General features: G+C 37.6%; 2 protein-coding genes and 2 pseudogenes across 7 annotated transcripts; 1 reads left to right on the top strand and 3 right to left on the bottom strand.

Moving 5' to 3' along the window:
- Positions 1-14,806: 14,806 nt before the first annotated feature.
- Positions 14,807-99,549, bottom strand: Capsl (calcyphosine like). 6 transcript variants are annotated; one of them, XM_074077622.1, is made up of 6 exons: positions 99,411-99,454; positions 98,105-98,200; positions 23,603-23,739; positions 18,652-18,829; positions 18,179-18,388; positions 14,807-15,093 (listed from the first exon to the last, which is right to left on the bottom strand). In XM_074077622.1, exons 3-6 carry the CDS (start codon positions 23,737-23,739, stop codon positions 14,992-14,994), a joined length of 627 nt encoding a protein of 208 aa, XP_073933723.1. In that variant the 5' UTR covers positions 98,105-98,200; positions 99,411-99,454; the 3' UTR covers positions 14,807-14,991. The 6 variants fall into 6 exon arrangements, with proteins under 6 accessions (XP_073933723.1, XP_073933725.1, XP_073933722.1 ...); XM_074077624.1 differs by lacking the exon at positions 99,411-99,454 and adding an exon at positions 98,595-98,864; XM_074077621.1 differs by lacking the exon at positions 98,105-98,200 and having other exon boundaries at positions 99,411-99,549.
- LOC109698834 (small ribosomal subunit protein uS5 pseudogene) lies at positions 23,860-24,682 on the top strand (annotated as a pseudogene).
- LOC109698836 (UDP-glucuronosyltransferase 3A2-like) lies at positions 71,236-97,697 on the bottom strand. The gene is made up of 4 exons (XM_074077619.1): positions 95,924-97,697; positions 77,153-77,384; positions 75,025-75,244; positions 71,236-73,948 (listed from the first exon to the last, which is right to left on the bottom strand). Exons 1-4 carry the CDS (start codon positions 96,017-96,019, stop codon positions 73,672-73,674), a joined length of 825 nt encoding a protein of 274 aa, XP_073933720.1. The 5' UTR covers positions 96,020-97,697; the 3' UTR covers positions 71,236-73,671.
- LOC141424215 (UDP-glucuronosyltransferase 3A2 pseudogene) lies at positions 77,397-80,047 on the bottom strand (annotated as a pseudogene).
- Positions 99,550-120,616: the final 21,067 nt, after the last annotated feature.

Genomic DNA, 120,616 nt, shown 5'->3' with positions numbered 1-120,616 from the left:
GACGTGATACTAGACATGGTTAACCAAAACATACAAGAGGCACTCAAGAAATTCCAATACACCAAAAATAAAGAATATGAGAAGACAAAGAAACAAATAAATAAGCTCATAGGAGCCCTTATAAACAAAGAACACTATAAATAGAGAGATAAATTAAAAAAAGAATTGACAATATTAAAGAGGAAATGACTCATGATATGGAAAACCTCAGAAAAAAAGAATGAAACAGAAACACAAAACACAGTGGAAGGCCACTCCAGCAGACTAGAACAAGCAGAAAACAGAATCTCAGAACTTGAAGAGGAAATGGAAATTAAAGGAAAAACTAAAGAACTATAAGTCAAACAACTCAAGTTCTGCGAAAGGAATATGCAAGAACTCACCAACTTCATCAAAAGACCTAACCTGAGAATCATGTGCATTGAGGAAGGAGAAGAGGAATAAGGGATTCATAATACATTCAATAAAATAATAACAGAAAGTTTCCCAAATCTAGAGAAAGTTATGCCCATTTAGGTATAGGAAGCTTCTAGGACACCAAATAGACTTGACAAAAATATAACTTCCTCACAACATATTATCATTAAAACAACAAGCACAGAGAATAAAAAATATTGAAGGCTGTAAGAGAAAAAACAAATAACATACAAAGGCAAATCCATCAAAATCAAAGCAGATTTCTCAACAGAAACCTTAAAGCAAGAAGGGCATGGAATGAGGTAATGAGGTATTCTGGGCACTGAAAAAACAAGTAACATACAAAGGCAAACCCATCAAAATCACAGTAGACTTCTCAACAGAAACATTAAAAGCAAGAAGAGCATGGGGTGAGATCTTCCGGGCACTGAATGAAAATAACTTCACCCCTAGGATACTCTACCCAGCAAAACTAGCATTCAAAATAGATGGAGCAATAAAAGTTTTCCATGATAAGCAGAAACTAAAACAATATATGACCACAAAGCCACCACTACAAAAGATACTCCAAGGAATTCTGCACATGGAAAATAACAGCAAACAAAATGATGAGAGAACAGGCAACATCAAACCACAGGAGAAGAAAAGACAAGGAATCAGAGTAACATTGATACAGCTGCACACAACCAAACCCTTAAACAACAAAAATGACTAAATGACAGGAATCACCACATACCTATCAATATTAACACTGAACGTTAATGGACTTAACTCCCCCATCAAAAGACACCACTTGGCAAACTGAATTAAAAAGGAAGATCCAACAATCTGTTGTTCACAAGAGACCCATCTCATTGACAGAAACAGACAATGACTTAAGGGGAAAGTCAGGAAGAAGATTTACCAAGCCAATTGTCCCAGAAAACAGGCAGGAGTAGCAATACCTATCTCAGACAAAGTAGCCTTCAAACTTACATTGATCAAATGAGATAAAGAAGGACACTCCATACTAATAAAAGGAGAAATACACCAAAAAGAAATAACAATTATCAATCCATATACACCCAACATCAGTGCTCCCGATTAAATCACACATACTCTGAAGGATCTAAAAGCACAAAAACAGTGGTAGTGGGAGTCTTTAATACCCCCCTATCACCAACAGATAGGTCATCCAAACAAAAAAAAATAATAAATTATAGATCTAAATCACACCATAGATCAAATGCACCTAGCTTATGTCTACAGAATATTTCATCCAACATCTGCACAATATACATTCTTCTCAGCAGCCCATGGAACTTTCTCCAAAATTGATCATATCTTAGGGCACAAAGCAAGCCTCAGCAAATATAAGAAAATAGAAATAATACCATGCATTCTATCTAATCGCAATGCAGTAAAACTAGAACTCAACAGCAAAAACAACTGCAGAATATATGCAAACAATTGGAAGCTGAACAACACATTGCTCAATGATCAGTGGGTCATTGATGAAATAAAAGAGGAAATTAAAAGGTTCCTGGATGTTAATGAAAATGAAATCATGACCTACCAGAACCTATGGGACACAGCAAAGGCAGTCCTAAGTTTATAGCCATGAGTGCATATATTAAAAGAACAGAAAGATCTCAAATCAATGACCTAATGCTACATGTCAAGCTCCTAGAAAAACAAGAACAAGCAAAACCCAAAACAAGCAGAAGCAGAGAAATAATAAAAATAAGGGCCAAGATTAATGAAATAGAAACAAACAAACAAAAAACCCAAAGAATCAACAAAACTAAAAGCTGGTTCTTTGAAAAAAATAAATAAGATTGACAGATCCCTGACAAATCTGACTAAAATGAAGACAGAAAAAAACCCAAATCAGTAAAAGCAGAAATGCAAAAGGAGAGAACAACAAACACCATGAAAATCCAGGAAATTAAGACTACTTTGAGAACCTATATTCCAATAAATTTGAAAATCTTGAAGAAATGGACAAATTTCTAGATACTTATGACCATCTAAAATTGAACCAAGAAGATACTAACCACCTGAATAGATCTATAAGATGAAATGAAATTGAAGCAGCAATTAAGAGTCTCCCAAATAAAAAAAGTCCAGGACCTGATGGATTCTCTGCTGAATTCTATCGGACCTTTAAAGAAGAACTGATACCAACCCACCTTAATCTTTTCCACAAAATAGAAAGGGAAGGAACATTGCCTAACTCATTCTATGAAGCCAGTATTACACTTCTCCCAAAACCAGACAAAGACACCTCCAAAAAGGAGAACTATAGGCCAATTTCCTTAATGAACATCAATGCAAAAATCTTCAATAAAATAATGGCAAACTGAATCCAACAATGTTTCAGGAAGATCATTCACCACGACCAAGTTGGCTTCATCCCAGGGATGCAGAGATGGTTCAACATATACAAATCTATAAGGCAATACAGCACATTAATAGAAGCAAAGACAAAAACCACTTGATCATCTCAATAGATGCAGAAAAAGCCTTTGATAAGATCCAACACCACTTCATAATAAAAGCTCTAAGAAAATTAGGATTAAAAGGAATGTACCTCAACATTGTAAAGGCTATATATGACAAACATATAGCCAGCATTATACTTAACAGAGAAAAACTGAAACCATTTCCCCTAAAATCAGGAATGAGACAAGGGTGCCCACTATCCCAACTCCTATTTAACATAGTCCTGGAATTCCTAGCCAGAGCAATTAGGCAAGAAGAAAATATAAAACGAAAACAAATAGGTAAAGAAACTCTCAAAGAATCCCTATTTGCAAATGACATGATCCTGTATCTTAAAGACCAAAAACACTACACAAAAACTGCTAAATGCCATAAACAACTACAGCAAGGTGGCAGGATACAAAATCAACTTACAGAAATCACTGGCTTTTCTATACACTAACAATGAACAAATTGAGAAAGAATATATGGAAACAATAACATTTACAGTAGCCTCAAAAAAAATCAAATACCTAGAGGAAACTTAATAAAGGATGTGAATGACCTCTACAAGGAGAACTACAAACCCCTGAAGAAAGAGATCAAAGAAGACTACAAAAGGTGGAAAGATCTCCTGTGCTCATGGATTGGTAGAATCAACATAATAAAAATGGCTATACTACTAAAAGCAATGTACTTGTTTAATGCAATTCCCTTCAAAATCCCAATAACATTCATCACAGAGATTGAAAACTCTACCCTAAAATTCATTTGGAAATACAAGAGACCACAAATAGAAAAGTCAATACTCAGCAAAAAGAACAATGCTGGAGTTATCACAATATATAACATCAAACTATATTACAAAGCAATAGCAATAAAAACAACATGGTACTGGCACAAAAACAGATATGAAGACCAGTGGAACAGAATAGAGGATATGAATAGAAATAGTAATAGAATATGAATCCACACAGCTATGTCCACCTTATTTTTGACAAAGGCCCCAAAAACATATGATGGAGAAAAGACAGCCTCTTCAACAAATGTTGCTGGGAAAAGTGGTTATCTGCCTGCAAAAAACTGAAATTAGATCCATGTTTATCACCCTGTACTAGTTTTAACTTAAAATGGATCAAGAACCTTAATATCAGACCCAAAACTCTGAAGTTTGTACAGGAAAGAGCAGGGAATACTCTGGAAGCAATAGGTATATACAAGGACTTCCTCAACAGAATTCCAGCAGCTCAGCAACTAAAAGAAAGGATGGACAAATGAGACTACGTAAAATTAAAAAGATTCTGCACAAAAACAACAAAAAAATGGTCTCTAAACTAAAAAAACCACCCACAGAGTGGGAGAAAATATTTGCCAGCTGTACATCAGACAAAGGACTGATAATCAGAATATACAGGGAGCTCAAAAAACTAAACTCCCTCAAAATCAATGAACCACTAAAGAAATGGGCAACTAAACTAAACAGAACTTAAAACATATGAAAAAATGCTCACCATCTCTAGCCATAAAAGAAATGCAAATCAAAACCACACTAACATTCCACCTCACCCCTGTTAGAATAGCCATCATCAAAAACACCACCACCAACAGATGTTGTCCAGGATATTGGAAAAAGGGAATCCTCATACACTTCTGGTGGGAATGCAAGCTAGTACAACCACTCTGGAAAACAATATGGGGGCTTCTTTAAAAACTACACATGGATCTGCTGTATGATCCAGCAATCCCACTCCTAGGTATATACCCAAAGGAATGTGACTCAGATTACTCCAGAGGTACCTGCACACCCATGTTTACTGCAGTGTTATTCACAATAGCCAAGTTATGGTAACAGCCAAGATGCCCCACTACTGATAAATGGATTAAGAAAACGTGGTATTTATACACAATGGAATTTTACTCAGCCAAGAAGAAGAATGAAATCGTGTCATTCGCAAGTAATTGGATGGAACTGGAGAGCATCATCTTAAGCGAAGTTAGCCAGGCTCAGAAAACCAAAAATTGCATGTTCTCCCTTATATGTGGACATTAGATCTAAAATAAATGCAGTAATATTATTAGACTTGGGTCACACGATAAGGGAGAACATATACAGCAGGAATAGGGATAGGTAGGAAACCCAAAACTGTAAAGTGATGTGCACACTGTAGAGGAGCTAATACAGTAAACTTAAAATGACAGAGGTCAATATGGGAAGGTGACCGGGAACTAGTGAAAAGGTCAGGTAGAGATGAATCAATTCAGGTTGTAATATACTTGTGCATGGAAGCAATGCTAGGAATCTCTCTGTACAGCTATCCTTATCTCAAGTAGCAAAAAAGTTATGTCTTTCTTATTATTGCTTATGTCTTCTCTTCAACAAAATTGGAGAAAAGGGTAGAACAGGCTCTGCCTGGAAGCGAGCAGAGTGGTGTGGAGAGGGAGAGGGCAGGGGGCAATGTATGCACATATGAATAAATGAATAAAGAAAAAAATTCAAAAAAAAGAGAAAGAAAAAAATTGGGGGTGGAGTGGGTCTGGGGCTTGAACTCAGAGCTTTGTGCGTGAAAGCAGGCATCCTTGAGCTGAACTTCAAGCCCAGATGAGAAATTCTTGGCTTCATATCTTAGAGATAGAAAAAAGATGGTTGCTTCTATGCTGTTATACCACTGATTTCAAGATATGGAATAAGACCATGAGGCCCATGAGACAGGGCTTGCTGACTGGAAAATCATTATAGGGTTGTGTAAGTTGGTTTTTTTGTTTGTTTGATAAAATGACTAAGAACAAAGAGAACTCAATTCTATACATCTTCTTCCGGCCAGAGATCTCACTCTGTGCATGCTACTGGGACCAACACGTATGCCACCATAACAAAATGAAAGGCAATGAAAACCATGATTATGAGAAGCAGAAACAGCTAGGTGTCCATCAAAATTTGTACTTTCCTCCCATTAAGTATAATTTCAGTGGCAAGAAGTTTACTTGCAATGACATTTCCTAACCTCCCTTGTATTTTGAAGTAATCATGTGAATACTTATCATCAAATAAAATACAAGTGATGGTGTCATTTCTAGGTAAAAACTTTATAGAAAGCTTTTTATCCTTCTCAATATCTCTCTTCATCCTTAGTCACACAAGTGTCATTGACTATGTCATCCTAGAAAATAGCAGAACCACATAATAAAAGAAGCCTGGAGCCCATTAACTGATGAAGAAAAGCTACTCACTGACTATGAGTAAAAATTAAATCTATATTACGTTTGAAGTTTTATAAATTCAAACATGTGTGTGCTATAGCAGCTAGTATTACCCTAACATAATATATGTATATTCTCTGTGCTGCTTAGTACTAAAAACTAAGCTGTCATTCTTTCATATTCTCACACAGAGACTCATCTGAGTCTTTGATTAGGGCAGGAAATGTGAGAATTGTGTTTGTCATACAAGATCAATGACACAGTATTCTAGTTTGAGCATCATTTGCTCTCAGTCTCCTGAATGTAGTTGTCTTTTGAGAGGTAAATCTACTCCCAGTCGTATAGCAGATTCAAATCTTTGAGGCTAGGAGTCAGTTGAACTCAATCCTAGACTATGAGAAACTCTTCAGTTGGAGGATCATTGCTGTCTACACATGCCTGGGAGGTATATTTGCGATGTTTCCATCATACTTTCATTACTTTAAAGACTAGGAAAGGATGACCAGCACTCAAAATTCACATGTTATGATGGACAAACCAAAAGTGGGCAAATAAGCCAAACACAATGAACATATACAAGCTGAACTCTCATTTCCCCCTCTACTCAAATTTTTATCTGAACACCAGAGGCATCAATATCACAGCAAAATTTGTTAAATAGACAGAAGCTCAGACCCCACCCTAGACTTCTGAATCAGAAATAGCATGTTAACAACATCCCCAAGTGGTCTGTGTACTCAGTGCCTTTTGAGAAGAGCACCTGCAGCCTTGCATGTTCAACTCCATATTAACAACTCTCACTTGCATCCCTTCTCCAAGACAAATGACCTAGAGTTGTGTACAACCAACTTACAGCTGTTTTAGCTACCCAAGAAGCAGTTATTAGAGACAAAGAATTCAGTCAGGAAATCTGTATCACATGTTTTGTGGAGGAGCCTAAGAAGGGACTTCAAGAAAGTCCCAAAATAGGTACAAAAATGATCTCTACAGATTTACCCTAAAGCTTCAGAAAGCCTCCAAAGTTTGCAAAAAGCACTTCTTCTTCCCGTGCTCTATTTTTCATCCCAAAATGCTGATACAATAAGTGAGCCCACTCCGTGAAAGTTTAGCATCAATTCAGTGGGCCAGCCCAGCTCACTAGAAGCACTTATGTCCACTCTTCATGCAAGTGTGGAAATTCACTGAGTTTAAATCCATTCATTAAAATCTAAAAGTTGAAAAAAATCAAACATTTCAGAATTAAATAAATTTATTTTATTTGTAGACTACTAACCAAGAGGAACTTCAAAGTAAGGAATCTCAGGAAATTTTATAGTTAGCCAGCACTTCAGTTGTTTTGTTTTGCTTTGCTTTTTAATTATCACTTTCTGCTACAGAGTCCCAAGAGAGCAAATTAAGTGGAGATTTGGGAAAACATCTACATTTACTCCTATGCCAGGAACTCTCTTAGTTCATGGTTTCCTTCATTCCTTTCTTCCTTCTTGATCTTCTGCTTTAAAGTTATATCCTCAGGTATTTATAGAAACGAGCACCTTCCTGGTAATTAGGTAAGACGACTTCAGATCTATTGATTTTAAAATTCCAGATCTTTCAGACACATTAGGTTGCACCTTATCAAAATCCATAGTGCTGGACTTCTTTCAAATTCATTCCACTCTCTGAGAGTTCCTGATTTCCAAAAGAATTATTAGACAAAATTCATAATCTCCAGGATTTTGTCATCATCAAAATAAAATAAGCGTCAGTGTCGACAGAAGCACTAACACCTGCATAATAGTTCAAGAAGTCTTCTTTTGAAATCTGAAGGGAAAAAAGTAAGGATGGGGATAAAAGAAGGAAATTGTAAGCCATAGAAGAGCATTTCACATTCTCCCTTACATATTTTTTATTGAATATGATTTGCAAATGGCAGTGAAGCAGGGTTGAGTCAGTCACAGGGAAAAAAATATGGCTTGTCTTTCACTCTGAGGTAGCTTTCTGAGATGGGACATTTTGAAGAGCACACCAAGGCTCAACTGCACTCTGCTCAGCTACATGTCCCTGCCCAGCCATCCTTTTTTGCAGTAAAATAAGATCTCTAGCTCTGTACCATACCAATGAGGTAGCCATTAGCCACATATGGTTATTTAAATTTATACTAATTAAAATTAAGTATAATGAAAAATTCAATACCTCAGTTGCCCTAACCATATTTCAATTGCTCATTAGCTATTAGTCACATGTGTATGGCACATGTGACTGGCATACTAGAGAGAACAAACAGAGAACATTTCCATCATCAGAACAAGTTCTATAGGACAGTAAATGCTCCAGAGTGTTTTCTGTATAATCACATTTGTGGCTATCATTAATATAGTCAACTGTCTGTGCCTGTGGTTTCTGTATCTGTGGATTCAACTAGCCTCCAATAGAGAAAATTGTGTCTGGACTGAACATGTATAGAATGCATGTACGAGAATTTTGTTACCTGTGGGGAATCCTGGAACAAATCCTCTGTGGATAAAATGAGATGATTGTACTTGAAGATAATTTAGAGAATAAAAATACACTTTAGAGAAAGGGAGTCTAGACCAAATACATAGGTAGAGACAAAACTAGAGAAAGAGGCACTTTACAGAGTCTTTGGCTATCTAGGAATACAGGATGCATGATATTCAATGGCCAAGTGTAGAGGATCTAGCCTTATAGGATGTCCTGGAAGGCCAATTCTCCCAACTTATCATGTTGACCAGAATTTGTGTTCTTAATGACTAAACCTGAGCTTTTTATTCTAAGCAATGAAGTTAAGAACAAAGATGCAAAGAGCAGGAATCAACCCTTAGATTTCATCTTTTCTCCCTATTAATCCCCCCTGTTCCTTAATATCCACTCATGGTCCTAGAATACCACTCAAGGCCACGTATGCTGGGGACTTGGTTGGCTTGCTAGATGGTCATAGTCCATGCCTATGGGAAAAGGAATGTTAACATCACATTTTCAAATTCTCATTCATGGCTGCAACAATAATGATTTATGAGTAATTGTGTTCCTTTTAAAATCATGAGAATAAGGCCTTTTCTCAAGGAAAAAATTTATCACCAGTAACTGAAGCATAATATTGATAACATTTTTAAATGATACAATAACACCATTAGGGAAGTAAACTTTTAAAGAAGAAAGATATGTATAAGAAGAAATATATTTTGGAAATATTTAAACACTTTAAAAAATATTTTAAAATATGAAAGCTAGATATACTCTTTTACTATAGTATTTACTATTCTAATCCTTAAACTGAAGAAATTCTATTAAATCAGAACTGTGTTAATGGCAAAGCACAATCTGAGACTGTGACAAAATGACAAATTGCTTTTATAAGTTAAACCATATCTGAGCTGGTTATGGTGGCATCTACCTGTAATTCTAGCACTAGGGAGACTGAGGTAGTAGATTATGAGTTTAAGGTTATCCTGTGTTACATAATGAGATCCTGTCTTAAAAGCAATAAAAATCATATCTAACCTGGTGCTCTAAAATGTCTCTATTTCCGGTTCCTAGAAATCATATTCCACATGTTCCATAATTACATAATTATAGGACTGTTTTGGGGAAAATGGGCAGAGAGGAAGGAAAGAGAACAACAATGGGGGATGAAGAGTATCAAAGTACATTCTATGTATGAAGATGGAATAAAGAAATCCACTAAAAACTGTTAAGAATGATGGGGGAAGCCAGAGAAAAGAAAGAGCAATAGAAGGGGTTAATCCAATCAAAGTATATGAAATACCATAGTGAAACCTGTTTGTACAATTAATATGCACAAATTAAAAGGTGAAATTCAAAAAGTCAAGTTCTTGCTTTCAATTCATATATAGCTCACTACTAGACACATGTGTAGCTTTTAAAATAAAATACTTTAAAATTTGTATCATAATTCTTTATCAAACAGAATATTGTCTTGAAATCAATTCTATTTAAAAATCCTATCAAGATAGTATTTACAAATGGGAATACCTCATATGTAGAAATAGCTTAAGCTACAATTGCATAATAAAGTATTGTCAGCTAACTATTTACTTGGGATTGTTTTAAGGTGTATGTGGGAACTTTTTATGACTAGCATATTGATTACATTTCTATACAAAGAGATCTCTCCAAGAACCTGTAAGGCATATATGAATATAGGTAGCCATAATTCCTTTCACCAGTGTTACTTTAATGATTTACTCAACAACTTTCCTCCCTTTTTGTAAAAAGTATATGTAGGCATAGCTCTTTTTACCAGTGTTACTTTATGGACTTTTTAAACAACCTTCTTCCCTTTTTGTTCTACTTTAGATGAAATAAAAAGTAAATTTCCACTCAAGCAATTTCCAAATGAATTGAATTAGTAGAGCTGAAATTCTGGGTGATTCACTATCCATACTTTACAACTTCAATAACAATCTTAAGTAAATGGATTTTGAATGATATTGCTAAATAGGATTTTAGACATGACTAAGTATGAAGCTTATGGAATGGTACTTTATTTCCCAGTTCCCTTGGAAACAAAAAAAATGATTTAGTAAGGTCATGCTTGGCATTTGATAATGCCCTGTGTTTTGGTAGCACTTTATCCCATCAACATGGAAGCACTGAGACTCACAAGAGTCTTGGAGGGAGCAAGCCACTCTGCCATCTGTCATTTTCTCTCAATTTCATGTTCCCATTCTGTTCTAAGGATCTCTCAGAGTGCTGATTGTCATCAGTTCCTTATGTGGCCTGAGAGTTTCCAGGAGACCAGCCACTGAAATCTTTCAAGCTTAAGATCAAGATGTTCCCAAATCAATACCAGTCTCTGAGTGCCAAGTGTTAAGGTCAGTAAATTCTGTTATGAAGAATCAGGAAAATAATCTAATACAAATGACAAAAGGACATCACATTTTGAGGTTTTCTTTCCCTTATGCATCATACTTTTCTGCAAGATCCATATCAAAACCTTGGCCACTGGTAGGTGGCTAACATTGTAGGAGGCTTACATTTTCAGTGGGTTGTCCTCCTGAGGAGAACCACTCCATTTTGCTGAGGGAAAAAAAAACTGGCTTTGGAGAAGCAGATGTGAGAATTAAACAAGAAGGCCGTGCTATTCTCAGAGAGGAAGGGCTGTTTCACCACAGCCTCTCACCGCACCAACCGAGACGGCAGAAAGAATTCTTCTCACACAGCCGTGTTCTCAGAAGCCCCATCAATCACTTGTTTATATTTCTTTCAACAGATTTCACCTGTCATCTGTTTTAGAAGAAATAACTTTAAGCATTAACTTACTGGGATTTTTATTAGAACAAAAGAAGTATTTCTATCAAAATAGTTTACTTTTTATATAAGCAGCTTGGCAGCATAAAGCCACGCTGAGAATCCTTGGCTGTCAAAGGATCAATTACATGACAATCTATCAGACCCTTGATGCCTTTGTTTTCATTTTGAGTCATAGCATTTCCAAGATTTAAAACTTTTCTATTTCATTCACTAAGTTCTTAATTTAAAAGAACAGTCAATAATTTCCAGGAAAGCAAGTTTGCTGACCAATTAGGGAAACTGGAAGTTGTACATTTTCCATTCTTTACTCAAAATAGATAAGAATAAATCCAGGATTGTATGATTCAGAGTATGCTAATAGGATTTCATGAAGCAGGAGTGCAAGGACACCCACACACCATCCAACAACACATTTGGTTAATTTGATCTCTCCACTTGATTAAACATCAGTATAACAGTCTGTATCTTCAGGTAGATTCATGCTTGTACTCTCATAGTTCACTAAGGCAATCCTCATTGGCCAAGAGAATTGGGAATGAGTCAACTGTCTCCCTCCAAGAATAAGAGGCAATTATGCTTGCATTGGCTTGAGAGAATATGTAGATCAAATTTACTACACAATTATCCAACATAGTGCTATACATAAAAGACTCTAACTCTCTTGGCTTCTAGGTTATATGAGAATTAGGGAGGAGCATTTCAGTGTCTATGATTCCTACCCTCTCTCTGCCCTTTGCATATCTTAAAAACCATGAGTTGTTATTTTGAATTGAAATCCATTGGTTTTGCTTGGGTTTCTTCTCGTTCACTGCTCTAACTCCACAGCCTAGAAAAGAGGATGTGGCTCAATAAATATCTCTTGACAAGACGGACTTTGACTCTCAAGCCATGAAGCATGCTGAGCCATTTGGCAGCCTACATGGAGGGCATTTAGCTCTGTCTTCAAGCTTTTGTCAGGGTATAAAATGTGGAACCAAGTCTGCTCCCAAACCACCCAGAGCAAGCATATTGTCATGTGGGCCTGGGAAGACACTGACTAAATTATGATGGCAGTGTAAATGAGTCCCACAGACTGGCGGGAAGAATTCTGCCTCAATCTACAATTTAACACATCTTGGGATTCTCATTTGCACTGTGTGCCAACTCTGGCTAGTGGCCAAGTCTTTTGCTGTTCTTACATAGGTTTCTTTGGGAGTAGTTAGAAACCCAGACTCAGTATTTTTGTGGGTGGCTTGTTCTCACAGATCCCAACTTGAAAATGTTTACATACATCAGTCTGGTAACATAACAAGCTGTTAATCCCATCTTCTTATCATTGCTTGTTTGTTTAATTTCCTATGTGGGGTCCAGGTCCAACAGGTGAGGTACTCCTGAGGGATGTTTGGAAGGTTTTTTTTGTGTGTTTTATATTCTGATCCAAAAAGTTACATTTAGATTGTAAATGGAATAAGATTTTAAATATGAAAAATAAACAGAAAGTATATCCATTAAACTTAGCAAATTTTTAAATGACTCTTCTCTGTCCCTTCTATGGCTACTAGAAGGAGCAGAGTTAAATAATGGGCTATACCTGACTATGCCAGAAATCATAAATGAGACCAAGAGAGAGTGGAATGAATCTTGACCATCTGGTTTATAAATCTTGTTTCTGGAGGTGATAGAGCTTTGGTTGAATCTCATTAATGGGCCTAGAACCAAAGCTGCTAGAAGGGAAGCAACTGAAAGTGACTAAATACATTGTAAGGCACAGGTTATCTGAAATACAATCACTGTGCCCTGTGCCCCCATTAGGCAGGAAGCAAAGTACCACTGGAGGAGACAAAGCTGATAGCTGCAACCCAGGCTCTGCTCAGAATCACATGCTCACTTTATAGCCCTAGTTAAGCAAGATATGAGTCATACCCAGAATCAAAGTCATGAATCTATCTAGAGCCCTAGGCTTAAAACCCACCATACCCAGGAAACAGGGGACCTCTCCTTAGCCACAATTTGAAGGTACAGGCTACAAAAAACATGGATATTTTTCTATACATTTTTTCATAATTTCTTTTGGCTTTCTACATAATTTCCACATATTTCTTCATAACATTGGTATCTTTTGCCTCTCACCTCTACACAAGTCTAAGTAATAAATCCAATGGAAAGGTAATTTGTATAATTAATTGAAAACAACTGGCTTCTATGATATGAGGACATGCCCAAACTCAGGACAAAGATCCCTTTGCTAGTCTGTCAAGATAAATAAGTTAAGTTTCCAAACAAGAAACAAAGCCAGATGCCTTGTTAAATGACTGCTATAGCTCTCATCTGGTAGCACCTGTTTTCACAATTTTAAATCACAGTGTACCCTTATCTTAAATTCCAAGTCTGTAAAATAAAAACTAAATAAACAAAGTAGTATAAAAATGGCAATTGTGTTCATATCTTGAGTCCAGAGTCACTTAACTACATAAGATTTTAAAGGAGACCATTAGCCCAACCCATATCCCAAAACCAGAGGATAAATACAATCAGGACCAGAGATGGAAAAAAGAGGGCCTTCCCTTGAGCAACAAAAACAGATGGTCGTTACTTCCAGCACTACAAGCAGAAGCTGCTCACTGTTTTTATCTGTGGCCCCAGACACAGAAGATATAAGCAAGAGCTGTAGTTTCAATATCTACTTATCTACTTTTCTCAGTAGCTGGGGCTGCCCTTGTGTCTACTAGCCTTTCATGAGAAGATTCCCACATATCAACAATATGATACCAGAACTAGAAACAGAGGAAGGTTTGAGCCATAATGTATCTTGATGGAAAAATCTGCTTTGGAGTATGCCTGCAAATCTAGTCCATGTCACATCCAACATCTTTCTTCATATGAAGGGAATGCCAACATGATTGTCCAACATCAGGGAGGAAAGAGGCAAGCATTTCACCAGGTGGAGTTTGCTGGTTATGACAGGACAAGATATTTCACATAAAATCTGAGAGCATGGTCTATCCTCAGAACTTTAAACATAGGAATATTTTAAATAGTCATTGATCTACTGCTCAAAAAAAGTGACAAGCACTCTCACATCAGCCTTTTAAATGACAAAAAATCAGTTAAATCTCTTTTCCAAACCAAAGTTTCTGTAAACCCTGGATAGTGAAACTAAAGATTTAGTTATAGAATTTGAGGCTAACATGTGGTCTCCTTCTGATCTGCAAATTAAGACTGAAACACTTAAAAGATTTATAATCACACAAACAGACGTATTCTCCCACCTAGAAACAAACTATCTAAAAAGAAGTAAAGAGAGATATTGGGTACATGGGCAGGAGTGGTGGAGTTATATATATTAAAAATTTCATTAATAGCCAAGGAAGAAATCGATTTGATTAGACAACTGCATCTATCAGCCATAGCACTAGGAGCTTTACAGATGTGATTTTATTTTAGAGCTAAGGAAACAGCTTCAGAGAAGACAAACTCACAGTTAACTGGATGACTTTATTTCTGCCCTGTCTTTGGTCCTAGAAAATGTTGTGTGTTCACAAGGAAGAAACACTGGAATGAACATGAAATGAAATGTAATCCTGGTTTTTGAGCTGATGTTTAATCATTTGGAGTCAGGTAACTGTCCCCAAGGCCTGGTTCCAGGAGTCATGCATGCATTTAGAGCTTCCAGGCCGTTGTCATCATGATGATGAAGTACACATCAGTGTCAATGGATGCGCTCACACCTGCATAATAGTTCATGAACTCCTCAGGGGTCACCTGCAGTGGAAAAGTTAGACACAAAAACGAAACTTTGCTTCTCACTCTTTCAGTGGAGGCCCATCTTCCATCCCTGTAAAGAGAAAGGACATTGCTTTCAAAGAGGCTTTGTGTGATCGTAGTTGAGGGATAGATCAAAAACAAAAGTGAAAGAAGAGCAAAACTGAGGATGATGACGCAAGTGGCTCAGGAGAGAGGAAGAAGAAGGTCTTGAAAATGTCCAAACAGGCCTAAAAGGAAAGTGAAGCACAGGTGGTCAACTTTTTCTTTAAGAACAAGAGTCTGTTGGTTCAAAAATGTGAGACTGAGACTAGGAATAAGCACACTAAAAAAAAATATGTTAACACTGTCTTTTGGGGGTATGTCAGAAACATGCTCTGTTGTGTGTCAGGAGAAGTCATATCTCACTTTTCAGAAAGTGGAGTTCTGCCCTGTAGGTAAAGAAACAGATTTCTAGTAAACATGCCTGGTTTGTGTGTGTTTCTAAGATACAAATTACTCATTCAAGACTCAGAGTGAGCAAAAACATTACCTCTTCTTCTCTGCCTCCCACCCTGCCCCAGGTTCTGTCTCCATACTATGACTATTTACTGTCTCTTTGCAATATCAGCTGCTGTTTTATGCATGCTAGAATTTTATTATGCTTTCCTTTAGGGAAGTAGAGAAAAAACAATTACCATTCTTAAGTGTTAATAGGGGTTGGTGATGTATACACTCTAATTCATTCAGGTTGCCTGATGCAATTAATAGAGTCAGGATAGATTGTCTTCCTGGTTGACTAACCTCTGTGACAGTGAATTTAGCCCAAAGAATGGATCTGCTTATATGGAAAGATGCTGACACAATGATGATGGCTATTTGGGACATTCATTGTTCATTGGTTAACACTCAATTTTTAGCAGTTATAAGGAACAAAAAAAAAAATCACAAGAAGGCAATCCTTAAATAAGTAAAATCTTCTTTCTAGTCCATAACAGCATACTTTTCCTTAACCATATCTTTGGAAATGTGCTTACCTCTTCTAAGAATCATAAATGAACAGAAAAAAAGTCACAGGATCCACAGTTGTCTCAATTGTACTATCCTCTACCCCATCCCCCAAAACAACAAAATGCATAAAGAAGAATTATGCTTATTGGACTCAGCCAATAGTAATCTGTGTTTATCAGTGGTCTATAAATATAAATAAATAATATATACATAGAAAGTAATTATCCTCTCTATAAAAGAATTTTCAATGAGTTCCTCTATATCAACAATTCCTTGTGTGTTTAAAGTAATTCAAAGTACATAACTTTTTCATAAGCATTTTTACTATGTCTATTAAATGAGATATTCCTATAAAGCCCTATCACATAATTCCCAATGGATACATGTTCAATAAATGTTGTCAAGATTCAGCATACTAAATGAGTCTATGTGTACATTATAATTATTAATTAAACATTTCTGAATCTTTTAGGGCTAAGGGTCTCACATATGCATGTGTGTAGGAGACAACTGACACAAATATTAAGTATGTTAACCCTTGGTCTCTGCCCCCGAAAAAGTCAGATTCTATGGGTCTACAGTGCAGCTAGCAATCTCCATCATCCATATATAACACTGAAGATGATGATCTGAAGAGCCAGGTTTGAATATTTTTACAAGGTCAGTGACATCAAATGCTGTAACTGTGAAAAACCTCAACAACCTTTATGAATATTTGACAGATCAATGTGGCTGATTAGGATAAATGTCAAAAAGGGCAAGAGTGGGAACTTTAAATCAGCTGAATCACAAATGGCTACTTTGACTTGAGTTAGAGAAAAGAGCACCTGAGGTTTCCCCCAGCGGTGAAGAGGAACCACCTGCAGAAGAAGACCAAGAAACCAGGGTCCATGCAGAGTTGAGCTAGTCAGGGGAAATGACAGTTGGATATTTTTCCACTGACATCTTGGAGATCAAAGGCAAGCAGTACTGGAAGAAATATATAGTTCTGTTATTTTTATCCTAAAGACTTAGCTGCCCTACAAAATCTAGGCTCCTTTTTTTAAATCTGTCTCCACAAACCCTCAGCCTGCAATAGAGGGTATTCTCCATTCCTGACTGGAAAACATCAACAGGAAGGAAAAAAAAGTCCCTTTAATATCACTACCCTTTGGTGACATAAAGTTCGTCATAAAGTTTCATGAGAAAAGTTGGGGGAAATTCCCTTCAGAAGGGGAAGGCTTATTTTTCTTCCCTAACACCCCTTCCCATCCACTGTGCCACTTACCTTTACTGGTCAGGCCTAGTGGTTAAGAGGTAATACACCTGAGGTTCTGCTTCTGCTAACTTGCTCTGGTTTTTTTCAAAAAGTCCTCTTATGGCTATTGGTTAAAAGTTCACATTTTTATCTCAGCTTGTACACAATGATGGAGATATATAATTCCTTTCCTTCCCAAGCTTTTGTTAACTGAAGGTAACAGTTAATGAAGATGAGGTGGTTGCTTTTGATTTCAAGTTCACAGTAATTTAGAAATGCAAGTCAATCACAAAGCATACTAAAGAATAAATGGGGGTGAATTCTGTTCTCTGACATTCCCTTTACCAAAAGCTGCCTTTCAAAGGGATTTTCATATAAAGCAAAGTGAGATGACACATGTTGCTCAGAAAGAGAAATGCAAAAAGCACCAAACATTCTGGAAGTCCTTGTGACTACATTCAAAAAAACTGAATTATGGTCTCATTTTAAATTTTAACATGTATGATTGTAGTCTAGTCATGCAAATGTGGCTTGTTGACTGTGTATGGTTACCATGAAATGGAGTGTCCAGTCAAAATATCACATTTTCCATATATTCCATATTAGCTATATATGGGACCTCCTACCAATATGTGTTTCTGTATGTGTGTATATGTGCCTGGCACATACATCTTATTACTTTGGTTTTCAACTTTCTGGACAGTCCCTGAAGAAGTGTTTTCTCTATTTGTAATAAACATGGCATCAACATGTTGAAATTTTTAAGACTTGGAGTCTATTTCCCATTTACAAATTTTCAATTGTTCCTCAAGAGAAGAACAAGAAATTTCATTTAGATTAAGCTTTGTTTTCACTTACCAACCCATCTTTGTCATAGGGTGAATCAAAGTTATCCAGAAATTTCCTGAAGACTTGTTCCTCTGTCCATTCTCCATTTTGGTACTTTGGATGGTGTTTTGCATTGTATACCTCACGCAGGTCTTCAATTGTTATAACACCATCTCCAGTCTTGTCTAATTTTCTAAAAGCTTTCATAATTACCTCTTTTCTGGCTCTGGACATTGGAGGCTAAAAGACACATTCATACACAAGCAAATGAGCTTTTCTTGTATCATATAAATAGCTTATCACCTTCAATGATAGGAAATTATTTTTTGCCACTGAATTAAATGCATTATGATTGCCCCCAAAGTCTCTCAGCTTATTCACAGTCTCCTGATTACCTCCTCTACAGTAGACTAGCAACTTCTGAAAACAAAACCTCAAATAGCCAACCCAAACCACATGCAAGACAAACTTGGCAGATAACACTGATTCACAGGGCCACTTACTCTTAATGTGAGAAGAAATTCATTGAAGTCTATTGTTCCATTTCCATCTTTATCAAATCTCTGGAAAAGCTCTTCTGCCTCTTTCTTTTCCATGACTACAGCATAATCATTTAACCCTTTCAAAAATTCTTTGAAGTCAAGGGTTCGGTTGTTGTTGTCATCCATAATTCGAAACACCCTGAAAAAAAAAAAACCTAATAAAATTCCACAAAGAATTAAGTGTAAAGATTCAAAAACAGCCACTCTCAAGGATTTTTTTTTGAGTAAAATAAAAAAAGATTCTTTTGTCATTGTTCTGACAAAATTAGAGAGCCTCTTATAAAGGAAAACAAATCCTTAAGCACACACACACACACACACACACACACACACAATTCCACTGTATGATTCTAATTACTTGACTTGTGCAATATAGTTTGGACCTTGAATGTCCCCCAAAGGTCCATGTTTTAAAAGTTTGGTTCCTAACCTCTGGTGCTATGAGGAGGCAGTGGAGCCCTTAAGATACAGGAATTAGTGGAAACAAGTTAGGTAATTGAGGGCATACCCTTGAAGGGGCTATTGGGACCCTGAGCCCTCCCAGTTTCTTTTTCCTCTTTGTTTCCCTGTTGCCATGAGGTAAGCAGCTTTTCTCTACCCACCATGATGTACTGCCTTGTCATAAGCCCAAAGCAATGGAGCAAACCAACCATGGACTGAAATCCCAGAAATGTGAACCAAAATAACATTTTCTCCTTTATAAGTGGTTTATCTCAGGTATTCTGCTACAATAATAGAGAACTACTATACTAATATGCAATGTTTTTCAGATGTCTGTCTTTGTAAATAGAACCAAAAAACCAAAATTTTCACATCTTGCAATTAAAGAAAAGCAGAAAATGAAGGTAAGCACTTTGAAAATCTTACTTTACCACATTTTTCTTGAAAAGGTCTCCAGAACCTAGCAAAGAATGTAAATATGGCTTCTCATTTTTTCAATACATATCCACTGACCACATAAATGTATAGACACTACTTTAGCTACCATAAACCTCTACCTGGAAGCATGCCTTATTATGTCCAGCTGTGTTTGATCACCTCCAAACATGTGGTACCCATAGCCTTTTCTATGAAGGAAAGATTTTTGCATTGAAGGAAAGGTCTTTCCCTCAATCCCATCCCACCCTGCTATGATTTTGTTCTTTGCCACATATTCCCTCTCCTCCTCCATCTTCTACTACACTCTGAACAGCCCTGGGTATTTTCTATTTTGTTGGCATTCTAACAGGTAGAAAGAATTCACAGTTCTGATCAGAAAACCTGAACTTGAGTTCTAATCCACTGCTAAAACTAGGTGTGTGATCTTGGGCATAATACTTAAATTTTCTGGATCTCACTTTTCTATAAAAGACTAGACTAGTTAAGCTCCAGCTTGCAATTAATACTATAGTAATATGTAATTTTAAAGTCACAACTTGTTCTTTGTTAGTCATATGTAAAAATGACATATTTCATGCCTTTGTATTTCACACTTTATTTTAAAACTAGAAAGAACACTTTGCATATGTGCATAGATTAAAACATAAACTCCATGAGAGCAGAGACCGTGAGTATTTTGCTTACTGCTGTATGTTTACTATGTAGCAATCACTCTGTCAATATTCAATTACTTGGATGAATGACAATAAATTGCACTGCAGCAGAAAATGAACTGATCAGTTTCTGTGTCAAGCATAAGTAAATTTGAAATAAACATTGTATCATTAAATACCTTGCATTATTCAATAAAATTCAACATTAATTAGGCATCTATATGGTGCCAAACATTGGTAAGCCCTATAAGGAGAAATACAAAGGTGAAAGACATTCAGTCTCTGTCCGTAAGGACTTTATTGAGAGAGAAGAAGAGGGTGGGGAGGATAAAAGGGAGGGAGAGAGAAAGACTCAAAAGAATGATCAGTAGTTTTGTGTGAAAGGAGAAGGGGGGCATTTGGGGTCAGCATCTGTTTTTAGGGATTCCTGGTGCATCTGAAGGAATACCTTATCCTGTATTCCTGAAGAATAGCTACTAGGTGGGAAAATGGAATTAATATGGAAAACTAGGTCCATGTTAGAATCTGGAGAATTTTAAATCGCCTTAAAATCTGATGAATTTACGCTTTATTATTATTTATTATTATTGCTGTTGTTATTATTATTTGGAGGTACTAGGGTTTAAATTCAAGGCCTTGCACTTGTTAGACAGGCCATCACTTGAGCCACACCCGGTAGTCCTTTTTGTTTTAGTTATTTTGCAGGTATGGTCTCATATTTTTGCCCAGGGCCAGACTCAGAGCACAGTCTTCCTAACTATAACCTCAGAAGTAGCTGGGATGACAGATGTGCACCACCACACCCAACTTATTGACTGAGATGAGTCTTGATCACTTTTTACCTGGGCTGATCTTGAACCATAATTCTCCTGATCTCAGCCTCCTGAGTAGCTGGGATTACAGATGTGAGCCCTAACACCTGGCTTATTTTAAGCTTTTGTAAAGCTATTGTATGGTTTTCATAAGATGGAATATCACCAAAAGAAAAAAAGTTTAAGAGAACTCTGGCAATCTGGCAATAGTATAATGAATGAATTAGAAGGCTAAAAGCTTCTAAGCAAAGGAAACAAAAAGAATGTTACAGTAAGAGTCCAGAGGAAAAAAACTGAGAGTCCACATGTGAGCAATTGATTGGAAATAACAAAAGAGATTGTAGATATTGTAGAAATGCAAGGGTAAGTGTGGTGGGTTGATGAAGATAATTCTCAAGTTTCCAACACAAGAAACTGTACAAGTGCTGATACCATTGAAAGTGTAGGGGGTGCAGAGAAAGCTGTTTCCAGGAAGGGATGAAGAATTTTGTCTGACTTTGGATAGTAAGGCAATGACTAAAGATGCTCACTGGGTAGTTGATTAATTATGAATTGGTTGGTTTCCCTCCTGATCAAAAAAAAAGAAGATATAATTTATGAAATGAATTTGAAGCTCAGCAGAGGACTTGATAACAAGAATATGCAAGGGACTCGAGTAGAGATGAACTAATTCAGGAACGAGCAAAATGCATAGGGAATTAAAGATATTGACAACAGAATCTGGGGAAATATCTATATTTCTCAGACAATTGGAAATAAATGAGAAAGAATATATACTGTTGAAAACCACCAGACTTTAGTGAAGGTGCCAAAATAATGGCCAAAGCATTACCCTGATGTTGGCCAGAATAAAGACTCAAGACAGGGTGGGACAACATTGCCCAGAGTGATGAATGTCTTGGGGGATGGCAGATAGCAGACCAGAAGAGATAGGATTGATGGGGAAGAGAAAAATGTACAAAAGTAAGGAGTGATGTTTTTCAGGATCTGGGGTTAAAGGACAGGATCAATAGATCCTAAGGCAGGGTTGGAAGGTAAGGGGCTGACTCCATCTGAGTTGAGGAAGAACTTAGAGAGGCTGAAACAGAGGGAGGCAGGGGGCATGAGCGAGAGCACACAAGGGAGGGGTGAGGATAGGTAAGACACCTAAAAAACTAGCTAGCATTTGTTGCCCTTAACGCAGAGAAACTAAAGCAGATACCTTAAAGCAACTGAGGCCAATAGGAAAAGGGGACCAGGAACTAGAGAAAAGGTTAGATCAAAAAGAATTAACCTAGAAGGTAACACCCACGCACAGGAAATCAATGTGAGTCAATGCCCTGTATAGCTATCCTTATCTCAACCAGCAAAACCCCTTGTTCCTTCCTATTATTGCTTATACTCTCTCTACAACAAAATTAGAGATAAGGGCAAAATAGTTTCTGCGGGGTATTGAGGGGGGGAGTGGGAGGGGTGGAGTGGGTGGTAAGGGAGGGGGTGGGGCAGGGGGGAGAAATGAACCAAGCCTTGTATGCACATATGAATAATAAAAGAAAAATGAAAAAAAAAAAGACTGCAGGTAGAGATGACAAGGCAGCAAGATAGAATTGAATGCCTGGATTAAGCAGTGGAAGGGAAGGTAGGGATCCTCAAAGATTTGCACTAAGGACAATGAGGTACACCAGGATGGAAAGTGTAGAAGTTAGGGTGGCACAATATAGAAGGGAAGTGCCTGGCCACCAGAGTCCATTCAGACATATCTTGGACCTCTAACAGAGCCAGGCTTATCTCAGACTTGGGACTGTTCAAAGATACACCGCAGGTGTACAGTACCTGGCTAGAAATGACGTTTTCCACAGCCACTGGCTCGAGGTTGAATGCCTCCCATTGGCACCCTGTGTTTCTCCAGCACACAGCTTCTGAGAGGCCCATCTAGGTGACTTTTACTTCCCTCATTCTAAGTTTCCCATGGGGGCTGGAGAAGCTTGCTCACCTACAAAGCCCTCAAAATGTGCACAATGCCTACCTTGGGCAGACACTTCATGCAGTTTGTTAAAATACACAGGATCTGACCTCAGCAGGGTCACAGTCTTTCCCAGTGGTTTCTCAGTCCTGAGGAATACTCACACTGTCAGAGAGTGTGAGAACAGGACTTACCCAACCAGGAGTATCACACTGGCAGTGGAATGTCAATTATCCCACAAGCAATTCCACTGTCTACAGAGGTGAGCCAGACATGACTACCCCGGAGTGGAACTTCAAATTCTGCTGTTCCATCTTCCCTCTTCCAACTCAGCTCTCTCATTCTGCTGTAAGGTGACCCTACTATCTAAATAGATATGCTTCTCTCTTTAGCTCAATTGTCCCAAGGCTGCCTTCTATTATAACAGACACAAACCTGCTGAATTGGGCACTAAGAACCAAAAACTGTCACAAAAGACCTCAGAGATCAACTCTCAAACTGCATTTCACCAGGGAAACTGAGACCCTAAAAGGAAATAACTTGCCCAAGATCACATAAGCAATACTATAGCCTCACCTGGCCATCTCTAGCCTTTCTCTGTCCTCTCCCTGCCATCCCTAACCTACCTGCCAAGTCCTTTGATGCCTGCAGAGCCCCTGGCCAGGCACTGTAATCGTAGTCTTTCAATAGGGTCAGTGGCCGTGGTGAGCTTTTTCTTAGACTGGATCTCCATCTCTCGGTCATGGCGTGCTGTCCCTGCCATCTGGAAGGAGAATGCACAGTACATTAGTGGAGTTCAGGCATCCCTGCCCACCTCTGGCTAGACAGGCCACAGAAGCCTCATGAAGAAGGAAGTTTACTTCTTTCTCCAGGAAAACACCAAATGGCGGATGACGCCGGTGCATGAAAGGCCTTGGTGACTTCCGCGGAGGCTTTAGCAGTGGCCCAAGTTGGGACCACTTGGGTCGCGGCCGTGGCCATGGGGCTCGTGGAGGCAAAGCTGAAGACAAGGAGTGGATCCCCATCACCAAGCTGGGCCGCCTGGTCAAGGACATGAAGATGAAGTCTTTGGAGGAGACCTCTCTTTTCTCCCTGCCCATCAAGGAGTCTGAGATTATTGACTTTTTCCTGGAGGCGTCCTTCAAGGATGAGATCTTGAAGATCATGCCTGTGCAGAAGCAGACTCGGGCTGGCCAATGCACCAGGTTCAAGGCATTTGTAGCCATTGGAGACTACAGTGGTCATGTCCGGCTGGGTGTTAAGTGTTCCAAGGAGGTAGCCACCGCTATCCAAGGGGCCATCATCTTGGCCAAGCTCTCCATTGTCCCTGTGCGGAGAGGCTACTGGGGGAACAAGATTGGCAGGCCCCACACAGTCCCATGCAAGGTGACAGGCCGCTGTGGTTCTCTGCTGTTGCCTCAGGGGCACTGACATTGTGTCAGCTCCTGTGCCCAAGAAGCTGCTGCTGATGGCTGGTATTGATGACTGCTACACTTCAGCCAGGGGCTGCACTGCCACCCTGGGCAGCCTTGCTAAGGGCACCTTTGATGCCATCTCCAAGACCTACAGCTACTTGACCCCCGACCTCTGGAAAGAGACAGTGTTCACCAAGTCTCCCTATCAGGAATTCACTGACCATCTTGTGAAAACCCACACCAGAGTGTCTTGTGCAGAGGACCCAGGATCCAGCTGTGGCTACAACATAGGATTTTTAAAAAATATAATAATAAAGTGAATTAACCCTGTTTAAAAAAAAAGGAAGTTTACAGCTCTCTCTGTGAATAAACTTTCCAGGAAACCTTCAAATTTTCCATTTTTAACTGTCAATTGTGTGCCTGGCATATTTGTTACTTACTTATGTCTTCCTGAAGACATCTACTTTCTCCAACCTGAACAATAGCTTTTAATACACAACCATTTCCCAATATACTTTGATCTTTCTGAAACCCTTCTTTTTAAAAACAGAAATCCCTAATAGGAAAGGGAAAGAGGGCCAGGTGAGGGGGCAGGGAGGGGAGGGGAAGAGAATTAAGGAGGGTGAATTAGAACAAAGTCTGATATATGTATTATGGAAATAACAGAGAAACCCATTACTCTGTGCAATTAATATGAGTTGATAATGAAAAAGAAGTCTTATTTCTCTGCACTCTCTTTTCTGAACCAACCATATATGCTATATCCTTTTATTTAGAATTTTCCGTATTCTCTTGACCCCGCATTTCACATTCTTTTGCTTCTGTCTTCACTAAGATTCTCAACACTTGTGCCTGAGTGATTCTTACAAGTAACTAGTACATTCTCTTTGTTTAGCAGGTTAGTATGCATTCACTCCTAACAAGATTCTTAGGACAAAAAAAAATGTTTAAGAAATGCTGTCTCTCAACTCACACACACATACACACAAGATTTTTTTTTTTACAGTTTGTCTGTTGTGTCATAAATATTTAGAAATAAGAGAGAGAGTGAGAGTGTGTGTAGATTTATGAATGGTCCTGGGCAGCCAAACTTGAGTTTTAGAACTCTCACAGCCGTGGAAAGAGCACAGGACTGGGAGCCTGAAGACCTGGGTGCTAGTCTCACCTCTTCAACCCACCCCTGCTGACTTCTGAGTCAGTCTCAAAGTCACCACCTCCGTTGAATGGAAAGATCAGGTTAGATGACCTTTAAATTTCATCACAACTCCACTGTGATGAAAGAGATAAAATGAACTAATTTTTTACAATTAGCTGTAATTCACACACCAAAAAATAAAGTACAGAGGCCAGGCAACAGCATGGATCACAGTAATTCACACAGTGTTTAGAAAGTAAAACCCTTGAATGTAAAAATCACTTCTTCAATTTGCAGAGTTGGAAACTGTCTTTGACTGTCTCCTGTTGCTATTCAAAAATACCTGAAACCAGATAACTTATTTTTAAAATAGGAGATTATTTGGCTCATAGTTCTGGAAGTTGGAAAGCTCAACTCCAAGAACATCAGGTGGGAGTCTGCTGGGCACCTGTGGAGGGCTTTTTTGTTGCATCATCCACAGTGGAAGGTATCACATGCAGCAACAAAGCACTTGTGCTAGCTCCTTCTCTCTTTCCTTCTTATAAAGTTAAAAGGTTGCCATCATGGCATTCCCACCTTTATACCGTCATCAAATCCTAATCATGATTATGTTTCAAAGGCTCCCTTCTGCAAGTACCATTGACATATGAACTGAGGGATTAAGTTTCTAATACATAAATGTCCGGGAACACATTAAAACCACACAGGAGCAAAGAGGATTAGGTTGGTAAAGTGACCTGCCAAAAAGTCCTGCCAAAACCAAACCTTGGACTTCTGATTCCTAAGCAGGGCTCTTTCTACTCTCCCACATTTGAGAAATAATAAGAAGAAATCCAAAGCATAATCCGATGTTGCTCTCTCATAGAAAAGCAAGACAGAGTCCAGAAAAACAAACCACTAGAAGTCTTAACTGCTCGGACTCTTGGGTTTGACCTTACACAGAGATGACGTAGGCTATTACTTCTGGAATTTAATTTCATCAGTTCAGGGGAGAAAATGACACTATCTCCTATCAGACTACCATGGTACTTTTTAAATAAATTTTTTATTAGGATAGATTCATTACACAGGGAGGGGGGATTCATAGTGACAATTCTGATTAGACTTATATTTTACATTAGTTACATTGCCCCATCATCTCTCCCCCTCAACCCCCTCCCCACCCACTTAAAGCAGTTGTAAGAGGTTTCTTAGTTGTTTCATTTAAGTATATGAAGTCCATCTACCATACACCTTCACCTTAATCGCCTTCATTCACCCTCTCTCTTCCCATTAGACCCCGCACACACACATTGTACCTATTTTACAGTCTGTTTTTCCTTTTTAATATTTGAGTTGATGTTCAAAAGGGTTTCTCAATGTATGCCCACTGTGGGTATACTTTACTTTGGTCTATTCAATCCCTTCCATTACTCTCCGTTACCCTTTTACCTCCCACCCCCCATTTTTCAACAGCTTTCAGTACACATCCTTGTATCCTCTACTTTCACAGATTTTACAATATTACTGATGCTCTGTCATTCTCTTTTCCTTTCCCTCATTCCTCGAGTTCCATGGAGTAGTTCCACAATTATAAATATGATCTACATCTTAGTTTATATCTTATCATGCTTGTTTTTGTATATATGTTTATCTTTGAGTCTATCGTCCATGTATGAGAAAAAACACGTGGCCTTTGTAATTCTGAGCCTGGCTTACTTCACTTAACATGATGTCCTCCAATTGCATCCATTTACCTTCAAACCCCATGTTATTATTCCTTATGGCTAATACTCTATTGTGCATATATACCACATTTTCTTGATCCATTCATCAGTTGTAGGGCACCTAGGTTGTTTCCAAAGCTTAGCTGCAACAAACTTCAGTGTGCAGGTATCTCTATTGTATCCTGTATTAAGGTTCCTTTGAGTAGATGCCTAGGAATGGTATCATTGTATATATGGCAGTTCTATCTTTAGCTTTTTAAGGAATCTCCATACTGCTTTACATAGAGGTTGTACTAATTTGCATTCCAACCAACAGTGTATAAGGGTTCTGTTTCACAACATTTTTTGTCCTTATTGCCATTGATTATGACCATTCTAACTGGTGTGAGATGATTTTGATTTGCATCTCTTTTATAACCAGGGAAGTTGAACACTTCTTCATCTATTTACTGACTTTGCACTTCTTCCTTTGAGAAGTCCCTGTTTAATTCATGTGCCCATTTCTTCATTGTTATTGATTCTTTGGGGGAATGAGTTTTTTGGGTTCCCTGTAGATTCTGAATATTAATCCCTTATGGGATGAGGAGCTGACAAAGATTTTTCTCCCATTCTGTGGGCTATCTCTTGAGTCTGGTGATTGTTTCCTTTGCTATGCAGAAGTTCTTTAGTTTGATGCAGTCCCATTTGTTCATTCTTTCTCTTAGGTGCTGAGCCTTTTAAGTTCTGCATAGGAAGTCATTCCCTATACCTATCTGATCCAGTATATTTCCTATTGGTTTCTGGAGTTGTTTCAAGGTTTCAGGCCTTATATTAAGGCCTTTGATCCACTTCTAGTTGATTTTGGCACAGAGTGAAAGACAGAAATCTAGTTTCAGTCTTCTACATATGGGTATCCAGTTTTCCCAGCAACATTTGTTGAAGAGGTCGTCTTTTCTCCATTGTGTGTTTTGGGCTCCTTAGTCGAAGATCAGTTGGGTGTAGAAGTATGGGTTTATGTCTGGGTCTTCTATTCTGATTCATTGGTCTTCATTCATTGTCTGTTTTTGTGCCAATACCATGCTGTTTTTATTGTTACAGCTCTGTAGTATAGTATAGTTTCAGGTATTGTGATGCCTCCAGCATGGGGCTTTTTGCTCAGAATTACTTTGGCTATTTGAGGTTTCCATATGTATTTTTTGAAATGCCCATATTAATACCATCACTTGAATCATTTAGTCACTCAATTTAGCAACAGACAGCTAGTATTTATTGTGTACTATTTTCAAGATGCTGAGCTGGGGAAAAGATAGGGGTGTGAGAGATTACTCAAGCAAGCAAGCTCTTGAATAGTTTAGAATGTTAATAAATTTAAACCCTGAAGTCTCTTTACTTAAGCAGAAGAGAAAGCAAAATTTGCAAAACCTGGGACTTTGGAGGATGGCAGAATTGGATACGGTCTCAAGTAAAGAAGGACAATATCAAAACTTCCAAAGTTTACATGAACACATCAGGCAGCAGGGTAACTGTCTGTCCCCAAACACACCACTAGTCACCAACATCACAGCACTGCTCAAAGTATTCCTGACTCCAAAGACCCTTTCTGACATGTGGTGACAGCAAAGTGCATTCTGCTAGGCTTGTTCAAGGCCCAGAAGCAGTTGCCCTTCCTGACGTGCATGGCTGCAACACCACCAAGTGTTCGCTCATCATCTGTGCATTTTCTCAGTCAAGAGTACAGTTTAGTCTATTCTTTCAACAAGTGTCTAAGGGCTTTGTAAATGCTGTTCACTGTGCTAGGCATGGAGCAAAAGAGAAGAGACAGCTTTCACAGCCTGAAGATAGGGGTGTGGTGGGGGTGAAATCCCACTATTGAGCTACAACAAATCACAAGAGTGTGGCTTTGGAGTGGGGCTTTCTGTAGACCTCTCAAAAGAGGTGATGTCTAGCTTAGACATCACCTAATGAAAGGTGATAATTATTGAGACTAGGGAGCTGAGAGCAGAAGAAAAAACATTGTATACTTTAGACAACAGGTATACCAAGGGCATAGTCCAGAGTAAAAGAGAAAATAGTATAATTAGAGAAGTATGGGTATTTTAGAATTAGTGGAGAGTAGAGGCATGGGGGAAGGTAGATGAAGAGTGGTAGAGACTGGAAAAGTGTATTAACAGTGAAAATTTTGAGGAAGAATGAAACAGGGCAGGTAAGCAGGCACAAAAAGTCCAGGGCAGAGTATCTGGGGGGTACTCACGTAGTCCACTAGAGTTCTAAAAAGGGATAGACAGTTGGAATTATAAGAGGCATTTCTAGAAGAAGTGTAGTGAAGGGACAGAAAGGTGGGACAGGCTGGCCAGGACAAGATTGTTGTATCCAATACAATGCCTAGGTGGTGTGAACTGGGAAAGATTAAATATTCAAAATGGTAAGAATGTGCAATTTGAGGAAGAAGAGGACGCAGGCTAGCATCCAGAGCTCTTGCTTGCCGCTCCCCACTCCATCTCCCATGGCAGGTGGGAAGGGACATTCACAGAGAAGCAAAGTGCACAGACTTGGAGCTCAGGGGCACAGTCTGCAAAAGCAAAGGAGACTCTGGCATCTGTCCCCCTCATTTCACTGTCATCTGCAAAGATGACTGCCACTGCCAAAGTTTTGTGTCGACCTCGAATTGGAGGGATGCAGAAAACTGAAAATGCACAAATTCTGTCTTTTCATGATTCTTAGGAGTGTTCTTGGACAGATTAAAGCTGATCCTTGGTAGAGGAAAACATTTGGTCTGTACTTTATTAGGTTGTCTTTGGTTCCCCCTTGTGACAGAACACTTAATTACAGCTCTTCCTGGCACCCCTGCCCCCTCCACACACACCTCCCCTCTCCCTTTTCTTCTGCTGGGGGTAAAAGTCTATAGCCACAAACCTACAAACACAAAAGTAGATCTTATTGCTACAGAGGTGGTCCTAGGAATCACTGATCCACACACCATAAAGCACCCAAATCTTCCACACTCACTTTATTGTAAAATACACAGAAAATTTCTCAGCCACCTCTAAAAAGCCCATCCTCTCGTTTCTCTGACATCACAATCCTGGTTTTCCTCTTTCAGGAAAAAGCCAAGGGAACTGAAGCAGGTTTAGTTGGCTCTGATGAATTTAAGAGAAAGGATTTAACCTGTGTGGAAGTCCAGAGGGAAGGGCAAAATTAGGTAAATGAAGACACAGCAAAGGCCATTCAGGGGGCAAGGGAGGGATGTTCTGAGGAGGAAAAGCACCTCTCCTGGCTGTCAGGGATGCTCTCTGTGATGGTTGGACCAGGTTTTTGCCAGTGTTTCTTTATACCTATTGCTTGATGGTGTTAAGACACAGGGATAGTGTGTACTATGAGGAAAATGTCCCACTTGAGGGGGTCACAGAAACCCAACTGCTGTGAATAGCAAGTTCCACTGAGTAGAGTGATTTTTCCAAAGGCCTGTTCCACCTCTTGATAACATCAAACTTCCTTCCCCACAGCCAGCCATGTAATGATTTCTACCCTAAGAACATTTTGGGGCATTTCTGTAATTGTTAAACCCTTGCACCATTACACTAGCCATTTTCAATAACAAGGGACCTGGCATTGCTGTAATAGTCCCATGTGATTTTAAAGCATTCTGATATATTAAAAGAAGAAAGGAAAAAGGTAATGTAGAGAGTGAATGGCTGCTGATTAAACTAGGAGAGTTTCCAACTAGCTCTGAGGGGATAAAATGTATTTCTCTCTTCTCCAGTTTTCATCCAAGTCGTAGTCTTCCCATCTCTCCTAGAAATGGCTTTATCCTGAGCATCACACCCACTGCCCCATGGAGATCAAAGACTGTAGCGAATTCCTATCATTTTTCCCATTAATTTTTTTATTAGAGTATATTTGTTGCATGGGAGGATTCATTGTGACAATTCCAAATAGGCTTATACTGTACATTGGTTAGAAAACCCCCACCTTCTCTCCTATTGAACCCTCTCCATGCCCCACTTAAACCTATTGCAAAAGGTTTCTTTGTTCTATTCCACGTAAATATATAAAACAAGCATGATCATATACAAATTCATGTAGAACATGTGTGTAACAGTGGAACTACTTAATGGAACTCAGGGAAGAAGGAAAAGGAAAAGAGAATAATAGAGCATCAGTAATATCGTAAAACACAACATCTATGAAGGTGCAGGATATAAGGATATATACTGAAAGCTGCTGAAAATGGGGGCTGAGAGGTGGGGTAAGGGAAAGTAATGGAAGGAGTTGAATGGACATAAAGAACACCCACAGCAGAGATATGTTGAAAAACCCCTTTGAACATTGACTTAGATATTAATAATAAAAGTCAGGACTCTAAAAAAACGTACTGTGTGTGGGGGAGAAGATTAATGGAGGAGATTAAGGTAAAGGAATATGGTTAATGGACCTAATATATTTATACAAATTCCTATAATTTTGTGCCGCTTTGGTATCCATTTTGAATACAAGTTTAACTTTCATACATCAGAAGTAGAGTTCAGTCACTCCGACAGAGGTTAGAGCTCTACATGACACCAGATGGCTCAAGCCAACACCAGAGAGCAGGACCTGGAGGCATCACTCCCTCTAGCAGACTACACTGCTTCCTTTAAATGGCCCATTCAGATGAATGGTTCATTGCCTGAAAGGACTCGACATGCTAATAATGTTTGAATACATGTACAGGTAACTCTCTCTCTCTTTCTCTCTCTCTCTTTTTCTCTCTCTCTCCCCCATCTCTCTCCCTCCTTTGTTCTTCTTTCCCTCCTTCTCTCATCTGACTCTTCATTTCTGTCTCTTCTTACCCCCTGGGAGGAAAGACACCTCCCCCTTCACCCCCCCGCCCCCCTGCCCGGCTCATTACACCCTCCTTGCTATGATCTATAAGTAATAAATATTTTGAGTTTGTTTCCTACTGTGGTGCTGATTGAATTTTCTCCTCTCATCTAAAGAACTACAGTCTGTCCCTGGGCCAGGCTTTCTCCAAGATGCTGAGGAGAATACAAGGTTAGGATCCTGGGGCCAGAGTGATAGTAAGTTGGCATAAACTGGACACAAGCCAGACAATAGCCACAGGGCATCTGCCAGTACAAACAAGTTTATCTTCTGAGAGAGTACCTAGTCATGGGTCAGAAAGTAGGTACTAGACTGTCTACCAGGTATGAGAAGCATCCCATGAAACACACAGCATAAACTCCCACAGCTAGCTTCCTTTCATTTCCCATTAGGGCAAGGGTGTTAGCTGCTCTGGTACTGGAACTCCAGTTTATAGCCTTCCCATCTCTCCTAAAACAGGCTTTATTCTGAGCAGCATGGCCACTGTCCACAGAGATGGAAGACTATAGAGAATTCTTAGAATTTTATGTTGCCTTGGTATCCATTTTGAATGCAAGAGACATGATGTATTTTTTTCACTGTCTTTCGTCTTGGGAACTGGATGTAATACTGAAAGGAAGTATCATTCAGAGATGAGAGAGAAAAACAACAGATCATTTTTGAAGGTGATAGTTGGGAAAAATTAGAGCATCTTTACCAACTCCTGTCCATTCAATTCACTCATTATTACTACATGTCAATGGAAAACCCCTGGAGTTCTTCAGGAAATTTCTCTTTATAAAGTGTACCTCTAGGATAGATATTGGATTCCATTCATGCTCCTATATCAAAATACTAAAGCGTGGGTAATTTATAAGAAATAAAATTTTCTTTTGCACAATTCTGGAGGCCAACACTTCAAGATCAAGGTATGGTCAGATTTTGTGTCTAGTGAATGCTCCCCTCTGCTTCTAAGATGGTGCTTGAACACTGTCCTCCAGAGGGGACAAAAGGTAGGTCTTCATGTGGTGGAAAAGATGGAGGGACAAAAATAAGCTGAATTCTCTTGAAGCCCCTTTTATAAAGGCCTTGATTTCATTCTCCAGGAAGAAGCTTTCATGACTTAATTATCTCCTAAAGTCCCACTTCTCAATGCTGTTGCTTTGGGGATTAAGTTTTAATGTGAATTTGGGAAGAAACAGACATTCAAATCATAGCACCAGGTGTTAAGAATAGCCAGGAAGTGAATAAATAGTGACATTCCCATGACACTGAAATTAAATACTCAACATGGAAACCCCAGCAAACACACAGCAGAAACTGTGTCAGCGTTGTTGACATGGTGAGGGTTTCTGCATCAAACCCAACTTAGCTCAATTGGACTAGACAGACACTCAGCACTACTAGCAAAGTTAGTGCAAAACATTGCACTAAGGCTGGTGGTGTGGCTCAAGTGGTAGGGTGCCTGCTTTGTCCCTGCAAAGCCCTGAGTTCAAACCTGAGTCTCACCAAAAAAAAAAAAAAAGAAAAAAGAAACAAACAAACAAACGAAACATTGCACTTATTCTTCAAGTGATATTATAGTGCAGCGTTTCCCAGAAAGTATGGTTTTGCACCCTAGGAGACATTTGATGATATCTGGAGACACCTTTGGTTATTGCAACAGAACTGGGGGAGAATGTTACTGGCATTTAATAGATAAAGGTTAAGTTACTAATGCTGCAATACACAAGAAAGCCCCTGACAACAAAAAAGCGTCCAGTCCAAACTGCCAATAGTCCTGAAGTTAAAAAGCCTTGCATAAGGAAAGGACTGGGATGACCACGGGTGCTGTTGAAACATGAAGATGAACACAGTCCTCACCAAACACAGTAAATTAGGTATGTAGATACACATTTTAATATTCTCAGATGATTTTTAATGCATAACTAGGTTTAAAACCTAAACCATAAGATCCAAAGTCATCCTCTATAAAAGGAATAAGACCTAAAAAAAAAAGGTTCTAACAGAACACAGGATAAAATAAAGATGTAAAGAGAGATGGTAATTATAGCAATTATAATTATGCTGTGACCAAGCTCCTTACAAAGTACATTACATACACCAACACGTTTCCTTGTGTCATGGGCTCTATTGAATACGACCTCTTTATTAGAGGAAGTCAGTAGAGACCTGGAAAGGCTAGGTCATAGTTGCTTGTGTTTGTACTACTAGGGAGTGGCAGAGCCAGGAATGAAACAGTGATGCTGAGATGCTGATAAATTGCTTTGGGAATTCAGGAAGGTCCCTGAAATAAGATGAAGCAAGAAAAAGACTGCCTAGGAGACTTGGTGGCAATACAGCAGAGGGTGGAAATAGCCAGGCTCCCCATGGTTCTTCACCATGACCCCTCTCTCCCACCTCAGGTCTGGACCTGTGTCTTCAAAACATAAGGGCTCTTTTGTTAAAATGATGTTAGTTTATTTTTACTAAATTCAAAATTCCTGTACCAATTATCTTGCATACCATTTGATTTTTACTAGTATTTCACAGATTAAAAAATATTTTTACAATGGATATGTTCATGAAACATCTGCTTTTGTTTGGATTGCCTACTCCATGTGTCAGCACAAGATGACAGTATTCAATTTATACTTAAGTGACACAAGCATGCTGGAGAAATACAATACCACTGAAGTCTGGCATGTTATGAAATTTTTCCTGCATCAAGATGCATTTCTTCAAGATGTTTAAAATTCATGTTGCAGCTCACAATAGGCAGGTTTCCTTAGGGCCCACATCTCCTAAATTATAGTCTTTAATTCTTGCTACTGATTTTAGGATGTGGATTAAGTCCTTATCTTAATGGTTATGATATGGCAAATTTTTTTAAATTCATATTTCACAAGTGTTTACTATATAACTTCATCTTCTTGATATTTCATTTTATTCATTCAACTAGGCCTACAGCTCCTGCTAGAAGGTAAGGGAGCAATATGTAAGGAGGTACACAAAATATTAAGGAAGTGCTAAATTTCAGGATCAGGCAGATGTCAGCCCTACACTTGCCTAAGTCTGAGATGAGAACCTCCTTAACTATTGTGCCACAGGCACATTACTTGACTTACCCTGGTCTTGGTCCAACATTCAACATGCTACTGAATACCTGTTAGGTGCCATGTGGTAGCGATGCATGAGACAGTCAAGGTTCCAACCCTTGGAAGTTTGCATTCTTAGGGATGGTTTTAACTGCTGAATTTGAATTACAGCTGATTTTCTAGACGCTAACAACTGAAAAGTGGCTTATTCAGAAGTCATTCCATTCCTCTTTTTCCTCTGCTGCATTGCAATTTCAGTTGTGTAGTCATGGCAACAAGGTCTAGCCAAAGAGACCCAAATGAGAGAGTGATAGACCTTGGAATAACTCTATCTCTTTTGCATCCCTCCTGTACTGAGTGCAAATGTGATATCTGGAACTGTAGCAGCCTCTATGCAATTATGAGAGAAGAGAAAAGTCCTATCACCACAGAGCTCTAACATCGTTGAGCTATTGAACCAATGTCAGCAACTGCCTGACTCTACAGCCCTGTCATGTGAGAAATATAATCCCTTTGTATCAATTGTCTGATCCGTTGTTGATCAGTCCTGCTGATACTTGCAGCTGTAAGTATTCCTAACTGATACAACTGGCAAAATTTTTTCCCTAGATATCAATCTTTACCTGGGTATACAAATTACCAATCCAATGTGAAGAGAAACTGCTCCCTCTGAGAATCAGGATGAGAGAAAAAGTCACTCCATTATAACCTCTTCTCTCAATAAAATTTTATTGTCAATCATCAGTCTCTAGCACTTTTGACTATGAAAGACAGTGAGAAGACTACTCAACATGATATCAAATGATTTATGCAACTAACATATGTGGTAAAAACCCAGGTTTAATAAAACACGGAGGCCCAGAGTTACAGGTCTTCATAATAAGCACTGGGAGTACTGTGGCTTGCAGGAACTGTCTGAAACACTCCGCTTGCTGTTCCTTCTCCACCACACTCTCCCGCTGAGCTGTGCATTGAGTCTCTGGGGGTTTTACCAGGAAATTACTTGCAGTCCATTCTGATCAAGGTCAGCCTGCCAGCTGCAACCTCTTAAAGAAGCAGAGTAAGAAGATGTCTAAATTATATGAAAGGCAAGCAGAGACTTAGCTGAATTTGTATACAAAACACTAAGCAGAGTAAAGAAACCAAGGCAAAAGAAAAATAAAGCTTTCATTTGCAAACTTCTGGTTTCAATGACTATGCTCTTAGAAATAACTAAGTAACTTTCAAATATTCCATTTTTCAGGGGCCAAAAAGACTTGGTCTCACACAGTGATTTCAAACCCACTATGAGGACAAGACCTTTCATCACCTTATAAATACAAAGTCACACTATGCTGGCATTTGTCCCTTTGCAAACATTAGTCACCAACTCAGCAACTATTTTGCAATCTCTTATGATATGACTTTTGAATTGACTAATGTTTATTTTGTAGCCATCTGGAAATCCAGCTAATTATTTGCATCTTAAGTACTGTTGACTGATACTTCCAATAAAACTAAGAAGTGTTAGCGGATCAAAAGCCAATGTCATGGTGCCAACACTCATGGAGGTCGGTATATCAGTGATCAATTGTTGGCATATCAGCTATTTGTAACAGAAACAAGTCATTGAAACCACAAGTCTCTGACAATAAGAAATTTACTTTCTTCTCATGTAAAAGAAGTGTGAAAGCAGTTCTAAGAGTTATCAGAATCCCAAGACTCTGGTATGTCTACCCTACCATGATTTTTATCCTCAAAGTTGCCTGAAGGTACATAATAAGCAAAACATCTCCAGTTATTGCATCCACATTTCAGGCAACATAAAAGAAAAATGGACAAAAGGCAAGAAAAAGATACCTCCCAGCCCAATCAGCACCCTGTTAAGTGGTGTCCAGAAGGCTCACTCAACATCTCCCACTTAAAGCCCACTGAGCACTCCTGCAAAATTAGGATTCCTAGGAATCCTAATGTTTGGCTGGGTAACTTTCTAACCCCAAGGTTCTGCTTAAAAAGAATAGCAGATACCTCACTAGCAATCATGAATCCCTGAGTTCAAACCCCAGTACCACGAAAAAAAAAAAGAAAAACAAAAATAAAAAAGGAGACTGGCTATGAATTGGCAACTATCCAGTGCAGCTCATGTCACAGCACTCTGTAGAGCCTGAAGCTTCTGCAGGCATATGAGCATCAGATAGAGAAGACTAAGGAGAAGTAGGCATGGGGATATGTGGATGATCTCTTGCTTCCCCACAGCAAAGATTCAACATTCCATCAGCAGATATGAAGGATACCCTGAGTTCAGTTAAACATAACTTAAAACGACCCAAGGACATCAAACCAAACCCCTTGGGCAAATTTGGCCCTTCACTTGATTTTATCAATGAAGTTTTATTGGAAATCAGTCACACATATTTATTTACATGCAATCTGTGACTGCTTTCACACCACAACCATATGATATTATCAGAAAAGAAATATAATCAAATGCCTGCAATTTAAATCACAATATTTAAAACTTTCTGGCTGTAGGATTTTGAGGGAGGAAAAGGCTTCAAAACAGTAGAGAATTTCATCTACATAGTATGGTTTAATTACACTCCAGACCAAAGGCAAAAGAGATGCACACTGAACAAATGGGGTTGCATTTATTGAGGTTCTTCCCAACTCATGATTAATCAAATCAACTCTCCGACATAATTTTGAATATACCATGTCAGTGCTGTTTAGTAACAATTCCCATTCCTTCTCAGATTCAGCAGGGTATGGCAGAAATAGCACAAACTTATCAGATGAACCAAGGTTGAATTACAGCTCATTCTTTTCACTGCTTTGTGGCTTAGAGGTGTAGAACCCCCCTGAAGCTCTGTTTTTATCAATCTATGGCCATGAGGATAGATATAGAAAACCATATAAACCCTTTGCACTCAAGTTCCCATTACACAATGACTGCTTAGTAGTATTCAATTCCTTCCCCTTTACTAAATGAAATTTATTTTTGTAAACTTTTATCTAAATATCTCTTCACAATGATTAGGAAAGCCTCTCAGTGCTAAGCTATTTCCTCCATAAACTGACAACCTACTGATGGCTTCTCCAGTCAAGAATTCTCATCAACTTTTTGACTTTATTTTTAGAGTATTATCTACTATCTTCTTTTGTTATGAAACAAAAGTGATCAAGTCAATAGAATAAATAAAAAACATGGATTACCTTAAACGCTAACCTGTTGCCACCAGTTGCTTCGAATTGAAACTATGGACGCTGTCTCCTGCATCTGGGGAATCCAGTCCCCTCCCAAGTCCCAGTGCCTCTCCCTCTTACCTGTCTTTTTCAAATGTACTGCTCCACCTTCTTAATGTTAATTGGATGCTGTAGGGACACTGATGCAGACTCATGACCGATTGGGTCACCTCACTGTCTATCTTTATTCTGATCCTGCCTTTTCTAAAGTTTACACTTCTGTTGCCTAGGAAATCCCAGTGACTGTGAAAGCCCTGCTTGTTCTGGGAGAGAAGACAGCAGGAAGTTTTGCTAGCAAGGCTTTGGTTTCTAGAACAGCACCAAACTTGCCTCCCATGGTGAAGTAATGTTCAGCCAATTATCTCACTGCTTTTATGCAGTTCCTTCCCAACTTCTGTTGTTGCTAGAAGGCTTATTGTCAGGTGAAACATAAAACCATGACTCTCAGGAGCAGCAGGCAGGTATAATTATAAGTGTTTCAATGCTTTCCTATTTTCTCCACATTCACACACTGAAAAGATATCTTTTCCATTGTTTCTTAGTTTCTGCTCTTCTCCCTTTTCTTTTGTTTGTACTGCTCTTCTCTTTTTACATATGTTTCTTGGCAATAACGTTGTCAGATTAAAAGTAGCGTAGGGTTCCTGCATAGGGAAAAATCTCTAAGTCACCTCTTTTTTATAGTGTACCTATGACATCCACCTTCTCCTTGCCATTCCCACCTTCAGCTGTGCAGTGATACAAAGAACAGAAACAGAGCTATAAAGACCTGAGTTCCACTTCCCACCCTGGGGAACTTGGGTTAGTTCTGAATATGTTAACTTGATCATTGGTCTTAGACTGTTTACCATTAGTCTTCTGACTCCCCAGAAAATCAAGGTTGACACTTACTGAGGTATATATAGACCTCATTTCTCTTCAAAGCTGAACCTACTATATTTTGGAAATCACTAAAATGTATTCACATTTTCAGTTATATTCAAATGCAGCAATGATTTACAAGTACTAAACTTTAAGATATCCATCTAGAATGGCACGTAAAAGACTTCTTTCTCACAAGAATATTCAAATCAATTTTAAGGTATATTTTATATTTTTATTTTATATAAAAAACACATCCACTTAAAACATGATACATGAATTTTGATAGATGTGTATACCTACAAAACTACCACTAAAATCAAAGTAAATAACACTTCCTTTGTGTCATTTGCAATCCACCTTCCCACAGTCAAAGCCTCCTGCAATTGTTGGTCTGCTTTTTATCACTGTAGATTGGTTTACATTTTTCAAATATTGTATAACTGAAATCATCCTGGATGTACTTTTACATATCTGGCTTGCATTCTTTGCATGGGAGTCATCAAAGAATTTGAATCAGGAGAATAATGGAATCCATTTCTGTTTTGTTAAAACCACACACACAACCCTGTGGAAGATGCAGTGAGTCTGGCTCACTGCATGGTCCTGACCAGATTTCAGGAATTGAGGTGAGTGTATGGAAACAACTGTTACAGTGTTGACCCCCATGAATTACCAGGTGTTAGTAGAGATGATATGCTGTGGGAGGGGAAAAAATAGTTACCAGCCAAGTTTCTCAAATTGCTTCATCCTAAATCCCTATGACGATCAAGAGTGGATTGAAATCTGAGCTCTTTCTTCTACAAGAAAGGCTTTATCTTTGCCCCTCAATGGATTATTGCCAGGTGCCGGTGGCTCTCACCTGTAATCCTAGCTACTCAGGAGACAGAGATCAGGAGGATTGCAGTTTGAAGCTTGCCCAGGCAAATAGTTCTATGAGACCCTATCTTGAAAAAGCCCTTTACAGAAAAGGGCTGGTAGAGTGGCTCAAGGTGTAGGCCCTGAGTTCAAGCCCCAATACTGCAAAAAAATAAAAATAAAAAAGACTATTGCCAGAACCATTTCAAGAGGCTTCATAATAACAGTAAAAATAAAGCCTTATGTCAGACTGACTGACCAGCAGACACACACACACATGCGCACGCACACACATTTACCCATGCACACTTCTGCATGTGACATGATCCTGACTGTATGTATCATCCTTGCAGCATGAGAACTCCCAGAACTAGGTAAACACTAGGTACCCAGGTCTATTGATTTTAGGCAAATTCTCTCTCAGATTTGCCTTGGGGTTGGGCTCTTTCTTTTTTTCTGCTGGGAGTTTGCATCACAGCTGCTTCATTTTTTTAATTTAATTGTTTTAAAATATGTTTGCTTTCTGGTCTTACTGTGAATTGATCTTAGGACCTCACACTTGCTGGCCAAGCTCTCCACTACTTGAGTCACAGCTTGAGCTCCTTTTTCTTTAGATAGGGTCTCATATTTTTGCCTAGGGCTGACCTTGAATTGAGATCCTGCATAGTTAGGACTTCAGACATGTGCCACTATGACCAGATTGTTAGTTTAGCAAGGGTCTCACTAAGTTTTTTGCCTAAGCTGGCCTCAAACTGCAATCCTCCTAACTCTACCTTTCAAGTAGTCAGAATTACAGACATGGGCCATTGTGCTCTTATTAAGATTTGTGTTATGACTTCATAGTTACACAATCAGAAACTGTTCTTTCAAAGTAATATCATGTCTCTGATGTTTTCCTCACAATGACTTAATCCATCAGAAACCATGCATTTGAAACTTTAAAGGAGGATTTTAACTCCATCTGAGAATGTAAAAGCAAATGTGAAGGTGTAATCATTTTGAATATGAAATATCTCATGAAAGCTGCTTACCAGAGAAGCATTTTGCTGGATTCATTTGGGAAAGGAGAGATCAAAAGTAACAAACAAATAAAAATGTCAAAAACAGGGGGATAGAGCATTAGAAAGACAACATAATGGAGAGATCACACACATCCTTGATAGTCTGCCTCTAGAGTTTGTTAAAAAAATAAAATAAAAAACTCTGTAGTTCTTAATCCATACTTTTATTTGTTATGGTTACTAGCAGCTGATGTAATTCCAAATGGTTTACCACATATAAGAATATTCTGTACCAATTGTTCTTTAGAAAATTGATCTAGGTTTCTGGTATTGGTTGTTTGACATGATTGATTATATTTTTAAGATTAATGACCATTTCCAGTGTTAAAGAAAACACATGTAATGTGATTTAGCAGAAAAATATGCAAAGTATCCCTACCTGACGCCTGATCAAATGTATATAAAAGAGAGTGCTGTGTGACTAAGATACATTATAATATTTTAGTAAAACCAACGAACATGATAAAGATGACTAGCTGCTAATTTTGCTGGACAAAGGCTTCAAATACCAAGCTAAACCACCACCCAAAAGGTAAATTTTCCATGTCTTCAGTAAATTATATACTTATTTCCTATAGTCACAAGATTGAGGATTCAAAAAACTCAAACCCAGAGTCTCATTCTGAGAGTGCAAAAGAAAATGTATCTTCATACAAAGTCTAGTACACAAACAGTAACACAAGCCTATCTCTACTAGTACCAAGTCAGACACAACCAGAAAGTCCACCAGAAGGTAACTGGATAAACATATTGTGGTCATCTTTAAAATAAAATGCTACTAAGAAATAAATGCAAAGAAACTATTCATACATGCAATATGGGTGACTCTCAAAGTAGCCATGCTGAGTAAAATAAGCCAAAATGAAAGTCTATACATTCTTGTCACATTTATGTAAAATGTAGACAATGCAAACTACAAATAGTGACATATGGTGATTAACTAGCAATGGGACTTGAGGGGGAGATGCATGAGAGGGGATTGGGAAAGACATGAGAAATCTTCTTGGATACATGAATGCATTATCTTGATTAGATTGATCTAGCTATATCTTATGAGAAGGAAAGGCATGCTTTGGCTCATGGTATCAGAGGTTCCAGTCTATGATTAATTAGATTCATTGCTTTGAGGCCTGTGGCAAGAAGCATATGGTGGAACAAAGCTGGTCGCCTCATAGTGGCCAGGAGGTGAACAGAGAAGGAACCAGGGTCCCAATATCCTCTCTTCAAAGGCATGAACCCCCCCAATTACCCAACAGCCTCTTTATTTGTTATCAATTTTAATCTCTTTTCTTTACTCTGCTTCTTTTCTCCATCTTTATTCTTTAAGGCCTTCCTCCTTTACAGTTCTTTAAAACCTTGCTTCTAAAGTCTTCTTTTCTGTTCTTTAAAGTCTCTTTCCTTAGACTCACTCTGTCCAATGTTTTCTCTTAGCTGTTCTTTAGCATAATCTCTCTTAAAGTCTTTGCCCTCAGACTTGCACTGTCCATGTTCTGTCTTTAGCTTTTCTTTAGCTTAGCTTTTCTAAAGCCTATGTATAATGTTCTCAGTGCAGACTTTCTATCTACCCCTCTTTACTAATTCCCCTTTAGCAATTCTCCTTCAGCAATTCGTTTCCCTTCAGCAATTCTCCCTCCAGCAATCCTTCCTTCAGCAAAAAGCCTGCCTTCATCCAAAAAGCCTCCCATCATCAAAAAGCCTCCCACACCCAAAAGCCTCCTTTCACCCAAAAAGCCTCATGTCCTCCTTCAGCAAGTCTTTTATACCCAGTGGTAAACAAAGAGGTGGAGCATTTCTCGGGGAGGGGCGTGACATTGTAACAGGAGAAATCTACTAAACAACTTAAGAAAAGCAGTTGTGCTTCATCTCACCTTCTCACTCTATTCTGCGACTAGGGCTGTGCCAAATCTCAGCCTACAAAACACTAAGTACAACTGTATTTCTCCTACTCCACTCTCCACAAATGACCTAATGCTACATCTCAAACTCCTAGAAAAACAAGAGGAAGAAAAATCCAAAGCAAGCAGAAAGAGATAAATAATAAAAATAAGGACTGAAATTAATGAAATAGAGGCCAAAAAACCATAGAAAGAATCAACAAAACAAAAAGCTGGTTCTTTGGAAAAATAAACAAGATTGACAAGCCCCTGGCAAATCTGACCAAAATGAGGAGGGAAAAGAAACAAATTAGCAAAATCAGAAACGTAAAAGGGGAGATAACAACAAACACCATGAAAATCCAGGGAATCACCAGAGACTACTTTGAGAACCTATATTCCAATAAATTGGAAAATCATGAAGAAATGAGCAAATTTCTAGATACTATGACCATCCAAAACTGAACCAAGAAGATATTAACCATCTAAACAGATTTATAACACATAATGTAATTGAAGCAACAGTAAAGAGTCTTTCAAAAAAGAAAATTTCAGGACCTGATGGATTCTCAGCTGAATTCTACCAGACCTCCAAAGAAGAAGTAATACCAACACTCCTCAAATGTTTCCATGAAATAGAAAGGGAAGGAACACTGTCCAACCCATTCTATGAAGCCAGTATTACACTCTTCCCAAAACCAAACAAGGACGCATCCAAAAAGGAGAACTACAGGCCAATTTCCTTAATGAGCATTGATGCAAAAATCCTCAATAAAATAATGACTAATTGAATCCAACAACATATCAGAGAGATCATTCACCACAACCAAGTTGGCTTCATCCCAGGGATGCAGGGATGGTTCAACATATGTAATCAATAAATAATACAACAGATTAATAGAAACAAAGACAAGAACCACTTGATCATCTTAATAGATACAGAAAAAACCTTTGATAAGATTCAAGACCACTTCATGATAAAAGCACTAAGAAAACTAGGAGTAGAAGGAATGTACCTCAACATTACAAAGGCTATATATGACAAAATTCTAGCCAACATCATACTTACTGGGGAAAAATTTAAGCCATTTTCCCTATAGTCAAGAATGAAACAAAGATGCCCACTCTCCCCACTCCTATTCAACATAGTCCTGCAATTCCTAGTTAGAGCAATAAGGCAAGAAGAAATAAATGGGATACAAATAGGTAAAGAAATAGTTAAAATATCCCTATTTGGAGATGACATGATCCTATACCTCAAAGACCCAAAAAACTTCTCCCAAAAACTTCTAGACACCATGAACAGGTTCACCAATGTAGCATGATACAAAATTAGCTTACAAAAATCATTAGCCTTTCTTTACACCAACAATGAACAAATTGAGAAAAAATATGGGAAAACAATTCCATTTACAATAGCCTCAAAAAAAATTAAATACCTAGGAGTAAACTTAATGAAGATATAAGTGACCTCTACAAGGAGAACTACAAACCATTGAAGAAAGTGATTGAGGAAGACTACAGGAGATGTAGTAGAATCAACATAGTAAAAATGGCTATACTATCAAAAGCAATCTACACGTTCAATGCAATACCCATCAAAATTCCAATGACATCCATCACAGAGATTGAAAATTCTACCCTAAAGTTCATTTGGAAACACAAAAGACTGCAAATAGCCAAGGCAATACTCAGCAAAAAGAGCAATGCTGGACGTATCATAATACTCAACTTCAAACTATACTACAGAGCCATAGCAATAAATACAGTATGCCCACCTTATTTTTGATAAAGTTGCCAAAAACATATGATGCAGAAAAGACAGCCTCTATATATAAAACAGAGAAAGAGAGAAGAAACAGAAAAAAAGTCCAGGAACAAAATATAGCTTTAATAGCTTATGTATAGCTTTAATAGGCCTTAATCTATGAACTCATCAATGGGTTCATCTACATTGTTGAAAATAATGCCTTAAGACCCAACCACCTCTCAATAGAGTTGAGGAACAAACTTTCACCACGAAAGACTTTAGGGACATTTTATTTCCCTATAAAATAGGGATGAGTAGTGTCTGCTCATCTTTTACTTTCCCTGACCTAATCTTAAAATCTACAGTTGCTCAAAGGATGTTTTTAGGGAGGAATGCTATTTAGAAACCAAAATACAGTTGCTAGGTATCCTCATTGCAAATGAAGTGCCCCTGTTTGTAATCTTTTTTCAGAGGACAGAGCTGAGAAATATATAAATGTAGATGTACATATAAAGAATACATGCCTGTATCTCTGATCATTTCAATTCCAATATAATGCTATGATGTTATTTTAAAATTCCCCTTTCCCATATTTCTAATTCACTTTTACAAAGTAAGAAACCTGATCATTAACATCACTGATGCATTTACTTATTTGATCAATCATACTATGTGCAGAAATTAGGTTCAGCTATATAATTCTGTCAACTGTAAATAAGAAACATCCCAATAGGCTGTAAGATTTTTTTTAATTGTTCTTAGATTGATTATACTTTTAACCAAATCACTGTGTTTGGAAGGTAATGGTATTTTTTTCTCTATAATATAGTGACATTTAAAAAATTATTGTTGTGCTGGGGGTAAATTGTGACATTTACAAAAATTCTTACAATATATCAAATATATTATACTTGAATTCACCCCTCCATCATTCTTGATTCCCCCTTCCCCCTTTCCTGGAATAATAATTTCAAAAGATCTCCTTTTCCCATTTACACACATGTATACACAGTATTTGCACCATATTCACCCTCCTACACCTTTCCCCACATCTTCCGTACTCCCACTGGTACCAAATCTCCAGACAGGACCTGTTCTGCCTTCCTGTTCCTCAATTTTGTAAAAGAAAAAAATGACATTTTTGTTTGTTCAAGATAACTATACAGGGAGTTTCTTTGTGACATATCAATGTATTATAACCCTTATTGGTTCATCTCCTCTATTTTTCTTCTTTCTACCTTAGACCCTAACTATGGTAATTTCAACATGTTTAAAAATTCTATATTCATTCTTGTATAGAAAGTACATCAACTATAATGACCTTCTTAAGTTCTTTCTTTTACCCTTCCACTCTATATACAACCCCCCATAGCTTGACGTGTTTTTCATAATATTTTTATACTTATATTAGGTCTGTATTCCACATATGAGAGAAAACATGTGGCTTTTGGCCTTCTGAACCTGGCTACCTCCACTTAAGATGATGTTCTCCCGTTCCATCCATTTACCTGCAAATGGCAAAATTTCATTCTTCTTTGTGGTTGAATAAAATTCCATTGTATATAAATACCACATTTCCTTAATCCATTTGTCAATAGTGGGGCATCTTTGCTGTTTACACAGCTTAGCTATTGCGAATAATGCTGAAATAAACGTGGGTGTGCAGGTACCTTAATTGTAACCTGACTTACATTCCTTCTGTTATATCCCTAGGAGTCGAATTGCTGGATCAGATACAAGCTCTATTTTTAGTTTTTTGAGGAGACTCCATGTTGTTTTCCATGGTGATTGAACTAATTTACATTCCTACCAACAGTGTATGAAGGTTCATTTTTCCCCACATCCTCATGAACATTTGTTTTTTATGCTTTTGATGGTAACTATATTAACAGGAATGAGATGGAATCTTAATGTGGTTTTGATTTGTATTCCCTTTATAACCAGGAAAATTGAGCATTTCTTCATGTGTTTTTTTTTTGGCCATTGGAATTCTTCCTTTGAGAAAGCTTTTTAAGTAGCCTCCAAATTTTTTTCCAGAGTGGTGGTACTAGTCTACATTCCCACCAACAGTGTAAGAGGGTTCCTTTTTCCCCGCATCCTCACCAACACCTGTTGTTGGTGGTGCTGCTGCTGATGGCTATTCTAACAGGGGTGAGGTGGAATCTTAGTGTGGTTTTAATTTGCATTTCCCTTATTGCTAGAGATGGTGAGCATTTTTTCATGTGTTTTCTGGCCATTTGAATTTCTTCTTTTGAGAAAGTTCTGTTTAGTTCATGTGCCCATTTCTTTATTGGTTCATTAGTTTTGGGAGAATTTAGTTTTTTAAGTTCCCTGTATATTCTGGTTATCAGTCCTTTGTCTGATGTATAATTGGCAAATATTTTCTCCCACTCTGTGGGTTTTCTCTTCAGTTTAGAGACCATTTCTTTTGATGAACAGAAGCTTTTTAGTTTTATGAGGTCCCATTTATCTATGCTATCTCTTAGTTGCTGTGCTGCTGGGGTTTCATTGAGAAAGTTCTTACCTATACCTACCTATACCTACTAACTCCAGAGTATTTCCTACTCTTTCTTGTATCAACTTAAGAGTTTTGGGGTCTGATATTAAGATCCTTGATCCGTTTTGAGTTAATCTTGGTATAGGGTGATATACATGGATCTAGTTTCAGTTTTTTGCAGACTGCTAACCAGTTTTCCCAGCAGTTTTTGTTGAAGAGGCTGCTATTTCTCCATCGTATATTTTTAGCTCCTTTGTCAAAGATAAGTTGCTCATAGTTGTGTGGCTTCATATCTGGGTCCTCTATTCTGTTCCACTGGTCTTCATGTCTGTTTTTGTGCCAGTACCATGCTGTTTTTATCGTTATTGCTTTGTAATATAGTTTGAAGTCGGGTATCATGATACCTCCTGCATTGTTATTTTGACTGAGTATTGCCTTGGCTATTCGTGGCCTCTTGTGTTTCCATATAAATTTAACAGTAGATTTTTCAATCTCTTTAATGAATGTCATTGGAATTTTGATGGGAATTGCATTAAACATGTAGATTACTTTGGGGAGTATTGACATTTTTACTATGTTGATTCTACCAATCCATGAGCATGGGAGATCTCTCCACTTTCTATAGTCTTCCTCAATCTCTTTCTTCAGAAGTGTATAGTTTTCCTTGTAGAGGTCTTTCACATCTTTTGTTAGGTTTACACCTAGGTATTTGATTTTGTTTGAGGCTATTGTAAATGGAATTGTTTTCATACATTCTTTTTCCGTTTGCTCATTGGTAGTGTATAGAAATGCTAATGATTTTTCTATGTTGATTTTATATCCTGCTACCTTGCTATAGCTATTGATGATGTCTAGAAGCTTCTGAGTAGAGTTTTTTGGGTCTTTAAGGTATAGGATCATGTCGTCTGCAAATAGGGATATTTTGACAGTTTCTTTACCTATTTGCATTCCCTTTATTCCTTCCTCCTACATGAGTGTATATATTAAAAGGACAGAAAGATTTAAGATCAATGACAATGCTTCACCTCAAACCCCTAGAAAAATAAGAGGGGGAATACACTGGAATTAATAGACATAGCAAAGACTTCCTAAATAGAACTCAAGTGACTCAGCAACTAAAGAGAAGAATTGACAAATGGGACTACATGAAATTAAAAAGCCTCTTCACAATGAAAGAAATGGTCATCAAATTGAAGAGGTTGCCCACAAAATGGAAGGAAATCTGCCAGCTATATATTTGATGAGAAGAAGCAAATCCCAAAACAAGCAGAAGGAGAGAAATAATAAAAATAAGGGCTGAAATCAATGAAATAGAAACAAACAGAAAAAGAACATACAAAGTATCAATGAACCAAAAAGTTGGTTCTTTGAAAAAAAGAAATAAGATTGACAGACCCCTGGCAAACCTGACTAAAAGGAGGAGAGAAAAAACCCAACTCAGTAAAATTAGAAATGAAAAAGGGGCAATAATAACAAACACCATGGAAATCAGAGACTACTTTGAGAACCTGTATTTTAATAAATTTGAAAATCTTGAAGAAATGAACACATTGATATACACTTATGACCATCCAAAATTGAACCAAGTGGACATCAATCACCTGAATAAATCTATAATGCAAAATGAAATTGAAGCAGCAATAGTCTCCCAAAAAAGAAAAGTCCAGGACCTGATGGATTCTCTGCTGAATTCTATCAGACTTTTAAAGAAGAAATAATACCAATCCTCCTTAAAATGTTCCACAGAATAGAAAGGGAAGGAACACTGCCTAACTCATTCTATGAAGTCAGTATTACACTCATCCCAAAACCAGACAAAGACATCTCCAAATGGAAGAACTATAGGCCAAACTCCTTAATGAACATCAATGCAAAAATCCTCAATAAAATAATGGCAAACTGAACCTAATAACACATCAGAAAGATCATTCACCACAACCAAGTCGGCTTCATCCCAGGGATTCAGGGTGCTTCAACATACGCAAATCTATAAATATAATACAGCACATTAATAGAAGCAAAGACAAAAACCACTTGATCATCTCAATAGAGTAGAAAAAGCCTTTGGCAAGATCCAACAGCACTTCATAATAAAAGCTCTAAGAAAACTAGGAATAGAAAGAAAGTACCTCAACATTGTAAAGACTATATATGACAAACCTACAGCCAACATCATACTTAATGGTGAAAAAGTGAAACCATTTCCCCTAAAATCAGGAATGAGACAAGGGTGCCCACTATTCCCACTCCTATTTAACATAGTACTGGAATTCCTAGCCAGAGCAATTAGGTAAGAAGAAAAAATAAAAGGAATACAAACAGGTAAAGAAAGTGTCAAAATATCCCTATTTGCAGATGATATGATCCTATACCTTAAAGACCCATAAACTTCTACTCAAAAGCTCCTAGACACCATAAACAGCTACAGCAAGGTGGCAGGATACAAAATCAACTTACAGAAATCACTGACTTTTCTATACACTAACAATGAACAAATTGAGAAAGAATATATGGAAACAATTCCATTTACAATAGCCTCAAAAAAAAATCAAATACCCAGGAGTAAACTTAATAAAGGATGTGAATGATCTTTACAAGGAGAATTACAAATCCATAAAGAAAGAGATTGAGGAAGACTACAGAGGTAGAGAAATCTCCTGTGTTCATGGATCAGTAAAATCAACATAATAAAACTTGCTATACTACCAAAAGCAATCTACATGTTTAATGCAATTCCCATCAAAATCCCAGTGACATTCATCACAGAGATTGAAAATCTACCCTAAAATTCATTTGGAAATACAAGAGACTGAGAATAGCCAAGGTAATACTCAGAAAAAAGAGCAATGCTGGTGGTTTCACAATACCCAACTTCAAACTATATTACAAAGCAAAAGCAATAAAAACAGCATGGTACTGGCACAGAAACAGACATGAAGACCAGTGGAACATAATATGAATCCACATATCCACAGAGGACCCGGATATGAATCCACACAACTATGCCCACCTTATTTTTCACAGAGATAAAAATATACAATGGAGAAAAGAGGTAAGAATTCCAAGATGGCGGCTAGAGGTAGGAAGCAGAAAGCGACCCTCCTATAGTGAAATCTTGGAGAGATGCTGGAGACACACTTTGCAGGCATAATCACCAAGAAAAGGCATAACTTTGACTCCTCCACATCTCCAGCCGGTGCAGAGAATCTCCACTTCACGTTAAACAGAGAAACGAGGAGGGCCCCCGGGCCGCCAGTGGCCGGCGCCCATACGGCTTGGGAAGACGCGGACCAGGTGAGCTTCACGGTACCGCGGTAGCCCCACAGACAAGCCTGGGCCAGAGCAGCATAGCCCCCTAGACAGACTGACCTCCACCCAGGAAAAAAAGAGAAACTGAGTAATAAGCAATAAGAACAGTTAAGACACGCTGGAAAGAGGGTGGGGCGCCCTGAGCGCTGAAGATTGGGGGAAGGGAATCCTTCCCGGGACTGTAAATAAATCCTTCTCCGGGCGGGCCGGAGAGGCTCTGGCGGGAGCGGGGCGCGCCCAGCAACCAGGAGCGGGGACGCTTGTGAGAGGAGGGAAGACCCACTTCCCACGTGAACTGTAAATAAACACGCAGGCCTGACAACGCAGGGCAGTGTCACCTTTCCCAGTGCTTGGAAATGGGAAAGCCTGTAGCAGAGGCCCCCCGCACAGGAGAACTCTGAGCAAACAAAGCCTGTGGGACCAGGTGAGTGCTAGCTCACCCCTGAGATCTGCATAAATAACGCCGCCAGCTACAGGCTGAGAGCAGCAGGCAGGCAAGCCACAGTTGCAGATACCACTCTCAGAACTGCCTCCAGATGCTTTTTTTTCTTTTTCTCCCTACCTTTGATGAGAGAACAACCGAATTACACCTGCAAGCCGAAAAACTTACTGAAACTGTATTGCATTTGAACTGGGGACACTTGGTGGGGCTTTTTTTTTTTTCTTCTTCTGTGTGTGTGTGTGTGTGTAGTTTTGTTCTACTTTATGCATCCCCTTTGATGAGACAACTACAGAACATCTGAGGCACCAACTCCAGGACTGGAGATTGAGACGGACATCCAAATTATTAAGACTGAAATTGCATTGCATATAAACTTGGAAGTTTTTTGGGTTTTTTTTTTTTAATTTTCTATTTTCCATTTTATTTTAATTCATTTTTATAAATAGATATTACTTTCATATACTTATTTTTTATTTTTTTATCTTTGATTTTCGAACCTCTCTGTCTCTCTATTGTCTGTTCAGCTTACTGTCGATTAGTACACTAACACTCCCTGTTTATACCTTTGAAACTCTCTTGTCTGATACCTTGTTCTGCTTTCTCCCACTTGTCTGTATATTTGTTTTCCCCTTTTCTTTAACTTCTTGCTTTCCATCTCAGCTCACTCTTCCATTCTCAATATTACCATTGTTATTATTACAAGCTAGAAAATACTTAATTACACACAGTACAGGGACAGTAACAACACCAAGGACAATGACAGGAAGACAGAAAAAACAAGGAAACCATTTTCCCCACAGCAAAAAATTAGTACAGGAACCAGAGGGGAATGAAGAGAACAGAAACTCAGATCCAGACTCCAACAAAATGAAGACAAACTATGCCAAAGGACCCAATGAAGCCCACAAGAATAATTTAAAAGAAGACATACTACAAGTACTCAATGAGAATTTTATAGAGATGATACTGGATAGGGTCAACCAAAATGTACAGGAGACACTCAAGAAATTCCAAGACAATAAAAATAGAGAATTTGAAAAAGCAAAAGAAGAAATAAAGGAAACCATAGAAGCACTGTATAAACACCAAAGTGAAAGACAGAACACAATGAATAAATGGATAAAGGAACTCAGGACAAAAATAGACAACAATAAAGAAGAAAACAGCCAGGATATGGAAAACCTCAGAAAAAAGAACGAAACAGAACTGCAAAACAAAATGGAAGGCCAATCCAGCAGAATAGAACAAACAGAAGACAGAATCTCAGAACTTGAAGATGAAATGGTAATTAAAGGAAAAACCGAAGAACTATTAATTAAACAACTCAAGACCTGTGAAAAGAAAATGCAAGAACTCACTGACTCCATCAAAAGACCAAACTTGAGAATCATGGGCATCAAAGAAGGAGAAGAGGTGCAAGCGAAGGGAATGCGTAATATATTCAACAAAATAATAATGGAAAATTTCCCAAATCTAGAGAAAGATATTCCCATACAGATGCAAGAGGCCTCCAGGACACCAAACAGACCAGATCAAAATAGAACTACTCCACGACATATCATCATTAAAACAACAAGTTCAGAAACTAAGGAAAGAATATTGAAGGCTGTAAGAGAGAAAAAACAAGTAACATACAAAGGTAAACCCATCAAAATCACAGCAGACTTCTCAACAGAAACATTAAAAGCAAGAAGAGCGTGGGGTGAGATCTTCCGGGCACTGAATGAAAATAACTTCAACCCCAGGATACTCTACCCAGCAAAGCTATCATTCAAAATAGATGGAGCAATAAAAGTCTTCCATGATAAGCAGAAACTAAAACAATATGTGACCACAAAGCCACCATTACAAAAGATTCTGCAAGGGATCCTGCACACAGAAAGTGACACCCAACTTAACCATGAAAAGGCAGGCAGCACCAAACCACAGGATAAGAAAAAGCAAGACAGTAGAGAGTAACATCAAGTTAGGTACACACAATCAAACCTTCAAACAACTAAGATAACTAAATGGCAGGAATCACCACATACCTATCAGTACTAACACTTAATGTTAATGGACTTAATTCACCCATCAAAAGACACCGTTTGACAAAATGGATTAAAAAAGAAGATCCAACAATTTGTTGCTTACAGGAGACTCATCTCACCGACAGAAATAAGCATATGCTTAGGATGAAAGGCTGGAAGAAGATTTACCAAGCCAATGGCCCCCGAAAACAAGCAGGAGTAGCAATACTTATCTCTGACAAAGTAGACTTCAAACCTACATTGATCAAACGAGATAAAGAAGGACATTCCATACTAATAAAAGGGGAAATAGACTAAAAGGAAATAATAATCATCAATCTGTACGCACCCAATGTCAACGCACCCAATTTCATCAAACATACCCTGAAAGACCTTAAAGCATATATAAACGCCAACACAGTGGTTGTGGGAGACTTTAACACTCCATTATCATCAATAGATAGGTCATCCAAACAAAAACTCAATAAAGAAATCCAAGATCTAAAATATGCAATAGATCAAGTGGACCTAGTAGATGTCTACAGAACATTTCATCCAACCTCTACACAATATACATTCTTCTCAGCAGCCCATGGAACCTTCTCCAAAATAGATCATATCCTAAGGCACAAAGCAAGCCTCAGCAAATATAAGAAAATAGAAATAATACCGTGCATACTATCTGACCACAATGCAGTAAAAGTAGAACTCAACAACAAAAGTAAAGACAAAAAACATGCAAACAGCTGGAAACTAAATAACTCATTACTTAATGAAGAATGGATCATCGATGCAATAAAAGAGGAAATTAAAAAGTTCCTAGAAGTCAATGAAAATGAAAACACAACCTACCGGAACCTATGGGACACAGCTAAGGCAGTCTTGAGAGGAAAGTTTATAGCCATGAGTGCATATATTAAAAAGATTGAAAGATCCCAAATCAATGACCTAATGATACATCTCAAACTCCTAGAAAAACAAGAACAAGCAAATCCCAAAACAAATAGAAGGAGAGAAATAATAAAAATAAGAGCTGAAATCAATGAAATAGAAACCAAAAAAACCATACAAAGTATTAATGAAACAAAAAGTTGGTTCTTTGAAAAAATAAACAAGATCGATAGACCCCTGGCAAACCTGACTAAAATGAGGACAGAAAAAACCCAAATTAGTAGAATTAGGAATGCAAAAGGGGAGATAACAACAAACACCATGGAAGTCCAGGAAATCATCAGAGACTACTTTGAGAACCTATATTCAAATAAATTTGAAAATCTAAAAGAAATGGACAGATTTCTAGATACATATGATCATCCAAAACTGAACCAAGAGGAAATTAATCACCTGAATAGACCTATAACACAAAGTGAAATTGAGCAACAATCAAGACTCTCCCCAAAAAGAAAAGTCCAGGACCTGATGGATTCTCTGCTGAATTCTATCAGACCTTTAAAGAAGAACTGATACCAACCCTCCTTAAACTGTTCCACGAAATAGAAAGGGAAGGAAAACTGCCAAACACATTTTATGAAGCCACTATTACACTTATCCCAAAACCAGGCAAAGACACCTCCAAAAAGGAGAACTATAGGCCAATCTCCTTAATGAACATTGATGCAAAAATCCTCAACAAAATAATGGCAAATCGAATTCAGCAACACATCAAAAAGATTATTCACCACGACCAGGTAGGCTTCATCCCAGGGATGCAGGGGTGGTTCAACATACGAAAATCAATAAACGTAATAAACCACATTAACAGAAGCAAAGACAAAAACCACTTGATCATCTCAATAGATGCAGAAAAAGCCTTTGATAAGATCCAACATCATTTCATGATAAAAGCTCTAAGAAAACTAGGAATAGAAGGAAAGTTCCTCAACATTATAAAAGCTATATATGACAAACCTACAGCCAGCATTATACTTAATGGAGAAAAATTAAAACCATTCCCTCTAAAATCAGGAACCAGACAAGGATGCCAATATCTCCACTCCTATTCAACATAGTACTGGAATTCCTAGCCAGAGCAATTAGGCAAGAAGAAGGAATAAAAGGAATATAAATAGGTAAAGAAACTGTCAAAATATCCCTATTTGCAGACGACATGATCCTATACCTTAAAGACCCAAAAAACTCTACTCAGAAGCTTCTAGACATCATCAATAGCTATAGCAAGGTAGCAGGATATAAAATCAACATAGAAAAATCATTAGCATTTCTATACACTAACAATGAGCAAACTGGAAAAGAATGTATGAAAACAATTCCATTTACAATAGCCTCAAACAAAATCAAATACCTAGGTGTAAACCTAACAAAAGATGTGCAAGACCTCTACAAGGAAAACTATACACTTCTGAAGAAAGAGATTGAGGAAGACTATAGAAAGTGGAGAGATCTCCCATGCTCATGGATTGGTAGAATCAACATAGTAAAAATGTCGATACTCCCCAAAGTAATCTACATGTTTAATGCAATTCCCATCAAAGTTCCAATGACATTCATTAAAGAGATTGAAAAATCTACCGTGAAATTTATATGGAAACACAAGAGGCCACGAATAGCCAAGGCAATACTCAGTCAAAAGAACAATGCAGGAGGTATCACAATACCTGACTTCAAACTATATTACAAAGCAATAATAATAAAAACAGCATGGTACTGGCACAAAAACAGACATGAAGACCAGTGGAACAGAATAGAGGACCCAGATATGAAGCCACACAACTATGAGCAACTTATCTTTGACAAAGGAGCTAAAAATATACGATGGAGAAATAGCAGCCTCTTCAACAAAAACTGCTGGGAAAACTGGTTAGCAGTCTGCAAAAAACTGAAACTAGATCCATGTATATCACCCTATACCAAGATTAACTCAAAATGGATCAAGGATCTTAATATCAGACCCCAAAACTCTTAAGTTGATACAAGAAAGAGTAGGAAATACTCTGGAGTTAGTAGGTATAGGTAGGTATAGGTAAGAACTTTCTCAATGAAACCCCAGCAGCACAGCAACTAAGAGATAGCATAGATAAATGGGACCTCATAAAACTAAAAAGCTTCTGTTCATCAAAAGAAATGGTCTCTAAACTGAAGAGAAAACCCACAGAGTGGGAGAAAATATTTGCCAATTATACATCAGACAAAGGACTGATAACCAGAATATACAGGGAACTTAAAAAACTAAATTCTCCCAAAACTAATGAACCAATAAAGAAATGGGCACATGAACTAAACAGAACTTTCTCAAAAGAAGAAATTCAAATGGCCAGAAAACACATGAAAAAATGCTCACCATCTCTAGCAATAAAGGAAATGCAAATTAAAACCACACTAAGATTCCACCTCACCCCTGTTAGAATAGCCATCATCAGCAACACCACCAACAACAGGTGTTGGCGAGGATGCGGGGAAAAAGGAACCCTCTTACACTGTTGGTGGGAATGTAGACTAGTACAACCACTCTGGAAAAAAATTTGGAGGCTACTTAAAAAGCTGGACATCGATCTACCATTTGATCCAGCAATACCACTCTTGGGGATATACCCAAAAGACTGTTACTCCAGAGGCACCTGCACATCCATGTTTATTGCGGCACTATTCACAATAGCCAAGTTATGGAAACAGCCAAGATGCCCCAGCACTGACGAATGGATTAAGAAAATGTGGTATCTATACACAATGGAATTTTATGCAGCCATGAAGAAGAACGAAATGTTATCATTCGCTGGTAAATGGATGGAATTGGAGAACATCATTCTGAGTGAGGTTAGCCTGGCCCAAAAGACCAAAAATCGTATGTTCTCCCTCATATGTGGACATTAGATCAAGGGCAAACACAACAAGGGGATTGGACTATGAGCACATGATAAAAGCTTTAGCACACAAGGGAGGGGTGAGGATAGGTAAGACACCTAAAAAACTAACTAGCATTTGTTGCCCTTAATGCAGAGAAACTAAAGCAGATACCTTAAAGCAACTGAGGCCAATAGGAAAAGGGGACCAGGAACTAGAGAAAAGGTCAGATCAAAAAGAATTATCCTAGAAGGTAACACCCACGCACAGGAAATCAATGAGAGTCAATGCCCTGTATAGCTATCCTTATCTCAACCAGCAAAACCCCTTGTTCCTTCCTATTATTGCTTATACTCTCTCTACAACAAAATTAGAAATAAGGGCAAAATAGTTTCTGCTGGGTATTGAGGGGGGGAGCGGGAGGGGGTGGAGTGGGTGGTAAGGGAGGGGGTGGGGGCAGGGGGGAGAAATGAACCAAGCCTTGTATGCACATATGAATAATATAAGAAAAATGAAAAAAAAAAGAGAAAAGACAGCCTCTTCAACAAATGTTGTTAGGAAAAGTGGTTATCCATCTGCAAAAAACTGAAACTAGATCCATGTTTACCACCCTATACTATTATCAACTCAAAATGGATCGAGAACCTTAATATCAGACCCGAAACTCTAAAGTTGTTACAGGAAAGAGCAGGAAACACTCTGGAACTAATAGGTATAGGCAAGGACTTCCTCAATATTACCCCAGCAGCCCAGCAACTAAGAGAAAGGATGAATAAATGGGACTTCATAAATTAAAAAGCTTCTGCACAACAAAAGAAATGGTCTCTAAATTGAAGAGACCATCCACAGACTGGGAGAAAATATTTGCCAGCTGTACATCAGACAAAGGACTGATAGCCAGAATATATAGGGAACTTAAAAAAAACTAAACTCTCCCAAAATCAATGAACCAATAAAGAAATGGGCAACTGAACTAACCAAAACTTTCTCAAAAGAAGAAATTCAAATGGCCAAAAAACATATAAAAAATGCTCACCATCTCTAGCCATAAAGGAAATGCAAATCAAAACCACACTAAGATTCCACCTCACCCCTGTTAGAATAGCCATCATCAAAACACCACCAACAACAGGTGTTGGTGAGGATGTGAGGAAAATGGAACCCTTGTGCACTGCTGGTGGGAATGCAAGGTAGTGCAACCACTCTGGGAAAAAATTTGGAAGCTTCTTAAAAATCTAAACATAGACCTGCCATTTGATCCAGCAATCCCACTCCTGGGGATATACCCAAAGGAATGCGACACAGGTTACTCCAGAGGCACCTGCACACCCACATTTGTTGTGGCACTATTCACAATAGCCAAGTTATGGAAACAACCAAGATGCCCCACTACTGACGAATGGATTAAGAAAATGTGGTATTTACACACTTTTGAATTTTAGTCAGCCTTGAAGAAGAATGAAATTTTATCATTCACAACTAAATGGATGGAACTGGAGAACATTATTCTGAGCAAGGTTAACCAGGCTCAGAAGACCAAGAATCATATGTTCTCCCTCATATGTAGACTTTATATCTAGGGTAAATACAGCAATGTGGTTGGACTTGGGTTCATATGATAAGGTGAGAGCACACACGGAGGTATGGGGATAGGTAAGAAACCCAAAACATGAAAGTATTTGATGTCCCCACTGCAGAGGAACTAATACAGAAACCCTAAAGTGACAGAGGTCAATATGAAAAGAGGATCAGGGACTAGAGAAAAGGTCAGTTAGAGATGAATCAACTTGGTTGTAACACATTAGTACATAGAAGCAATGTTAGGAGTCTCTCTGTATAGCTATCCTTATCTCAACTTGCAAAAACACTTTGTCTTTCTTATTATTGCTCATGTTTTCTCTTAAACAAAATTAGAGATAGGGCAGGACAGGTTCTGCCTGGAAGTGAGGAGGGTGTTGGGAAGATTGAGGGGGGGTTTTGGGGAGATGGAGGAGGCGGGGTGTAGGGGGAGAAATAGCCCAAACAATCTACACACATGTGAATAAATGAATAAAAAAAGAAAACTTTCAAGGGGGTGATGGCCCAAATAATGTATACACATGCAAGTAAATGTAAAAAATAAAATTAAATTAAACAAAATTTTAATTAAAAAGTAAAAGAAATTATAAAGAAAAAAAAAGAAATCAAAGACTACAGATGATGAAAAGATCACCCATGCTCATGGATTGGTAGAATCAATATTGTGAAAATGATGATATTACCAAAAGCAATCTACATATTCAATGCAATTCCCATCAAAATTCTGATGACATTCATCGCAGAGATTGGAAAATAAACCCCAAAGTTCATTTGGAAGCACAAGACTGGGAATAGCCAAGACAATACAGAGCAAAAAATAGCAACACTGGAGCGTTCACAATACCTGACCTCAAACTATACCTCAGAGCCATAGTAATAAAAACAGCATGGTGCTGTCACAAAAACAGATACAATGAGCAGTGTAATAGAAAAAACCCAGATATAAATTGATGCAATTGCCCCACCTGATTTTTGATAAAGTATCCGAAAACATGCACTGGAGAAAAGATGTCCTCTTCAACAAATGTTGGGAAAGTAGATATCTGCCTGCAGAAAATTGAAACCATATCCATGTCTTTCACTTTACACATGTATGAACTCAAAGTAGGTTAAGGACCTTAATATAAGACCTGAAACTATAATGTAGTGACATTTTAATTTAAAAAAATATTGAATTCACATGTTTCCATTTGTATTTCACTTTATGTCTTTCTCCCATCATTATCCACACACATCTGGTATGTAAAAATATCAACACTTTTTTAAAATCCAAAGTATGTAAAAAAATAAATCCACTGACTGGTCACTCATAGCTCTATCCTTACTCAAACCTTCATAGATATCTAGTGCTGGTTATTCTTACTGCACTGTATTTTGTAAAGCAATGCAGACAGATGAATATTTTTATTTACACACACATATGAACTTTCTCTTTTCTTATTGGAAAAAAAGAAATATCCCACAGTTCCTCCTGCATATTGTTCTGCTTTGCAATCAGTTCATTTTAGTCAACACTGCTCACACTTAGTGTAGTTCAATACTAAATGCTATTTCATTGTAATCATGTTTCCTTGATGTTAATAAATCTTTTTAACTTATTTGAGATGTTAGGTCTTTGCTATGTAAATATAAAAAATACCTCCCACACATTTTGTATTGCTAATATGCTTATTGTGATTTTTGTTATGCAAAATAAATTTAAAATTAATTAATATTCCTTTCTTTCATTGCATCAGAAATTTTTAATGACATGTAGAAGGTCTTGCCCTTTGTACAGGTTATGGAGAAATGGACTTTTATTATTTTTACCCAGGATGTTATCAGTTTTTGTCTCTGCTATATTTGGAATTCATTTTTGGGTGTAATGTAAGGTATGGGACAAATATTGCCATTTTACCAAATGATTTTCCAGTCATCCCAGTATTTTTTGATTCAGGCACTATGTTCAGGTTCTATAACAACAAGATAAACAGGAAGTGGACTTTATTTGATAAGCAGACAAATATCTTAACCCTTTCTATACAGTAAGAAACATGTTTAAATGAGTGCATAAAGAGCTCTGTTATAGAGGCATGGTCAGGAAACTACACACTAAGGCAAACACAATAACACTGAGCACTGAAGAATAAACAAGTTTTTATTCCAACAAGAGGGGGGTGATATTGGTACTGGATCACTGATCCTGAGTTCTTGTCCGGGCACAGTGGATGATTGAAGACACTGGACCAGGAGTTCAGAGTAAAACAAGCTCAAGGTTTATTGAAAAAAACAGCAAAACTAAATCCCAGCATAGCTGGAGTCTAGGAGTAGATAGGGCTGTGCCTGGCTTATGTCCAACCATTGTCTTGAAGCTACATTTATGATTGGTTGGTGCCTAGTCAACTTCTCACTGAACCCAGCCACCTGCCCTTCCCCATCATTATTAAACAGAACATTCTGAGGTCTGATCAGCAAATCCTGGCCTTGGGGCCCACCATCTACATCTTGCATTTGCATTTTATTATTTTGGTGAGAGGCTTGTTGTATCTCAGAGAAGCCTATTGTTTCTCATGCCCCTTCAGATGTCTGCTTCCAAATTGTCTCCCTCATCCAAAATGGAGTCAACACTGTCATTTGTTCTCCTCACAATATTTTAGAAAGAGAATAGTATGGACAAGGTGCAGAGACACAGACAACAAAGTATGCTTCAGGAAATGCAGCTCATACTTGGAAAAGGGTAGGAGAACATCTTGAGATGTCCCTGGAGTGTTAATCATAGACAAGCCTCAGAGTCCTTCTATCCCAAGCAACTGGAATTAATAAAGATTTTAAATGATGAGGGACTTGATCACATTTCCATGTCATCAAGGCCATCCTCTGCTCACAGTCCAAAGAAGGATGCTTGAAGGGAACAAAAGTAAAGATGTCATTCTGGATCATGGCTGACATTGACAAGGTTTCAGGGATCAGAGTGTATCCTGAGGAAGCACTTGGCACAGAGTTAGCCCCGTTAATTTCTAGATGTTCAGGGATAACAATAAGATGAGGTGGTAGTGGGGGAGTTACAGGACTGGAAACTTCTCTCCTAAGGTCCTGTGTTGGTCATGGGAGAAGTGACACTGTGTGGCTGTGGAAAACGCATAGAGGATGTCATGTCTGTCTTTCAAGGGAGAATTACCAATTTAATTGCTAACTGGATATTATTTATTATGACTTTACCATAATTCGGGAACTTTTATTCAATTTAAATTTATGGAAAAGCTCACTTAAAGCCTTCATTCAGAGGAAGAACTTTTATAAGTGAGAAAACAGAGTAATACAATATGATACTGGTCAACTTCCTATAGAGTGAGTGTAGGGTTTACATTTAAATACATGTTGTTTGATTGCAGAACTTCTGTTCATTCTCCTTCAAGAATATCATTTTTATTACTTAAAGTGACATATTCAAAAAAGTTTGCATTATTACTGTGTTTTCAAGACAGGCTCTTGAAAGATAACCGAGGCTGGCCTTAAACTCAAGATCCTCCTTCTTCAGGTCCCAAGACCGGTTTTATCACCCAGTGCAAACAGATTTTCTTTTTCAGTCAGAAAGTTGATTCAAAAAAAGTTAAATGAAAAAGTATTGTTCCCTGAATCTCTACTCAGTCTGGCCTTTTACCCATTACTAATGTGCAATGAAAAGTTGTGGCCATGGCTCACGTGGTAGAGCACCTGGCTAGCAAATACAAGACCCTTAATTCAAATCCCAGTAACTCCAAAATAAAAAACCAGTCTAACTCCATACTTGAAGTCTGACTGCTGACAATTTTCAAGCCCCACCTCCCACTTTTCTTTCTCTGCCTCATTAAACTGCAATACATCATCCCTTGGTAATGACAAGAATTTCAAGCCAAGAAAGCCAAGCCAAAAAACAAAAAAAAGATGGAGGAATCCTCAAGGTTTCAATAATTTGCATTTAGAGATGTATCATTGGAAGGGGACCCTCTTCTCAGTGATCCAGGGTCACATGCCTCATCCAAACGCTATCTGTGTTTCTCATATTGAATCGTGTTTCTTTCTTCCCCCACAAACTATGTCTGACTTGCCTCAATTGAAAGACCCTTATCCCAGGACCACTGGTTGTGATTCTCAGTCAGGCAGTGTTCCACCAGTCTTTAGGAGGAACTTGATCACCCAGTGCACATACAATCCCACTGAAGGATGTGCCATGCTTACGTCCACCTCCTACAAATAAGGTGGAACGTGAGGACCCTGAAAAATGCTTCTGCTCTCCCTATTGACTCTATGTATGTAACTGCCAATGATTCCAATCAACAAAGATATGTGGAAGAAGGAGGAGGAGGAGGAAGAGGAGGGGAAGGAGAGTGAAGAGGAGAGGGAGGGGGAGAAGCAGGAAGAGGAAGGGGAAAAGTCAGACCGTAATGACTAACCGGAAAACTACCCCAGTTACACAGGGCCTCTCTCTAAGTGCTTACTCATTCCTCATTCAACTGTGAATATTTCACACATACTAAAGATAATTTTTTCAATTGCCTTAAAATACATGTCATTTTGATCATCTGCATGACCTGTGATTATCTCTCTGTGGAGTCTGATATTCAGAAGAAAAGTGACTTTTTTCATTAAGTTCCATAAATAACAATAATATGAAATGAATTTCACCTTATACAGAAGAAAAGATATTGTACATTTCACTCTCCTGAACTAGAATGAACACTATTTATGAAGAAAGAGAAAGGCCTGAGCCTGTAATCAGAAACCTGAACTGCAGGTTAAACACTTCCCTGTGTCAGCTATTGATCCGGTCCCCTGCCTACTCACCAAAACAAGGCAAAACTGACCTGGAAGGGATGATAATTTTCAGATCAGCAGAAGACTCCTACACACAGTTCTACCTAACTTTAATTCTATATAATTCTATGAATTGTTGAGATCCCAAATAGAGACCAGTATAAGTGCTTTGAAAATATCTGAACAATTATAAGCCCTAAATTTTACTTTCAGAATCATATTAGTATATGTTTTTTTCTCAAGTTGCTTAATTTTGAATTAGTTTTCAAAGTTTTAGGAATACTCTTGCTCATAAATCCAAAATTTAAAGACTCAGATTCACACAATTCTGTTAATAATTTTTTATGTAACATTGCAAATACATTTAAATCTTCTAGGTCCCTAGGTCCTTATCTGTCAACAGAGATTGATGATCTTCATTTTAGTTGTAATTCTCTGGATTCAGTGAATTAATTAAGGACTTCTGATATCTCTAAGCACAACTTATAAAAAGCAAAAGATTCTTTGAAAATATGAGGTTATCTGGAGCATATACACTAATCTTAGATCATAAATAAAAGGCTTCCTAGGAAATATTTCTTAGACTTCAGGTCTCACCACAAAAATTTTAACTAACCTAAAGGATACAAAGAATAGTATTTTTCTACATTGAAAGTCCTAAATATGAGAGAACAATTCTACTCAATAAAAATTTCAATAAAACTAGAGAGCAGACTTTCTCAAAATGATGAATAATAATCTGAAGTGCTGACTAAAACAGAAGGATCTTCAGGAAAGGGGTTTTTCCTGTGTTGTGATGCTATAATAAAATAACTGAGGCTTGATATTTTAGGTAGAAAAGATGTTTATTTAGTTCAAAGTTTTAAAAAGCTGATGTTCAAGATTGAGCAGTCACAACTAATGACCAGCCTTGGATGAGGGCCTGGTAGTTGTGTCATAACATGGGAGATCATATCACATATCAGAAATCAGGCAAAGATGAAAAGTTACCAGCCGAGAAAAGAAACAGGGAACAAGGAAAAGGCCAGGCTCAGTCTTTTACAACAACCCACTCACATGAAAACTAATCCTTCCCTGCAAGAACTACATTAATCCCTTCCAAATATGGTGCCCCCATGAATTAATAATCTTGTCATAGATGTCACCATTTAATGATGCAAAACCTATAAGTACCCTTATATTGAAACATGCTTATAGCACTTGAACCACATAATCAAACCACTTCCAAAATATATCAGGGAATAAAATATAGTATATGAAGGACTAGACTACAGAAGCTAGTAAGATTTCCAATACTTAAACAGAAACACACATACACACACACAATTTTTCATCCCTCAGTATAAGTTCATTCAAAAGAATCTTTGTTAAACAGTTGTATACAAAGGTGCTATCATTTATTGTTTGAAGTAGAATGTAGTAATCAATTTAAATTTAAAAGGATATCTTTAGCAAACTTCTTTCATAAAGAACATTGGTCATATGATGACTATTCTCTTGAGATTTTGAGATACCTGGTCAATGAGTAGATAATGGATTACATCTAGGAAGAAGACACAGCTTCCTTTTTGTAAAGATGTGAATAGGCATTCTGATGGCAATAAGTATTCTGATGACAATGGGTGTTCTGATGTAAAGGTTGGCAGGACAGAATGGAAATCCAGGAGAGGAAGTGTAGGAACATAGGAAGTTTCACAGTGCACAGAAAGAGACAATGTCTTCCAGTCCCTCCACCTCGCTTTGGGTAACACACAGCACATGCATCTGGAGCTTTGGTATGTGTCAACCTCCATCAAAGATCTCCTATGATACTTAAAGTCTCCACATCCATATGATGAGTTTTTATGTGCTTAGAACTGAGGAGCTACTCATTCTATCACACAGGCTGTATTTGAACTAGGGCCTTATGGAGACATTTTTCCAAAAGAAAGAACTGACTGTAATGGTGGAAAATATGGTACAGTGTGTGGGTGTGAGTTTGACTTGTTCTTAATGGGCAATAAATCAGAGCTATTTTGAGATCCTTCTTTGGAAATTTATGCTTACTCTCACAGACAGAAATACAGGAGCTAAAGAGGAATCTAAAATCAGCCATGGAAACAGATGAATGTGGAACCACTGCCTTGAGCCCAAGTCTATGAGATTCAAATAGATTTGAAAGGAAGTGTCTTTCCTTGGTTAACCACTAAGGACAACTGTAAGGCCAGGACAACTCTGTGGTGGGCCTAAAGGATTCTAGATGTATGAGAGATGAGAACAACACCTCTCCTTAGACAATGTTGGACTGTTAGGAAAGAGAAATGGGATCCTTGGGAGAGATCAATTTCATTACATTATGATCTTCTCCTAAGCAATGCTCTATTTGTAGCATCAATCTTGATTCTAGGGTTATCAGTAGCAGAGAAAGGAAGATAATGAGAAAAGGAATGCATTAAATTAGAATGGGTCCAATTATGGGATCCAAGATGGCAGAGAGAAGAGAGAATCAAAATTCCTGAGCTCCACAATTTCAGAAATCACTTAGAGTTATGGTAGCTACATTTGGCTAATTCTCATTCTTTAGTCAACTAAGTCACTGCTAACACACAGGGTGCACATAAAATTCAAGGACTGACCCTTAAAACAGATTTTAATTGCACCTAACAGCTGGGGAAGTCCCAGTGCAGAACGGCACAGCCACTAGGGCACATCTGCCTTGGGAAAAGCCTCTGGACATTTCTCATTTTTTTTTTAAACTTTCATTGCAAAAAGCAGAAAACTGCTGCAGATCAAACTGAACTAGACTCTGCTACATACTGGACCTGTAACCTATGGACAGTTGACATAAATCCCACTGGCCTGGACCTGGAGCAGGACTGGAACTGGCACAGCCCCAACAAACATCTGTCTTGAGAACAGCCACTCACCATTTCTTTCCACTGGCCTGCACCCATCTCTGCTGGTGTGACCCTGCAATCCCAATAGGTGAACAAAACTGAACACCATAGACAGTGAACATAATTCATTGCTGTCAACAGGGATGGGGCAGAACGATGAATCAAAAACAGATAGTAAGGGTAGGTGAGGAACCAAACTCTGAGAGAGGTGACAGGAAGAGAATCTGAACACTGAAAGCAGGGGTGGGACGAGAAGCCAGCATTCCAGAGCCAGGGCATGGCAAATCACAGAGCTGATCTCATGGTACTGTGGACAGGGCACAACACTGAGTTGCCCCACCTTGTTGGGAAAGGAGCTGACCAGTCAGAGCTGCAGTCAGCTGCTGCCTGGCAAAAACAGCAACATATCTGACCACCTTGGACAATCTGGTAGTGAGCAACCACAGACCTCAATTGTAACCTGCATTATGGGCAGAAGGGACCAATGACTGGTCACAAACCAGGCTTCTGGTGAGACCACTGCAGAGATCCTGCCTGCACCAGTTGGCCCATCAGACCAAGGAAACACAGGACTCATAAACACCCAAGCCAACTCCCCTCAAGCTGTTCTACAAAGAGAAGCAGCAACCATCACCACACAGCCCAGTAAATGAAACTTGAGAAGAGACAGGGACACTGAGAAAGCCCTAGTCATAAGTGCCAGTACCTGGATTTGATGCCAAAGTCCAGAGCTTTTCCCAAAATGATTTTTTTTTACTTTATTCTATTTTTTATTTTTATTTTTTCCTTTTTTATTTAGTATTTTTAATTTTATTACTACGATTTTCTTAATTTTATTCTTACTCCCTTCACTTTGTCTCCTCTTCTTGTGCTACAATCCATTGTTCTCAACCCCAACTATTTTTCAGCCCCTTTCCATCCATTCTTTCCTCCTCCCCTCCCCTTCTTCACCTACCACTACCTTTCACCCCACTGTTCCCCCTCCTCCACACTTACCATTTGCTGATTAGTCTACTGTACCAACCATACATTCCCTTATCCCTCTGCAATCTCTGACACAAGCATCCTTCATTACAACTGAACTACAACTTAACACACACAAGTACCCTAAAACATTATAACCCCCACACTTCTTCCCCTTCTTAGCTCATCCCCCCTTTTTATCCACCAGCACCATCTTTACAATTACATAAGTATCTCTGTTCAAGCAATCGACACCCCCCCAATTCCCAAACTTATAGATAATATCACCAAGGGGTTCTCTCTATATTATGTAAACAACTGATCTGACATTGAATCTGTGAATTTGTTATTGCTAACTTACAACTCCAGGGTGGGGACAGAAATAGCACATTAATCTAGTTAATGACTAAGCCAGTCACAACACAGTAATTAAATCAAGGGAAAATAACAGGTGATCAAAACCCCCAACTAGCAAATTAATAACATTGGAACACTGCACAAAATAGAAGCATGGGGAGAAGAAGAAGGCAGGGGAATTCCACCTTCAAAAGATCAACCATTCGATAGAAGATTTAGTGGGAAATGAAGAAAATGGATGCCCAGTCCCTGACCCCCACAGAAGGAACTCAGTAATGTCTGTAAAGAGTTACTCAAAGAGGAACTCAAGAACAAGCTCATTGAGATACTCATGGAGAAGCTCCAAGAGAAGATTAAAAAGAGCATACAAAATCAACACAAAGAATATCAAGACAACATGAACAAAAACTTGAGAAGACAGAGAAACAACTAAATGAACTCAAAGAAGACTTCATCAAACTTCAAAATGAAACAAAGGAGACTATAAAAGAGATACATGAAATAAAGAAGACAACACATAATATGAAAAAGGAGTTTAACGAAAATATGGAAAACTGCAGAAAAATGAATCAAACAGAAATCCTGGAAATAGAAAGCTCCTTAAATCAAATAAAAAATATATATTATTGAAAGCCACGGCAGCAAACAAGAACAAGTAGAAGACAGAATCTCTGGTCTTGAAGACAAAACAGATATTAAAGAAAAGACAGAAGAATTCTTAGACAAAAGACTCAAGAAATGTGAAAGGAGTACACAAGAACTCAGTGATTCTAATAAAAGACTAAAGGACCTGACGGATTCTCTGCTGAATTCTACTAGACCTTTAAAGAAGAACTAATATCAATACTCCTTAAACTTTTCCATGAAATAGAAAGAGAAGAAACACTGCCTAACTCATTTTATGAAGCTAGTATTATACTCATCTTAAAATTGGACAAGAACACATGAAAGAGAGAGAGAACTACAGGCCAATCTCCTTAATGAATATTGATGCAAAAATCCTCAGTAAAATAATGCAAACCTAATTCAACAGCATATCAGAAACATCATACATCATAACCAAGTCAGCTTTATTCCAGAGATGCAGGGATGGTTCCAAATCGGAAATCATTAAATATAATACAGGATATTAACAAAAGCAAAGTCAACAACCACTTAATCATCTCAATAGATGCAGAAAAACCCTTCAATAAAATTCAACACCATTTCATGATAACAGCTCTGATGAAACTAGGAATAGAAGGAATGAACTTCAATATAATAAAGGCTATATATGACAAACCTATAGGCACATCATACTTAATGGGGAAAAACTCAAACCATTTTCCCTAAAGTCAGGAGCAAGACAAGGATGCCCACTCTCTCCACACCTATTCAACATAGTCTTGGAATTCCTAGCCAGAGAAATAAGGCAGGAAGAAGAAATAAAAGGAATACAAATACATAGGGAAGAATCAAACTATCCCTAGTTGCAGATGACATGACTTTATACCTAAAAGATTCAACAACTCCCACCAAAAAACTTCTACAGTGTTAGCAAAGTAGCAGGTTACAAAATCAATTTACAAAAGTAAGTAGTCTTTCTATACACCAACAATGAACAGATTGAGAAAGAATATAAGAAAACAATTTCATTTACAACAGCTCTTCCCCCCCCCCAAAAAAGTACTTAGGAAGAAGCTAACAAATTACGTGAATGACCTCTACAAGGAAAACAACAAACCATTAAAGAAAGAAATTGAAAAAGATTACAGAAGATGGAAAGATCTCCCATGCTTATGAATTGGTAGTATCAACACAATAAAATTGGATATATACCCAAAACAATCTACATGTTCAATGCAATTTCCATCAAAATTCCAATGGCATTCGTCACAGAGATTTAAAATCAATCCTAAAGTTAATCTGGAAGAACAAAAGACCATGAACAGCAAAGGCCATACTGAGCAAAAGAGCAATGCTAGAGGTATCACCATAACCTACTCTAAACTATTTTACAATGCCATAGTAATAAAAAAAAAACCATGGTACTAGCACAAACAGATATGAAGACCAGTAGAATAGAATAGAAGATCTGCATATGAATCCATGCAGTTATGCCCAACTAATTTTTGACAAAGTCACCAAAAACATACAATGGAGAAAACACAACCTCTTCAACAAATGTTGCAGGAAAAACTGTTATCTGTCAGCAGAAAACTGAAACTAGGTCCATGTTTATCACCCTATATAAGTATCAACTCAAAGTGGATTAAAGATCTTAATGTAAGACCTAAACCTTGAAGCTAGTACAGGAAAGAGCAGGGAATACACTGGGAGCAATAGATATAGACAATGATTTCCTCAGTAGAACTCAATTGGCTCAGTAACTAAGAGAAAGGATCAACAAATACAAAAAGTTTCTGCACAATAAAAGAAATGGTCTCTAAATTGAGGTCATACACAGAATCTTTGCCAGGTACATCAAACAAGGGACTGATAAACAAAATACATATGGAGCTCAAAAAACTAATCTCCCAGAAAATCAATGGCCAATGAAGAAAAGGGCAAATGAACTAAACAGAGCCTTTTCAAAAGAAGTCTAAATGGCTAAAACCCACATGAAAAAATGCTCACCACCCCTGGCCATAAAGGAAATGCAAATCGAAACCACATTAAGATTCAACTTTACTCCTGTTAGAATATCTAGCATCAAGAACATAAATGACAACAAGTGTTGTTGAGGATGGGGGTGGAGAGGAACCCTCATACACTGCTGGTGGAAATGTAAGCTAGTACAACCTCTATAGAAAACAGTATGGAGGCTCCTTTAAAAATTAAAAATAGACCTGCCATATGATCCAGCAATACTGTTCTTAGGGATATACCCATAGGATTGTGAGTCAGCTTATAACAAAGGCACCTGTACACTCATGTTTATTGCAACACTATTCACAAAAGCCCCACTACTGATGAATGGATTAAGAAAACGTGTTATTTATATACAATGGAATTTTACTTGGCCACAAAGAAGAATGAAATTCTGTCATTTGCAGGTCAATGAATAGAACTGGAGATCATCACCATAAGTGAAGTTAGCCAGACTTAGAGGACTAAAACTCACATGTTCTCTCTCATATGCAATGTAGACCTAATACAAATACAACAATATAATGAGACATTGATCGTGATTAAGGGGCGGTCACTCACTGGACGAGTAGAGAAACTAAGAGCTTGAATAGGGTTGATTCTCTATACAAGAATGAATATAGAAATCTTAAACCAACTGAAACTACCATAAAAAAGGGACTAAGGAAGAATGAAGAAAATTAGAGATGAGCCTATTTGGGTTATAATACACATATACAAAGAAATATCACAAGGAAACTCCCTATGCAGCTACCTTTTGCTCAATCAAGATAAAATGTCATATTTTTTGTTTTATCTTTTCTCTTTTTTCTTCTGCAAAATTGCAGAACAGGATGGTGGAACAAGTCCTGCCAAGGGGGAAGGCTGGCACCAGAAGGCTGAGGGAGGTGATGGGGAAAAGGGGTAGGAGAGTGAATACAGTGAAAAACATGTGTACACATGAATATAAATGCAAAAATGATACCTGCCGAAACTACTGTAGGAACCCAGTTGAGGGGATAAAGGAGAATGAATTCATGTGTGATATATTTGATACATTGTAAGAACCTATTAAATGCTACGATATACCCCCACCCATCAAAACAACAAAGAAAAAAAAGATGACTTACTAACACCAATGTACCAATATTCATCACAGCAAATATCTACATTCTTTCTTTCTTCTTTTTTTTTTTTTTTTCAGCAAACACTATTCTCAATAGCCAAACTATGGAAGCAACCCAGATGCCCTACAACTGATGAATGGATGAAGAGATTGTGGTATATATCCACAACTGAGTTTTATTCAGCCACAAGGAATAATTATAACGTGGTTTGAAGGTAAATGGACGCAATTGGAGGACATGTTACGCGAATTAAGCTGATCTTAGAAAGAAAAAGGCTGCATGTTTTCTCTCATACATGGAAGGTAGATCCAAAAGATAAACATATATACAAAACCAAACATGATCATATACAAACTCACATGTAGAACTTGTTTGTAATAGTGGAACCACTCCATGGAACTTAAGGAAGGAGGTAAAGAAAAAGAGAATGATAGAGCATCAACAATATTGTAAAATATAATATCTGTGAAGGTAGAGAACATAAGGATATGTACTGAAAGCTATTAAAAAATGAGGGGTGGGAGGTAAAGGGTAAGGCAGAGTAATGAAAGGGGTTGAATGGACCAAAGTGGAGTACACTCACAGTGGGGATACATTGAGAAACCCCTTTGAACATCAACTTAAATACTAACAATGAAAGACAAGACTATAAAATAGGCATAGTGGGGAGGATTCTTGTGGGAGGGGAGAGGGTGAATGAAGGAGATCAAGGTGAGGGTATATGGTTGATGTAGCCAGAGAAATTGTATATATCTTTTGGAATATCTCTGTTTTTACATCTCTATTTGTGAGGTCTGAGATAATACAGGACATAAAAACTGCAAATCCCCTATATTTCACACTGCCTGTCCTTAGTCACATTTTACTCAGTGGAAGAAATTGGTATGAAGAAGACAGGGTCCTTTAAGAGGCAGTCATTCTGGTAGGTATGGCCTGAGTGCTTTTTGCTTTCGCTATTTTTTGAAAGGGGTCTCCTGCCTTTGCCTGGGGCTGGCATCAAACCATGATTTTCCTGCCTCTACCTTCCACGTAGTTAGGATTAGACATGAACCAACATACATAGCATTTTGTTGAGACTGGGTCTTGCTAATTTTTTCCTGGGCTTGCTTCAAACCAGGAACATCCTTTCTCCACCTCCCAAAGCTGGGATCAGATGCATGAGCCATGACCGCCACCCCAACATATAACTGTTTTTATCAACTGTTCTTTTTGAAGATTAGGCACATTGACTTCCTTTTTTACTATTCTTGATATCACATTTTACTATTCTTCATAGAAACAGTTCGAACTTATGGTGGCAAATCAGTAATTCTTAACTCCTTTATTCCCGCTAGACTTATTATGAGATATTTGGTTACCAAGAGCTTTGCCTTATGACACATTTATCTATGTGCACTAAGCTGTTATCAGTAATAAAGTGTATTTTTATTTTCAATTACGTATAATTTATTGCTATCATTATTTTCTATGATGGATTGTTTAAAGTATTTTTTCATGTTTTGGTTTTTAATCATTTGAATAAAGATGAAGTACATTTATTAGAGTGTGTTATTTCATTTTAAAGGTTTTAGCTATGGTTGTCTATTTAAATATATATATTTGTAATCATATCTCCAAAACACAAAGCTACATAAAAAGCAAACTCAGATATGTTCCTAATCTCTCCACTCTGTATCATGTTCTATGATCCTCTTTCACAGGATTCTCTGGTTTATTCTTCCTGTGAAGACTGAATATATATTCTAGGAAGAACTAGTGTGTATTCCTTTATGCCCCCTAAACTCCCTTTAACTTTCAAATAAGGGGTGCACCATGTACATTTTTTCACTTTCCACTTATTTATTTAAACTACTGAACTTCACTCAAAATTAGCTTCTGTTATGGCTCGTTCTATTTTGTAGCTGCACATTACTCCAAATGCGTGGATATTCCATAGTTTCTCTTCTTACTTGCATTTTTAAAAATATTAGAGAAATTGGTATTCATTTTTGATGTATATTGAAAAAGTTTTCTCCAAGTATTTAATTTGTATATGATTTTTTTCTTCTGATTCTTACAAAGTAAAAGTTATTCTTTATTTTTCTTCCTTGTGTTGTTAAGTCAATTAACATTGAATGGGAGGGGCTCTTCCTGTCTGATCAGAAGAAAGCAGAAAAGGGCTCTTCAGCTTTGGTGGGAGCCCACAGAAGAGATAAGAGTTAGGAGTAAAATGAAAGAATTTATGAAGTTCATGCTTTTTAATGTCAAGTGACAGAAGTAAAAGTGGGAGAAATGTTGAAAATTGATCTGTAGAGGGAAGATGAAATTGTCAGAGCATCAGGCTTTGAGAAGGCAGTGAGGAGGAGTCAGGGCTTGCTGGGGAAGGTTGGATCTAAGAGGAAAGTCCAAGTCCCAAAGGGAAAGCCAAGAAAACCATATGATGTGTAAAGGTTTCTAAGCAGAGGCAGACAATAGTGAGGACAAACCTACAGGGCCTTCCACAAGTAGAGGGAAGGGGACAACACCAAGGGTAGTCTTGCTGGGGTGGTGGAAGGCTGGCAAGAACCAGAAATTCCCCCAAACCACACTCCAGATCACACTTGGTGTTATGTCTTCTTCACCTTCTTGGATCCCCTCAACCACCTTGTCACCATGCCCAGAAACTTCCTAAAAAGCCACATGGTGCCCACAGTGAGCCCCAGCAGAAACAAGAAGACATCAAGCATGTAGTGCTCATGCCATGGCTGCTGGAAAGCATAGGGCTTGAGGTGCACAGCTCCCCAAGTCTGTAGGATGTGGTTGATCCAGCCCACCAGGCACTGAGCAGGGGTCAGAGGGTGGGAGTGCCTGATGATGCTGGCAGCTACCGCTGCAGACTTGTACCTGTTGGCAGATAAAGAAGGGGTGTTACTGATATGGTCTCACAAGGCACAGAGACCTCATACCACTTCCTCTGTGTCTCTGCCTCCTTCTCTCTCATACTCATATCTTTTCCTACTCTACACCCATAGGTTGGTTTCAAAGAAAACTTATTATCATAGATTTGCCATATGTCCTCATGGGTTCCCTCTTAAACTTCAAAAGCAAGAAACATAAAACAATAAATCGTTCACCCTACAAGAGCTAAATTATTAAAAAATGACTAATTCTGTAAAGACTCATTCACACCACTGTGAGGCTGATGGTGTGCTAGAGTAATAAATGCATGTGAACTTGTATGACAGAATGTGTACCTGATTCAGTTTATGTCCTTGAAAACTTATAAGGAATTTCATCTTTTGGTTGTGAGATCATGGTGTTGAATGGTCATTAGCCATGGAGGTCACCAAGCCTCTTTTATTGCCCCACTTAAGTGAGAGTTATAGTAACTTTTTGGAGGTAGGCTCTGTATTAGGCACTGGGAACATAGTGGAAAAGAAGAGGCCCACTGTTCTAGTGGCACATACTCTCTACTCTCTACATAATGGGGAATTGCCCATCTTTCAAAGTGTCAACAAAGAGTAGAGTATGATGAGTGGGAAAGGTGGACAATTAGTATTATAATTTTTCATTTGGCCTTGGAGATAAGATGCAAATATCAGGAAAGGTGGCCTTGTGAGGAGAAGAGAAGGTGTTCTAATTAACAACAGAAAGACCCTCATGGGGAAGATGGGGGATATTGGGGACACACAAAGATATGGCCTAACTTGGAATTCCAAAATTTCCTCCCAAAATTAGAGATCTCAAAAGGTCCTGTGTACACTTTCACCAACCACAAGAAGAAACACATGCTTGGCATTTCACCCAAATTATCATTCCTAGCAGAGAAAATACAATAAGTATTAGATTAGCATCACAGGCATATTGTTATATATCCTGCAAAATTCTAACTATATTTAAAAAAAAATAGAGATCACCAAAAAACATTTAGTGTAGACTTGCATTTGGACTAAGCGACTACATCCAGGGGAGCTGCATACCTCTTGTCTTCTATGACTTGTTTTATCTTAAGGGTTAATGTCTCTGCCTTGAGGTTCTGTAGCTGAATAGCGACCCCAAACTTTTTGGCCTCTATTCGGACCATGTTTTCAGCCTGTTCTCCATAAAAAGGAATCCCCACCATGGGCACGCCATGTTGGATAGCCTCCATTATGCTATTCATTCCACCATGGGTGACAAGAAGACGGATGCTAGGGTGAGCTGTTGAAATGAAGGAAGAGAATGGAACATTTCAAGATGAAAATGTTCAGAACACTAGGTAAGGCAGAGGAGCAGAGAAATATCAAGGAGACATCAAGGTGTGTTGTAGGGAGTAAATTCATTGATTTTGCTTGGGAAAAACTGAAGGGAGGGTCTTCCAAACCTTCTGTCTAAATAGAGATTCCTTACCTCAGCTTCAGCACATCTGAGACCCAGAAACCAGGGTAAGCTGCAGATAAGAATGACAAGTCAGGGATGTTCCTCTATCCAACCATCCATCCTTCTCTTCCTACAGTGACTCTTTCTTTACATAGTTCATCTATGTTTTCAGTCTCTGCTACTCCCATCTCTGTTCTCTTATAGAACTTATACTGTCGTAAATGGATGGAATTGGAGAACATCATTCTGAGTGAGGTTAGCCTGGCCCAAAAGACCAAAAATCGTATGTTCTGCCTCATATGTGGACATTAGATCAAGGGCAAACACAACAAGGGGATTGGACTTTGAGCACTTGATAAAAGCGAGAGCACACAAGGGAGGGGTGAGGATAGGTAAGACACCTAAAAAACTAGCTAGCATTTGTTGCCCTTAACACAGAGAAACTAAAGCAGATACCTTAAAGCAACTGAGGCCAATAGGAAAAGGGGACCAGGAACTAGAGAAAAGGTTAGATCAAAAAGAATTAACCTAGAAGGTAACACCCACGCACAGGAAATCAATGTGAGTCAATGCCCTGTATAGCTATCGTTATCTCAACCAGCAAAAACCCTTGTTCCTTCCTATTACTGCTTGTACTCTCTCTTCAACAAAATTAGAAATAAGGGCAAAATAGTTTCTGCTGGATATTGAGGGGGTGGGGGGGAGAGGGAGGGGGTGGAGTGGGTGGTAAGGGAAGGGGTGGGGGCAGGGGGGAGAAATGACCCAAGCCTTGTATGCACATATGAATAATAAAATTTTAAAAAAAAGAAGATAACGCACAAAAAAAAAAAGAACTTATACTGTCACCTCTACTTTGAGATAAACATTGAAACCAGGGAAGCATAAACCAGATACTTCCGTGTTTCTGAGTTCAGCCTGCCTGTTCCACCCTTATTCAGAACAAATTAAAATGACTGTGGATAATGAAGAACTGGTCTCAAAGTGTGTCTCTCAGAGAATCCAACTGTGTTCCCTTGACAATGAACAATGTTTCCACAGTGCATGAATTGCTATATGAATGTACAGAAATATTTATTTTAAATTCTCAAAGTGATTTTGAGATATAATCTTAGTTATGAAGCATTGATGCGCTGACCGTTTGTGGCAGTGAGAGATCTCCTAAATATAGCACAGAGACCTAAAAAAACACCTATGAGGTGTAAGTAGCTGTGCCAAGGAACACAAGAGAACCTGCTGTGAGGTTGCTCCACTTGGCGTTCAGACAGCTTGGCACACCCTCCCACAGACTGCTGACATAAAAGTTGCGAAGGTAAGCATTGCTCACATCCTTAGTGGAGAAAAGGGATGTGGCTACATGTTTTTGTAGTGCCATATGCAGGTGTTCAGGAGGCCACTGTAAAGAATGGCATGTACACATGTGTTTATGTTCTTGAAGTTCATATGTTGTCTTGGAGTAACAATTTCCAGTATTAGATATGCTCCAGTAAAGGTCCCATCACATAATCACATTTCTAGTTGGGGACTTGAGACATGGCCAGGAATGGGGAAGGAGGAGAAAAGGATATTTGGACAGTTTGTAGGTATAGTCTAAATCTTCAAGAACACCATTTAGCTGCTCCTTGCTCGCCCTCTGGAGACTTATCTTTACCTATCAACAGTTTCTTTTGAGGGCCCACCTAGACTTTAGAACTGGGTGAGTCCCAAAGAGAAGTCAATGGAAACAGAGGAGGAGTCACAGGCAGCTCTTACCCAGGAGATCATTCTGAGGAAGCCAGTCCATAATTTTCACATTTGTGGCCATTTTGACATCTTTGGGCCACTGAGAACTATTACAATTCCATATCACCCTTTGAGGGAGGTTGGCAAAGGCACTATTCAACTCATTAAGGAATTTTGGGGTCTGATACATGCTCAAAAATGTGCCCAGAGCCACAAGGACAAATCCAGATTCTCCAAACTTGGCAATAAAGTTCTCCAGGTCCTGGAAGGGAGGAGAAAGGAAAGAAGGCAACAAAGTTGCTTTAGATTGTCTAAGCAGCCATGAAATGAAAATCAGAGAATTTACAATGCACCTCAGAGCGCCTTGTACTCAGTGTCCTAAAAATACTTCATAGCCTCTTGAACAGCATGCTGGTGTCTGCACTGTGCTCACCTTTATTCGACTACATCAATTAGAAGTCATTTTTAAAACAATTCCAGACACATTTTTCCATACAAACACTTTAAACAGGCATGAATGAGTGTGATCAAGGATTTAAGTTATCAGCCAACACAATGGCCTTTATAACACAAGAGGTACTTACATTTATGTCTAAAAATATTTTGTGGAAGGGGGAAGGTGGGATGTACATGAGTATCTTTCCTCTTAAAAAATGTCTTTTTTTTTTTTTTGAAAATGAAGAAGATGAAGGTAAAACAGACCCTATCTGGGGATTGATGCCTGTGGGAGTGGGGAGGACATAAGGAAAGGATGAAGGAGGGAAAATAATAGTGGAAATATTATATACTCATGTATGAAAATGGAACAATGAGATCTATTGAAACTTTTAAGAAGGAGGAAATGGGGGATAATGAAGAAAGATGGAGGGGGTAAATCTAAGATATACTGTAAGCACTTTTGTAAATGTAACACAGTAAACCCAGTACAACAAAAATATGTTAACTTCCCAAAGTTTAAAAATTCCTGATCCTACTGTTAGGGCCATCTTCATTGCCCATTCTAGGTCCTGGGAGATGTAGAGATTTGGAAAATTTTTAAGGCTTGACAGGAGGCGATAATGTCCAGTAGAGAACAAGTGGATGTCCTGGTTGAGCAGCGTATAGTTGGCCTTCTGGAGAATGAATTGGAAAAGCTAGGAGGATATTACTGTCATAACTAGTGAAGGCTGGATTGGGTAGGACTCTAGATCATTATATCTAGTGTATCACTTAGTATGTTATACTTGGGTATTTTGTGTCCTGTTACTGACCATCAAAATCCATTAGGTATATGAGTGGTTTGAAGACATCACTGAAAATTAGAAACAGTTTGGAAAATATTTTCAAAACATTAAATATAAGGTCCAACCTCAGATTGGGCATGATATAGATCCATGTCACCCAGATGATTGGGTTCTCTTACTGAAGTGAAATTCATATAACAGAAATGTGATTCTTTTTCACATGAAACACTAGTTGCATTTAGTACATTCTCAATTGTCCATAACATCACAATAAGAAGTTACTCTTCACCACCAATATGCTCATTTTGTGTTTGTATTTACCTCTTTTTAAGGCTTTATGTAAACGGAATGAGACAAGGTGTGACTTATGTGTTGCAGTCTTTCACATTGTATACCATTTCCAAGTTTCTTCCAAATTAAAGCACCTTCTATTATTAATTCACCTCATTTTATGGCTGAAAATATTCACCTACATCACCTGGTCATCCAGGCCACCCTTTTATAAAGTAGAGAAGATCACATCTCCCAACAGGTGCCAAGTTATTATATATGGTAAATCTGCAAAATGGCAATTCAGCACTAATAGGCAACAGGCAGTCAATTAACTTTAGCTCTCCACACTTCTAAATTTCACTGGAAGTACTTCTGAGTACAGGCAGGGCATTCAAACCACCAGGGCAGCTTGGATAGCATAATACAGCTCTAGCTGCCACAGATGAATCAAATCAGAAGATCTTGGTTGAGCCAGGAGCTAGAGTTTACAGGCTGAAGGCACAGGAGGTAATAGCTACAGTTCTTACTGTCAGTCCCACACAGGCCTGTCATGGGTACATCCTGTCTCAGTGCTGTTTTTCTGTTTTCTTGTAATTAACTTACTCCATAAGCAATTGCTACATGTAATGAACACTCACTGCATCTTTATTGTGTATCAAACAAAATAAAAATTTCAACATTAATTTGAGAGCTTATACCACTTCTTACCAAGATGAATATGAGGCAAGAGAGGATCCCTCAATAGCAGTGTTAGAAAGGCTTAATACTGCATTTGCTCTACCATGAACATATGGAAAACTAGAGCTTCCCTTCCCTCAACCTACTTCATTCTCAGGATGGGTCAGATAGCAATTACAACCTATGCAGTAAATTTTATCCTCTGCATAAAATCCAAACAAAGTACTAAGCATTTACTTTCTTGTGGTATTGGCTTAACAGGTTTGTCTAGCAAACCTCCAACATAAACAGTGTTGGGAAGCAGAGGATGAGCAAATTCAAAGGCAAAGTCTGAGTTAACAAACCACAGCTCTGCCTAGACCAGTTTTGTCCCAGGACCTTCTGTAAAATGCTCCTTGATGGTGTTGTCAAACATAGACAGTATTTTCCTTTGTTTCATGGAGAAATCAAAGGACATCAGAACATTCCTCACTCGGCCCCAAAAGCCCATTTGGTCAGATAGACCAGAAAGGTACACTGGAACATAAGACAAGGGTTTTGGTAGCCCAAAGTCCCAACGACTAAACATTATGGGAAGAAAGGACACAAATGGTTTCCCAAGCTTCTCAGCAATCAGGAAATGACAGGGATCTGATACATCAAAAAATAGCAGGTCAAAGTTCTCTCTTCTTAAGGACTCCATGATGTCCCTTTTGCTTAGCAGATCACTGCATAATGTCCCAAGGTATTCATATATCCTTACATAGATGTGAAATCTGTCCCTATAAAAAATCAGTAACAAACATTTTGAAAAGGTATTAATTTCACAGTATTCAGTATAATGTTAGAGTCAAAGACAATATTGCAGGTAAATATAGTTTAGCCAGCATCCATCCACATATTTTACCACTCTTCAAAAATAACTTTAGCTCTTGTGGCTTTGGTCCAGGTACTTCTGTTCTCTAAAATTTTCCCACTTCCTCTCATACCACTTACCATCAATGTGAATTCATTTTCTTCTAGTCTGGAAGCCATCACTAACTATAGCAAATCTCAGAGTTTTCTTTGTCCTTCTTCAAGTGTTTAACTCTCACCTGTGTAATGACTTTCTGAGTGCTATATTGTTTTCCCTATCAATCTGTATAAGCAACTTCATTATAGCTTCCATAATTAGTGACAACATAATCTTTTCTTAAATGCTTTATGTCTTGGATTTAATTGAGTATCTCACATAAGGAACTTTCTTCTGATGATATTAGAATCCAAACTTTCAAGTGAACATGAGATTTCCAATTTTCTTGATGAGAAGATGGAATGAAAACCAAATGAACATAAATTAAAAAACAAAAACCAGATTGGAAACTTCTTATTACCTCATGCTGGCTCTAGTACTCACAAAAAATAATGCTAAAGTTTTAGACACAGATAATTAAGGCTCTTGCCTATGACACTATTCCAGGGACCATTCTCCTCCAATGATTTTCCCTCACTGAATGTGTGGAAAATAACCAGATTTGTACAGATAATAGGAAACAGATGAGGAAGTTTCTTGACACAGGCAACAGGCATAAGTGCTTTTGAACTCCATGGATAGCCTGGTCTAAGAAAGTCTAAAAGAATCAATAGCTCAGCAACCTGCAACCTCTAACCCACTGCATATTGTCAGAACATAAGCCAGAGCTACCGGTTGAAAACTTGTAAACATTCAGATTTCTATCTATTCTGTAGAATCAACCTCACGTCACAATGATGATATACAGTTTAGATGTAGTTCATCCTCAAGTGTTTATGGTTGGTCCTCATTGTGGTTATGTAGAGGTAGTGGGAATTCTTAAAATTCAAGTGAGAGGTCATTGAAAGCCCTTTTTTCAGTAGCAATTAGTTAGTTCTAATGGATCCTGAGTTAGTTATTATGGGAGAGTTATTACAAAATGTGCAAGCCTGGGCCCTCCCTTGCTCTGACATCCTGTCTCATTCCTTGGTTTCTTACTGACACATGTGTTCCTACTACTGTAAGGCAATCTGCCATTTAGTCTCAGGCAAAGTCCAGCTGATGCTGGTACAATGCTATTGAACCTGCAGAACTATAATTCAATAACTATCTTTTTCTTTATTAGTATCCAGCCTGCCTCATTTATTTTGTTATAGTACTAGAAACTGAACTAATACAAGGCACGACTCTAAAATTATCCCCTTTCATTTTTTATAATATATTTCATAAAGAATGCATATGAAATATTTGGACATATACACAGTATTAATTCCTCAAAGGAGAAAATTAATGTATTTATATTAAATAAATTACAAAAATGTCTCAGGAAGTCAATGTTCTCATTAACTTGAACCATTTTTAATCATTTTTTAATATGTATGTTGAGCCAGTCTTCAAAGAAATAAAGTTGGGGCATGCTGACTTTAAAACACAAGGCTGAAACAAACAAAAAAAGGTCTTTAGCTATGGAGGAAGAGACAAAACATATGCTTTGAAACACTTCAAAAATATAAACTAGAATGCAAGATGGCATAAATTAAGTGCCACATGAGGGTTTTATATCAGACCTCTAGAGAAGGAAATGTGGTCTTCCAGGTAAGTTGAAGAAGACCTCTCTTTGGAAAAAAATCAGTTTTGTGTGGTTCCATGGCTGTTAAATGTAATTTTCAAGGGTAGAGAACTGTAATTAAACAAAGGGACTGTAATCAACTAAGAAAGACATGGATTTCTGTTGTTTCTCTTTTATGTGGAAGAAGATGGAGATTCTATATATTCTGCATGAGGTTAAAATGACAGACTCATTTTTCATTGCTTATCTTCAGATTATTTGAGTTTGTGAAGGCATATAAAAAGGAAGGTTCATGGTAGGAAAATCAGTATCCATAGACTTTCTTCAATTGGTGAATTTTTGTGAGGAAAAGTTGATAAAACAAGTGGAGAAAAGTGGTTTTATTTCTCTACAATGAGAAGGTAAAGTGTCTATGTGTCTATTCTGGCTTGTTTCTTTTGGAAAATATCAAAAAAGATTGTAGATGAATAGCTGAGGGTAGAGGAGAAGGAGCAACCCTATCCTTATATAGAATTACTTCCACGATTGTAGTTAAAAAGGGCACAACTGGATGACAGGGAATACACACCCTACAAACCACTTGTCTTCTATCCCTCCAATCGATCACTTACTCCACCATCCATCCACCTGTCATCCATTCACTCACACATCATCAGTTGCCACGTTCATCTATCCACACACTCATCCATTTCTCTTAAATTCACTTAAAGATCATGCATCTATTTATTCATCTATATGACTAAAATAGTGACTCTCTGGTTCAAAGAATAAAAACAAATTGCCTTCCATGCAAGCCTTCTTGTACATAAAAATCTAAATTCTTCCTTAGCTCTTCTTTTTGATTTTCGGATAGAAGCCAACTGATAACCTGGTATGAAATTTCCTCGTCTTTGAAAACGAAGAAAACATCAATTGGTTGAAAACATAAATATACCAAACTGCATCTAGATTTAGTATTGCCATAATCACAACGAAATTGCATTGTTCCATTAATTTAACCCCTATAGGAATGTTTGCTTTTAAAGTTCTTTCTTTGTTTTACTTTCCTTTTTTGCTCATTGAGTTAACCTGTGGATATTTATTATGTCTTTACAATGATTCAGGGACCTTTATTCAATTTCAATTTATGGAAAATTCTATATAAAGCTTCCATTTAATAGTTATTACTTTTGTTTTACAGGTGGGAAAATAGAGAGTAACGCAGTGTGAGCTACTCCACTTTGCCCACAGTGAGTAGTATGATTTGTATTTAAATAGAGGTTTGTTTGAGTCCAGAGTTCCTGGTTTTTGTCCTTTAGAAAAACTCACTTCATTACTTAAAGTGATTTATGCAAAAAGATTACTTTTGTGTATTCCTCATGCTGGTCATGAACTTGTAACTTTCCTTCCTCAGGCCTCACTGGTATCACAAGCCTGATCCATATCTTACAATGCAAAAAAAAAAAAAAAAGACCCAAACAATGTATGCACATGTGAATAAATTAACAAAAAAAGGGTTTTTTTTAATTCAATAAAAACTTTCAGTTAAAACAGGTAACTAAAAAAAAATAATAGAATCCCTACTTCTCAGTCTGTCCTCTCACTCATGTGTAATATAAAGTGCAACACTATACATGAAGTCTTACAACTGACAATTTCAAGCCTTACTTCCAACATCAACTTTTGTGCCTGAACTGGAAAACTGAGGGTAAAGGCCAATACCTTTTTGTCCTTGGTATTGATGTGAATTTCAAACCAAGAAATCCATACCAAAACAGTGGAATCTTCACCTTAGTCATACTCAGAACTTTCAGTAATGCAATTAGAGAAAGAATATAGGATGTGGACCCTCAGTGCTCCTGGGTCATGTGCCCCATTGACCCTATCTGTGTTTCTCAAACTGAATAATGTTTCTCCATTCCACCATGAACTATGGGTAACTCTGCTTCAGGAGAAGAGCACTTACTATAGATCCACTGGTTGTGAGTATCAGTCAAGCAGTGGATCCCATCGTAAAGAGCACTCGGGGGTAAGAATAACACCCAGTGCATATATGATCCCCCTGAGTGGCGTACCATGCTCATGTCCAATTCCTACAAATAGGTGTAATTTGAGGACCCTAGAAAATGTCTTTCTCCCCCTGTTGACTCTATGTCTTTAAGTTAGAAATATTAACTGAGCTATATGTGAAAATATCTGTGATATCACTGCAGCACAGACAAGGGTTCATTCAAGCCTGAATTAAGACTTAAGACTTTCAAATTCACCTCAACAGAGGGCCCTCAACTAGATTATGGTGTTTGATACTCTCTAGAAGGAGACATTTATAGACATGAGTAGATTAGAAAATACACATCACAACCCAAGTATATCTAATAAGAACAAAAATTGACGGAATTAGTTTTAGAGAAGGTGTATTGTAAAAACAAATAAGAAGCTGGCAATTTTTTTTTTTGAAATCTAGTGCTCATTTTTACAGAAAAACATAAAGTACTGATTGGTTTTTGTGCCTCTGTATCATAGGTTCTAAATTACCTTTAACATCAGATGAGATGAACCATTGCAAACCTTCTTACACACTGGGTCAAAAGCGACCAATATATCATAATATCTCACTAAATTAAATAATATACCTCATGTACTCTTAAGAAGACACAAAATATAAAAGTAGAGAGTAATGCAGAATATTCCATTTTAATCATTGCAACTAAATTTCCCATGGTCTTAAAATTAACTTCTTAAAATATTCCATACTGTAAATGACTGCTCTTATCTAACACAGAATAAACTGAGCTAAAAATTAAGTCTTTAGCACTTAAAATCAACTTGACAAAAAAGGGATGCTATGGATCTGCTCCATCATATTAAAATTATTCGGGTTTCCAAGATAGCAGGTTGTTAACTGGCACCACTTTCCCTTGCCTCCATGAATTTGAAACAAAAACTCAGGTACATGGCTTCAAAGAGAGATAGGCAAGTTAATATGTTAAAAAGAGAGAGAGAGAGAGAGAGAGTGCCCGTATAAGGACAAATAATAGCTAGAAATACCAATCTCTAACTAAACCTCTAAAAGTGCATTTCCTCTGAGGTGCATGGCTATAGACTTGGATTTGCTCCATCCTGTGTTCCTCTCAGCCCAGGTTTTTTTCATTTTGTTTTCTTTCCTTTACTGCCTGTACTTGAATTGCTTCCTTGCAAGGGCCACCTTGTAAACAAAACAACTGCATGGAGGCTAAGAGCAGGTTGGCAAGTCTTTCCTGGGCCATAATGCTGAAGCCAATTGCTATCTGTGCCCCACCACTAAGGGCAGAAAGACCAGCATGGGAACCAGACAGTGGGGTAATTTTCAGTCCTGAGGGCTGTCACACTTGCCAGCTCAGCATGCAGGTGCAAATACTATAACCCCTGAGAAAACTTTTAAAAAGTTTAAAAAGTTTAAAAGTTTTTTAAAAACTTTAAAAAAGTTTAAAAAGTGGATTTTTAAAGGTTTCCACACCTGGCCCTGGACCAGTGGGGAAGGAGGTGAATCTGCACCAACTTAACTATAATCAGGGATAACCCTGAGGGCCACTGCTCAGCCAAACCCAGCACACAAACAAATACATCCAACCCAACCCTGAGAAAATGTTTAGCTAAGCAGACTGTTCAAAGGCCCACACACCTGGCCCTGGACCAATGGGGTAGAGGGCAAAAGTACATGAACTTTCAAACTTTAACCAGTTTTACCTCTGAGGCCTGCCACTCATCCAAGCCTACCATGCATGCAAACACATCTGATGTCCAAAGAAACTTTTGCCTAAGTGATCTAGTTAAAGGCTCCTAGCAGAGTTAGGATGTAGGCTCTCAGCTCAGGGTCTCTATTCAAAGGAAGCATATGAAGCAATGAGGCTAGCTGTCTAGTGCTCCAGCATTCATCTCTCCATGCCAAGACAAGGAAAGCATCAAAGCAAGCTGGATAGAGCCCTTAATCCACCACCCAACCCAGTAATATATGCATGTACACAAGTGACAGGAGCTATTAACCCCTCTCTCAGAAGAACTGGAGACAAAAACCTGAAGACCAGAGATTGGAGGGTAGGATCCAGTGTAATGAAAAAGTCCAGCTAACATTCACCCTTCTATGAAAGGGAAAAATTTCGACTTTCAAATTTTTTTTAATTTTTAATGTTCCTGTTTTCTATTGTTATTTTCCCCTTAAGTTTTCATTTCTTTTACTTTTTTCTATCTCTTGTTTGGAAACTATTGTGGTGCCAGTTTATTCTACCTCCTTCTTTTATTACTATTAAACTTTCTATCCTTTTACAATCATTTACAATAGCACCCTTCTTCACAATAGTAAAATTCTATCCCTACACACTAGTGTTTGTTTCCTTGCAGACCTCACCCTTCACTCCCCTTCTCCCCATCTTTCTTGTCCCTTATTTCCTACCTCACTCCCCCTTATTTTGTCACCTAACTTTTAACTACTACACAAACAAGTTTTTTTTCTAACTACCTACTGCCCCTTAAGTACTCTAGTCCCCTCCCTAAATAAAAATTGATTACATAGATTATGCTTCCAATGATATTTTGCTTCATATAAATATTTGGTTTGGTATTAAATTGGTGAATTTGTTTCTGCTGAGTTATACTTCCAGCCCAGTAGTCAGAAATGGCACATCAACCCTGCCATAAACTTGTTCTGACAGAACATAGTGAATAATTCAAGGGAAAGACTTTAGGTGACTAAAGCCTGTAATCAACTAATTGACTAGAGATGAACACATTTCAAAATAGAAGCACAAGAAATATGAGAAGTCAAGGGAATATGACACATCAAAAATAAACAACCACACCACAAAGATCTGATTGACAAGAAAGTGAGTGAAATCTCAATTACTGAGCTAAAAAGAAAGATGATAAGAATGAATAAATGATTAATAAGATGACAGAAGACACGTATAAACATTTCAAAGAGAACACGAATAAACAGATACATGATTTCAAAAAGAATACAAAGAAACAACAAAATGAATGCAAAGCGGATACAAACAGTTGAAGGAATGCAAGGAAGATACAAATACACATCTAAATGAAATAAGGAAAACAATACAAGACATGAAAGTAGAATTTAATAAATATATAGAAAACCTGACAAAATCAAATTGAAATGTTGGAAATCAAAAGGGCATTAAGTCAAATAAAAACTTAAGTTGAAAGCCTCTCCAGCAGACTGAATCAAGTAGAAAGCAGAATAACATGGCTTAAATTCAAAGTAGACATAATTTTTAAAAAGTAATAAAAATACAGAAAAGAGAAGAAATTCAAATGCAATATGCAAGAACTATGTGACCCCATTAAAAGACCAAACCTATGAATCATGAGTATGGAAGAAAGGACAGAGTTGCAACCTAAGGGAATGAAAGCATTCAACAAAATCATAGCAGAAAACTTCCCAAATCTTGAGGAAGAGATGACTGTCTGGGTATAGGAGTTTTCTAAGTTACCAAACAGACAAGACTGAAATAGAATCTCTCTGTGATATATTGTATTTAAAACATCAAGTACATAGTACAAGAAAAGAATATTGAAGCTTCAAAGGAGAAGTGTCAAGTCATGTATAAAGGCAAACTGATTAGAATAACAGCAGATTTCTCAACAAAAACCTCAAAAGCAAGGAGGACATGGAATGAGGTATTTTAAGCACTGAAAGAAAATAACTGCAAATCTAAATTACTCTATCCAGCACAGCTGTCATTCATGATTGAAGTAGAAATAAAAACCTTCCATGGTAAACATAAACTAAAGCAATTTCTGACCACCAAATCAGCACTCTACAAGATACTCAAAGGAATCCTACACATGGAAAATAAAGACAAACATACTCTTGAAAATATGGGAATAGATAAATTTTGTCAGAGGAGTAGATAGTAAATGAAGAATAGAAAAGAACCTAACACTAAAAAAGCAACAAAATGATAGGAATTACTATATACCTTTCAATATTAATGGATCTCCCCCATTAAAAGACAGAATTGTGAACTGGATTAAAAAGCAAGACCCCAGGATTTTCTATAAAAAATACATCTCTCTGACAAAAACAACCATTGACCTAGGGTGAAAGGGTAAACAAAGATTCTCCAAGCTAATAGACCCTGAAAACAGTCAGAAGTAGCTATACTTATATCTCATAAAGTAGATTTCAAGCCTAAATTAGTCAGAAGAGACAAAGAAGGTCACCTAGGGGAGCAATACACCAAGAGGAAATAACAACTACTAACATATATGTAGCTAATATTAATGCACCCATCTCATTAAACAAACATCATTGGACTTAGAAGCACAGACAGACCAAAACACAATGATAGTTGGAGACTGAAATACCCCACAATATCCAAAAGATAGATCATCCAGAAAAAAATCAATAAAGAAACCTCAGAATTAAATTACACTATAGACCAAATGGATTTAGCAGACATATACAGAGTATTTCATTCAGCAGCATCACAAAACACTTTCCTCTTAGCAGTCCATGTAACTTTCTCCAAAATAGATTATATTTTTAGGATGAAAAGCAGGTCATAGCAGATGTTAAAAAGTTGAAATAACTCCCTGTATTCTATCAGACCACAACAGAATAAAACTAGAACTCAACAACAAAGGAAACTACAGAAAATATTCAAACACATAGAGACTGAACAACACATTGTTGAATGAACAGTGAGTCATTGAAGGAATAAAGGGCTGGCCAACTAAAAAATTTAGAGAATCTAATGAAAATAAAAACACAACAACCTGAACCTATGGGATACAGCAAAGGCAGAGCTAAGTGGAAAGTTTTTAGCTATGAGTGCATATATTAAAAAAAAATCTCAAGTAAATAGACTAATAATGCACCTCATGCTCCTAGATAAACAAGAACAAGCCAAACTCCAAATTGGCAGATAGAAAGAAATCATAAAAATTCAGACAGAAATTAATGAAATAGAGAACCCAAAATTTTTGACCTTCAAAAAGATAACATGTTTGATAATCCCTTAGCCAATCTGACAAGAAAGAGAAGGGAAAATACCCAAGTTATTAAAATTAGATATGAAAAAGGAAATACCACAACAAACACCAATGACATTCAGAGGATCATGAAGGAATATTTTGAAAAACTATATTCAAATAAACTGGAAAATCTAGAAGAAATGGATAAAATTCTAGATGCATTTGAACTACCAAAATTGAACCAAAAGAATAAAAACTACATAAATATTATCTGTACCAAGCAATGGGATTGCAATATTAATAGAGTCTCCCAATAAAGAAAAGCCCAGGGCTCAGTGGATTCACTCCCAAACTCTATGACACTTTTAAAGAATTCTCACCAATACTCCTCAAACTTTTTTGTTAAACAATACAGGCCATAAACATAATCAAGGAAAATAATCACATGATCAATTGAGATCAGTTGATGTAGAAAAAGCCTTTGGCAAAACTCAATATTCTTTCATAATAAAAATCTCTGAAAAATCTAGAAATAGAAAAATACGCCTCAATATAATAAGACAAACCTACACACAGCATCATGCTAACTGGGGAAAAACTGAAATCATTCCTTTCAAAGTCAGGGATGAGAAAAGGGTGACCACTCTCCCCACTCCTATTCAATATAGTTTTGGAATTCCTAGTCAGAGGACTAAGTCAAGAGAAAGAAATAAAAGGGATTCGAGTAAGGGAGGAATAAGTCAAATTATCCCTATCCACAGATGATAAGATTTTACACATGAAGGTCCCTAATGATTGCACCAAAAAGTCCTAGATCTGATAGAAGCATAGCATGATATATAATCAATTATAAAAATCAGTAGATTTTTATGTACCAACAATGAACAGACAGAGAAATAAATCAGGGGAACAACTCCATTCATAATGGCCTCAAAAAAATGAAATACGTAGTTATAACCCTAAGGAATGAGATGAAAGACCCTACAATAAAAACAAAACCTTAAAGAAAGAAATTGATGAAGATACCAGGATATGACAAGACTTGTCATGCTCATGAATTGGGAGAATTAAAATTGTGAAAAGGCCATACTACCGAAAGCAATCTACAGATTCAATGCAATGCTCACCAAAATTCCAATGTCGTTCTTTGCAGAAATAGAAAAATCTATCCTAAGATTCATATGGAAAAATAAAAGATCCTCAACAGGAAAAGTAATCCTTATTTAAAAAAGAGTGATTCTGGAGTTATCTCAATACTGATTTCAAAATATAATGCAGAGTCGTAGTAACAGAAGCAGCATGGTACTGGCACAAAAACAAACACAAAGAGCAATGAAACAGAATAGAAGACCCAGAAATAAAACCATATAGCTACAGGCATCTGATCTTTGACAAAGGAGCCCAAAAATACACTGGAAAAACACTGCATTTTCAACAAATGGTGCTGAGAAACTGTTTGTCTACATGCAAAAGACTGAAACTGTATCTCTTACCTTGTAGAAAATGAACTATCATGAACCTGGAAAGAAGAAAACATGCTACACAGTTTATTACTGCAGCCTTGGGCCATTCTAATTTATATTTGCTACATCATACAGAAAGCTATTGGAATGACTTATTATATTTAAATTCTGTAAAACACATTGCAGTGATAGATTTGACTAATATGCAATGTCCGTTGCCTATTTCTACAATCTTTCAGTCGTAATTTCCCTTTATCTTGATCTTTCAAAGAGCATAAATCATCTGAACTAGAAAACCGTGGCACAATTGAACTGTCCTGCCTACAATCTGTGAGCAAGACTTTAATTTTAGCCAATTTTCCCCAGGTCACAGTCATGATATTTTTATCAATACATCCTGTCTGAGCCAAGTAGATTCACTGAGCACACTCACACAAGACATCCACTGGATGCAGTCATACAAGATACGCACAAAGAAGGACACGTAAGGGGATATACCACTGCCCCTCAAAAAACAGAAGGCATTGCACTCAGTTAAATGAAATTTTAGGGAAGAATTGAGCAATCAGTTTAATGACACTTCATCTCTATTGGCCGCCACTACCAGAACTAGAATAACAACCTGATGAACTAATGGACACAGCCTACCAAAATAGCTACACAGCCTACCAAAATAGCTACACAGCCTACCAAAATAGCTGAAAATGTGAGAGGAGAGGGAGGGAGGGAGGGAGGGAGAGAGAGAGAGAGAGAGAGAGAGAGAGAGAGAGAGAGAGAGAGAGAGAAAGAGAGAGAGAATGAGAATTGATATCTCTGGAAATGGCAGTAAAACAGCATTATTCTGAATCCTGCCAAATGTCATAGAAAGCAGATAAATTTTGTGGTAATTATGAAAAGACTCACTCCCTTGCTTTCTTCTCTAAACACTCAGAGGCAGACTCCCATCCAGATCACTAGCCAGGAACACAGATACCCTATCTACCACCCAGCAATACCCAGAGGCATTTTCCTGGGAGAGGCAGGACGTCAGCATTTTAAATCCTATCCCTCAGCCAAACTGCTGAGGCTGAGTTCTGGTTAAATATGTTCTTCAAGACTTGGGGCTCCCTTCCCTGCCTTAGGCAGTTAAGCAAGCACTCTACACTGGTCTGAATACTCAGGTGCTACTTTGCCATTCAAATAAATATTTTTTATGACTACTGCCCACCCCTCCACTTTGCTCCCAGACCATAAAACAGAGATGTGATTCAAAGAGTAGCACCCCATCATCTACACCTTCAGTTCTAGAGACATAATTCAGAGATATTTGACAAGTAGATAGAAAGCTATAAAACATAGTACTTCAAATTTTCTTCTATGTATGATATATTTGATATATCGTAAGAACTTTGTACATGTCACAATGTACCCCTACTTAGCACAACAATAAAATAAATATTAAAGTGCCAAAAAATTTTCTTCTGTGAGTAAACTTGGCAAATTTGTTATATAATCACACACTAATGTAGATATTAATACAAGAGTATTTTATGCTGTGATCACCATTTATAATAAATTCATATTAAGTAAACAAGATAATCCTCAGTATCAATTGGACTTTAACCAATCATTTCAAACATTTTGAACTGAGTTATCCTTGAGGAAAATGAAATGCTGCTTCCAGGCCATAACATTTATTACTCCTTGAGATTTTGCAGGTAGCCTGCCTTTCCTATAGATTTTGAACTTGCCAAAATCGTATAAATCATATCTTAGAAATACACATTTGTGTATGAGTGTCTGTGTGTCTGTGTATATCTCTTATTGATTCTGTTTGTATACAGGACACTGATTAGATGTGAGTTTCTACAATTGTGATTGGTTATATATTAATTCACCAATAACTTTCCAGTGCTAATTGGAGCACTCTTACAATGCTATTGTGTGGCAATAAAGAAATGAAAAATACTAACGTGAATGCAGCTAAGTAAAGTCTCATAAAAGGGAACATTCTGGGGTACTTTATTCAAACTAAAGTGAGTAATGGTATCACTGGTTTTTCCTAACTTGAAAGAGAACATGAGTAAATGCAGAAATGAGATCACAGCTGCAAATTTCCACATCCGGCCACACACAAATGACCTGAAAACTTTTAAATCTGCTCTGAAAACACTCTCCTCTAGCTTCAGAGTTTACTTTTCTGGAACTAAAACTCAATCTCCTGAGGAGAATGACTATATTACAACAAGAGTTTTTGATTTTGGAAAATGTTCTCTACTGTTCTTTCACAATGTTGGTTGAGAAGAAATGGGATCCTAAATTTTGGGCTAGGGATATATAGGCAGATCCTAATGAAGCTAGGAATAAGGGACCCATGTCTTCAATAGTCTTTCTTTCATGTAGAAGCTACCCTTCTGTATCTGTCAGAGTAAGTTAATTCAGATGTATCTAAGAAACAAAATAGGTTTTCTCTGAGATTTTTTTATGTGTGTTTCTTCTCAGGACCAAGCCCAATTATTCACACTTGTTTCTAGATTCCAGTGAGTGCAAAGGTTTATCCACAAATAGACTTCACTAAATAATGAACAACTGTATGATTTCTCCAAAATACACAGACAGAAACCTGGGATATGTATGTAGGAACAGATATTAACTATGGGGTATAATAGTGGAAGAAGCATATAGTTGGATCAGATTGAATTATTGATATGGGGCTAAGGAGTGAATCTTGATTCATCCCCTTATTGAATCTCAATAGCTTAAAAGGGACTCTGTTGAGTTGGATTAAACTTGGACCAAAGAGTGGCCTACACTCCGTAAGATGAAATGTCAGAACTGCCTTAGTACACTGTAGCAGAGTGGAGCAAACAGTTTAGGGAAAATGAAATGTTTGAATGGATTTATTGTGCAAAAAGTTAACCTACCTCAGAAGTACAATAGAACAGAAGGACAAAGTTTTTCATGTAACTCTGTGCTATGGCTGGATATGGTTCGAGTTTGTCCTCCAGGGCTTCTCATGTTGAAATTTAACCCCTATTAACACTCACTAAGTGAGTAAAACTTGAATGTGACTATTGGGTTGCATCATTGCAAGGTGCTTAGAATTAGATTAGGTGAAACTCCTAGTCTGAGTACTGGTGGTTCTAAAAGAACAGGGTAAGAACAGAAGCCAGTAAGAAGACCAACATGAGCTGAAGTCCTGTGACTTGTGACCAGAACTGTGAGACAAAATTAATCTCTTTTGTTTATAGCATACACGATACATGATACTAGGTTATTATCAATGGAAAATAGACTAAGAAATGGTGAGAAATAAATTTATGAGAGACTCTCAAGATCACTGATGAGGTTTATATCTGCTCTTCTTCATAAATCAGGAATTTCAGTGGCAACCACTGTCATCCCATTTAATGCAATGGGATTAGCTGGTACTTTAGTGTGACTTGGGTCAATAGTAGCACTTAACAGCAAAACCCAAGGTGGGTTTTATTACCATAATGGATAATACAGTCAAATAGTGTTCAGAGAAATCTTATCCACATCAACTTAGAGCACTGACTAACTGATCATATGTTCCTCAAAGAGAAGTAGATGAACAGTGTAATAATACCTTGTTTCTTGCTTAGTATAAGCAAAAGAGTTCTATGTACAGTATATAAAAGTATAAAATGAGCCATCAAATCACAGACTTTAGACATAAAAAAACACAGAGGAGCCAAAGTCCTTTGAGGAAAAAGAACCATCAATACTGCCAAAAATATATAGTGTCAACCACTCTCTCCCATTCTCCAAGAGAACCTACATACTTTTACAAGTGCAGCTATGCATTTGGAGAACAGAAATAATCAAATTTTTTAGGCATTATTGTACATTAGATCTGAGCAGTCACAAATTCTAAAAGACCTGCAATGTAAATGTGGTCCACCCTTCAAAGTAGGAATTTATGGAGATCATAAATCATAGATCATATTGAAGGAATTTTTGCTGAGATCCAATCCATGCTGGCTCCTCTATACCCCAAACTGATTGTGATCATTTTATAATATTTAGAATGTGTAACTAGAATATAAATACTTAGAATTGGCGTAATCCACATATCTGTTTCCTGAACCATAGAAATTGGACAATTGGGGTAAGATGGTTTGTGTATGTTTTGTTCATACCATAACCTGCTTTGAAGCTGGGTCTCCAATTCAAAAGTGTTGAGGTGTTCTTGGGATATTTAAGCAATGGTTAGCTATGTTTCAAAAAAAAAAAAGAAGAAAAGATTTTAAAGGTTTTTACCACTAAGTGACTATGAAAATTGGAAGGTGTAAATATTAACATGGTTTTGACATCACACAATGTATAAATATATTGAAACACCACATGGTACCTCACACAATATGTGTAATTTTAAATGTCAATTTAAAAAATCTAAAGAATTCATGAGGTCATGAAAAAGATGTACTTGTCTTTCAGAATTGGATTGATACTACACACATAGGAGATAAAGAAGGAAGAGTCTGTGACAGAGGAGATGTCTTAGGGCATTTCTAAGGGTTAACAAGCCTTGTTCTAAAGTCAATGGAAAAACCACAAGGAACCCAGTTTAGGAAGGATAACAAGTGTTCCATACCTTATTTTTACCTCTGGTGAGAATTTAAAATGATACAATTCCTTTGGAGAAAAGTTTGTCCATTAAAAAAAAACACACTAAAATATGACTAACTTATTTCAAGCACTGCATTCCTACCTATGAACCCAGAGATAAGAAAGACCTTATCTCTGTAAAAAGATAAGGTCTTTTTACAAAAGACCTGTATACAAAATGTACATAGCAATTTATTTAAAATAGTTCAAAACTGTAAACAACATACAAATCAACAGGAAATTAAGTGAGCACACTGTGGTAATCCTCTATAATAAATAGCTACTAAAAATTTTAAAAAGAATTATTCATATACACAATGTGAATCTTTACATAATAATGTTAATTAACACCAGTCAAAATATCAAATCTGAATGATGCAAACTGACATATAGTCACTAACATATAGTATTAGTGATTCAATAGCAGTGGATATTGGAAGGTCAGATGGTCAAAAACAGAAAAGAACAATCTCAGAAAAAAAAAGATTTTTACACATGGTATATCAGAAAGTGAAGTACATTTGTCACTGGCTGGAGTTTCAAAACACAGTTCATGCAGGAGTTATTAATTTCTGGTGAAGCGTTCTCCCTGATTGCAGGGCACTGAATTCAAATTCCAGGGAGGACAATGTGCCTGAATTTCACCAAACAGAACACCAAGAAAGAAAGAGATATGTGAGAGAAAGACTGGAGTGGGAACTTCCTGAACGGAAGTCAGTCCATGTACATATCAGCACCTTTATCATGCCACATATGACCTAGAGAAATGAACCAAGCCTTGTATGCACATATGAATAATACAAGAAAAATTAAAAAAAAAAAAGAATCAGAAATAACAACACCCAGGAGTCACACAGGACCTCTCTCCAAGCCCTTACTCTTTCTTGATTCAACTGTTAATGTTTTATATGTATCACAACACAAATTTTTCAACTGACTTAAAATAACCATCATTTTGATCAGCTGTATGGCTCCTCTGATTCTCTCTCTATGGATTCTAATAGTCAATTGATTTGATTGTATTAAGTTCCATAAACCCCAACAATATGAAATCAACTTCACCTTGTACAGCAGATAAGATACTGTATGTTTGACTTCCTTGTACGAAAGTGAGTACCATTTATAGAGAGAAAACCCCAGGATTCCAACCAGAAGCATGAACTGCAGGAAGCACTTTCTTGTGTCAGCTGTTGGTCTGGTCTCCTACCTACTCACCAAAACAAAGCAAAACTGACATGCTGAGAGGGATGAAAATTGTTAGGTCAGCAGGAAAGTCTTACACACAGTTCTAGCTGGAGTGTGTCTAGCAAACCCCTAAGGATAGCTTCTAACTTGTTCAGTCCCCCCAAAACAAGGTGGCTATGTCTCTTTGGAAATATATCTAGTAAATAGTGAAATATACCCAGTAAACAGTTAAATATTCCTAATATGGGAAGTTGTCTTATAGAAAGGAAAAAAGCCAGAACTTAAACTGCTAAGTCCTCCTTCCCAGATTTCATTTATAGGTTGCAAAACATACCACATGTGTGGTTCTTCAGTATATATGAAGTCATTAAGTTGTTAAAAATTTTACATAGTGACCAACATAGAGAAATACAAAAAAGTTAGTTAACTGATGTTCAACATTTCAATATACTGCACTACGACTCAGTTAAGCAAAAATAACCCCATCATTGAGTATTTTCCTACTTTTAGAACTCTATTCAAGTTCCCCTGAGGAAGAAGAAAATATAACTTTTCAACCTCAGATCAGGGAATATTGAAAGAAACTCTGAAATACCAAGATGTATCCTAAGGAAAAACTGAGTGGTCTAAGGATCCACTGAATTGTTTATAGATTTGTTATGCATGGTTTGTTCAAAATTAGTGATCCTACAACTTTCAGCTATTTATCAAAGGCCATGGGAAATACAAAAATGGAATAAACATACATTACTCTGAAATCACAGAATGGCTGTCATAGCTGATACAAAGGAAAATATATAGAAAGCATATTCAGTGAATGTACAGATCCCAAGGAAAAGGCAATTTGTAAGTTCTTTTAAAAATTCTGAATGTTTACAAGAATTGAAGTGTACCTTCAGAATTTTATAATTGTTTAAATTTTTTCATCAAGATTGCTTAATTTGGAGGGTTATTTTCAAAACTTCAGAAACATTCAGGTTGAGAAATTCAGAATTTAAAGTTCCAGATTCACCCAACTTGCAATGTAACATTGACAAAACGTTTAAATTCTCTGGACCTCTGTGTCCTTATCTGCCAAAAGAGATTGATGATCTTCACTTTAGTTTTAGTTTTCTGGATTGATTATCAATTAGGAATTCTGACACCACTATGTGCAACATAAGGGTTGCATACTCATCCTCAAGAGTACGAGGACTTCTTCATCATGCATCCTAAGCATAGTGCACAAAAAAGACATCCTGGGAAATATTTATTCAATTTTAGGTCTCATAACAGAAGCAGAGAATAACCTCTGGGATGTGAGGATTGGAGATATATTAAATAAACAAAGCAGAGTGTGACTCAAGACTTCTGGTCAATACAAATTTCAGTCACATTACACAGTAAAATCTCTTAAAATGATCAGTTGTAATGTGTGGAATGTTGCCTTGGATGAAATGAACTTCAGGAAGGGAGTGTCTCCTGTTTTATGTTCTTTTAATAAAAGAACATAAGTACATGAGACTGAGTACTTTATAAAGGAAAGAAGTTTGTTTTGCTTAAAGTTGTAAAGGCTGATAGTTCAAGACTGGACTGATGGTTAACCTCTGATGAGAGCCCAGCAGTAGAAAGCATGTAGTAGTGAGAGGTCCATGGTGAGAGAAACAAGACACCAGACTCACCCTTTTATAGCACTCTTTCAAATGGGAACTAATGCTTTTCCTGTGAGAATTACATTAATACTTCCAAGTGTGGTGGAAGGAGGAACTAAGCCCTACCTCTTAAATATTAACCATGTCTCAATACCTTTACATTGAACACCAAAATAAGTACATGAAACTTTGGAGAACATTCTGTAAGCAGATCCAAATCATAGCAGCGAAAAAAATTTAACATTTCAAGGCTCAGATTATAGAGCCTAATAAAATTCTAATACTTAAACATGTGTATACACAGACCCAATTTATTCATCTCAAGTAACAGTAGATTCATAAAGGAGTTTTATTAATCAGTTACATATAAAAGGAATTATTTTTGCTCAAGTAGAAGAATGTAGTAATTAATTTTAAAATAACATACCCTTGAAAACGTTTCCTTTCCAAAGCATGGTCACCTGATGACCATGCTTTTGGAGAATCTGAGATGCACGGTCCATCAGTAGATAATGACTTCCACCTAAGTACAAGACACAACTTCAGTTTTGTAAAGATAAAAATAGGTATTCTGATGATAACGAGGAAATAGAAATCCAGAAGAGGAAATGCAGGGACACAAGAGGCTGCACAGTGTCCAGGTGGAGACAAGTTCTTCCAGTCCCCTAATACCACTTTGGGTAACACCACAGCTTTGAAACATGTCAGTCCTCCATCAAAAATCCCCCATTGAAAACTGAAGTTCTCATGATCATCCCTTTATAGTGATAAATGTTTAGACTTACTGCCCTATTCCAATAGGGCAAAAGAAAAGGAAATATAAATGGGGCCACAAAATCCAAAAATAACAGCCCTATGAACCATTCAAAAACTTTCAGAAAGTCAGGTTTAACATAGAGGCATCATTAGTAACTCACTTGTGTGGGATTCTTTCTGCAGCACAGTAATTTTTCCAGGTTTTTGTGGGAAGATTAGAGTGTGATATGCCCACCAAGAATATCTCCTAGATCCTAGAAGAGTCTGAAAATGCTCAGAGTTTCTACTACAGCTAATGTACTCCTCCTAGAAGTTTAAGTGAGCCCATAAATGTTGTGACTCTGCTGGAGGAGGAGCTGGAATTTTCAAACCGAAGACTGAAAACCTCTAAACCTCTGAGTCAGCCCTGTGTGTACAGGAGTTCTTCCTGAGCACTTTATTTATTTATTTATTTATTTATTTATTTATTATTCATATGTACATACAATGCTTGGGTCATTTCTTCCCCCTCCCCCCACCCCCTCCCTTACCACCCACCTTGCCCCTTCCTTCTCCCCTCCACCCCCTCGATACGAAGAGAGTATAAGCAATAATAGGAAGGAACAAGGGATTTTGCTGGTTGAGATAAGGATAGCTATACGGGGAGTTGACTCACATTAATTTCCTATGCATGTGTGTTACCTTCTAGGTTAACTCTTCTTGATCTAACCTTTTCTCTCGTTCCTGGTCCCCTTCTCCTATTGGTCCTGAGCACTTTAATAAGGAAGGGAAACTACCCTTTTCTCCAGAGCTATCTCCACCCTCCCTGCAGTGATGTCCCCTCTGAGCCAACAGTGACTTCATTCTCTTCTCTGGTTCCTGTGGTCTAAATTCAACTTGAAAACCACATACATGGCCCTTTTCCCTATATGCCTGAGCCCTGGAGGTACTGAAATTCCAGTCCCTCTGGTCTCTAAAGACTCCAGGCAAACACTCACCAAATGCAGATAAAGTCAAGATTTTGGCAGACTCTGAGAACAGGATCCCAGGGAAAAAGAAGCCCACTAGCAGCAGTACCCTCTGACCAGCCATGCTCATTTCTACAGAGGCCATAGAGCTGAGACCATAGTGCTAAACACCATGAGCCTCTAAGGGACTCTGGTCACCTCTGTACCGGAGGCAGTGCCTGTGAATTTGGGAAGAAGTCAGAGAGGGGATCCCAATTATCTTCTCTTCTGTCTCTCCTCTTGCCTATCGCTCCTCCTTCCATAGTCCTCTCCCTAACCAGTCAGTGGAAAGGAGCAGTTAGAAAGTTGACTATTAACTCTGCTTTGTCCACATAATATCCTCCTGCCTACACAGAAAAAAGTGTGAATTAGAGATTAGAGACCTAGAAAACATATACTATATATAAATATTAAAGGATTTGATTCCTAATTCCAAATTTACTCATTTACCCAACGATCATATTGTTATCTAATCAGATGTTACATGCTATTCTTCTGCTGATGATAGGGCATTAAATACTAGAAATAAAACTCCTGCCCTCACAATAATTCCATCTGCATGAGAAAATTAGATGATAAGCCAAATAAATCAAATGGGGTTTGTGTAAGTGATAACAGCTCCAAATAAAAGCAACTAGAAGGAGAAATGAAAGGCCAGAGATCAGGTGTATCAAATTATTGAGTGTGATGATTTAACTGAACCCTTAAAAACTGATATGCCAATCAGGGTAATGTGAACACAACATATGAAGATGCTGAGTACTTGCTGTTGATTTTGGAATGTTTTACGGTGTCACCTGCTATGTAAAAGGGAGACTCTTAGAGACACATTTACAAAACTGATAGGAGTGCTATGATATCTAGGGACTGCTTCAAAACTAGTACAGTAAGCGGTGGGTTGTGAGGCTCATTGGTGTAGAAAAGGGAAGTAAGGTGAAGCCTTAGTAATTACTGAATCTGAGTCATGGATTCAGTAATTTCTACCTTTATAAATGGTTGAAATTTCATGAAAAACTTAGAATGTCTCCCATTCTAAGTAAAAATTTATCATTTTTACCTGAAATGTTCTTTATTTGCTTTCATGTCATGTCATTACATGAATATACATTATTATTTTTTCAGATACTGTATATTCCTTTGAGACATTTTCTTTATCAAGGTGCTATTTTTAACTTATGATATAATAGCAATCTCGTATGTTCAGACCTTATTCAATTCCACCAACTATCTCAATAATATCCTATGTTGTGGTTGTAACTTATTTTTCCAATGCAGAATTAATTCAGGATTGTGCATGCTTAGTCATCATGACTATTTTAACTCTTTCTCTCTTTTTAAACATTTTTATGTGCATATACCTATATAATATATACATGACTGTAATATTTTTGGATGAACAGTTTGAGAACACCAGGTAAGACAGCAGAGCAGAAATACCAAGAGGACTTCAAGTTGTATTTAAGAGAATAAATTTAGTGATTTTGGTTGAGAAATAGACAAGGCTGGATATTCCAAAATAAGAAATTCAGCCAGCTATCTACATAGAGATTCTTCACTGCATCTGAACCCTAGGAACCTGGGGAAACTGCAGCAATGAGTGACAAGCCAGGCCTGTTCCTCTTACCATCCAATGATCATTTTCTTCCTTGATTCTTTCCTCTCTGTCTCTTACTTCCTTTATCTATTTTCTTTTATAAACTTTACAGTGTGAGCTTCTCCTCTGTTTTAAGAGAAGCCTTAAAATTAGGAAATAATAGAAGTACACTTCTATATTTCCAGGTTCTGTCTGCCTATTCTACTATTATCTAAAGTAAGCTATATGACTGCTGAAACAAAAATTCAATCTCAAAATATATCATTGACAGAGTCTAACTATATTCTGTTGAAAAGAAGAATTGTTTTCCCTACTTGTGAGTTGTGCTTTAAATAAACAAAACATTTTGGCTTAAATTCCCAAGGTGATTTTCAGTCATAATCTCAGTTATGAAGAACTGGTTCAGTCACTGAATGTGACAGGGAGAGGACTTCTCAAAGCATCACAGAGACAAAGAAATCCTGTTGGGTGTAAGGAGATCTCTGTTTCCAGGGAACATGAAGGACTCAATAGTCTGCTGTGATGTTACTCTGCTTGGCACTCATGTAACTTAGCACACACACTCCGCACTCTGTCGGCACCAAGGTTGTGAACATATGCTTAGCGGACAAGAAGGGAGTGTCTGTATGTGTGTGCATGTTTATATAGTACCACATGCTAAACAGGTGTTCTGGGGGCCATTGAAAAGAATGGCAACGTACACCTGGGTATATGATCTTACAGTTAGCACACTGTCTTAAATTGTGTTGGAATGACCCTGTTCAGTATAATAGGGTCATGGTCACATCACTTAAAAACATTTCTAGTTGGATATTTGAGAGCTGGCCTAGGATGGAAAAGGAGAGGAAATGGCTGCTTCAGACAGTTTATAGGACACATGAGATAATTATAGCACTATGCAACACCAACAGTTCATGATCCCGAATGTCCATGGCTAAAAATATTTCCTGGCGTGTGGAAGGTGGGATTGTTGGAAGTACCACTATTCATTGACAAATAATGTCAAGGTCATCCTCATTATCCAAGGAGGTCATGGAAGGGATGAGGATTTGGGGGATTTTTCAAGACCGCACCCAGGTGAAAGTTTCTGAGAGAGTGCAAGTGGGATATTTTGGCCCAGAATAGAGAAGGTGGCTTTCTTGAGACAGAATTGGAAAAATGTGGGAGATCATTGCTGTCAAAGGAGTGGAGACAGAATGGTGTAGGGTTCCTTGACTGCACATCTGAAGTATCGCTCAGTGTGCTTTGCCTCAATATTTCATGACATCCTGAGTCACTGACCTTCATAATTTATCTCTTATATCAGTAGCTTGAGGATATGAATTAAAATTAAAAATACTTGGGATGATATTATTAAAACACTGAGCATCAGGTTCAACATCAGATTGGATTTGGTATTGATGTATGTTGACAAGATGACTGAATTCGTAGTCAAGTGGAAAACACAAGTATAGTCTCAGGTAGATGGAAACACATTGCAAGTCTGAGGCAAGGAGGATATGTATGTCCTTAACCACATCTAAAATATGGTACTGTTTCTCCCTTAGACAGGATTTATGAGTCCGTGTATCAAGGCCTAGAAATGGGAGCTGCACCATGCACTATTTCTCCTAGTGATCCACTTATAATGTTTTTGCTTCCTGTTCTGGGAGGTCTGCTGGCCTAGAGATATTACCTCCATATGGAACAATGATGTCACCAAGAAACAACAAAAGCACTATAGTGTAGAGAACAAGAGGCTATAAAATAGACACTTTGGGCGCCTCTTTCCTCTGAACCTAAAAAACAAAGAAAGTAATTTCTCTACTTCTTGGGCTGATTGATTCTGATTGGCAAGGGGAAATTGGGTTGCTGCTATACATGATAGGTAAATGAGGGAAGATGTCCAATATAGAAAATAGATTAAGGCGTCTCTAAGTGTTAGCATGCCCTGTTATTAAACAAAATACAATTCAAAGGATAATCCTCCCTAATAAGAAAGACAACTAATGGGTCTTTTGATGAGAATTTAAAATGATATTATCCACTTGGGAAGCATTTTATTCATTTTTTTAAAAGTAAAACATACCTAGAATGTGTCAGGTTCTGTATTCCTATCTATTAAGCCAAAAAAAATCTCGTTGTTTATATGAAGACCCATATACAAAACGTTCATAGCAAATTGTTTTCAAATAACAGAATTAACTATAAAAAAATCAATGTCTGTAAACAAGAAACTAAACACATCTTGGTAACTCATCCAATAAAATACTACTAAGCAATAAAAAGTAATTGTACATAAACACAGCATCAGTGAATCTTTATGCACTGTTGCTAATTAATACCATCCAAAATAAAGAAGTACATAACTTATGATTCCATTTATACCAAATGCAGATGACACAAAATAACAGAGTGACAATCGGTGATTCACTAGCAATGGGTATTGGGAGGTTGGATGGTTAATAGCTGGGACTGAAAATAGGCTTGTGTTGGTATATTCATAGGTCCATGCATATAAAATTGTGTATTTTAATCATGTTCATTTTATTATATGTCAGTCTATTACAAAATGTGTCTTATTTTTTTTAACATGGAGAAAAAGAAGCTTCAATCTGTGACTAAGATGATATAATAAACCAGATTCACCATCACAGTTTTAAAAACTAAAAGTAAAGAAGGTGAATATAGTTGGTATACTTCCTATACAAAAGTGTATATAGAATATTTAAACCTGTCAAAATCACTATAAGAAGGGGAATAAGGTAGAAAGGAGAAAAATGGAGGGGATGAACCAATTTGAGCTATAAAACATGGAAATGTCATAATGAAGCTCTCAGTATAGCTATCTTAAACAAAAATGTCAGTTTTCAAAAATGAAAGACAGGATGGTAAAACAGCTCCTGTCTGAGGGTTGGTACCAGTGGGAGGGGAAGAACATAAAGAATGGGAGAGGGAGGATGAATGTGGTAGAAGTATTATGTATTCATGTATTAAAATGGAATAGTGAGACCTGTTGAAACTATTCTAAGGGGAGGGGAGAGGATATAAAGAAGAATGATGGGGCCGTGAATCTAACTAAGATATATTGTAAGCACTTTTGTAAATATAATATACCCCCACTACAACAATAATATGCTAATAAAAATTAAATTTTTAAATTTTTACAAAAACCTTAAAAATGTGATTTATAGGGACTTCTCTTGACACCTTTTGTAGTAATTCTTCCAGAGGCCAATATAGTCAACATGGTGAGGTGGGCTGTTTTATCAATTAACTTAAACATAGTTTAAAGTGCACAAGTTTATTTAAAACATAATTTTTAAAAGTTGTGGTACAACATGCATAACATAAAATTTACCACTGTATTTTTAAGTGTCCAGTTCAGTGAAATTAAGTCACTTATATTATGTAACCATCACCACCATCCATTTTCAGAACGTTTTATACCTTTCAAAACTGAAACTGTAAACATTAAACAACAACTATAGATTAACCTCTCTTCCAGTCCCTGGCAGCCACCATTCTACTTTGTTTCTATAAATTTAACTATTCTGCAGTGGAATTTGATAAACTTCTAAGTACCTCATATTAGTGGAATAATACAGCATTTGTCTTTTTGTGACTGACTTAGAAAAAAGACCTCAAAGAAAAAAAAACAAAAAGAATCTCTGAAAATAACAGTCTTTAAACATTATACACTAGAAAGTGAGGGTCATTTATTACTTCCTGGAATTAAATGCTTTCTCCCCAAGTACAGAAGACTGAATTCAGAATTGAGGGAGGACAAAGCAGCTTTAATTCACAAAACAGAACATCAAAGAAGAGAGAGCTAATGGAAGAAAGTCTTGAGTTTCAATACCCTGAAAAGAGGTCAATAAATGCAGCTAAGCCCTCTCCTCATCCCAGAAAAGTCCTATAGTAAAGTCCTAATTCCTTACTCATTATTTAATCAACTGTTAATATTTCATATGTACTAAAGATAAATTTTTCAATTGGCATGAAACAATAGTCCTTTTGATCATCCATGTGACTCCTGTGATTCTCTCTCTGTATTTCTGGTATTTAGAAGAGAAGTGATTTTGTTTTATAAGGTTCCATAAATCTAAATAATATGAGACCTACTTCACCTTATGCTATGAATATGCTACCTTGAGCTAAAGTGAACATCATTTATAGAGAAAGAGAAAGGCCTGGATTCTAATCAAAACCTGAACTGCTGAAAATTAAGCACTTTCTTATGTTGACTGTTGATCTGATCCCCTACCAACTCACTGAAAAAGGGCAAAACTGACCTTCTGGACTGCATCAGTCCCCCCAAAACAAGGAAGATATGTCATTTCATACTTTTATCTGGTAAAAGTGTCATATGGGAAGCTGTCATATGTAAAGGAAAAGAGCCAGAACTTCTTATTAAGTTCTCCTTTAGGGCACTATTTTTCCTTGTGATTTTAGATGTAGGTTGAACAAATATTACATTTGATCACTAGAAACCGTTGCTTCTTCAATATCTCTGAAGTCATTTATTTAGTAAAGCTGTAACTAAACAATCAAGATAAAGATATGATCCAAAAAGGTACTTAACAAACATTCAATTGTTTTATTATACTGAGTGGAATATCAGGTTAGAAAAATAACCGTTATATATTATTCCTACTTTCTGAATTCTATCCAAATTCCACTACAGAATTCCACTACCTCAAAAACATCTGAATCAGAAATATTGAAAGGAACTCTCAGTAGGTGAGTGTTATGGGAGGGTAAATGTAGAAGGTGAAGGAGGGTGAAAATGGTCAATGTACTTATGTGCTTGTATGAAATAACACAATGAAACCTGTTGAAATTGTTAAGGAGTGGGAAAGAGGATGAGGGAGAGTGATGGTAGGATGCACCTCACCAAGGTACACTGTAAGCATTTATGGAAATGTCACAATGAAATCTCCTGTACAACTCATAATGCTAATTACAATGTTTTTTTTAAAAGAACTATCCCAGAAAAGTCTAAAGTTTGCCTCAAAATTTGATAATAATCAGATTTTTTTCATGCAATTTGTTAAATTTACAGCTATTTTTAAAGTTTCAGGAAAACTCAGGTTAAGAAACCCAAGTCCCAGATTCACCCAACTCTGTTATCAACTTGCCATGAGACATTAAGAAAACATTTAAGCCCTGTGGCCACTGCCTTCTGGGCCTCTGTTCTCTTCTGTACAGACTGATGGTCTTCATTTTAGTTAAAATTCCTTTGATTCAGTGAATCACTTAAGAATTTCTGACATCACTATTCACAATTTATGGACTGCCACAGATTCTTCAGAAGTATGAAGCTATCTTAATTATACATACTAAAAATTTTCACATAAATAAGACACTCCCTGAGAAATATTTCACAAATTTCAGGTTGTACAACGAGAGTAAAAACTAACCTGTGTGATATGAAGAGTAGTTGCCTTTAAACAGTATAAGTATTAAGTGTGCCAGAATACTTTTGTTCAATATAAAATTTCAGTAACACAACAGATCTGAATTTCCAAAAATGATAAATAATAAAATGCAGAGTGTTGTCTGAAATGCAGTGACACTCAGATAAGGACTACTTCTTCCATTTTGTGTTATTATAACAAAATAAATGTGATTGGGTACTTTACAAAGAAGTTTATAAATTTCATAACTTTAATAAACTGTACAATTCTAATAAACCCTGCAATTTTAGAGACTGAGGCCTAAGACTGGGTGGCCCCAACTGGTCAACCTCCAAAGAGGGCCTGTTGGCTGCCACCATGATAGATTGTATTACACAGTGTGAGTACATGCAAGAATGAGAGGTAACATGGCAAGAGAAGAAGACCAGGAAACTCAGGCTCACTCTTTTAAACTACTGATCCTAGTGGGAACTGATTCACTTGGGAGAATTATTTTAACCCCTCATGGGTGATGCCTCTTGAACTAATCAACCTTCTTTTAGCCCCCACTTCATACATTTCAACTACCTCTCAATGGCCTTATATAGACAACCAATCTTCCAGCACATGGAACTATGAGGCAGGTGCTCAAACCTTGTCCAACCACAGCAGAGAGTAAAATATAGAGGTAGGGAATGTAAAAGTCAAGACTACAGAGCTTAATAAGTTTTCTAATACTTAACATAAACACAAACACACACACGTACAATTTATTCATTCCTTAGTAAAACTAGATTCACAAAATTACTTAGCAACTCTATATAAAAGCTATTTTCATTTTCTGCTTGAAGTAGAAAAATGTAGTAATTGTTTACAGATATGTAGGATGTAGGATAAAGCAGCCTTCATAAAGATTGGTCATTTGATGATCATGCATGAAGAATTGAGAACCATAGTTCACCAAGATACTGACTACCCCCTAGAAATAATGCATAAGTTTGATTTTATAAAGATAAGATTAGATATTCTGATGACAACGTGGGGGTTGACAAGACAGACGTGAAATCCAGGTGATGAAGTGTACAGACCCAGGCAGCTGCACAATGCACAGGTGGAGACAAGCTTTTCCGGACCCTCCTCCACACTCTGGGGAACACCCAGAGCATGCACTTAGAGCCTTAACATGTGTCAGTCTTCCATCAAGGATCTCCTCTGATAACTGAAGATCTCCTTGCCAGTGTGATGAGCTTCCTTGTGATTAGCACTGAGGAGTTTCTCATTCTACAACATTTGATGCATTTTAACTGAGACCACAGGGACCTTGTGCCAAAGGAAATAACTAAAGGGGTCAACAAGATGGCACGAGGCTGTAGGTGTGAGTTTGATTTCTAATAAACAACCAATCAAGGCTCTTCCAAGATCCTCCTTTGGGAATTTATGCTACTGTCAGAGATATAAATGCATGAGCTAAAAGATGACTTCCAAAAAGTAGCCATGGAAGCAGGATATTGATCATTGAGAGCTCAAGTCATTGAGTTTTAAATGTATTTGGCAGGAAGGTTCTCTTCTTGTCCTGAGTTTTATACCCTTCTGAATTAATCCATTAAAGAACAGCAGTGAGGCAAAAACAATTCTGAGTTGGGCTGGAAGGAATCTAGATACATGTGACACTGGGACAACAACCAGAAATATCAAGAAACAGCCAGAAACACAAAGAAAATATGTATAAAGTCTTTCTGTGTAACATTAAGGCAACTCACTTCCCTGATCCTTGTCTACTCCTCAGGAGAACAAAAAGAAGGTTGCTTAACAGGGATGTACTTTTGGTCCTCTCTAGCACTAAGATCCACAAGTTAGATTTCATAAAAGTGATCTAAGGCAACACTTTATCTTTTCAGAAAAAACTGAAGAAAATGACTTAAGGAAGAGCCTACCTATGACCACCTCTTTATATCGAATAATTTTTTAAACATTTCCTTCTCTATTCCCTTAGGAATACATAAATGACATAATAATATTACCATAAAATACAGAATTAAAGCCCTGTGAGTTCTTTACAAACTTTCAAAGACTCAGAAAGCACAGAGTAAACCCAAAGAACCCAAATGTCTGGAGCCCTCTCCAAAACCTGGTCATTTTTCTATGCATGCTTGAAAAGAAAACATTCCTAGCATGTGTTGTGCCCCAAGTCCTCCAAGAACCTGAAAGTGTCCACATTACCTTCTACTAGAAGCTAATATGGACCTCTAAGAAGTTTAAGATGAGCTCCTGATTGTCCTGCCCCTGTCCTACCAGAGACACTAAAGATCTCAAGCTCAAGAGTAAATCTGAACCTCTGACATCAGCCCAGCACAATGGGGAGTAGTTAAACAGTTAGGAAGAAGAAGAAACTACTGTTTCTCTAGAGCTAACACCCTCCTGAAATAATTAGGGAACAGTGAAATGGATAGAAGGCCAATAAATTCTGTGTACTTAACCTATTACTCATTAAAAGCATGATTTAAGCAGCATTGTCATAAAATACCAGATTTGGGCACACAACCAAAATGTTTACAAACTAGGATACTCTAGAACATACTAGAAGAAGTGAGGTTTCTAGGTGGCTATATATATGATGGACAAAAGCAAAGGGAATTGTAAATGAGGAAGTATCTCACTACATGAAATGCCATTAGACATGGCCCAGAATCAATCCAGTGTGTTCTGCAGTGCGTCAATGCAGAATCAAGACCCTCCTAATGAATTCTTCACCATTGGTATAACAAGGCAGATTAAGCCCTCTAGTTGCACTCACTCTTAGTTAACTTAAAAATCCCCAAATTTGGAGATCACACAGCTGAGAAATACATTATTAATTTCTCACTAACTTTGCTGTAGTCACATTTCTGCGATGTGGTCAGGATAACAGTTGCCAAGGTTACTTTGGTGGAAATACTGACTCTTCACTGGAGCCTTCAGACATCTGATGGGTGACCAAAATGGGATAAAACGCATAGCCATCTCTGTCTTCATATTGTGTCTGTTCCCATTCAGTCTTAACTCTCACTTAAGATTCTACTTAACTCTGTATGTGGACATGTTGACCATTTAAAAATGTTTTGTCCAGGACTATAATGCAAGTTAACTTGATCCATTGTCCATTAAGCTAATTTGTGTTTCTTCTGCCTTGCTCTTGTGTTTTCTATCATTCCAGATACCTAAAAGACCTCAGCTTTATCATAAGGCCCAGACAAAAACATGAGGCCTGGACATTTATGCAGGAAGTTGGCACCAGTTATAACAGTAATTCACCAGTTCTAGAGTTAAGTTATCAGCAGTTAGTCTGCATTCTCAGGGGAAGAATGCTTGCACATAAGAGAGAAAACATTTTTTGATACTAGGACCATGGAGAATAAAATATTACCAGACTTTGTCCACTGTGGAAAATCAGCAAAAGCCTGCTTCTCCCTTTGTTGAATCAGTAGCCTGATCACCAATTTGACCAATGCTGGCTCCCTCTACTCATGAGCTAATGTCCCAATAAAGAAGCTTTGCCTCTCTTGTTTATAATATACAGCTTGGTTTCATTTCCACTGTTTCCATGCCATCCGATCCTCCCACCCTTTACTAGAAACTCCTGTGTCCTATACTGCCCCACTGTCACTCCCTCCTTCAGTCATGGTGTATGCCCAGCTTGAAAACCATATGTGTGACCCTCTAAGTGCTATTTGTATGATCCCTGAAGGTATAGGTATGCATGTGTCTGGATTTCCATGCCAAGCATTCACCCAATGTGAATATCATCAGGATTTTGGCAGCCTCTGAAAAAGGTCACCAAGGAGAAAGGAGCACACTAGAGCAGCCACTGTTGCCCAGCTATTCTCACCTCTGTTGAAACTGTAGAAGTGAGTTCTGGGCTGTGCATCCTAGACCTGCACCTTCTCTGGGTTCCCTTTGTCTGTGAACTTGGGAAGGGGTATGAGAGAGAGCCTATCTGTGTTCTCTCCTGTATGCACCATTTGCCTTCTCATCCCCACCCCCACCACTTGATCTCTTTCCACTGAATATTATGTCCTCACCCTCCTTAACAAGAGTCAATGGGAAGGAGAGGTTGATGAACTGATTTTTAGCCTTGCTCTCTTTCAATAATCTCCTTCCCTCCTGGAAAACATTAGGAATTAGGAAAGGAGGACTTTAAGAGATTATGTCAATGACAGCTCTTCAAAGGACTTTTGCCCCATATCCTTTACTGAACTTATGGGACTCCACTGCCTTTATTATTGTTCTATGTTACTGCCAGCCTCATACCCCATAACCTCAATAACTTGTTTAAAATTTCTGTTAGGAAGTGTTCCAAGTTCAAGATCTCAGGAACTAACTTGCAAGGGGAAAAAATTAAGATCACAGTGTAGCACCTTCTTACAAGATACTAATTCATGAAAAGGTGCTAATATCCTTTGTCCAGCTCTTATCTGGAGCACCTACTTCTAAGGTTGAGACCAAAATCCTGAATGAGCATTATAAAATAGGATTCACTGTCTTCACAGTTCCCTCAAACACAAGTTCAGGACAGCTTCCAGTTCTGCCTACTTCTAGGTCAAACCTTGAGAAGGCTGTGTACACTGCCGCTCTAGTCTTTCCATCCTCTATTCTCAAACCAAATAGCTTTATCAAGGTTTCCAGTCCAACCCTATAATAATATAATAGAAAGAGAAAGTACATCAATGGTTTCAACGAGTACAAATGAAGATGGCCCTTGAAATCTTCAGTACTCTGTGTCTTTTTATATATCTGTTTATAAATCTGAATTTCAATCATTACATGATTACACAATGTATATACTTCACAGAGTCATGCCATTGTGAGGAGAGAGAAGAAAAGAAGGAAAGAAAAAACGTGAGAGGAGGGAGGGAACAGGCTGTATTTCTCCTCAGAAAGCTTCTGCCTACCCGTTATCCTTATGCTTCTCATTACGTGTTAATGTTATGCTTAAATTTGTCAGTTTGAATAGATTAAGGGATACCCAGATAATCTCTCAGTCTCTCTCTCTCTCTCTCTCTCTCTCTCTCGCTCTCTCTCTCCCTCTCTCCCTCCCTCTCTCTCTCTCCCAGTGATTATATTGTATCAAATGGTTATATTTCAATGTCACATACTACTTTTTTATGTTTCATCTTGTATTTTGGGTTCTTTCCTGCTTTTATTTTTGTTGTTTTTTTTTTTAATTGTTGTACTTAGGTGCACATTGTGACATTTACAAAAGTTTCGACAATATATCATAGCTGAATTCATCTCCTCCATCATTCTTCTTTATCCCCACCCCTCCCCTATCAACAGGTCTCATTTTTCCATTTACATATGTGTGTACACAATATTTACAACATATTCACCTTCTTACACCCTTTTCCCACATCCTCCCCTCTCCCACTGGTACCAAACAGCCTGCCCTTGTGTTCTCCATTCTTATTTTTTTTAAATGACATTTTTGTTTGTTTAAGACAGATACAGGGAGTTTCCTTGTGACATTTTCATATATATATATATATATATATATATATATATATGAAAATATTATATAATATATGGAAATATTATATAATATATGGAAATATTATATAATATATGGAAATATTATAATATATATATGTTATAATACATATAATACCTGATTGGTTCATCCCCTCTATTTTTCTCCTTTCTACCTTAGTCCCCTTCTTAGGGTGATTTCAACAGGTTTAAAATCCCATATTAATCCTTGTATAGGAAGTACATCAACCATATTACCGTCTTAACTTCCTTTGCATACTATTCTTTTGCTGATGATGGAGTAGTAAAAACTAGAAACAAAACACCTGCCCTGCCAGAACTTCCAATCACATGAGGGAGTTGATGATTAACTAAAAAATATGAACTAAGTAAGTCTTTTATTAATGACCCACCAAGATACTTGCAGAGGCAGAACATTTGACGCTTTCTGCCTGCAATGGAGCTGACCTGTTTCCACCTGACTGAGTTTGCAACCCTGCCATGTGAGCAGGACATATGATCTGTTTTGTAGAGAACTACATAGTCTAGCATAGCTGGGGGGCCAGTTGCATCCCCACCCTGGACAAAACTGGTGGCAAAATACATGAAGGGAACATTTTTCCTTGCCTGGAGTGGGAGAGGCAGAATGCAGAGCTGAATTTGCCCATGTGCTGGTGGGGTGACTCAGCAGCATTGTGGTGAAAGCTACACATTGCACCGCCTTGGAGAAACTGGGAGTGAGCTGAAACTGATAGTCTTACAAGAGAAAAGCTCAATTCTAACTCATAGGCTTGTCCCGTAAATGGAAGGGACTGGCAACTGCTCATATACCAGCTCTTCACAGGACCATTTCTGAGAACCCACCCACACCAAAGGGCCCATTCCACTAAGGAAGCCCAGGTTCAGTTCAACCACCCTGAGCAGATCCCCACCAAAGCTGTCCAACAAAGAGACACAACATCCATTCCCATGCAGTCCAGCATATCAACCTTAAAAAGGAACAATGTCATGGTCAAAGCCCCTATAAAAAGCACCATCACCTGAATTTGAAATCAGAGAAAAGGGTCAAGAACATTCATTGAACTGATATTTTTTATATAAGTATACCTCTTAATTTTTTATTTTTATTTTTTTTCTTCATTTTTTTCTTGTCCTCTTCAATTCTGCCAAACACCAATTCTCTTAGCCCTCTATTGCTCCACTTTACTTTCTCTTCCCCAATTTTTTTCTCTTCTTTTTTCTTTTTCTCTCCCTTCCTTTCTTCTCTTTACCTTCCTCTCCTCCCCCCTCTTCCCCTCACTGTCCTGAACTCCTCAACACACCACACACTGAATAGTCTACTATACCAACTTTACACATTAGTCCACCCTCCCCCACAAAGACTGAACTACACCTTAAAACACATCAAAGAGTTATTACTCTATAGCTCCCACATCTGATACCACTTCTCCCTCACCCCATCCCCCCATCTGCTCCCTCTTCTAGCGTTACCTTTTTAATTACTTAAGACTCTATCTCTATCCAAACAAACATTATTCCCCCAATTTTCACTGCTTCTAGATAATATCACCAAGGGGTTCTCTATATATTATGCAAGTAACTGGTCTGACATTGAATCTGTGAATTGCTAATTTATACTTCCAAGTCAGAGAATGAAATAGCATATCAACCTAGCTAACAGCTAAGCCACTCACAGCACAGTAATTAAGTCAAGGAAAAGGGAAAGAGAACAGGTGCTCAAAACCCCCAACTAGGATAACATAGGAACATGGCACAAAATAGAAAAGTGGGGAGAAGAAGAAGGCAGGAGAATTCAATCCTTCAAAAGATTAATAATTCAGAAGAGGATTTAGTGGAAAATGAATACTCAGTTTCTGACCCCAGTACAATGATGATAACTATGACTAATGAGCTCAATGAGGTCCATAAAGAGATGCACAAAGAGGAACTCTAAAAGGATCTCATAGAAATATTCATGGAGGAGCTTCAAGAGAAGCTTAAAGAGAACATACAAAACAACTCAAAGAATATCAAGACAACACAAATAAAAACCTTGAAAAGACACAGAGACAACTAAATGAACTCAGAGAGGACTTCAACAAACTCTAAAATGGAACTAAAGAGATTATAGAAAAAAGAGATAAGTGAAATAAAAAAGAGAGTACAAGATATGAAAGTGGAGTTTAACAAAAATATGGAAAACTTCAGAAAAAAGAATCAAACAGAAATCCTGGAAATAAAAACTTCTTTAAGTCAAGTAAAAAATACAATTAAAAGCCACTCCAGCAGACTAGAATAAGTAGAAGACAGAATTTCAGGGCTCAAATACAAAAGAGATATTAAAGAAAAACAGAAGAATCCTTAGGCAAAAGACTGAAGTGTTGTAAAAGGAATATGCAAGAACTCAGGGATTCCATTAAAAGACTCAAGCTGCAAATCATGGGCATTGAAAAAGAAGAGGTACACGGCAAAGGTATATGCAATATATTCAACAAAATAAAAACAGAAAATTTCCCAAATCTCAAGGCACCAAACAGACATGATCAAAACAGAAACTCTCCATGGCATATTATCATTAAAACAACTAGAACAAACAATAAGGAAAGAACATTGAAAGCTGTAAGAGAAAAAATCAAATAACATATAAAGGTAAACCCATCAAAATAACAGCAGATTTCTCAACAGAAACCTTAAAAGCAAGAAGGGCATGGAGTGAGGTATCTCAAGCACTGAAAGAAATCAATTTCAGTCCCAGGATACTCTGCCCAGCAAAACTATAATTCAAAATTCATGAAGGAATAAAAGTCTTCACAATAAACAGGAACTAAAATACTATCTGTCCACCAAACCTCCACTACAGAAGATTCTGAAAGGAATCCTACACACAGAAGATGAAAACAAACATAACCATGAAAGGATGGGAAATATGAAACCTCAAAGGAAGAGTAGACAAGTACTCAGAGAGTAGTACAGAACTGGCTGCAAACACACACATCCTTAAACAACAAAAACAATTAAATGGCAGGAATTACCATGTATCTCTCAATATTAACACTGAATGTTAATAGACTCAAGTCCCCCATCAAAAGACAATGATTGGCAAACTGAATTAAAAAGGAATACCTGGCAATCTGTTGTTTATAAGAAACACACCTTACTGACAGAAACAAGCAGTGGCTTGGGTGAAGGTATAGAAGAAGATTTACCAAGCTAATGATCCCCCAAAAAAGGCAGGAGTAACAATACTGATATCAGGTAAAGTGGACTTCAAACATAAATTAATCAAGACACAAAGAAGGACAATTCAACAAATAATAAGGATCAATACACCAAGAATAAATAACAATTGTCAATTTATATGTACTCAATGTTGATGCACCCAACTTCATTAAACATACACTAATGGACTTAAAATAACAGATAAACCCCAACACAGTGGTAGTGGAAGACTAGATAGGTCATCCAAACAAAAAATCAACAAAGAAATTCTAGAACTGAATGAAACCATAGATCTAATGGTCCTGACAAATGTCTACAGAGTATTCTATCCTGCAATAGCACAGTATACACTCTTCTCAGCAGCCCATGGAACTTTCTCCAAAATAGACTATATCTTACATCTAAAGAAAGCCTCAGCAAATATAAGAAAATTAAAATAACCCCCTGCATCCTGTCAGACCACAATGCAATAAAATTAGAACTCAACAACAAAATAAGAAGCAGAAAATACTCAGACAACTGGAGACTGAACAACACATTGCTCAATGATCAGTGAGTCATAGAAGACATAAGGGAGGAAATCAAAAAGTTCCTGGAATTTAGTGAACATTAAAACACAACCTATCTGAACCTGTGAGACCCAGCAAAGGCAGTCCAAAGGGGAAAGTTTATAGCTCTGAGTGCATGTACTAAGAACACAAATCTCAAATAAATGACCTAATGCTGCATCTCAAGTTCCTAGAAAAGCAAGAACAAGCTAAACCCAAAAAAGCAGAAGGTAAGAAATCATAAAAATCAGTTCAAAATCAATGAAATAGAAACCCAAGAAAACCATACAAAGAATCAACAAAACAAAAAGTTAGTTCTTTGAAAAAAATAAACAAGATTGACAAGCCCCTGGCAAATCTGAGCAAAATGAGGGAAAAGACCCAAATTAATAAAATGAGAAACAGAAAGGGGACATAGCAACAAATACCAAGGAAATCCAGGGAGTCATCAGGGACTACTTTGAAAAGCTATATTCAAGTAATTGAAAAATCTAGAAAACATGGACAAATTTGTAAATGCACTTGACCATCCAAAAATAAACCAAGAAGATATTAATCACCTAAATAGATCTATAGCATGCAATGAAATCAAAGGAGCAATAAAGAGTCTCACAAAAAAAAAGTCTAGGACCTGATGGATTTTTCACTGACTTATATCAGACTTTTAAAGAAGAATACCCAAACTCCTTAAACTTTTCCATGAACTAGAAAGGGAAGGAACACTGCCAAACTTATTCTATGAAGCCAGTATTACACTCATCCCCAAACCAGACAAAGACAACAAAAATGAGAATTACAAGGCCAGTCTCTTTAATGAATATAGATGCAAAAATCTTCAATAAATAATGACAAACTGAATTCAGCAGCGTATAAGGAAGATAATACACCACGTTCTAGTCAGCTTCATCCCAGAAATGCAGGGATGGATCAACCTATTCAAATCATTAAATGTAATGCAGCATATTAACAGAAGCAAAGACTAAAACCATTGATCATCTCATCTTAGCAGATGCAGAAAAATCCTTCAATAAAATTCAACATTCTTTCATTATAAAAGCTCTGATGAAATTAGTAATGAAGGAATGTACCTCAACATAATAAAGGTTATATATGACAAACCCATAGCCAACAACCAAACTTAATGGGGAAAAGCTGAAACCATTTTCCCTAAAGTCAGGAATTAGACAAGGCTGCTCACTCTCTCCACTCCTATTCAACATTGTCTTTGAATTCCTAGCCAGACCAATAAGGCAGGAAGAAGAAATAAAAGGAATATAAGTAGGTAAAGAAGAAATCAAACTATCCCTATTCACAGACCATGTGATCTTATACCTAAAAGACCTGAAAAACTCTACCAAAAAACTTTTAGACATCATTAACAGCTTCAGCAAATTAGTAGGATACAAAATCAATTTACAAAAATCAGTAGACTTACTATATACCAACAATGGACAGATTGAGAGAGAATATAGGAAAACAATTCCAAAAAGCCTCAAAAAATTAAATACCTAGGAATAAATTTAACAAAGGATGTGAATAACCTATAGAAGGAAAACTACAAACCATTTAAGAAAAAAATGAAGAAAACTACAGGAGATAGAAAGATCTTACACATTCATGGACTGGTAGAATCAACATAGTAAAAATGACTATACTATAAAAAGCAATCTACATGTTCAATGCAATTCTCATAAAAATCCCAATGACATTCATCACAAAAGTTGGAAACTCAACCCTAAATTTCATTTGGAAACACAAAAAAAACACAAATAGCCAAGGCAATAGTGAGCAAAAAGAATAATGCTAGAGTTATCACAATACCTGACTTTAAACTATATTACAGAGCCATAGCAATAAAAATAGCATGGTACCGACACAAAAATAGATAAGAAAACCAGTGTAACAGAATAGAAGACCCAGATATGAATCCATGCAGCCACACCTATGTGATTTTTCACAAAGGCAGCATAAATATATGATTCTAAATTGAAGAGGCTACCCACAAAGGGAGAAAATCTTTGCCAGCTATACATCAGACAAGGGACTGATATCCAGAATACACAGGAAGCTCAAACTCCCAAAAAATCAGTAACACAATGCAGAAATAGGTAAATGACTGAACAGAGCCTTTTCAAAAGAAGAAGTCTAAATGGCCAAAAAACACATGAAAAAATGCTCACCATCTCTGGCCATAAAGGAAATGCAAGTCAAAACCACACTAAGACTCCACCTCACCCTTTAGAATAGCCATCATCAAAAATACCACCAACAACATGTGTTGGCGAGGATGTGGGAAAAAAGGAACCCTCGTACACTGCTGGTGGGAATGTAAGCTGGTAAAACCATTCTGGAAAAAAATTTGGAAGCTTCTTAAAAATCTAAAATCTGCCATATGATCCAGCAATCCCACTCCTGAGGATATACCCTAAGGAATGTGACACAGGTTACTCCAGAGGCACCTGCACACCCATGTTTATTGCAGCACTATTCACAATAGCCAAATTATGGAAACAACCAAGATGCCCCACTACTGACGAATGAATCAAGAACATGTGATATTTATACACAATGAAATTTTACTCAGCCATGAAGAAGAATGAAATCTTATCATTTGCAAGTAAATGGATAGAACTGGAGAACATCATTCTGAGTGAGGTTAGCCAGACACAGAAGACCAAAAATCGTATGTTCTCCCTCATATGCAGTCCTTAGATCTAGGACAAATACACCAATGTTGTTGAACTTGGGTTATGTGATAAGGGGAGAGCACATACGGGAGATATGGGGATAGATAGAAAACCCAAAACATGAAAGCATTTGATGTCCCCACTCCAGAGGAACTAATACAGAAACCTTAAAGTGACAGAGGTCAACATGAGAAGGGGTTCAGGAACTGTGTAAAGATCAGTTAGAGATGAATCAACCAGGGTTGTAACACATTTGTACTTGAAATCAGTGCTAGGAATCTCTCTGTATAGCTGTCCTTATCTCAACAAGCAAAAAAACTATGTTTTTCTTATTATTGCTTATTTCTACTCTTCAACAGAACTGGAGAAAAGCGCAGAACAGGTTCTGCCTGGAAGAGAGGGGGTGGGGAAGAGAGGGTGGGGGAGGGGGAGAAGGGGGAAGAAATGACCCAAACAATGTACGCACATGTGAATAAATGAATAATAAAAATTTTTTTTAAAAAACCACATTAACATTCCACCTCACTCCTGTTAGAATAGCTACCATCAAGAACACAAACAACAGCAAAGGTAGGTAAGGGTACAGGAAAAAGGAATCCTCATATACTGCTTGTGGGAATGTAAGGTAGTACAACCACTATGGAAAACAGTATTGAGGCTCCTTAAAAAACTAAAAATAGACCTGTTATATGATCCAGCAATATCACTCCTAGGGATATACCCATAGAACATAAGTCACCCTACAACAATGACACCTGCATTTTTATTGCGGCATTACTCACAATAGTTAAGCTATGGATTCGGTCAAGATGCCCCACTACTGATGAATGGATTAAGAAAATGTGTTATTCATATACAATGGAATTTTACTCAGCTACAAAAAAGAATGAAATTTTGTCATTTGCAGGTAAGTGGATGGAACTGGAGAACATCATCTTAGGTGAAGTTAGCCAGGCTCAGAACACCAAAAGTCACATGTTCTCTCTCATATGTGGAATATAGACCTAATACAAATGCAGTAATATGAAACACTGGTCACACCAAGGGAGGTCATGCACAGGAAGGACAGTGTAAAAGAAGGAAACTAAGAAGTTGAATATGGTTGATACAATCTCTGTGCAAGATTGAATATAGAAATCTTAAACTGGCTGAAACCACCACAAGAAAGGGACTAGGGTAGAATGAAGAAAACTACAGGAGATAAACCAGTTGGGATTATAACACATATATACATGAAAATATCACAAGGAAAATCCCTGCATAGCTATCTTTATCTCAAATAGGCAAAAACGTCATGTTTTTCTTTTTTCTTCTAGAAAATCAGAAAACAGGAGGGCAGAAGGGTCCTGCAAGGGAGTGGGGCGGGGGTTGGTTTCACCAGTGGGAGGGAGAGGTGGTGGGGAAAGGGGGTAGAAGGGAGAATATAGTGAAAAACTGTGTACACATATATGTAAATGCAAAAATGATAGCTGTTGAAACTGTTCCAGGAATCTGGGGACTGGGGATAAAGAGGGCTAAGGAGGGGATGAATTCAAGTGTGATATATTTGATGTATTCTAAGAACCTTTGTAAATGCCACAGTGCACCCCCATCCAGCACAATAAAGGAAAAGAAAAAAAAAGAAAAAGAAATTTGTAGCCATAACTTGGTCCCTTTCAAAGGTTCAATAAAACCCCTACACAAAGATGAGTAATTAATCTTAAAAGTGCTACACTGTACAAGAGTAACCAATGGGTCTGCAAGGACTGGTTCCTGCTCCAGGACTGCTTATGACATATGATAGAAAAATTATATATGTTGTAAATGTCAGATATGTAGATGGAGCACTTACTGTGTGCCAGTCTCTAGACTGGTATTCTTGGTAAAAAAATGGTATTCTTGGGAGTGTTAGGTCCAGGATGAGACCTGCATTTATTTCCTACACCATCAGATCTTCATGCTAACTAGAACTGATCTTCATGCTAACTAGAACTTCCAAAGCCATAGCCTGTATATCTGAGCAACTTGCTTAGTAGCATTCTGTATTTAACATATTCTGTTATCACCATCTCAAAATTCTTTGTCTTTATAGCAAGAGCTCTTACATTTTTAATTTCTACCTGCCACAGATTATGTAAGTGACCCCAGGGACACACAAACATAGGCTCCACTCCAATCCAAAATTCCTTCTACAATGAACTCAGTGGAGTTTACTTCTCTGAACAGACAAGGAAAGATACAAATCCAGTCTTCATAAAATGAACACAGCACAGGACATTACAAAAAATAT

Source organism: Castor canadensis, chromosome 6 (genome assembly GCF_047511655.1).
Source record: "Castor canadensis chromosome 6, mCasCan1.hap1v2, whole genome shotgun sequence".
Lineage (NCBI taxonomy): Eukaryota > Metazoa > Chordata > Mammalia > Rodentia > Castoridae > Castor > Castor canadensis.
Note: the sequence above shows the minus strand (reverse complement) of the source record. Positions and strands in the feature narration are given on the sequence as shown.

Bases quoted from the DNA above. Each gene is read 5' to 3' on its own strand.
- Capsl (XM_074077620.1), bottom strand. The intron at 18,830-23,602 runs GTAGGTTAGGGA...TTTTTTTTTCAG, and splicing joins GGCATCAAAGGACTTGGCAG to GGTGTTTCGAATTATGGATG. The intron at 15,094-18,178 runs GTAAGTGAAAAC...TTTCCACTGCAG, and splicing joins CCTATGACAAAGATGGGTTG to GTGACCCCTGAGGAGTTCAT.
- LOC109698836 (XM_074077619.1), bottom strand. From the start codon at position 96,019: ATGCTTCTGGTTGGAATCCTGGGGTTTTCTCTCTATAAATGGTACTCA. The intron at 75,245-77,152 runs GTAAGAGCTGCC...TCATTTCAACAG, and splicing joins TCCTCAGAATGATCTCCTGG to CTCACCCTAGCATCCGTCTT. The intron at 73,949-75,024 runs GTATGCAGCTCC...ATCTGCCAACAG, and splicing joins CAAGTCATAGAAGACAAGAG to GTACAAGTCTGCAGCGGTAG.